The sequence below is a fragment of the Amblyomma americanum genome, chromosome 7, assembly GCF_052857255.1.
Source record: "Amblyomma americanum isolate KBUSLIRL-KWMA chromosome 7, ASM5285725v1, whole genome shotgun sequence".
Lineage (NCBI taxonomy): Eukaryota > Metazoa > Arthropoda > Arachnida > Ixodida > Ixodidae > Amblyomma > Amblyomma americanum.
In genome coordinates this window covers 76,996,324-77,115,423 of record NC_135503.1, presented here as the reverse complement: position 1 = coordinate 77,115,423, position 119,100 = coordinate 76,996,324, and the positions used below count along the sequence as shown (strand labels likewise).

The 119,100-nt window shown below is 48.2% G+C and overlaps 2 protein-coding genes across 3 annotated transcripts; both read left to right on the top strand.

Moving 5' to 3' along the window:
* The first annotated feature begins 1,797 nt into the window (after positions 1–1,797).
* On the top strand, positions 1,798–52,233 carry LOC144099327 (uncharacterized). 2 transcript variants are annotated; one of them, XR_013307382.1, is made up of 8 exons: positions 1,968–2,499; positions 5,307–5,598; positions 18,941–19,039; positions 24,404–24,551; positions 29,997–30,242; positions 41,184–41,515; positions 51,196–51,734; positions 52,063–52,233. XR_013307382.1 is itself a non-coding variant. In XM_077632543.1 (7 exons), the coding sequence occupies exons 2-6, from the start codon at positions 5,327–5,329 to the stop codon at positions 41,505–41,507; spliced, it is 1,089 nt and encodes a 362-aa protein (XP_077488669.1). In that variant the 5' UTR covers positions 1,798–1,896; positions 5,307–5,326; the 3' UTR covers positions 41,508–41,515; positions 52,063–52,233. The 2 variants fall into 2 exon arrangements, 1 of the variants encoding a protein (XP_077488669.1); XM_077632543.1 differs by lacking the exons at positions 1,968–2,499; positions 51,196–51,734 and adding an exon at positions 1,798–1,896.
* Positions 52,234–63,647: 11,414 nt separating this feature from the next.
* Positions 63,648–111,262, top strand: LOC144097824 (uncharacterized). The gene is made up of 8 exons (XM_077630449.1): positions 63,648–63,779; positions 67,191–67,482; positions 80,723–80,821; positions 81,607–81,778; positions 83,179–83,325; positions 88,769–89,014; positions 100,580–100,911; positions 111,092–111,262. Exons 2-7 carry the CDS (start codon positions 67,211–67,213, stop codon positions 100,901–100,903), a joined length of 1,260 nt encoding a protein of 419 aa, XP_077486575.1. The 5' UTR covers positions 63,648–63,779; positions 67,191–67,210; the 3' UTR covers positions 100,904–100,911; positions 111,092–111,262.
* Positions 111,263–119,100: the final 7,838 nt, after the last annotated feature.

The following is a 119,100-nucleotide window of genomic DNA, read 5'->3' as shown; positions in this document are numbered from 1 at the left end:
CTGGCCAGTAAGTTTTCCAGAGACGAGGAAGGAGAACGAAAGAACATTAAACGACAGGTTAAAAACGTTACAGTTGGCACGAAAAAGTTACGTGCACCACGAAGCGAAACAAAGTTTTCGACGCATGCGGGCACAAGCGCGGCAAGGCCAGCAGGTGGGAGGAGTAGGGTGTGAAAGGCGCAGCGCCAGACGCATCGAAACGATTGCGATGGCAATGGATGAACGCTATTGACGTACTGAAATCGCTGAAGTCGTCTCTGCCTTCGACGCAGCGTTTCGGTGGAGGCGAAACGCAAAGGCGCCCGCGTGCTGTGCGATGTGAGTGCACGTTAAAGATCCCCAGGTGGTCGAAATTATTCCGGAGCCCTCCACTACGGAACCTCTTTCTTCCTTTATTCTTTCAGTCCCTCCTTTATCCCTTCCCTTACGGCGTGTTTCAGGTGTCGGTCGAGATGTGACAGATACTGCGCCATTTCGTCCGCCCCCCCCCCCCCCCCAAAAAAAAAACAATTCAACTTCATTTGGTCTCTGCATTTAAAAGAAATTTGCTGGCAACCAAGCAGAAGATGCGCCGCTGAGATTGTACAGTGATTCATTGCAAATATTCTAGCTGAGTTCTAAGAAAATTTCATCCCTGCTCTCTGCCGAATCTGCTCAGCTGTAGAGCATAAATACTGCGGCATCATACGTTTGCTTAAATGCTTATGGTCTTTATTCAAATTAAAAATACCTGATTTTTTAAATTCTATAGTTGGAGCATCGACATATGAGCTAAGGTATGAGCTCATGCTCAAAACAGAGCGAAACTTGTTGCGTATGCGAGCTACGCAGAGTTATGTCCACACCTTCAAAATGCAAAGTTATCACATCCTGTTTTCAGCTGAAGTTTTTGCTGCCACAAAATCGAGAGCTGATTAGATAACAGAAATGACGTCTGTGTCCTCTTTGGCTATTTTCGGGCTAAATTTTTTCCTGCGCGTATAACAAGAAGTATAAGTATACGCTCTCCTTGCTATCACTACCCGTATCAAACGCCGCAATCGAACGAGTGTCTCGCTCACTAAAACCGACCTGAGACATAGATTGCCTAATGAGAAATTGGAAGCTAGCGCTCCTCACGCGTACGTAGTGTGGCCTGGTCAGAAACGGAGGATAGCCGCTGCAAGGATTTCAAACCGGGCCAAGAATTTTTGTTCCATTTCAGTTAAAACATTTTGTACATGAGTCAATTGCAGCCCCGCTACCCAATCAGCTTACGATGCTTAAGATCCTTCTCTAGCCTACTTGTGACAATTTATTTTAGTTTTTCTTTTACGGTGTTGCGTTGCGCTCAGCGAAACTGTCATGAGCTCCATAATGCAAAATCGATAGTTCTGCTTTTAGAAAAAAGAAGACACAAGAATTTGTGACGAAGACCTACGTTTTTAAAGTATGCATTTAAAAACTCCGATGAAGACCGCACTATGCCACGAAACCATTGAACTGATTGGCGGTACTGCCAAGGTAGATGGTACTGCATCAGCTTTCCGCGGCACATGCCCCAAGGTAGATGTCTTGCATGCCCTCTGTGATCATCTCGAAAGGTAAAGCGTGGAAAAATCTAATAGGTGCATATTCTTGCGGAAGATGAATTTTAAATGCCTAAAAAATCACCTGACAAAAAGTAAAAACTTTTTTGCTATTTCGGGGCTACTTAAAATATTCGTCTTTGGCGACATTTGGGCTGTTACGTTTCCGAATTTGGCGACCTGTAGTTAGGGCGATCTGGTAACCCTGCAAGCCGCTAACTTTGCCTTTTTTAAACGTTGGATTTGCCAGCGTTCATGAGCGTTTGCTTCGTCCTTTTCCTGCCAGGTCCCTCGTTGCAAGTATAGTGAGCTTCTAGTGCACTGTATTGTAAGTAAGCTTCTGCTTTAACCTTCTGCCAGTCCGCTACTACAGAAGGCAAAGGTTGTGCGCCTCGAAGCGAGTGGTAAAGATTGTCATTCACGCATGTGGGCGAGCTACAATCACGTAGTGGGCCGATGTTTCACCATGGGTTTAACAAACCCGAAGCGCTATAAGTCCGTGCGCGGTTACGTTAAAACGCCCGTAACAATGCTAAACCGCGTGCAACGGTGACGCATGTGCTTGTCTCCGACGTTTTATTTTGGTACGAAGAACAGCACAACGGCGGCTGTACCCGGACGCAGAAGCGTCGCTCATCGTTTCCAAGCTGGTCGACCAAAGTGACGTCGAACTTCATTCAGATTTTTTACAGACAATAGATATGTTTTATAGTGAGAACGAAGCTTATTTTTATTAAATGGAGTCATTAGACGCTGCTATTTAGGTCGGTGTGTAATCGTAAAGGTGGATCCCCAAGGCAGCGTTTCTTAGGCCCTGCGTCAGCGTATCGGCTAGCATCGCCGGAGGCAAAATTTCAACGCTTGGAAAGTGTCTCTTCGCCGGAGGCGAAGTTTCGACGCTTCGAAGGTCTCATCAGACGCTGCTATTTAGGTCGGTGTGTAATCGTAAAGGTGGATCCCCAAGGCAGCGTTTCTTAGGCCCTGCGTCAGCGTATCGGCTAGCATCGCCGGAGGCGAAATTTCAGCGCTTGGAAAGTGTCTCTTCACCGGAGGCGAAGTTTCGACGCTTCGAAGGTCTCTGTTTGTATTAAACACCTTCCAAACGGCGAAATTTTGTCTCTGGTGACTCCTGTAGCAGACACACTGAAGGGACGCCGAAGAAACGCGCTGCCCCATGGTCCGGCCTTTAACGTTGTGAAACGCTCACGTGTAGTTCAGTGGGTTCAGTGTTTATTGTTGAAGTAGATATAAAGGCATTGCCGAAAAAGAGGTACGAAGTTTAGAAAACGCATTTAAAACATTTTGGAAGCACTAGTTACGAACATACTTTTGGACTTTTATTAATACGTGCAGATTGGATGATAAATGGATCAGTGACCTGACACAGCATTAGGCATTGTCGGTGCGCTTTCAGCAGGAGTCTGGTGAACTGGTGTTATGTTGACTGCGCCCTGTCGGTATGGCACTGTCTCTGCCTTTCTGTGTTTTTGCCCTGTGCCACGATTTCTGAAAGTGTATTCTCGAAATTGCTGGTGTCTTTACTGCACTGCTCTGACTGTGCTTCAAGAATACTATCAGGCTGTGTTTTTTTTTGTACCACTTATGCCATTCAGTGACTACATTGATGCAGGTATGGGGCACAGAACATAACTGTTAAAAAAATTAAGTACGCGCCTCTTCATATTCTTATCGCACATCACCAACATGCACATTCTCATGCTGGTGATATCATCAGTACAAGTGCAAATCGTGAGTGTGCAGAATGTCCACACCCATTAGACACTTTATTTTAAGAAATGCTATTGACATATTCTCCATCTGTTTACTTGTCCCTTTACATTTATCTACATATTTCCAGTTATCCTGCGTTTAACTATCCCAAACAGCAGCCTTGTTAGAACTTTTTTATACAAAGCATGCTGACAGTAAGCGATGAAACCCTTAGCGGTCTCTACATTATCTCCTAGGGATTCCTATGTTGAGATTTTATGTTGCTACATGATGTTCCATATTTTGAGTGCAGTTGTAGTGACTTTCAGTTCACATTTTCGAAGCACTAAGTACTCGTGGCTGCTGACAACTATATTACAGCCAATTATCTTGCAGATTCCGGTCCATTTAAAGAGAGTCATGTGCTGCTACTTTCATTACTAGTGGGGAGAAAACCATGCAGCATTGGTAAAATCAAGGGTTGAATCGTTGACCTTTCCACTGCACTGGTGGCTTTGTGGTATGAGCATTCGCCTCTCATTTTGGAGTTGTGGGGTGGAGGTTGTTTTGCACGTAAAAATACAGAAAAGAACACTCAAACTTTGCACTGAGGATGATGGCAGTGCAATGGGCATTTATTGCACTTAAATCCATGCTATAGATTTTACCAATATTGTTCCTGTTTCTAAATCTCATAAGACATAGGCTGTTTTTTTTTCTTTCTGTATTTACTCAATTTTGCAATTAAAAAAAGGTGGACGTGTCAGCGCAGTCCTGGCCTGTCCTGTCAAAAAAAAGTCTTTCCATCCTGGTTTTTTGCTTTGTGGCGGTTGTAAACATTAGTTCTCAAAGTTGGAATCCACCTTTCACCTGCCTGGGATCTCCCTGATTGTGAAGAGTTAAACCTGCTTAAGATTTTCCTCCATTAGAGTTCATATTGGGTCACTTTTTTCAAGGAGTGGGCAGGTCTTCGTGTTGGCTGCAGGGGAACAGTCTTTGCCTAGGCACTGTGTTGTGGGTCTAGCTCTGTTTGCTTGACGGCAAGGTTGAGTGACCATCTTTATTGGGAGCCATAGGCAGCCTAAATTAATTTTGAGCCCTCAACTACTGAGTCTTTCATAGCCCCTTTGCAACTTTGAGCTGTTTTATCCTGCATACTGTTTCCACGGTGGTTCAGTGGTTATGACGGTCGGTTGCTGACCCGAAAGACATGGAATCGATCCCGGCCGTGGCGGTCGAATTTCGGTGGAAGTGAAATTCTAGAGGTCTGTATACTGCACAATGTCAGTGCACATTAAATGGGCTCTGAAAGGGGCTCCAATAAAGTTGCGGTACGCCTGGGATTTTAAAGCATGCCGCATCACGAATATTGAACACGAAGGATTTTTTTATGCGCTTTGTAGAAACAGAGTTATCTGCAGTCAAAATTTGAATTTCAGCGCCTTCGAGCCTTTCCCTCTCCTCTCGTCACTTTTTGCATGCTGGAAGGTCTGCACTCCTTCGCCAGCCCCACCTCCGGGGGAGAGCTTCCTCACCCGCCGAACCTACGCGGCTTGTTGGCCACGGCCTTGGTAGCTGTGTGACGTCTGATAGAACCTAACCAGTAGCCATCTGTCAACTGGTGTACGTAGATGCGAGCGACGGAGGAAGGTGCGAGCATGAGAGAGCCGCCGGGAAGGGCTCGCCCTCTTACGCGCGTGATTGTGCGGTCTCTGCTGCTTGTAGAAGTGTATATTTGGCTCAGGTGTTTGTGACGACGCAGTGCAGTGATTGAGAAAATTGATGTCCTCTCCTCGGAAGGTGCTTCAGAGCCCCTTTAAAGGACACCTGGTGGTAAAAATTTCCAGAGCCCTTCACTGTAGTGTCCTTCATAGCCTAATTTGCTTTGGGATGATAAACCCCTATAAACCATACCATAATGTACTATACCCTTTTCATTAGGAGTGGACTTGGAGTAATATTTCAGGCTGCCTAGCCAGTTCACTTATGAGATGGCTCATCCTGGTGGTACATTGCCTTTTTCTGCAGTCTGCGCAACAGTGCGTGACATGATGGAGGCATCGACTGACTCCCTGCTCAGCGTACCTGGCACGTCTTCTGCTGGCTCACGCTCTGATGAGACCAGTATGCCCCCTTCTGAGCCAGCGGCCGAGAATGAGACTGCCCCTTCTGAGCCACGAGCCAAGAAAGCGAAGGCATCCAGAGCGCCACGGAGGCATTTGGTACCGAGGCTGCGTTCCTGCCGTGGGCGGAACTTGAAGATGACTGTGCGCTTCAAGAGTGAAGGCTTGAAGGATGACGATACGAATTGGACAGTCAAGTGAGTCTGGGGTGTTTCTTGCAGACTACTGCATGCTGCATTAGCTGACCTACTCTATATGCCTACAATCTTTGCAGCTGTGGCTTCTTTGAAGGATGTGTAATGCGATGAGCAACAGTAGTTCTTGTGTCTGAATGTTCAAATTTTCAAATAATTGGGGAATAATACTAGCTCTTGGGTTCACATGACACCTTACCACGAACAGTTCTACAGGTTGCTTTGATTTGGCTGCACTAACTGCACTAGTTCCGTGAAGTCCTTTGGTGGCGCCGCCGGCGTGCAGCATCAGTTCAAGAAGTGCAGCTCGCACTGGCTGATTCGAGCACAAATGGTCAAGAGCAGGCCTGGCAGTCCATGAGCTTTTGTTTTGCCACCAAATTTCACCAGGCGCGTGCTGCCGACATCTACTGCCTCCAAATCCCGAACCAGGTGAATTTTCAAGCAGCAAATTACTTTGAAGTGTTGCCATGAACCTGCCCTACGAAATCGTCGTTTCACTGGAAAGATAAAGATTTAAAAAGTTGTTGCATATATAATACCGGGTTTGTTTCAGCGAAAATTTTAACAAAAATTTCAAATTTACCGTAAAAACCGGAATATAGGTCGAACTTTTTTTCAAAAAACCATTGTGAAAAGTCGACCCCCGTCTTATATACCGGTCATTGGCGGAAAAAATACGGAAGTCTTGCAACAATGGGTGGCTGAAGTCAACAGCCTCCATCACCATCGCCATCAGCAGCAGTGCCGCCATTTTGCGTTTCAGTAGATGCAAAGCAGAAGCTAACGGCAATTTACCGTCGCCTCCAAGAAAAACACGATTGAGTACGAGGAAGCTCACGGGAACCTGGCGGCACAGCGCGAATTTGGAGTATCCGAAAAGACCATTCAGTACTGGCGGAGGCAGAAGCTGCGTATTACAACTTGCAGCAACCAGAAGAAAACATCATTTTGTGGGCAGACCGTAGTGTATCGTGAATAGGAAGGAAACGTTGCGCTGCGAGCAAGATCGCTGCCTGTGACTGCCGAATGCATCCGCGTGAAAGCAGCAGAGATCGCGCGTGCCTCTAGACTCACGAGGGCGCAATTCAAAGGCTCGCCATCCTGGTTGCGGCGATTCATGAAGAGGAGGGCTTTGCTCTACGGCGCCGTACTTGCCTGTGCCAGAAACAAACACGCGGGCCGATTGGTGCGCGATATTGTTAAAAAATTTGCCGGGTGTACATATAAGCAGCATTTAAATGAAATTAAATACTGTCACCATTGTGCAACCTCTCGAGTCGCATTTGTTTCAAAGTAAGGATGTCTTTCGGTACTTTTCCCATTGAAAAAAGATCTTTTTCATTTTTAGAATTGGTTAGTTAGGGGGTCGACCTATATTCCTGTTTGACCTATAGTCCGGTTTTTACGGTAGGCTTTTTAGGGTAAAAATATGGCTTTTGCAGAAAAGTATTACCAGTTTTCTGGCATTTACCTTTCGTTTCTGCAAGTTCTCACGAAAAATTTGGTGGCACGTTGTCTTACTAATATCGAAAGCATCTATATGCATGCAGACTGTAATGGTGCGGTCTTGCTGTACGATTTCCTTGATCCGAGCCACGTTGTTTTCATTCCGTGAGGTTGAAGGGCGCCCCTGCTTTGTGTCATCTTCCACTGACGTTCTCCCCAAAACGAACCTCTTGTGCCACCCGCCGCGGTGGCTCAGTGGTTAGGGTGCTCGACTACTGATCCGGAGTTCCCGGGTTCGAACGCGACCGCGGCGGCTGTGTGCCGGTTGTTGTATCGTAGTAATGATAATTAGCAATGAAACAGTACACGTAGCATACGGTCGAGCCGATCTGTATTCTCCTACTTCGTCGTCTTCTCTCCCCCCATGCGCGCGAGTGCGTGCAGCGCACTTGCCACACTTCATCTTTATCACATTTCCGCCGCACTTAAAAAAAACAAAATGTCTAGCGGATGTCATAGTCTTTGAACCATGCGGGCCGCTTCTTTTTGCGAGTACTTCGGCGAGGCGGCGCAGGAGGTGAAGTCGCAGTTGCCGCTGTGGATTTACTACACGAGGGTTGAGGAGCGGCTGCCTATTCCGGAGCGGGCGGAACGGCTGGCATCATATGGATTGAAGGCGCGTCCGAAGAAGGACCCTGGACCACGGCTCCGGACTGTGGACTGGGCGGCGGCATGCGGTTGCCGTCGATAGGCGGCGAAATATCAGCGAAAAGGGCCGCTGGAGCTGAGGAGGACAGTTGCTGCTGAACTACTTCTGGGCGAACCGCAGAAAACTTGGACGAGTGCCACACTCGCCCATCATCCAGCAGATAAGATGCAGGTCCACGCTGCTCCACAACCTTCCGAGGCTCCGAAAACCGAGCTGACAGTTTGCCTCGCACATTTGGTTTGCGGACACGCACGTACTGGCCAATCTGAAAGTCACGACACTGGGCGCCACTCCGCTGGTCCGCATAAAGCTTGTATTGCGCTTGTTTCTCGTCAAGCATCTGCCGCAAAAGCTTAAGCGCTTTTGTCGGATCCATTGAGAAGGACTGATCCGGCAGTCCTACGACGTTAAGTCTTGTGCGGGGCAACCGGCCATGAAGTAGGACAGCTGGTGCAATTCCTGTCGTGGCATGGGGCGTATAGCGGTAGACACCGAAGTAGTCCACAATCGCTGTACGTAGGTCGCGTCGCTCGCACAGAGCTAGCTGAATGTAGGACTTAAGCACTCGATTGAATCGTTCAACGAGTCCATTAGCTTGGGGATGGTACACTGAAGAGTAGCAATGGCGTATCCCCCGTTCGCGGAGGAAAGTTTGCATGGCCATCGATGAAAATTGAGGTCCGTGGTCAGAGACAATCTCTTGAGGGTAACCCTAACGAGCGAAGAGGCCAAGCAGGAATTCTTGAACGGTTTGAGTTGTGATGGCATCAGCGAAGACAACTTCGGGCCACTTACTGTAATAATCCATGAGAGTAATCGCGAAGCGGCAGCCACTGGGAGCTTGGTCGAAAGGCCCCACGATATCAATGGCAACCTTATCCCAAGGTTTCTCTGGGAAGGCGACAGGTTGCAGAGGAGCTGCCACCGGACGAGCCGATTTGTCACAGGACTGGCACACGACGCATGTCCGTACCATTTCTTCGACGTGCTCGTCCATTCGCGGCCACCAGTAGAGCTCTCGCAGTCGACTTTTCGTGCGGCTGATCCCGGGGTGTGACTCGTGCGCGATGTCCATGAGGCGTCGTCGCAAACTTTCGGGAACGACGAGCCTGTCACCTCGGTACAAGACGCCTTGCACGACGGACAGCTCCGAGCGCAGGAGATAGTATGGCCTAAGGTTCTCCGGTAGGGATTTCTTGTCCGGCCATGTCGCCGATGTAAACTGAATGGCTTGAACAACTGCCGCGTCGCTGATGGTTGCCTCTTGAAGCTCTTGTAGAGTCACGGCTGGCGATAGCAGGCGGACGAAGTCGTCGTCACTGGCGTCGAACTCACTGGGCTCACTGCACGATGTGGTCGGTAAGGGAAGTCAGACAGAGCATCCGCAACAGAGTTGTCATTGCCTTTGCGGTACTCTACAGTGTAGTTGTAGCACAACAGGCGAGCCGACCAACGTGAAATTCGCAACGGCCGATGGCCCGTTCCTTTCGTCGACAGCAAAATGACAAGTGCACTGTGGTCGGTGCGTAGAACAAAAGGCCGGCCCCACAAATACACGTGCCACCGTTCGCACGCCCAAACGCAAGCTAGGGCCTCACGTTCACCAACAGAGTACTTTCTTTCTTGGGGTGTCAAGGTACGGGAGGCAAACGCAACAGTTTGCACGGAATGGCCGTTGTCTTGCTGAAGCACTGCCCCAAGGCCATATCCGGAAGCGTCAGTCGTTACGACCACGGGAAGGGCAGGATCAAAAAAATGCAACACGTCACATGACGTCAACATGGACTTCAGTAGTTTGAAGCTTGAATCCGCAGCAGCAGTCCAAGTGAAGGCGGAGTCGCTGCCTCGAAGTAGGGCGCGCTTAGGCTCAACGACGTCGGAGTAATGCGGGATAAACTTGGAGTAGAAACCCGCAAGTCCAAGGAGGGAGCGAAGCTCGCTGATGTTAGATGGAGTCGGAGCCTTCGTAACCGCCTCGATGGCAGAAGAAAGCGGAAACAGCCCTTCACCGCTGACAACATGCCCCAAGAAAGTGAGCTTCGGAACATCGAAGACACATTTGTGGTTGAGCTTGAGTCCGGCTTGGGACAGGCGCTCGAGAACAGCACGAAGGTTGGTCAGGTGCTCCTGTCGGGAGGTGCCATGGACTATGATGTCGTCGATGTAGAAGAGGACACCTTTGCACCCTTTTAAAATTAAGTGCATCATCTTCTGAAAAGCCGAAGGCACCGAAGCAAGGCCGAAACACACTCGTTTGAAGCGGAAGAGGCCATCATGGGTAATGAATGTGGTCAATTCCCGACTCTCGGGGCTAAGTGGTACTTGATGGTAAGCCGAGGCAAGGTCCAACTTCGAAAAACGCTGTGACCCGGCCAAGCTATGTAGAAGTTCTTCCGTTTGAGGCAAAGGAAAACTGTCGACCACAATAGCCTCTTTCGGCTCACGCAAATCGACGCACATTCGGATGGAGCCATCTTTTTTCTGAGCCACGACTATGGGTGAAATCCACTTGGAAGCGTCGACCCGTTCAATGATGTCTTGAGCTTCAAGCTTCTGGAGTTCCTCGGACACCTGCTGACGAATGGCAAACGGCAGCCGTCGGAGCTTGCAAGGAACAGGAGAAACGGAATCCTGCACTCTGACTTTGTGCACGTAGCCACGAGCAACTCCGAGTTCCTTGGAGAAGAGATGTTCGAAGTGTGGACATAGCTCAGGAGGTAACAGAGGCGTATCAGGTGTCATGGAAAGACATTCCAACGATGCAGCTTTGATCTTCATTTGTAGAGCGGCAATGGAATCCAGGCCCAGCAGCGTTGTGCCTCCCGAGACAACGTACAACAGGATGCAGGCAGTACGGTCGTGGAACTTTGCTGTGGCAACAAAACACCCTTGGACTATAATTCGAGACTTAGAATAGTCCAATAGTTGAACTGCAGTTGATTTAAGCGGGAAACATTTAGCGAAGAATCGGTGGTAGAGGTCTTCAGAAATAATTGACACAGATGAGCCGGTGTCAATCAGGAAGCGGATGAACTTGCCTTCAATCAGGACTGAGGCGAAAATTCCGTTTTTTTTACTTTCAACATTGAGAATAGACGCACTGCTGGAGCCATCCGGCATTGACGATGTGTCAGCAGTATCTGCAACTTGCTGAACTTGAACAGGACGGTCGGACGACTTGCAGAGAGAGTCGAAATGGCCCACCTTGCCGCACCGACGACACTTGCGGTTGCGGGCTCGGCATGCAGGGTTGTTCGCTAGGTGAGTTGTAGAACCGCAGCGGTAGCACATGCGCTCTGGTATTGCAGCAGCAGGTTGTGATGGTTGACTTTGGCACTTGCAGCAATGGGCCTGAGGTGGTGTTTGTCTCGATCCGCGCTCGCATCTCACACGATGTACTGGAGCGTCCTCCTCAGCCAATTCCCTGGCTTCCCGGGAAGCTTGCTCACACTGTCAAGCAAGGAGCATGGCGCGCGACAGAGTCAAGGAGGAGCCTTCCATGAGTAGGCGCTCACGCAGATGGCAACTCGAGGTCTTCTCCACCAGCTGGTCCCTGATCATATCGTCCGCCATGGTCCCAAACCCGCAGTCGCCGACAAGGCTGACTCATCGGTTGTCTCTCCTGGAGCCTGAACTCGACGGCGAAAGCGATGACGTGCGGCGATTACATTTACGGATGATTTGTAATGCTCCGACAGGATGGATATCGCCGCATCAAATTCGTCAAGGCGGGGCGCCTCGTCACCGGAGTGCGAAGCCGCAGCTGTAGGCGCTGGAGTGGACGACGGCGGCGCCAATGTATAAAAAATGCGCTGACCTTCCAGTCCGAGGCAATTCAGCAGGATGGCCTTCCGCCTGTCCGCGCCCAGAGTAGAGGCACCAGAGGCCAGCATGTAATTCCGGAACGCCAGCTCCCATTGCTCCCATGGAAGGGCAGGACGACCAGGAGTCGGCAGGAAGGGTGGTGGTGGCTGAAGCCCAGAAAAGCTCATGACGGATGGTGAGGAGGCCACGTGAAGGTCCCGAATCAAAACAGCATCCTCGTCGCCAAAATATGTTGTATCGTAGTAATGATAATTAGCAATGAAACAGTACACGTAGCATACGGTCGAGCCAATCTGTATTCTCCTACTTCGTCGTCTTCTCTCCCCCCATGCGCGCGAGTGCGTGCAGCGCACTTGCCACACTTCATGTTTATCACACCCGTGTGCTGTGCGATGTCTGTGCACGTTAGATATCCCCAAGTGGTCAAAATTATTTTGGAGCCATCCACTACGGCACCTCTTTCTTTCTTCTTTCACTCCCTCCTTTATCCCTTCCCTTACTGCGCTGTTCAGGTGTTCAAGGATATATGAGACAGATACTGCGCCAATTCCTTTCCCCCAAGACCAATAATTGTTATGTTGGTAGGCGCCAGAAAAGCGGTGAATCGTCTTGAGTAGTAAGCTGGTTAAGTAAATTTTAATAACTTTCTAACTAGTACAGTTAGGCGCCTAGCTGCAATTAGATTTGTAGCCGGTCGTCAGTAATGGCCGTATCAGTTTTTAGAATTCTGAAAACGGGATTACCCTTGGCACTGGGGTTCGACAAAAATTTGTCGTTTTCAACTAATTACGTGCACTGACGGTGTTGCTTTGTCTGCATACTTTCGAAAGCACATGTATTTGCGCTCGGCACAGCCAAAGTTTGTCGAGCCACAGTGGTGAGCGTAATCAAGTTTTTGAAATGCAAGCAACTGATGTGGCTATTGCTAATGACCGGCTACAAATCTCTAATTGCAACTAGGCGTCTAACTCAACTAGGTAAAAAATTAATAAAATTAGTTAACCGGCTTACTACATAAGACTATTCACCACTTTTCTGGTGTCCGCCAACTCCGGTAATACTCTGCCGCAAAAGCCATATTTTTGCCCCTGAAAGCTCATATAGAAAATTTTTTTTTTGAAGTGGTCACTGAAATACCTGGTGTGTACTATACAGTAAAAGCTCGTTAATTCAAACTGATGCCCTTAAGAGAAACTTTCGCATACAACGAGCGAGACCTGCACGACCGTCAAAATATACATTATTTCAATGGCACAAAATCACGTATAACGAACATCATTAGGCCCTGCTGATCGGAGGAAGTGAATGGACGGCGTAAACCCGGCGCCGCGATGCGAGATAACCTGCCTCCGACCCCTTTGTGCGCCCGCCGTGTGGTATGTTTTCCCAAGCCTCATCGCGGTTGAATTGCCCGCCCCGTTTCGTGCCGCTCTTAAGCGAGCTACCCTTTCCCCGCTGGCGCACCTTCCAAGACCACCCTCCCGGCCCTCCTCGCTACTCCACTTCCCTCTCCTCTCTCTTGCAAATCCGTGCGTGGCCTCCGTGATCAACCACGCCGGTGCCGATCGCGAAGGCCACACTCCGTGAAGCAGGCCTTCTGTGGGAGCCAAGAGGTGGCTGCAGTGACGCTCACGGACGCCCCTCATTGGTCTCTCCGCTGGCGATTGCGTCTGTATTTTTAGCTTGAGTGCCGCCTGTGTGCGTTGCACGTCTACCCCATCGCGCGCTTCAGTCACTCTTGTTGCGGTGCGGACTCTCCGCTGGCGATTGCGTCTGTATCTTTAGCTTGAGTGCTGCCTGTGTGCGTTGCACGTCTACCCCATCGCGCGCTTCAGTCACTCTTGTTGCGGTGCGGACTCTCCGCTGGCGATTGCGTCTGTATCTTTAGCTTGAGTGCCGCCTGTGTGCGTTGCACGTCTACCCCATCGCGCGCTTCAGTCACTCTTGTTGCGGTGCGGACGTTTCATTGGCTTCGTTCAAATTTCGGGGCCCTGGTCGCCCTGGTTGTAATACGGAATGTTGGACGGGAACACCGTGCCCATTTCGATTGTATTTAGCGGTTGAGATGATGAAAGCGGCTTGGGCGGAGCTGACGGCCACTGGCAAGTGGAACTGCTTCCGCAAGGCCGGCTTCGTCGGCACAGTGTCTGACGCCGAGCCTGATGCTTCGCAAGATGACCAGCCCGGCAGCGATTTGTTGCAGCGCGTCGGCGACTCTGACATGGGGGGCCATGACATTGGTTGGAATGATTTTGTTCCTGTCGATGACTACGCCGACAGCGCGGAACCGTGCACGGAGGGCATCATTTCTGAAGTGCGGGACGAGAGTGACGCGGAGGAATCAGATGAGGATGAAACTACGGAGCCAGCACCCATAAGCGCGCCTGTAGCAATGGGCTACATATAGAGCCTCAGACAACTTGTCTATGCCAAGGGTCTCGGCGAAGAGCACGCTTTTGCTTAAAATAATCCGGAAACCTCCCTCATCGGATCTGCGCTGCAAAAACACACGTCCATCACAGACTTTTTCGCAAAGAAAAAATTTTGTGTTTTGACAAGCAACCGTCTTTAAAGCTGTAGTCCACTTACTGCGAACTTCGGGATATAACGAACAGACGCCGCGTGACGCTCATGTTCTTTATAAGCGGGCTGGACTGTATTTCCCTAGCCAGGGGGCTCTCCCCACCCTGTTTCGCTGTTCCAACCACTGTATTGAATTGATTGCAGCCTCTCATGCGAAGCCTCCTAAAGGACATACAGTTGAAACCCGGTTTAAAATAGTACACATGGACTGCATGCACATGTGCGTCCGTGAAGCCTGCACACCCCCAGCGCCCCTAGTGGATCGAAGCTGATGGGGCACAATCTTGGTCTGGAAGATACCATCTCTGGACCACCCTCCCCTGTATGTGCACCTGCGGGCACCCACCAGTCTTTAATTCCTATTAATGTTGATGACTGTGTCATTTATCATCAGATTAATAAACCTAACGAGTCTCATCTTCTACAGGAGGGCCTTAATTCATTATCATAATGATGTGTCGTGTGGTTAATACAGATTATTGTTAACGAAACCAAGGTAATTACATTCATTTTACTCCATCTCGGTAATTCCTTGTAGCACTACCAAAGCTGCGATGAGTGCACAGCGATGTTCTGACACTGCAGAATGTTGTGCCAGTATAAAATGGGCATATGGGATAGCGTTTTGCTAAGAGCATTGCGTGCTTTGTGGTGTACATGTGCAAAACACTATTTCAAGTCGAGCTTTACTGTGTGCGTGCGTTATGTATGCTATTTGCAGAGTCTGTCGTGCGTGGCTCGTGCCACTGCTCTTTCAAACGCCAAAATATTGTTTCCAAAATGGTGTTGCACTTCTAAGCAGGACTCCTAGCTTCAGGATAGATTAATGTTATTACAGTAGCCGACGGCTAATTCGGACTTCAATAATTCGGAGTTGTAGGATGTTCCGGACCTCGGTGAGGCACCGTCAGTCACTGCATAGAAGCACATACATATTCGCGACGGGTATTTTGGACTTCAGAAGTCCGAAAGTTCGATTTTTCGGACTAATTTCAGTCACCTGCAGCCCAAAATTGGCCATTTTATCAGCTTTTCTCCGGCGCAGAAAGCGCCATCTTGGGTTGAGGTGGATTTACACTGCAGTTGGATTGGCTTGACACACTTACGTCCTGATTGTTGCCAGTAGAGGTCCCTGCGATCTCTGACACTTTGAGGTGGCAGCCGGATTGTCATCGCCGTCAACTTGCTTTTGTCGCCGGTGTTGTCGCGGGCAGTTATCGCTTGTCCCTTACGTTGAAAATTGGTCGTTGGGGGAAGGAAATTGTGCAGGAGCTATCTCGCATATCGGAGGGAAGAGATAAAAGAGGGGCTGAGAAGGAAGGAAGAGGTGCCGTAGTAAAAGGCTCCGGAATAATTTCGACCACCTGGGGATCTTTAACGTGCGCTGACATCGCACAGCACACGGGCGCCGTTGCGTTTCGCCTCCATCGAAACGCGGCCACCGTGGTCGGGATCCAACCCGGGTACTCCGGATCGGTAGCCGAGCGCCCTAACCATTGAGCCATCACTGCGGGTCTCATACGTTTGCCATTCGCCGTTTCGTCACTTGGGCTCCTCTCACCGCGTTGACCGAGTGGCGCTCAGTCTTCACGAAGTTACATCCGTTCGCCGTTTTGTTATTGCGTCCGGCGGTTCCGCCGCTTTGAACGAAAAGTGCCTTATCTTTGTGTGTGTTTGACGAGCGGTGTAGTGCACACTCGGGTTGTGGACAACATGGCCCCGCCAGGTCCGTCAAAGAAGCGTGGGAAGTATTCCAACTAAATGCGGTGACCTTTCTGTCGATCGTGTAGAGTGAAAGCACAAATTTGGCGCAAATACAGGCGCAAATCGTCGCCAGCAAGAGAAATTTGTCGCGAGGTAAAATCAGTGACATTTTTAAGCAGATTTCATCTCAATAAAGTAGTTTTTTTGTACTTCACGGATTTTTCGGACTGTTCAATTATTCGGACCATTTTTCGGGTCCCTTCGAGTCTGAAAAATCGGTCGGCGACTGTACTGTCGTTTTCAGTACGTTCACTGGCCGTAAATGGGGCACGAGGCTTTTGCTTCATCTTATCTCGACAATAACAAATCATATGAGGGATAAATTCGGGCTATTTTTTATTTGGACGGACGATTCTGCCACTTCTATTCTCGGGAGCAGCGTCGGTGTGAACCATATCGATGTACGCTGCAGGCAGACACACAGATGGCGAGGCACGGAGGAATGTGTTTAACGCACTCTCGTGATTGTTTGAGGCAGTCGCTGTCTTCAGTAGTGCCGCAAGGAACTCGTGAACTACAGTATACATGTCGCTACAATGTACCATTTTCTTATATCAACCATGCTGCCATCGAGTGGATAAGTCAGTTCAAATGCCTCTGTGTCATCATGTCATGGAATCGGCACATGGAATACACCTTCAGCAGAGTGAGTAGAACACTAGGAGTAATTTGAAAAACACTGTACATGTGGCTACACCTGACACAAAGCTCCTGGTGTACAACATTCTGGTGAAATTGCAGCTGGAATATGCCGCCTCCATTATTTGGAATCCGCATCAGGGTTATTTAACACAGTTACTCAAATCATTACAGTACCGTGTGATTCGTTTTATAACTAGCAACTACACATGCGACAGTATTCCTCAGCTCCGAAACTCCCTGAATCTTCAAACACTCCATCAGTGAAGACTCATTTCTTTACCTCAGTATTTTCAAACTCTGCCACTGCAGCTTTCCAAATTGAACAGATTCGCCATTCTTCACATATATTGGGGGAATTTTTTGGGGGGAAACACAGTAACATGTCTAGGCGATCAAAAAATTTTTGTTGTTCCTCGTTGAAGGCTGCTTTTCATTGGTGTGTGGTGCACTTCCCGTATGTTGCAAGGGCATCGTGTGCCTTATTGCGTCTTTCTGGGCAGCCGTCAGACCAGATGTCGATTCCATTCATCACCTGGATAGGCTTCATTGGAGGGTGTTCATAAGTATCCAGTGACAATATCCATTGACATTGACATAGCTGTTCGGAATCTGATTATTGCATGGCTGATGGCACTAGTGTTAAAATAGTTGCGAAAGCTGGCACCACATCATTTTACTCACCAGAATTTTCATAACTGGAATATGATGCTTCTGGCATCTGAAACTTACAAAATCTGTTTCAACATGTTCGATTCTGTTAAGGATTTGTTGTACATCTGAGCTGTTGTGATTACAAAATTGTTCTTCAGTGCTCATTTCTTATTTTTATTTTGTTTAATATGCTGCAAACTTTCTATGACATCAGATTCATTGTGGTGGAAGGAAGTTTAAAGGGAATGTTTACTTGTGGCTAATAACAGTGGGGCACAAGATTGCGAATTGGCATGTGACAGCATTCAAGCCAGGCCACAGGTACTGAGGCTGTGTGGTGGGTTGGCTCTGTATTAACTGGCAGTCTTGCTTTGAGCTTGTACTGCAGCCTGTTGACTTGTCATGAAACAACTTCTGTCAGCTTGTCCAGAGTGGGATATCACTTTTGTGTAAAAAACTCTACAGCTAAGAATTATCCACAGAACTCTGCTGTTCTGTGTTCCACAGGACCTCTGAAAAGGAATGTACCAGCCGGGAAACATAGTAGTCGGGAGGCGTGCGTGAGAAAAATTGTACCATCGTTGTTTGGCCTTTTTTGGGGGGGGGGATTGTATTATTTTTAACTTATAGTAAAGGTAGCAATGCTTCACTGGAATTTTCAAGGCTCTGCAGTTCTCGCACTCGTTTGCATGCACTGAATGACCTAGATGCCCTGCGATGGCTCTGTCCTCCTGAGCAGCCTTTTGTGGAAGGCAGGTAGTAGCGAAGATGGAGGCAGTGCATAGCAGGTGAAGTTTGGGCATGCATGAATAGTTATGCTCCATTTTCAATGCAGTCGCTTTAATCCTACAGAATCTTCATCTATTGGAACCTAGAAATTGTGTTAAGCCGCAGACAACAAGGCAAACGTGGATGATAGAAACATGCCTTGTAGCCAACTGCGCTCCCCGCACAGCATTAGCAGTCGTACAGCTTCGTTTTCGCGCCTTCAGTTGTTCGTGCTGCACCGGTGATGGAACTGCACTAGCAGCTGCATCCAGATTCATGCTGCCTGTAAGTGTGCTCGACAGCATTGGCATGGTTGCAGCATGGCGGAAGGCACCGAACACGGTGGCGGCCATGTGTCGATGGATTCGTTATTAAAGAAGAAAGACAGGCTATTTGATGCTTTTGATTCACTCTCTGAAACAAGGTTACTAGCGCTAAAAAACGCAAGCGACAGTGAATAGACGCAATCCCTGCAACACAGGAAAAACAAAACCAAAATTCACAACACATGAAAGTGCTTGCTTTTTGCCATGCAATCAAATCAGGTAAGCAGATGAACTCTGTTCTGCTTTAGGCAGTCTGCCACTGCTGTTCCACGCTCGCTGAACGTTGTATGTCAAAATGCTGGCGCAGGGTAAAGCACTGTTGCGACGTAGCATGTGGGAATGCTGTCACAGTTGCGACATAACCGAGGAGTCTGTATCGCATGGGTTTCTATTGTATTGGAGGTTAGGTGGGACTCGCTCATGAAGACATAGCAGCTGGCAAAACTCTGCACCCAGGAACATAACAGCAAGGTTCTGCTGCATGTTGTTACTGCTATATCTGATGCCAGCTCAGCTTAAGATGATCAGAGATTTCTTCACTTGAAGTCTGCTTGTAAGCCTGCCTTGCAAATAAGCTGCTGGGTGCGGAATCAGTACACGTCATAGTGCTGTGCTTCTGTCTCTGCAGTGAACGCAAGCAGCTGTTGGATGCGTTGAAGGAACATGGAAGCAGTGACTTGGAGAAGCTGGCCCAGGCAGTACCGACGCGATCAGCGACTGCCGTCAAGTAAGTTAAGGGGGGACACTGGTCTTAAAGCTATTTTTGTTGTTTTTTGACCAATCTTAATAAAAATGCATAGACTTATTCAAATTTTTATGCTGATTTCAAATATGCATTTATTTTAAGTGTAGGCCAATTAGTTTTCAAGATAGTTAGCAATTAATGCCCATTGTGTGAGGCCCAAATAACAAAATAATGATTTCATATAAAATTAATTTTAAGGCATGGTTAGATAGCCAGAATAGTGAATTATGAAATGTTGAGAGCAGATTTTTGATATGTCAATTATTACTCATTTTACAACCTTTTGAATTTCAGTATAAAAAATGTGTGTACCAAGTAATGGTAAATTAACGAAAATAATTATTTTTTTAAGGTAAAATGAAAAAATCTGCTCCCAACATTTCACACAGCATACATTAGGCTTTCCATTGCAACCAAAATTTCAGCTCTATGTGACTTGGTTGCTGAGATATCAAGGCCTCAAGACTGCTAGCAGTCAACCATATGCATTTTGAGAAAAGCCCCAAAAACAAGCAGGGGACAGTTTAATAAATATTTACAAGTGCAGTAATATATTTACAATAGGAAATGGCTAGTAGCCATCAGGAATGTAGTCCTTTTGATTGCCAGTAGTATCCAGGTGCCGCTTCTTGAGCACTCCTTGACTATTTTCCGCAATGGAATGCTTTCGAGCGCACTTTTGCTCTCGGCGCTCATCCTTCTCTCGCATTCTTTTTGGCCTCATAGCATTCGTATTGAGGCCCAGTTCCTGTAATATTGCTGCAGAAGTTCTTTTGCTGCCTGCGTTGAACCGCATTACTGCCTCAGCCACGGCAGCCTCAACAGTAAACAATGATGCGTGGCGCTCTTTGGGTGCCAAGGCCCATATCAAAGAGTGTAGGCTTTCATTACTGTTTTGGGTTTTACCGCTATGGCACCGCTCTAAGAGCTTCCTATCCGACAGTCGCTCATAGACAGGGAGCAATGCTTTAGCAACATGGGGTGGAATGTTGTACCGATGCTTTGGAGCAGATTCGCCTCGGGCTGCTGCCGCATTTTGCTGGCACCAAGAGTCCAGTCCCGATGGGCAGAAGCTATGGTTTGATGCCTCATCAGTAGAGGTAATGTGGTGGTAGGTGGCCATCACAGCCTTCTGCGTAGCCTCTGCATCCCCATTATGGGATTTTAAAGCCCAGGCATAATAGGAGCTTAACTTTGTTATGAGGCTGCCTGTCAGTTTGCCTTTTCCTCCAAGGTTTTCGGCACCTTTGTGTTTGGACAACAAAGTCTGCAATGCTGTTCCCATACGTTTCTGCACGTGGTTTATGCAGTCTTCTTTTTTTACTTTGATGTATCCATACACATCTGCCTCTTGCACAGCTAGAAAAGCCCGACTATCACCGTCCGAAAGCATTGTGGTATAGCGAAGGCCACACTTCTTCAACGACCTTTCAAAAAGAATAAGGGCGGCCTCAACTTCCATCTCTCCAGCCTTTTTTTCTGAGTTTTTTTGGCATAGGTGCCCAGCCCTCCAGGACTGGTATGATGGGTCACCTTTTGGGCCTCGCTCGCAGCCGGCACAGAAGTTGCACAATACAACATAGTCCAGCACAAGCCTGGTAAACAGTTCGATGACGGTTCCCACACCAATGTGGGATGTGTGGCCGCGTGTCATCCAAGTGCCGTCGTATGATACTGCAATATTGCCGGGGTTCCCAAGGTCCAATTCATTATAAAGTTCTCGAACCTACCGCGCACACTCTTGTGCAACTTCTTCGGCTGCACGAGCTGCTGCAGGTGTCAACTTTTTTTTCACATAGTCTTGCCACGTTTTATTGTGGAGACCGCGGTGCAAAACGTTCAGCGATGAAAAAATGTCATTTAGAGCTGTCTGCTGGTTGCCAGTGCTCCGCATTGCACGAGCAGCGAGCACATTCACCACAAAAGGGTTGATCTTCTGATCGCCACGTACCCGCGGCGAACTCCATGTAGACGATGCGTCTCCACAGCTCGCACATTGAAGAGAAAGTTTAACGGCAAGGCCGTATTCTCGCTCATCTTTTACGAAGCTCAAGTCATTGCCGCCACACGTTTTACACTTCACAAGTTTCAACAAACTGTTGAGCGATTCCAAACAAACGATCGTGAAGCTTGCCTCGTCAAGCAGACAGTCCGACGCGCTGCCGTCACGTAAACAACGAGACTTCCGCTCCGTTGCTGGAGTTGAGGCGAGTTCTCGCAGTTTTTGTTCAGTCTTCGTCTTATTTTGGAGCACATCTGAGGGCTCCAGCATCACTGTATCACGGCGGATGCGGGCGCTGCCGCTTACAGCTTCCCGTGATGCGGAGCGCGTTAGGCCTACCTGCGCGGCCTCGCCGACACGATCGTTCAGCGCAGGAGTTTCATCATTGTCGGGGCGCACAGCAGGGCGTCTCTTGAGGTTATCGACCAGCGACTTCTTCCTTTTCTTGCCGAATTTATGCCTTGAGTGCACCTTGCGCGCTGAACCAGGCATCGCTGCGCGTTTCTTGCACTGCACGGTCCGGCACAAAGAGTCGCGTCTCCCCGCGGCTCGGGCGCGTCAAGCAGACGTTGCCAGCCCGCTCCACCAATCGGATGACGACCTGCTGTCACGTGATCCGCGGCAGCCAATAGGATTTTGAATACTACCTTTTCTTTTTTGCTATTTTCTCACCAACCAATGGGCGAACGGAAGTCGTAGTGGCGGGAAATTGAAGGCGAAAGGCGGCTTTTTCAAATGAGACCAAGATGGCTGCGGTGCCGCGCATGAAACGGGAGCTTCGCTTTGCGAAATACTGCTGTTTCGGCGCCGATTTCAGCTCAAATTCGGGCGACATGGATTATATAAATTGGTATTGTGAGTAAAATACTGACCTTAGAGGCGAGAAATTTAACAGAAAGGTAGATAAATGGCTGCTGATTTCGAAAATAACATTTTCTAAAAACTGATTTTTTCGAGATTTTTCGGCCCGAAAGACCCGTGTTCCCCCTTAAGGGGGGCGCGGCTCTTGAAAACCAAAAAATCGCGAAAAAGTCGATTTTTGGGAAGGTACATATTCCGGCAGTATGTGTCAAACTACCTTTTCTGTAAATATGAACGACTAATTCATCGTGAAAGTACTTCATATTAAATATCTAACAAGACGCGGTGCCCGCTGAGCTGCGAGAAAGCGCCGAAAATACCCCAACTTAGCGCGGACGCTGTTCCTCAGCCAGCGAACCAAGCGCCGCCATCTTGGTCTTGTTTCGTTCGTGAATTCTTGCTCTTTTTTTGCCGCCTTCGGTGGCGGTGGCATGGTGGGAGCGTGGCTCGCTTGTGATTGGGGCCCTCAAAGCGCCTTTCGAGTTTCCCACATTTTAAATGCGAGGCTGTGATTGGGTGAAGGACGCGCTCCTCGAAAACACGGGGGATCGTGCGGCCGCTGTTGGCTGCTGCGCGCGTTGACGCGGCGACCCCCTCTTGCGGCGGCCGCCGCGTCATCCGTCCCGGCTGCCGTCGCTCTTTATTTCGTTTTCTCGTTGTGATCGCCGTTGTCACGTCTACGATCTCTCGCCGTGCCGTCCGAACAGTTTCCTGCAAACTGTTGACTATTGCGCAGTCAGTCACGATGTGGCCAGCAAAGCTAAAGACGCTACACGCGTTCGGTGCGCGGAAGCGTGCAATGAAGTTTGTTCGTTCGGCAAAGCGTGCCGCCAAAAACTGTCGATGCTTCCAGCCACGTAGCTGCTTCTGTATCGCTACTAGACAGCGATTGCGTCGCCGCTTCCAGCGACGTACCAGCAGCTTCATCGGTGCAAGAATGCTTTGCTTCGGGCATGCCTTGTGCGCCGAAGGCATCAACCTCGGAGATTGTGGCCTCCAGCTTCTGTCTCGCATCTACCCCGAAGCGTGACAACGCATTGCCCGCCGTTCACTTGGAAACGCATTTCCTCATGTGCGAGGTGATCGAGATTCTGGTTGCATCTCGGGAACCACTTATTGAATTTCCATGTTTTTTTTTTCCGTACCTGAATACATTTCTAAAGGCAAGTCAAGCTCGTTTATTCAGAATATTGTGTCTGGAATTTGTCATAAGCAATTAATTTTGGCTAATGAGGTCTAATCAATGACACCAAATTCAGTGCTATGCTAAAATTTTTCAGCGAGGAAATTCAACAAAAGGGCCTTGCCTTGCCCTGCGGTACCTATGTAGGAATAACCATTTTCAAATTCTCCAGACCTGGAGTAAGGGGCCTATGTGAACCAGTTTGATATGCTCCTGTAACCTTAGAACCAGTGAGTGTGCACAGCTTCATGAAACATAGTATTTCTTGAAATGTTTGTGCTGTGAGCCTACCCTGAAAATTTCATTCAGATATCTCAAGAAACAAACAAAGTTGGTGTTCAAGGGTAGCCTGCCTCCTTAGAAAGCTAAGGTAAAAAAATTAAGCGAGTTTAAAAAAAAATTCTTCTTCAAGCTTACAGTTTGTGAAAAATGCACGCTCAAAACAAGAATGAGTGTGCCCAAGATGATTTGTAGAAATGACGTTTCTTGTACAAAAAATGGAAAAAACAGTCGTAACCAACTGCAGGAAGCGACACAGAACTTCTAATTGCTATGACCTAGTGATGTGCATCTGCTGTTTGCATGCGTGTTCTGCAGCTGTGTGCCACTGATCTTTTACACACATCAGTGCTGATAAATGTGACTGTGAACTGAAAGTGCAATATGTATGTTAGTTACTTAAACGGGCCTTACAAAAGTCACTGCAAGTTTTCTCTTGTGTTTGTGTGATGTTATTACTCTTTGCATGTACTATAGTAGACAGTCAATAATTCAGACTTCAAGGGACCAGGGAGTTTAGTTTAAATGATCAGAAGCTTGAATTTTCAGAAGTTCACCTTTATATGATCCAAGGCCAATGGTGATTTACGTCTGTGCATAACATTTTGTAACCTCTTCTGTGTGCAGACATAGCTATAAGTATCAGTACAACATCAAGTATTGGTGAAATGCAATGATTTATTTATTCAACCGCCAGTGTTAAATGGAGGTGGGGTTTTAAAAAATGTTATCAATAATATACTTGTTTCCCATTAAAGTAAAATCTCACTAATTGGGACATCAAGGAACTGAAGAAAACGCCCGAATTGTCTGAAGTGCGACCATCAAATTGTCCCTAAAAATTTAATAAAATCATCTCGCTGTATAGTAAATGCCACAAAGAGTGCAGGTGTGGTATGTCTGATGAGAGGAAATCAGTGGTGCCAGATATGAAGCCACCAAGATTATTGATGACGCGTAGTCAATGTATTTTTATTAAAAGGAAGTAGATCTGAAATTTCGCTCTCTCTAATTCTTGCAGCCATTTTCTGATGGAGCGCCGGTGCAAGAAAGATCGCATCGTGGTGCAGGGCGCAACTGGCAGACGCACGACGCAAGCTCTTGGCATCCTACGGAGGGCGCTGGACGTGAAGCGGCGTCGCTTTGACCGCTCACAGGCGCTTGTGAAGGTGAGATGGCAACGGCAGGTTGCATCCTTCTGCCACATCCATTGTGTATTGTAAAGGCATCAGTAATGTGAGGAGCGCATCGGATGCAGCACCCAGGGCCATCTGCCGCAGTCCGAAATCAAGGCCAGGCTGAAATCAAAGCGAAGACTTCCCTAGATTTTTTTGAATTCATGGTGTTGGAAAAAATGCTCAGGCGCCTCTCTCCCCCAACAGGGTAAAGAAATGAATGGCAACAGCACTCGCCTCTCATGAATGCAGTCATTCCCAGGGCTAGCTAGACCACATGGCTAAAACAGGCAGCAAATTGAGTGTACTCCCCATAGAGGGAAATTGTCGTGACAAGCTTGGTGTGCGAGGATCCTGTTGTACTTAGTGGACTCTCACATTTTACATTTGTTATTTACCATTCAGTGCTCCTTGGAAACGAGTCTGCAAACTCCGTTCGCCAACACGACATTTCCGTAATGTTGGTGACCCTATCACACCACAGCAACACGGGCTCATTGGAAAGAATTCCCTTTCATCCAGCAACATGTGTCTGAAACTTCTGTGACAACTGTTGGCGATCTCCTTGTCACACTGGAAAAAGAATTTTGGTGGGGCTCCTCCGCCACCTCTATCCATGTGCAGCTGCTAAAACAGGAGGTGCCTTGTGCTGTCTAGTGCCTTATGCGTTTTGCAGTAAAGATGTAGAACGAATACAGTAATTCCTCATTAGAACGAAATCGCTTTGCTTGAAATATCGCTTTATTCAAAATTTCTTCCGGTCCCGAACAAAACGCCTGCATTTTAAGCCGAATTACTCGAAGCGAACGAAGAGCTTGAGCCGCTTAGAGCGAAGTGGCGAGCGGAGTTATCGCCACGGCAGCGGCGACTCGTTTGCGCATGTTGTGACAAATTAATACCGCCGACGAATTAGTCTCAGGCAGGCACAGAACAGGCCACAAAGGTACCAAACCTACGACCGATGACCTGCCTAGTAACGGGTACCGAGCGAGTGCCGAGTGCCCCCAGCTGTTTACAGCGGATGCGAATGGAAGCGCGCCCAATCGGTTGCAGTCGCATCACTGGTGTCCCCAGTGATAGAATCCAAACGAAAATAAAATTTTCTTGACGCTTTGCGATGCCAGAAAACTGTGGTCTCGTGGCTGCCGAAAAGTGGCCAAAAGACCGCGGGCAGACTTGCGCCATAGCATTCCAAGGGGTGAGCTCGATGAGCAAAGTTTTACCGCTCTAAAGAACATTTTTGGCTCTGAAACGTGCCAGAAAGCACAGAAGAGGTGTCCCTCCGATTATGAGCCTATTCACGCTTGCGAGTCGAGAGCGAGGTGAGCTTTCGGCAGCAAACTGAGCTTCTCCCTGGCTGCCGTCGTCGTCGCTAAGCCTAACCATTTCACATCGGCCAAAGCAGACAAAACTCTCGAAAGTGCGCGAACAACGTCTTTTCTTAGAGTTTTCACTTCAGACAAGAAGGCAACCCGCTGGTCGCGGTTGCAAGCATGAATAACGGTGATGTCGAGCTGCTGCCTGGTCGCAAGCGACTGCTGTCGCACGCCCTTTGCCGTGTTCGACGCGAGGAGCTATGTTAACAGATCAGGAAGACGACCTTGGGGAAGCCGGCCTAGAAATTTTCTCGCTGCTAGTCATAATCGGCCTGCATCGCAATAAAACACCGCCCCTAGCTTCGTTGCACTTTTGATGGTGCAAATCGACTGATAACTTGCCGAAAACACGAAAAATCTGAGCGCTGCCAACGGCGAGTCGGGCTGTCAACATGGCGGGTCAACGCAACCACGGTGCTTCCCCGGCCATTTTCTCAAGCAGGTCATGCTTGATTCGCGCCATCCAACTAAACGAACGGTCGAAAAGCTTGGCAGGGCCATTGATTTTTGTTCCTAGACATCTGTCAACGGCGCGGACGCGACACTGCGCGAACACTGAGGCTCGAAACGTAGAATTAGCATAGTGTCGTCGACAACGGTGCACCGAAAAACTCAATTGCAAACTTCACAGCTGTACACCTCGAGGAAAAAAAAAGTGCCCGTAATCATGCGAAGCCCCCACTGCAAAACCGTTCAGTTTCCATGATCGCGCTGTGTACCTAAATTGAGCGGCTAATCATTTTTTGAGCACAACAAACACAACCTCAGACTCGAGCCATAGCATTTCCGTGACCCCCCACCGCACGAAAGCGGCCACTGCCTTCGGGATTCAAAAGGTTGAATTCATGGGCGGCGACCGTGGCCTTGTGCAATGCATGGTCAGATTAGAGCAGGGGCTGCACGCAACTGGTAATAACTTCAAACAGCCAATGCTTACTGCCTTTTTTGCACCTGAATTAAGTTTTGCTTTACTGAATACATTGTATTTTGACTTCCACGCCGTTGTGGCACAATTAAAGCTCGACTGCTTTAGATTTTCTCAGGTGGTCGCTTGAATCGAATTGCCGCTTATAACCAATTTTTTTGCCGTCCCGCTGACTTCGTTATAACGAGGGATTACTGTAATTGCTGTGTGCGGCTACTGCAGCAGTAATCCGCCTTTTTCACGACGCGACTGCGCATGCGCCCATTCCCTGGCGGTGGTGTCGCGAAACATATTGGAAGGGTCGCACGCTCTACTCGAGACCGGCCGTGGAAGTGTAAACAAACCGGCTTCCTACGCGGGGTGCGTTGCTGCAGCCGTCGGGCGTTCAGCGCGACGCATTTGGCGATACCTACGAAATGTGCTGCATACGGCTGCAATGCCCAATATGTAAAGGGAAGCAAACTTGAATTTTTTTGCTTTCGGAGCGCTTCCCGGGACAGCCTTCGACGCGAAGCGTGGATAAAAACAGTTCGCCGGCTCAACGATCGTGGATGCCCTTGGGCACCGTCAAGCACGTCAAGACGGAGCGGGAATCACTTTGTGACAGGTACGAACGATGTACTGTGGTTAAATGCATGTGCAGTCTATCTCGAAGCGTTTTATTCATGGGCAAAAAGGCCTCGAATGTCACCGCGGCACCCAGACATCGTTCCGACGCTTTTTGCTTTCTCAAGCAAGAAGGCCAAATGGACAAGTGCTGTGAGCTGCTTTCAACGTGCGATGGAGCGGGCAATGAAAAAGAAGCTGCGAGAGCATTCACGCATGGTGCTAAAATTTTGTCATGATCTCCTATGGAAATTTCCTTGCTTATGCCACTACACCCTGGCCAATCCCCCCCGTGTGGGTACGTGCCATGTATTAAGAGGCACAAGAAGAAGAAGGTGCGTTATGCGTGTGTTCACATCATATCCATAATGAAGAGCTCTGCGTGGTATCGCCAGAATGGATCAATCGCCTCTCGCGCTCGTCTTTATGGACGCGCATGCTTGTTTAACCTATGCAGCGGTGTGCTGTGGGAAAATATAGTGAAATGCTAGCAGAGCTGCTTTGTTCGAGTACGCTTGCGCTTTTATAGCTCGTGTAGCTATTCTGCAGCGCTTGAGCACAACGATTGCTTGTGAAAACTGTTGTCCTTAGTCGTTTTCTGTACTACGGCGTGCACGATGTAGTATCCACCTTTCATGAATTGCAGGCATATACAGCGGAAAACGCCATCCTCACTGATCGGGGATATCTTATTGAACATTATGTTCCGAATGTAGCCTTCATCTCCGAAGCGGCGGCCCTTGCTAGCTGGTATTCGCATCGCATGCCGGATGATTGGAGATTCTGAAGAATTTGCTCTTCGGTGGGCGCTGCAGCCTGCCTCGGACTTTGCACCCAACCATCAGTCAACCCTATAAATCCTCCAGGTACCAGGTGCTGGCACACGGCATCGTCGACAGATTCCAACAAAACGTGCTCCGGAGCGGCACTCAGTCCGGCCGGGTTGGGCGCGCAGTACCCTACCAGTGAGCTTCCAGCGTTGTACGCGAGGTGGCAGCACAGGAAAATGAAAAAGGCGGATTATGCTGATGTTTTGCGTTGTCGATTCTGTCTCGAACGGCTCATACATATGACAGGAAACGCGCCTACACATTACACCGTCTCACTTCCGAAGCGAGTGCAGTAGTACAAACTAAAAATGCCTACAGGAAGCATACCCCCCCCTCAAAAAATCTCTGAGAAAGAATGCGACGGTACTGATTTGTTTATATTGGTTTTCAATACGCCTGGTCAAATAACTCGTGCTCACCCGTGACATCTAATCCCTCGTTGTAGCGCTCTCTTCTAATGATCTATCCTTAAGCTCAGGCTGATGGTACCTGCTTCGTTGCGTCTCACAAAAATCTCCTTGTGTCGACCATTGCGATAGCTCTCTGGGGTGAAAATGACAGCAGCATATTTTCACGAGCACCTTGCAGACTTATCTGCCGACATCCGTGCTGATTTGTTGCTGGCTGGCAACGTTAAAAACAACGAAAGACGGAACCGTCGCTACAGGCAGAGAGGGGCTGCGCCAGAGAGAAAGGGGCTTTGTGGAAAGCCACGCTCGTCAGGAGCGTATGGTAATTTGCACACAAGAATGGGACGGGGACAGGGCGGCGCTCCTCCACAGTGGCTCCAGCGGAGGCGTGGGCAGGATTGACGCATGGCAGCCAGCCATCTGGCGGTGTCGATGACAGTAGTCTGCCTGCCGGCATTTGCATGCCTGCAAGATGCTGCACCGCGGAAATTTGCATGCCTGCAAGATGCTGCACCGCGGCAATTTGCATGCCTGCAAGATGCTGCACCGCCGCAATTTGCATGCCTGCTAGATGCTGCACAGCGGCAATTTGCATGCCTGCAAGATGCTGCACCGCCGCAATTTGCATGCCTGCTAGATGCTGCACCGCGGCAATTTGCATGCCTGCTAGATGCTGCACCGCGGAGATTTGCATGCCTGCAAGATGCTGCACCGCCGCAGACAACAATGCGGCGAAATGAAATGCTTTGCAAGCAATGCTTGCAATCGGGAAAGGCACGAAAGTGGTCAGTCACCACAAAGTGCGTGCTTTGGCTGGTGCGTTGGTGCCAGAAAATTTGCCCAGCCGGAGAGCAGGCCAAACTGTGTCTACGAACGTTGTTTGTTCCTAGTGCTGGTTCCCGAAAGCTGTCATACTGAGGCAATACTACAGCAGCCTGTCTTGTTTCTCTGCTGCTTGTGTAGTGTGACATGTTAGGGAATGAGTTGGTTCAGCAACTTGTTAATGGCTTGCTGGCGAAAGTGTTTTGCCGATGTCACTGTTTTGTTTCCGCAGTGTGACACAGGCCTAATGGGCTGTCATTTTCTTTGTGGGTGTGTCTTACTCTCTATTGACGCTCCGTTATGTGCACTCCCAAGGTAGTGCTCTGTTACCAAGCTGCCATTGTGCCATTAGGATCAAATCGTCATTCCAGAGAGGTGGCAGTAATGTGTCAGCATTGGAAGGCCTGCATTCACCCTCTGTCGGCTTGCCTGCATTGGTCCCATCTTCTTTGCATGCTGTCTTTGTGCAGGTGGTGGAATCGTGCCAGCGGCAGCCCTTCGCCGATCCCACGGAGGATTATGGTCTGGAGCTCCCCCAGTTCGCGGATATCTACCAGATGCTACAGGATGTCATGGAGAACAAGGTGCCAGCTGCCTTGGGTCCCTGCGAGCAGTTTGTGGTGCGCCGCCTGCTTGGCACCCTGACCACCGCTGTGGCCTCGCTCGATCTAAACGAGGAACGTGAGGTTCTGAAGCAGCAACTAGCCTGGGCAGCCGTGAGTCTCTGCACATTTCTATAGGAGTGGTCGAGCTGCAGTTAGTTCTGGCTAGATTTCTTTTTTGTGAAAATAACAAAAAAAATTGTTTTTTTGTGGAAAAAAAAATTCATTCCCTTCAGGGCTCTTTGTTGACCTAAAGTGCGGTGAGGCAAAAGCCTTTAGACCGGTGTTGCTGCTTGTGTCGCTGATGTGTAGTTAAGGTGTTAAGTACACAGTTGTTACTACATATGCGCTTGCAGGAAGTAGCGTAATCGATAGCACGCTCGGCTCCGGAACAGAAGGATGGTGGTTCGAATCCCGCCGTGTTCAAGGATTTTTTTCTTATAGAGTTGATGTCATTTGATTGATGGCTATAGTGCGATAGATTTCGCAAAGGGACAGATGGACGGAACGAAGCATTAAGCCGATGCCAACGCATTCGCTCATTGGTCTTCTGTCGCAGTGTAGCTGGGGGAGTAGTGTGCTTGCGTTTGCCCGCATTCTGGGACTCCATTGACGCGAGCGTCTAGGAGGGAGGTTGCGCGGCACCCGGGTCGACAGCTGCATGGCGTCTGGCGTGGGCGCACCGTGTGCGCAGGTGGCGCCACCTTGCGCATGCGCAGTGAACTACCAATGGCGCAAGAGCGTGACATCAGACAGACAGTCTGATGGCCGCGAGTATGAGCCATTATGAGCATGAGCGAGTATGAGCATGGTCCCTCTTGTTTTGGCTTCTCGCCACCATGCCATCGCTTCCAGCCGCGTTTTTGCTCGCTCTAGCGGTGGTGCTCTCCATTGGCGGCCCCCCCTGATTCACCAAGAGGTGCTTTTTATTATTTAATCCACAGAACGTAGGAAGCCCCAGTTTTCATGGGCGAGACAGCAAAGGTGAAATTGAGGTCTTTAAGATATTTTTTTTTCCTACAAAGTAATCTGGTTGTGCAGAATTGTCAATAGAGTTACCAAAGGGTAATCCTTCAGTCTAGTTTGACTTATTGTTTCTTTTTTAGTGCCCCTTTAATGTGACCTCATTCTCATGCAAAATTTGTAAGTCTCGGTGCCTTACATTTCTTGGATGCAGCTACCGTTTTTACACGATTGTAGGTAGACCTATATTTAAAATTATGAAAATCCTAAGTGGGGTGGGTGGGGGGGCGGGGGTTGATTTACTTTAGAAGCCAAAGCATGCCACCATAAATAAAGGCGAGACAAACGAGGTATCAGGGATGCTTCAGCGTGGTTGCACTTTTGCTGCGGGGCTCTCCCTCCCTCTCCCCGCGTGTGGTGGCCGATTTTTTTGCTGTTGATAAGTGGCAAGCTGGCATCCCCCTAGGTGCATCGTCCCTCTTGTTTTGGCTTCTCGCCACCGTGCCATCGTTCGACTTAGATTTGTTTTCCGGGTCAGATAAGCGTCCGCCTCTCGTTCATGGCTGCATTCAAGATGGATGTTATTCTTTGCACTGAAGAAATGAACAACTCCACGCCAGGCCCCAAGTTCGACGTCTCTGAACGGATGATAGAGATGTGGCTTCTACAGGGAAGCAAAATTTTCAGCTGTTCCACGTGCTTTCATAGTGCAGATGTTTGCGAAGTGCAGGATTTCGCTGGAGCATGACATTAGAACGATCTGCTGTGGGACTTGCAGCAGCGATCACGATGTGTGGACGAGTAGTCCAGTGACATTTTCGGTTTCACGCCTGCATAGGGCAGCTGATAGCGGTTAATGATAAGCGGTGGCAGCCGGATAATGCTATTGCGTTCTACTGTTAAGGACGGAGCTTAAGTGACCTCCAAGTCATTTTTCTGATATGAGATATGGGTTGTGGACTTACGTTTGATTCGACTTACAATTGTGTAAAAGCAGTAAAAGATCGTTAATGCGAACTCTGTTAATTCGAACTGATGCCCAGGTCTTTTTCATAGCCCTGTGTATTTCAGTGGGGGAGAACTTCTGATAATTCTAACGACTCTGCATCCGCAGCGGTTACCGTATTTCCACAATTGTAAGTCGACCTTTTTTTTTTTAAATTTAAGGTTCCGAAGTGTGGGGGGGTGGGGGCGACTTACAATCTAAACGAAACCTGCGAATGCTAATAAAAGCAAGAAAAACGGTTATCAGGGATGCTACTGCGAGGTTACAAGTTTTTGTTTGCTGTAATGCTCCAAGCGTAGCATTCAGCTATTCCACGGGCTTTTCGACAAGGATTCTTCATTTTTTACTTTTACTGCGCAAACCATTACCCATCGCAGTTGTTCAGGGGTTAGGGCGCTCGGCTACTGATCAGGGTACCCGGTTTACAACCGGGCCGCGGCGGCAGCGTTTCGATGGAGGCGAAACGCGAAGGCAAGTCCCCAGGTGGCCAGAATAATTCCGGAGCCCTCCACTACGGTACCTCTTGATTCCTTTCTTCTTTCAGTCTCTCCTTTATCCCTTCCCTTATGGCTGGGTTTCCGCGGAGATTTGAGACAGATACTGCGCCATTTCCTTTCCCCAAAAACCAATTTCATGTCATCTCACTCGCGGGAGTAAGGATAGTTAAGCAAGGGTCGAACAATCGCGGAGTCTGCGCCAGCACCCGGGAGTGTCGCTAGCTGATGGAAGAGCTGCTATTTCAGTTGGTTGTGTAATATGGCGGCATAACGGCGGCGGTTCTGGGGAATGCCGATGTTTGCTGGAAGAGCCAACGCCCCGACACTGATCACTTTTTGTTTGGTGGTGCTTGGAGTTGGTCCATTTGACTCGACTGCCGGCCATGTGCTTTGCCATGAACTCGACCTGTTCGAAAAGCATTCAGCGCTCAGTCAGTGCAAGGTTCAACAGGGAGGCCATCATTTGCTCCGAAGAAACGAACAACTGCGTGCCGGGCCGGAAGTTCGACGTTTCTGAACGGTTGGTGTGGGAGTGGCGGAAGTAGGGAGACAGAATTTTCGACTGCGACTCCAAGCGAAGAGGTTTCCGCGGGCCGAAGTCCGAACGCTTTCTGGAGCTGGAGGTCAAGCTTGCAGCATGTGTTACCGAAATAAGTGATCGGCAGCTTCTAGTGAGATTCGAAATGATCATGCAACAAAGCCGGTTCTTCGCTGCAGAAGCTGGGATATCCCGAACAGACTTCAAAGGTAGCAGGGTTTGGGCTCCGAAATTTATGAAGAGGGCTGGCTTCCGTCTTCGTCAGCGTACTAGTGTATGCCAGAAGCTGCTTGCTGCTTACGAGGAGAAAGTTCTCGCCTTCCATAGGCACTACCTCAAGCTACGCGACTCGCGGCGATACCTGCTCGGCCAAATCGGCAATGCGGACCGGTCTCCCGTTTACTTCGACATGACGAGCAAGACAACAGTGAGCGTGAGGGGAGCTCGTGAAGTTAAGCTTTTCTCGACAGGAAATGAGAAACTTCGGTTCACTGTTATGCTATCATGCTAGGCAGATGGCACAAAGCTCCGACCGTACATAGTCTTCAAAAGAAAAGCTATGCGAAAGGAAATGTTGTTGAAAGGTGTGATTGTGCGAATGAATGAAAAAGGCTTTCTGACGGACGACTTAGTTATTGATTGGTGCCGTCACGTGTGGCTTTTGAGGCCAGAGGCATCCCTCATAGATTGTAATCCGAACCTCTTTGTGCTGGACTCATTTCGCGGCCACCTTACCGCGAAAGTGAAGTCAGAGCTCCGAAAAGAACATACAGATATGCTGGTGATTCCCGGTGGTCTGACTGGGCAGCTGCAGCCGCTAGACGTTGGCATTAACAAGCGATTCAAGGGCTTGCTCCGGCGTGAGTATAACGAGTGGCTGGTGGCGGAAGGGTGGGGATTTACGCCAACGGGGCGCGTGAAGAGAGCCGCCCTGGTGGCTGTGTGCGGGCGGGTGATTTCCACTTGGGCGGCCGTACCACGCAATGTCGTGATGCGGTCATTTAGGAAGTGCGGGCTTTCCATGGAGGACGATGTGCTGTGGGACCGCAGCGGCGACGAAGACAGCAGTTTTACTGAAGATGACTCAAGTGAGGATGAATAGCCTATCTATGCAATAGATTTTCTTTTTTGAGTACGTCCACCGGAGTTTTTGTCTTCGGACATGCAATGGGTCGATTACATTCGCGTCAACATTTTTTTTCCCCGACATGCGATTTGGGGGGATCGACTTACATACGAGTCGACTTACAATCGTATAAATACAGTAATTTGAACGAAGAGTCCTTGGCTGACATTGCTCCTCGCTGGTAAAAGTCTGCCCATAGTGAGTACAACACACTACTGCAAATTTACTAGAGCTGTGAAGCAATGGAAAAGAGAAAAGGCAAGTGCACGAGACTGGTGGAACCCGTGCTCTGGTGCATGCCGTAGCAGGTTTTTGTTGCCTGAACACTCGCCCGCGCCGGCCACGGCACTCCTGATGCTTTGGCGCTAGCCGTTCAGGTTTTCTTTGTGCTGCGGTCGCTGAGCCGCGTTCGTGTGGCGTACACAACACAGTTCGGCAGCTGCAGGCTTTTATCTTTATGGTGCTGCGAGCTATATGGACAGCAGTGTGGAGGTGCAAACGCCATCCGGTTTCTAACGAATTGATGGTCGAGAAGGTCATGGTGTCTTTAGCACTGCCAAATTTGAAAATCCGAGGACTAGAAGGTTCAAGTACCTTCCATTGGATTACCGTATTTACGCGCATAATTTGTGCACTCTTTATTCAGAAATTAGGGCTCGAAGAAGGGGTGTGTGCAAATTACGCGGGAATTTTGCGAGCGTGACTTAAAAAACTCCACAAAGGTCATAACGTGCAATATATAGTGTATGTTGCTGCGTATACGTCAGCACCAGTGCCTGATCCCCACGCTGGCCGCCCCCCGAAAAAAAGTTCACTCTAAATGAAAAGCCCCGCACCCCCCCCACCCCCCTCCCCCCTTGCGGGATGGCATGAAGGTGCATGCATGAAGCTGAATAAAACGCTAAAACAGCGTCATCGCTTGCGGCCCTGCTAATTGTTCGGTAGTTCCAGATTCCGTAAGTTTGCTTTCGCAACTTCGTCCTGGATAGCAAGCGCGAATCAATTAATCAATTATCACACCACACAATTCTTTAACTGTGCCGCGTGAGCGTCGACCAAACTGCTTGTCGGCGCCTTATCACGGCACGGAGCTGCAAAGCCAGCGAGAATAGCCACATGCGCACAACTTTGCCGACACAATGATTGTCGTCTATGGGCAAACTTGTGCGCACGCGGTTATTCTCGCTGGCTTCGCCGCTCCGCGCCGTGATAAGGCGCTGACAAGCAGTTTGAAACTTGCCGTATAGTTGTGATATCCCATCGTAAGACACGACCGAACAACCAAACACAAGCCGTCAGAGCCACCAAGAAAAGCGCAGCCGGCAGTCGAGTCACATGCATCAGCCAAACAGCGATGTTGGCTCTTCTACCAGCTGCTTATCCTCCCCAGAAACGCTGCTGGCCGTTCCGAGTGGCGATGCCGCTGGTGCCGCCGCGATTGTAACAGCGGCCTCTGACACCACCATGAACGCCCAGTGCACAAAAGATTAAAAAAGCCTTCCGAACAACACACGCGGAATAGCCGAATGCTACTGGGTAGAGCCATAGGGTTGAGCCCGCGTGCATGATGGTGGTCTAGCGCAGCGCGGTGCATAAAATATGCGAGTGAAAAATGTTTTTCGTAAACCCGGGTGATAAGTTAAGGGTGCTCAAATTATGCGATGGTGCAAATTATGTGATGGTGCAAATTATGCTCGTAAATACGGTATCATGTGTGGTTATACTGATCTGACCCACTCTTCCACCTTGGTCCATCCAGTAATCCCCAACTAATCCACTTTAATCCACGCATTAATCCCTAACAATCCATATGAATTCATTTCAATAACCCCCACAAACATGCATTAATTATTCCACCACTAATTCCTACTAATGCACATCAATCCACCCACTAATCCATGCCAATTCATTTTCTGGGGTGGGCCTACTTCGAAGATTTAGGAGGATGTTTGGAACATTTGGCAGTGGACAAACTTCCAAATGCTATCTCATTCTCTTCTTTAAGAGAGGCTAAAGGCACCAAGTTTTTGATCTCTCGTTTTTCCGAGAAGGAACATTAAAGTCTGGGAGTATTTTTACGTCATTGAGAGTCTAAAAAGTTACAATTTGGAGCACTTGTCTGATTTGAATGACATTTTCAATATTGATTTATTAATATATTATAATACTATAGAGTGCACTTGCGCAAACTTTTGTAATTTTCATACAGTTAGAAAAGGAGTTATAACTTTCGGAAGTGAACTCTCCTAACGAAGAAAAGCATAAAATACCAGATTTTTCTTATTATTTTCTAATACATGCCTAGAAAACATTCTTTTAGTATTATACTGCGAAATACACCACTTTGCAGCACGTAAATACAAAATTTATCCTCATGAAGGGCGTACTTTGGTCTTGTGTGATGGATGACATTTTTCAAAAGAAAGTAGCCCGAAGGGGCATAAAAAAAAACCCATAGTTGAATTACTCAGTTTGGCGCAGAACATGCACTAAAATAATGCGTTCGTTATCCACTATCAGAACGGTACTAGTTTCCCCAAATGGGTGGTTTAATGCTAAAATGCAAAATGTGAAAACCGAATGTTTATGGAGGCTTCAATTTTGTGTATATACATACATCTACACATTTCAAAAGTGAGCTGCCGTGGTGGCTGAGTGGTTATGGCGCTCGGCCGCTGGCCCGAAAGACGCGTGTTTGATCCCGGCCGTGGCGGTCGAATTTCGATGGAGGCGAAATTCTGGAAGCCCGTGTACTGTGCGACTTCAGTGCGCTTGAAAGAACCCCAGGTGGTCGAAATTTCCGGAGACCTTCACTACGGCATCTCTCATTGCCCGAGTTGCTTTTGGACGTTAAACCCCTATCAACCGAGCCAACCAACATTCCAAAATTGCTTCAAAAGCAGTTCAGTGATAAGGAAGTGGTAAAGAGGGATTAAGAGTCTTCTCTTCTCGGCGCCTCTTCGTGTGGCAACACTCCTGTTGTGCTACCGTGTTGTAGTTGTCTCAGCACCATTGTCCAGGATCTGTTTGGGCGTTTATAAGTGTTAAAGGGTGTGCACTGTTTCACATGGTGGTGGCGGCCATTTCTGAGTGCGGGGTGCGTGTGGACCCAGAGGTACCCTGCTAAGTTGTTGCTGATTAAGAGGGTCGAGGCTTTTGCTAGTGTTTCTTCACCGAAAGTGCTAGGGCTGTTTTAAGACTGATTTTATTTTTCCATTTCTTCTTGCGTTATTCCTTTCCCTTTGAAGCCTAGCTATGGCGTTCACATACCGTAAATACCGGAATATAGGTCGAACTTTTTTTCAAAAAACCATGGTGAAAAGCCGACCCCCGTCTTATATACCGGTCATTGGCGGAAAAAATACGGAAGTCTTGCAACAATGGGTGGCTGAAGTCAACAGCCTCCATCGCCATCAGCAGCAGTGGTGCCATTTTGCGTTTTAGTAGATGCAAAGCGGAAGCTAACGGCAATTTACCGTCGCCTTCAAGAAAAACACGATTGAGTACTAGGAAGCTCACGGGAACCTGTCGGTACAGCGCGAATTTGGAGTATCCGAAAAGAGCATTCAGTACTGGCGGAGGCAGAAGCAGCGTATTACAACTTGCAGCAACCAGAAGAAAACATTTCGTGGGCATACCGTAGTGTATCGAGAATAGGAAGGAAACGTTGCGCTGAGAGCAAGATCGCTGCCTGTGACTGCCGAATGCATCCGCGTGAAAGCGGCAGAGATCGCGCGTGCCTCTAGACTCACGAGGGCGCAATTCAAAGGCTCGCCATCCTGCTTGCGGCGATTCATGAAGAAAAGGGCTTTGCTCTACGGCGCCGTACTTGCCTGTGCCAGAAACAAACACGCGGGCCGATTGGTGCGCGATATTGTTAAAAAATTTGCCGGGTGTATATACAAGCAGCATTTAAATGAAATTAAATACTGTCACCATTGTCCAACATCTCGAGTCGCATTTGTTTCAAAGTAAGGATGTCTTTCTGTACTTTTCCCATTGAAAAAAGATCTTTTTCATTTTTAGAATTGGTTAGTTGGGGGGTCGACCTATATTCCGGTCCGACCTATAGTCCGGTTTTTACGGTACCTTCCAAGCCTTTGGAGCCTCAGTCTTTCAGGTTTCACCGTGGACACTTTCTGACCACGAAAACTGTGACGCCTTTCCAGAGAACTTGTGCACTGAGTGCTAGCTTTCTAAAACGGCAAACACTGCTGCAGTTGCCGCGGACTGCGTTTGTCGCAACAAAGCTCCCACCGCCGTTAAATCAAGCCCAAACACTTGTTTCTGCTTTGGAACAGTTACGAATCGGCATTTAAAGTCAAGTTTTCGAATATTTCTTTTTCCACTGCAGTTACATTTGCAATGGTTAGTATGCAGTTTCATTAGAGGTAATGAAACAAAAAGGGCAGGTTAGCTGCTGTCATGCAGCTAGTGCCTCTGCATTTGGGTTCCTAACCAATTGGCACAGACTGAATTTTTAAGTGGCTGTCAAACATTCAACGATGGTGATGCAGTTAGTTAGCTGTAGAGTGTCCCATGTACAGTGACAGATATAAAAAAAGAGTTACTCCACCAACACTGCCTCAGTATTCGATATAAGATCGGTAGCTACGGGAGCTTCAAGTGTTTGCATTGGTGTGCTCAGCAAATGTGAAAAAGACCAAATCCAAACATCCGTGGATGTTTCTTTTCCGGAAACATCCCTTCTAAGACGCAAGCAGCGCCACTTACCTCTTGGATTTTGCACTACTATTGCGATTTACAGCCATCTTCGCTATTGCCGGTATATTTCCTCGTTGTATTGGTTAATTTTACATACGTGTGCATCACAACACAAATCGTTTGACACCATCCGGGACACCCTGCGACAAATGGTTCGGTCGTAATGGCCGTCTGAAGGTCCTCGGAATGCACATTTGAGGGCGGAAAGGTTTCAGTTGTGAATCTCGCACGTATTATGGGTTTCATCTCAACTAGTAATTTTATCCTCGGGAACATGCCAAGCCATTTGACACCACTTCAAACAGGTGTCCCCCAAGTTTTATGCAAATGGCGTTCCCGTTGGGGGAGGGGTTGTTCCCAATTCAAAGGCCGCTATACTGGCACGTATATAACTGATCAAAAGTATAGGTAATAGTTGAGGCGCTATGTGCACAGTGTTATGTGATGTAGTGTGGTCATGTGGAGACTGTTAATTGGACCTTCATTGCAGACAGATGTGTTGTTGACAAACGTAAGTAGCAAGAGGTAACGCTCTTCAGAAAAAAAATTGTTGTCTTCTTACGCACATTCGTGACGAAAATGCCATATGGCCCAGCAAATTCTGGAAGTAGGCCCACCCCAGAAAACAGATTAAGGTGGATTAGTGGGTGTGTTAAAGTAGGTTAGTGGATGGATTAAGGTTAACATTGGGTTTGATTAGTAAAATCTTATATGATAAATCCAATGGAAGGTACTAGTAAAAGCTCGTTAATTCGAACTTCACGGGACCGGGAAAAAAGTTCGAATTATCCGATGTTCGAATTATCGAATGGCCTCGAAAAAACTGATAAGAACCATTTGCATTACGGCATATGTACCGTATTTACTCGGTAACGAACCCGCCGCGCCAACAGTACTTATCCGTATTTCCGAATTTACAGGGCTCGAATTAACGAGTAATTACCGTATTTACTCGCGTAATGGATCCACTTTTTTCCCAGAAAAGTTGACATCAGTTTGCGGGGTGGGTTCATTACACGGGAAAAAAAGTTTACAACAGATTTTTTTTGAAGGGTAGAGATTTCATATATCTCCATCCATCCTTCCGTCATCAACAAACGCATGCGGTCAGACGTGTTCGTGCCGCTAGTGTTTAGCATCGTTCAGTTTGACAAGATCCGGCAATTTTGTGCTAGCCGGCGGCGAGATAACGCTAACGTGCTGAACACCGGCCCTGAAGGTGAGGCGCGCGTTTCTTACTGCGAGGTTAAAAACAGGACAGTGACGAGTGTGTAATGCGAATATTTAAGCTTTATCTTAGAGTGCACAACGTCTTGGCGCTCTGCCAAGTCCACCGACCTCGTCGCGCCCCCCACCCCTCTGCAGGAGCTCTCCTCAAATTATAGAAAAAAAACAAATGATGTTATCGGCGGCGGCACAGCTTTGCGCGCTGGCAAGATCCGCGCTCGGTTCATTAAGCGAGTAAATACGATAGTTTCGAGTTTTGGAGGCTGCATGGAAAGAGGGTAGGCAGCTGCCACCGCGTTCGCCAACCCGTGCCCCCTCCCACACCACCGCCCTTCCGCGCAGGTGACGCCGCCATTTAGGCTTTACCCACTCTTCCACCGTTTTACCTGGATCCATCTTCTGTCCCCGTTTAGCACGTGCGCAGCCTCTAAGTACGCGCAGGCGATTTTTTTTTTTTGGCCACGTGCTGTGTGCCATGCCGCCGAGACGGGGCGGCGCATAGTTCGAATTATCCGAATTATCCGTAGCGGAACCGACTCGCTTTTGAATTAACGGGCTTTTTTATACACAGATCTGTACGGAGCTTGGCCGGACCAAGTAGAGTAGTTCGAATTGTCCGAAAATTCGAATTATTGAGGTTCGAAACAATGAGCTTTCACTGCATTCTGGTCCTCAGATTTTCAAATTTGGCAGTGTTGATGATGTAGAGACCCTTTCGACCAAACGGACAATTTTGTTAGGTAGGAACCAGGGGTTTCTTGTAAGAAGACAGCCTAAATGCTATTGCATTAATTATGGGCACTGTACTCATCCTCAGTGGAGAAGCTCAGCTCTCCAGTGGGGCTGTACTTTGCTGACATGTGATATTAAGCTTTTGGAGAACAGGAAGAAGCCACATGCAACAGTGTGTTGAAAAGGAACAAACTTGACAAATATCCCCTCCCCCATTCCCCTTTCTCTCTTGGTGATTCAGGCGCAGCCTCTGATGACCACTGTTATGACCACCGCAAAGGATACGGAGACACCCACATTAGAGACCGGAGAAAAGACTACGATGAATTTTCCCTCCATGAGCGTGCGTAAGGAAAACCTGAAAAACTCGTGGAACCCGCTGCGGCTGCCAGCTGAAATTATTCAAAAGCCGTGGCCCATCATCAATGAACTTATGTCGAGGAACGTGTTCAGATCTGAGCGCGCCACAGGCCAGGGAGAGTCGGCACCACTGACCCCTGCACGGGCGGGCGGATCTCGCCGGGAGCCCCAGCCACTGGAAACATTCAATGCATGGAAGCACTGAGCCCTAAGGTGAGGGCATTTTGAAGGAATATTTCTCTGGTGTAAAAAACTCTGAGATGAGCTATTTTGTGAAACTTTGATTGCTTTTCAACAGCTGGTGTCTCAGCTGTGCCCCAGGTCATTCGGGTTCATTATCATACAGCTTGCATCTGGCATAGTCTAGTCATCTACTGTTTCCATGGGTTGCACTGCAAATCATGTGTTGAATGTCATAACCTGCTTCATGTAATCTGTACTTCTAGCACACCATTGTCTTATTGTGCATGTTCTGTTTTGTTGTTTGAACTTCAAATCACGCATAGACCACTAGGGATAAATTAGTTTGACATCTTCATGAACTCTAAGAATTTCATAACTGACTTCAGCTGCATATTGATCGTGCTGTGTTGTGTCTAGCAATGCTACCGTCGCAGTCATCAGCCGAAGGACCTCATCAAGTGATCAATTGTCCCACATGAGCTCTGGTCACCAGATAGCAGCTTCTTCAAAATATAATGATCTGTGATACTGTGTTATATATGTTATCTGTTCCACATATTGTGGAGAAATCGGTGCTAAGAATGTCCTGTGCACTGAACAAAATGTGCTATACACATCAGTGTCATTCTTGCACATAATGGTTTCATGCTTCGGGGCAGTGCCACGCAGAAGTATTTCTACAGGACTTGGTACACTGCTCAAGTTGTTATTGCAAGGCAGCCTATCTTTCAAAGTCTTGATAGTGCAGTGCTTGCCTCTTATTTTTTTTTTATTGGAATGGGTCAGGAATGGCTGTCCAAAAACAGTGCTATTGGGTATAGCCTATGTTCACTAGTACCCAACAGGAAGCGTGCTGCAAAAAAAATGTGAAGGCCATTTCATTATGATTTAACATGCCCTTGTAGTTCGGGAATAAAAACTCTTTCACTCTAATTGCCTCCTGTCATTTCCAGTACTGTTACTGATTTGGATGAAAGAATCAAATGTAGTAGGACAACTTCATTAATTCGGAAGTCCGGATAATTCTGACTACCGGGGTTGTCGCGGTCAACACCCGTGTAAATAGTATATGGCTTTTGACGCTCCTTAATTAGGGACATTGGTTAGGTCGTGCGGGTTGAGTATGTTTTTGGTGCGGCCAGCGCCCATGCAAGTATATGGCTTTTAGCTGATGCTCATTAATTGGGGGCAGCGGTGAGGTAGCACTGGTTAATTTGGCTGGGCTCCCTGCAGGGACGTTAATGGGGGCAGCCGGACAGCAAGGGAACAGCGGCGCCTGGGTCTAGTGGCTCAGGCTATCGACGGCGGTTTGTGCAGATCTGGCAGCCCGGACGTCTGCGGCTGAGGCCCAAGCCTGTTAACTCGGGGAGCCAGCAGACATGTTGTTGTTACCATCACACAATGGCACACGGCCACTTAGGGGAATTGGCCAAGAATTCAGCAGATATAGTACATGTCCGTCGCTGACCGCGTTCTTCCTGTTGTTGTTGTTGCCTCCTATCGTGACATGGCACGTACCCACGAAGGGGGATTGGCCAGGATTCAGTTGGGAGACCCCATAGAACGGTAAACTGGCGCCAAGCTAATGATTGTGCCTTAGGTGAAATTTTAGTAATTAAAAAGAAAAGGAAAAAACAAAATATCGGGAGAGAATAGCTGAGGATTAACTATATGAAAATACCCAACCGCTCTTTTAAATGCGGAAATTTTGTAAACAACGAGAGGCGTTTCGCAGTCAGCAATGAAATAAACGCAACTCAATTATAGTCTAATTTCCTCAGTCATTCTATATACAACAATACAACATTTTTCGTGGTGCGTCCCGTGCATCAAACGCTGCCCTGCACATGTCCGCTTTTACTGCTTTTGTGGTTTTGCTGTAAGCATTGTTTTGATCGGCCATCTTGGGAGCCACGTGCGGCGACTTCCCAGGTGTTGGTTCAGAGAGAGAAAAGTCGCATTCCGCAGCTTGCCAAATCGCTGCAACCGGTCAAGGAGACGGGTCGTTTTCTCCTTTCCGCCAAAACCGATTAATCCCAGGGGGTGATTCAGCTGCACCTGCCTTCTAGAAAACACACATGCATCCAGATGTGACCTTCAAAGAACGTGGCGACAAAGGTCTTCCCGGAAGCTGATAGCGGTGGACAGTTACCGCCATTGGTTTTTCTCCATCGTCAAACAGCGCACAAAGGAAAAAAAACAGGACACTTGGAAGGAAAGACAGGGACAAGAGCGCTCCGTGTCGTTCCAAGTGTCCTGGTTTTTTTTGTGCGCTGTTTGACGCAGGAAAAATGAAGTACCTACGGCCTAACGTTCTAACTTGCTGAACTGCCACTGGTCCTTGTTTGGCGATAAGCGTAGCAGGGGGCGGCAGAAGGTCAGGTGGGCGGAAGAGATTAGAAAGTTTGCGAGGATAGGGTGGCCGCAAGAAAGCGGCGATGGCAAATGCCGCTCACATGAGGCCCTCCAGTCAATGGCGTCAACCGTCTGCCGTAATGCTGCTGTTGACCCCCTAGCGCGACATCGCAGGTAGCTGCCAGAGTCCTCCGTGAAATCTCGTCACCAGAGTGCCCTGACAATCAGTCGACGTCATTGACCATAGTGCGCACTTTGAGGGGATTTGCAGCCTCTATAGGCGAGACTCTGCACATGCACTTTCTCTCGTTTATATGAGTCCCATTTTTTCTACACTCCATTTTGAGAAATCTGCGCCTTCTTGGCACCTCTGTGCTGTCTCTCGAAACCATCTTTCAATGATCGATGGCCTCATTAATTTCTTGAGCGTGACTTCATGTTTACTTCCTTGCGGTTTTCCGCTTTCACTTGTTCTAGCTGCGTTGGAATAAGCCATTCGTAATCATTATAATACCACATTTCTATAGTGCGCTTCTGCACTCCTCCCGGATGCCTGCTGCTATTTGCGTTATTTGTTCTTGGCCTAAATTTCGAATCCTCTTTTATACTGCCATCATTTCTCTTTCTGCAGACTAATACTCTTATGATATCCTCCCTAGTTTCCCTCTCATTCTTCGTCTCATGTCCAACATTCTAGGACAAAATTAAGAAAATGGGAAAATTGTAAGATAATAATACGGAAATATTGAAGATAATGGTTTATTCCTGTCATATGTAGCAAAATCTTTCTCTTAAAGCGTTTCCATCGATCGCATCAAACACTTAAGACAGCCATAGAAAACTAGTGGGGAACGCTTTTGAAGATAGCAAAAACGTTAACAGAAAAAAATGCAAGACTGCTGTCGGATGATCTGCAGATGTTTTGATTGTTGCAGCAGTATCTTACATTATATAAAAAAAATTGCGTTCATATAAAAAAAGTTTCCCGCTAAACAAACGCTTTTGCCCAGAATTGTTGGGTAACATTTCCACTTTTGCGAGCTTGTTACAGATTGTCTGCGACTTTAGACAGTAATCAAAGGTCGATTGCCTATGTTGGAAGTCCCACGTGATTTCAACTTCACATTTTGGCTTTCTATTTATCCAGACTAGCCTGTGCTGCTCAAAGTAATTAAGCGTTAACTTCCCTTTCTGTCCCCGTATCCGTCCAAGTCTTTGATGTGGAGGTTCCGGGAAAAGCGTCGCCAGAAAATACGGACCCGGAATAAACGTCCTCATCTGCAAAGGAAAAAATATCTACAAATTTATGCCACCAATGTCTCGTAACTTACAGTGATTCTCGCATCCACCTCGAGTGCGGGAGAGGCCACGAGTGGCCTTTTACCTCAGGAGGCGAATGTTTCGAGGTGGAACGCATCAACGACCCGTAAAAGCGACGATATGGTCAACGCAACGCAAGTGTGGCAGGGGTTTATCGCTCAAGGCTCGGAAGATTTGCAACAGAACACTAGATGAGAAGGAGATCTTCATATACAGGCTAGGAACAAGCTAAATACATTTATTAAAGCGAAAACTTTACTAGGCTATGTAGGCGGGATTCTTGTCCGCAAAATGTGTCGGCAGCAGTTGTGGACAACTCGAAAGCGGTAGCGTCAAACGAGTGGTCGTAATCGAAAGAAAACGATGCGGGGAGGCTTCCTGAAAGATTGTTTTCGAAATGGAATGAATAGTTAATTAATTATTGCCAAAAATGTGCAAAGAGAAGGCGGGGCCAGAACAAAAGTGCACGAAATTTGAAAACACCGGAAGTAGGCGGAGCGATAGCGTAGCGCCAAATTTGAAAAACCCGAAGTGTGGACGAAGCCAAAGCGTGGGGCCAAGTTTGAAAACTCGAAATGGCCAATCACAAGTTAGATGGAGTATTCGCGTGCAATGGGTGCCCTGTCACTGCGGCAACGCGCAAGGCGACGAGCTCGCCACCGCGGAACGTCAGCTTCCACCCAGCGACGAACCACTCGCCCTGGAAGACGTGCGTGCGGTGATCTACGACCACCTCCGTCAGCAACACCCTCGCACAGCGCCTTTAAGTCGTCTGCGCGCGCTCATTGTCGCGCCTCCAGCGCGCGATGATCATCCGAGTGTGCGTCGGCTGCGTGTGACCAGGGGAAAGACGGGTGCGCCACGGACTTTCGTCGAGCGACGCGTGCGGTGACTGCGGTGCAGTGGAGGCATTAGGGCGGATGCTGCTTCGCCGCACCGCTTCCACAGTGCCGCGTCGCGAGATGTTAGCGGCCTACAGGGCGCTGGGAATCATCCCGGACAGTTTCGAGGCGCTCCTGTGGCCACAGGGCAGTGCGCGCACCCGTGACAGAACAATGGTGAGCCTCTGTGCGTTCATCGAGCAGGCGGGCTTGACTTCTCGCTTGCTTTTCGCCAGGTAGTGCACGCGTGACATGAACGCTCCGTGGGTGCTACCTCGGAGGGTACGCGGCCGGGCGCCCCACCCCGGCTGCTCGTGCAATGTGCAGGCCGCGCGCGCGATTAGTTCGAGGCAGGACGCTACGTGCGCATGGCTATGTATGTACAGTTTATTTTTTCCGGTAGAAATTGCACGCAGTGGCCGCACGCGTGCACTTATTTTGGAGCAGGGCCTGAACATTAGCGCACGAGCGGCACGAACTTGATTGCCTTATGTATTTTGTGAACAGTGTACAAAGCTCTCCCGTGACCTTTCTTTCTATCGCTCAGCTTTATACTTCTCCTCGCTATCCCTACTCTTTCCCTTTCACCTCCGCCGGCTGCGGCTCGGGTGCTTAAGATATTAGTTAGGTATTGCTGCGGCTGGCAACATTCTTTTCCTTCCGTTCTTATTTACTTTTAATTAAGCCACCACTACTACTACTGGTATTAATCACATGACCAATGATAAGTGATCGATAAGTAACCAGAGAGAGATAAAAGGAATGATAAATTAGAGGAAATTAGGTAATTAATGAGAAGCAAAAGGTAATGGACGGGTAAATAGCCTGGATGGTCATATAGTCAGTGGACGGGATCGAAGTGCGGCGGAAAATTTGAAAACTCGAAATGGTTGCCGGGATGAAATGAGGGTATAATCAGAGTTAATCGATAACAAACAATCAACTGACCGAGAAAACAACCGTGGTGCCAAATTTGAAAGTCGACCAGTGTCGAGGAGGCGTCAACGCTTTCGCATGCTTCCAATGTGGGTAGCCGCAGTGATCTTTAATTTTTGTTGGGCATCTTATTTAGCTAGAGATTAATGATAGCGTGGCACAAGCAGTGCGCATGTCGCGTACATATAATATAACTATCACATGAGCCCGATGCACAATTTAGGGGATGTTAGTTCAGCGCGTAAGCTTTGCACATAAAGAAATGAGTTTTCAAATTTCGTAACGGCAAGGATCTCGTTTCGCAGAAAGTCTGGCGTCGCCGTCGTTGACCGTAAGCGAAAAATCCTCGAAAACTCCCGAGAGAAGCAACAAGATTGGCAGGTGGGCCTCCTAAGTCACGTGACCTTGTGGCGTCATCACAACGTGCCCGCCGAGTTGTGAACGAAATACGCACCGTGGCAGTTAATTTAATGAGTAATCTCCATAAGTTGCCCGGGAAGAGCAACTCCGATTGCACAGGCCTCACTGGTGGCAGCAGCTGCCATCCCAGTGCTGTGGCGCATCACTTAACTGCGGCACCAGCAGTGAGGACTCCCAAAGATTTATGAATGTTAATTAAAAATGATCAATTTTGCATCTATGGGCAATAACTCATTAGGCTGTCGCGTCCTAAACTTGAGGCGGAGCTTAAGTGCCCCCAACAGTTCTCTTGAAATCATTTTTCTAGTCACTCAACTACTCCTGTTCTGTGACCGCTTAGAAAATCATCCAACCCTCACGCTACCATTTCAAGGCTACGTCCTGAGGCACGGCCATTTCTACATGGAGCACTTCGCTTACATTCCTGTCCCTGAAAGTCGCCACTGCTTTTCTCTTGCTTTCTTTTGCTTTTTCTATTGTAGCTAATACTGCACATTCCTATACTCCAGTCACCGGAGATAAGCACCACTGTACTCTCTCTCACCTTCCTCGACATGCTTGCTGTTAGCACTATAACTCTGGTCCTTTTGTCCTTGACCCTGCTGGCTGCGATTGTAGCTTCCTTCCTTGACTTCGCCCTCTTTCTTTCCGCGCTATCGCTTCCTGTCTTCTTAGTCACTGCTTCTGCACAGCTGTTTTGTTCCTATACTTTCTCTCCTCTGGCTACGCCAGTGCAGGTTGCAGGCACGTCTTCTGGATTGGCATGTCCGCTGCTGTCGTTTTCAATGCCACTGACAGCCGTCTTTTTCAATTGTTGCCAACTTTTTTTCTCACAACTTCCGTTCTAGAGCGACGTTCGCCTGGCGTCTTGTCCGTCTACCCAGTGCGGTAGCGTTCGCACTACGCAAAACCTAATCATGAAGTTCGCGCTTTCCGCCTCATCGACCGAATTAAACCTAATTTATGTTTAGGGACACTTCAAACTCTACATCTAACTTGAATGTTTTCTTAGCACCATTTATTTATTCCTGGAGGAAAACTCCCGCAAGAGCCGTGTCGCGGTACGGACTAGTAAGGGTACGTGTGACCAGGGTTTCGTAAAAAACGACCGCGGTAAACATGCCACTGGTAAAAAACATCCCCGTTTTCGAAGTGCGAAAAATCTCCCCATATGAGAGACATCAAACGTTCCGTAACTCCCTAGAACTTGAGCATACGCCTCGCATGTGAGAGGGGGGGGGGGGGGGCTCGATCACCAGTGCCGCCCGGGTATCCACCGGTTTCGCCTAGCCCTGGTGCTCAGCGTATATTACGTCACGTTATGTACCGGCATGCAGTGCGCTCTAAACAGGATACTTGTCGCCGCTGGTGCTGTTCTAAACGTTATGGTAACAGAGGTGCTTTAATTCTGACCGTTCCCCATGCGACTAACGCCAGAAAATGCCCGAGAAATGCCGACTGCTTTGATAGATATTTTTCCGCTACCTACGAGTATGGGCTGGTAAACAGAGCTAAACATGGTAACTTTCTGGCGAACGCTTTGCACTTATCCCCCTATGACGGGGAGGGTCCGCTCGGCTACCCTTGATAGAGGACAAAGGACCACATTTATTCCACCCATGGGCATGGAAGTAGCTAAACAACGAACAGATTCCGGGTGTTCATCCTCCTGATGGCGCTGTGCCTAGTGTAATGGCTGTCATCGTGTACTTTTGGGGCTACGGAATTGAGCGGGAATCTGTGCCGCAATCACTCTTGAAGTTTTTAGAGGACACTGGCCTCATAGATCAGTGGTAGAGCCACAATCATTTAAATCGGGGACTAGGCGAAACAATAGCCGAGAGGCAACTGTATGTCTAAACCCACTTGAACATTCACACCACCACCACCAAAACACCGCGGGCCGTCCTTTAAAAATTTGCAGTGGCATTAACGGTACGGACGAGAGCAAAAGCGTCTCTGAATCGTTCGACGCTTCAGCGAAGTTACCAGTGGAACGACTTTGTGGTGTGCCTTTCCTTGGCATGACCTGCACTACATGGCAATATTGTGATCTATGGCTGCAAAATACTTCATGCTTACATCTATGCTCAGTCAAGAAACAGTCGAATTAAGAGGGGAATTTTTTTCTGAAGTGGGTGGCCAAAGTATTCATTGTTGGGGTAAAAATTCACTAGGTTTTTTTTTTTTCCTAGTGGGCTCTTGCCCAGGGGAGATTTTTTCAGAGGACATATTTTCCGCGGTCGAATCATCCGGCGACAATTCTTACGGGGGCCTTTTTTTCCCTACACCCGTGTGCCCAACACACCCTGGAGAGTCCAGGTGGTGTTGGTGTGATGCCGAAGCTTGAAGATGGGGCCGCCATGGGCGCCAGGCTTCGGTGATTGAAGCACCCGGGAGGCGGGTGCGGAAGGTGGTTTGAAAGCTCTGGCCGTGGCCGCGCCTTGCGTTTGTTTCGTGTTTTCGTTCAAGTTTCGCTGTGCACATGTACACCTGTTGAAAACAAATGCGTTCGGAATGTTTCTCACGCCGAAGTGCCGCAATCAACTTATTTTTCGCGAGCATTTATTTCGCGAAAAGAATGGGGCAGTCACCAAGTTTCCTAGTGCTGACAGGCCGATTCGTGGCTCTTTATACATAGTGAAACAACCACGCTGAACCCATCTTAGCACGAACTCAAGAGTAAACAAACAGAAAGTGTAGTGACGGGTTGGTTGATGCCCCTTTAAAGACGACAATTATGAAATCTGCAGCCTCGTCGGAAATTAACGCACATTTTCTTGGTAAACTCTCCTTGCTCACATGGCCAGAGCAGAACATTGAACCCACAGAAGCTCAGAAGCCTCTACAGCTCATCGTTCTGTTCTAAATATTTCACGGAATTCACGCCACACTCACGCTCAACGCAATTTAGGACGAATTTAGCAATACACAAAAAGAAAACATACTGATGGTTGATGCTCTTTTTGAGGCAATTTTGGAACCTGCAGCCTCTCCCGAACTCAGCTCACAATTTCTTGGTAAACTCCCCTTGCTTACATGGCCAGAACAGGACATTGTACCCACAAAAGAAGAAAAAGCTCAGAAGCTTTATCCGCTGATCCTTAGGCTCTAAATCTTTCACGGAATTTCGCGCCACACCCACAAGCCACGCCTTATCACGAACTCAGCAGTACATAAAAGGAAAACGTACAGACGGTTGGCGCCCTTTTTTAGAAAACTTTGGAATGGCCGTCTTCACCAGAACTGAAGCCACTGCCCCCACCATACTTATTGCCCCCCCCCCTCCAGCTTATATTGCCCCAACATAGCATTACAACCCTAAAAGCAGACAAAAGCTCATAATCCTATTCAGCTCGTCGTTCGGTTCTAAAAAAATCAATAAAAGGAAACGGAGACGAAATGAAGCCGCCCAGAAGAAAGAACAACCCACCCCTCCCTCACCTCCTTCCCCTCAGCCATGAATGGGCTTGCGCTACTCGTGACCACTAGTGTGGCTCCCTCTCGCGATTCTGAAGTCTGAGCACAGAAGGAGAAGGGGTGGGGAATGGGGAAGAGGGGAGATAAAAAGAGCTGCTTTGGACGGAAGTCTTCAGTCGTCTGCGACATGCGGGAGCGTCTACCTCGTGCGCATTTATCGAACGTCGACAACGGACTACGCTTCTTGCTAAGAGACCGGTGCTCTGCGCTTGGGTAAATATAAGCGGTGGGCATGCGGGCATGAGGTAGCAGTGAAAGAATTTTCGAGGTGGATCCCTCAATGACGGTGAGCTTGAATTCTTGTTCCTTGATTCGCAGGTGAGATCATGGGGGAACGAGAAGGCAGCCAGGAATGCATCCTGCAGTACCCCGGTCCATACAGCGAGCGGATGACAGGTATCGACGACCGGATACTTCAAGACCCACCTCGGGCGTCTACGCCGATACCGGAGAGCCGCCGTGATTCCCAGGGGCCGTCCGATTTATCCAGTTCGTGGGGGTCATCCGCTGTTCCTTCCACCTGCTCTTACGATGCCTCAGGGAGCAGCTCCGAGGAATCAGGGTCAAGCGCAAGTGCTGCGGAAGGTGCTCTTTTTGCTAACGATTTCGAGCAATCAAGCAGCGAGACGTCTTCTAGTTTTCCGGAGGACCTGGATGACGACTGCGACCGGCGCTTCATTGTCAACGGCACTGCATGTGCGATTTGCCGTGAAAGGCAGCTCTTCCGTTTGCAGCGCCAACGGATAATACGAGCGCTGGAGCTCCCCGACACCTCGGCGGAGTTAAACCTAAGTTCTGGAGTCTTCGGAAGCAGCGACCAGAGCTCGGAATACTCGCAATGACCTGCCTTTCTCATGGTAAGTGCAATATAGTAGTGCAGCGTAGTTTGCGTCCACTTGTGCTCTGTCGATGACTTGGCTATGGACAATGCTGCTTTTAAATCATTTTGTTACGTAGGCATTATGCCAGACACTTGTAGCAAAGTGTGTTTTATCCTTAGCACGTGAGCTTTGTAATACTCCACGTGAAAGCATGTGTGGATTAATCTATTTCTGACCTGTGGTTGTTGTGCGGAGGAAAATGTAGGCTCACACTGGGGATTCTACTGTGAAATTGCATGTTCGGTTACCAGTTCTTCTGACTGAATTCCAATCCGCCTTTTTTATCTTTCTTTTTCGATTATAGCCGAAGCTTTGGGCTTCTTCCTGCGTGACTGGAGCGGGCGACTAACCCTGGGCTGAGATGGCTGCGGATGTTTCGTCGCTCGGTGTGCGGCCAAAGTCTTGGTGCAGAAGTCGGCTTGGATCTTTCTTAGTATATAACAATGTTAATAAATTCAATAATTTTGCTTTTTCACTTCGTATCTCTGTGTGCTCCCAGGCATGCTCTTTCTACGGCGCTTCCACCTCAGTCCGGCATAAGGTCTTGCCGACGGGGTTACTTTTGAGCGGATTTTTGGATGCTGATACGAAGGATTTGCGACTTGGAAATATCGGGTGATAATTTAGGACTCTATACCCAACATGGCGATAGGTGGTAGTTCGTAGGTATAAGGAGGGCCGTGAAGGCGAATTAACCATCGGGGCGCTTAAGTCAAAGCAACCTTTTTAACGTGGATGCTGCAAAGCATCTTGCGATTTTTTTTTCTGCTAGCGACAGCTAGGCGCGATTTGGCAAATAATGTCTATGTCCAGCGCTTTATGAGACAAGCAACGTTCATGTGCAGTATAGCGGAAGAAAAAATTATGGTGACGGAACGCTCTACGTGCAAGCGATGATGACGCTGTAGTGCAACATCGATAATATGCAAGAACGGGTATGGCAGCGGAGGTGAGCTCTCACACTGGAAAGCCGACTTGGATTTTCAAACACAGAGACGAGTCTATCATTGACAAAGTGTTCCAAACTGATCTGCCTCCACCCCCCGTACCTGTTCTCTGTCGTGCCCGCATGCCGATCTGGAGCGAGGATTCATTATACAGTAATGAATAAAGCTGTTTTGTATTTTACTTGGTTTATGTATGCTGTGTGTGAGTATTCAAACTATATTAGTTTTTTGGTTCGCCGGATTGCAAAATAATCTTTTGGGCATCAAAGTGGAACTCTATGTGATTAGATTTCATATTTCTCGACGCTTGCTTTTGTTGCACCTGCTTTGTCTGTATACCTCTTTTGGTATGCAATCGTCGGTCCATCAGCGGCCATAACGGGACCGCAAGCTGCACTAGCGGGAATCTGCTATTCTGTTCCGGTTATAGAATTTGCATATAGAGCATTTTTTTCTAATTGGTCTAGGCTGCTGTCAAGAAACTAGGTCGCTCACAACCAGCTGTTGTGATGACGTAAGGAGGTCACGCGACCTCTCTCGACCAATCAGGGTTTTCCCACTAGGGCAGGGTGTGATTATGTAAAAAGATCACATGATCGGCGAATTTCGTCTCAGATATCGGTATCGGTAGTGTTTTCGTGCGACGTGTTAACAGCGAAGATCTGGGCAACAGCGCACGCAGCTTAGAAAGTGGCCTGGGTGGCCTATAGCTCGTTTCCTAATCCCGAAGAAGAGTTGTCCAGCGCTATAGCGCCCCAGTTAATGAAAACACCACCAGCTGTTTTGTTGTAAGAGAAGCGGCTGATGGCGACAGCTCCTGAAGCTGCGCTAGCTGCCAGGGATGCCATGGGCGCTTCCCGCGTAGAAACTATGTGAACGGGGGAGAGAATGCGGACCTTCCAGCAGCTAAAGTGTGTACAGCGAGGCGTCCTAGAATGCGCTACGGCTTTCCTGCAATGCGCTTCATGTTTTCACCCCCCCCCCCTCCCCGGGTCATTTCTAGCGATACACGTTCACTTGTTTTCTGCACATCTGGGCAGCCTTTGCACCGTTTGCCAGCTTAGCCCCCATTTCCCAATCATAGGCGCGTCTATTGAAACATTTTGACATGCTCAGATCATGGATAACTTTAATTTAGTGGAAGCCTACTAGGTTAGGCGTGTACCGAATTTCCAATGTCTTCACATGGGCTCGCTCCTGCTGCTGAGTGCGCGCACTACGCAACGCGTAATTCGGTTTAGTTGGCTTGCAGTGACCTAAAAATAGCCGCCATCTTGCTGGACCATTATAAAAGCCTGCGTGCTTACCTAATCAGCTGATCACTGCCTGCTCGATATACACTGAGTAAACTTTACCTGATCCACTATAATGGCTCCTGTGATCTTATGTCGAAGCCACTTTATACATGGCTCGTACTTGTACCGATCCGCTTTGGTAATACTTCCGGCTATGTGGCGGTGGTTAGAGAGATATGTTGCGTGCGTTGGCGTGGGAAACGTTGTTGCAGGAACAAGGTGCAATAGAGCAATATGCGTTGGCGTTGACAACATTGCTGAAGAAACGCGGCACCGGAGCATTGGCCGCCGGCGTACATTGGGTGAATTATCATCGATGATGAGAAGTTGAAGACCCCCATAACTGGCTCCTTGGGTCAGTGGACACCTTATTCGCTCTTTCAGGTACGTTGCGGTGGTGAACACCTGAAAAAAAAACTTGCTTGTGCACAATATTTCGTGCTTAGCAATGGTAAACCGCCAAACCAATTTTTGTCGCCTATTTTGCAACTAGAACTCCCTGAGAAATTCCTAGAATTCTTCTAAATCTGTTCATGAAATGCTGTAAGTGCGTCCTAGAAGCTTGTTAGAAGAAATCCCTATGGAAATCTGCTTACGGTTAAAAAAATTATATGATCCGTGGAGAGCCTTGCCTGCTGTTTTTTTACCGGGAATTTCGTAAGCTGCTTTTCATCGCTTAATTTTGGCTGTCGGTATTGAAGACACTGCACTGCAATTGCAATGCTGCAATTCGGCACACAGGCATCTGTTTCTGGTAAAGCCGAACATGAATTCACCATATCGCAGCCTCCGCCCCACATCGGCCGCCAATGCCCCTGTTCATAGCCATGGGTGTCTGAGGTTAGAGCCGGCATTAAATACCCTGAGCTTTGAGGTGGCTGCGCCGCCTGTCGTGTGCGAGGCGAAGCGCGGTCGGGGTTTCCGACACCCTCTCTCCTTGCAGTCGAGCACGTGCGGTGATTCTTGTGAATTATCATCACTATAAATAAGCTTTTGCCTAAAGCAGTGTCTGAACCATCAGAAAAAAAATATATTGCTGTGCGGCGGGGTTGGTCAAACAGGTGCATAACCCCCCGGGAACGCATTTCAATGAATTTCCTAAACGCCCCCCCCCCCCCCCCCCCCCCCAAACAGGAGCAGTCTGATTGGGAGCCGCAGCCAGAACTGGCTCGTAAGCTGGGTTTAACGAAATATGTTGCACTGCTCGCCGAAGACAGCTGTACAGGAAGACTCCCTAATAAATACCAAGGCTCTTCCCCGAAGGCTTGCCCCAGATTCGTAGGCTACTCCTGCGAGAATATCTTTAAGGAAGTTTATTTTGTGTACAACAGGTGACGTCTGTATGCTGCTACCTCATTTTCCTGCCTTACAAGCGCACGATAATTACGAAAGGTTAACTCCGGCAGCTGCCAATATAAAAAAAATTATCAGCTGCATTTTCATTAAGCCTACCCATCAAAGCAAACGCATCTTTTGCGCAGTTTTAAAAAGCCTACTATAGCAACTCGATGGAATGAGGCGTTTCTTTAATGCTAAGACCAAGCTTGACTTTACCACATGAAGTAGAAATTTTTCAAACATTTCTTTCTCATAGTAAAGAACAGGCATAGTGATTCTGCGGTGAAACTGAGATCGCTCAGTAAATACAGGCCGGTGGAAGGCTTAAATCCGCTGGTGACTTCGACAGCCTCCGAGGAGCTGTCAGGCTACTCAGCTTTAAAGCTCCCATCATTTTATCGCCTTCTCTAAACAAAAGGTTCTTTACCACACAAAATCATCATCATCATATCAGCCTGACTAAATCCCCTGCAAGGCAAAGGCCTTTCCCATGTCTCTCCAATTAGCCCTGTCCTTTGCCAGCTGCGCCCACCCTTATGCCTGCAAACTTCCTACTCTTATTCGCCTAACCTTCTGCCACCCCCTGCTACGCTTGCCTTCTCCTGGAATCCACTCCGTTAACGTTAAGGACCAGCGGTTATCTTTCCTTCGCATTACATGCCCTGCCCAAGCCCATTTAATCCTCTTGATTTCGACTTGGATGCCAATATCACGAGTTTGTTCCCTCACCCACTCTGCCCGCTTCCGGTTTCTTAAGGCTACGCCTACCATTATTCTTTCTATGGCTCGCTGCGTTGTCCTTAAGTTAAGCTGAACCCTTTTCGTTAGGATTTGAACGAAAACATCTTCGACAGAAGTCCGTCTGGTTGGGTTCTTGAGATAGTTGTGAAAAAACGGACGCAAACCAATACCTTTAACTTTTACCCAAACGTTTCAGGACCACCTCGGTACATTCTTCAGGGGTGACTAAGGTGTAGCAGGCTGCTGCTGGCCCCACACCGGCTGCTCGTGCAATCTGCAGGCTCGCGCGAAAAGTTCGACGCAGGACGCTACGTGCGCGTGGCTATGTATATACAGTTTATTTTTTCCCGGTAAAAATTGCACGCAGTGGCCGCACGCGTGCACTTATTTTGGAGCAGGGCCTGAACATTAGCGCACGAGCGGCACGAACTTGATTGCCTTATGTATTTTGTGAACAGTGTACAAAGCTCTCCCGTGACCTTTCTTTCTATCGCTCAGCTTTATACTTCTCCTCGCTATCCCTACTCTTTCCCTTTCACCTCCGCCGGCTGCGGCTCGGGTGCTTAAGATATTAGTTAGGTATTGCTGCGGCCGGCAACATTCTTTTCCTTCCGTTCTTATTTACTTTTAATTAAGCCACCACTACTACTACTGGTATTAATCACATGACCAATGATAAGTGATCGATAAGTAACCAGAGAGAGATAAAAGGAATGATAAATTAGAGGAAATTAGGTAATTAATGAGAAGCAAAAGGTAATGGACGGGTAAATAGCCTGGATGGTCATATAGTCAGTGGACGGGATCGAAGTGCGGCGGAAAATTTGAAAACTCGAAATGGTTGCCGGGACGAAATGAGGGTATAATCAGAGTTAATCGATAACCAGGCAATCAACTGACCGAGAAAACAGCCGTGGCGCCAAATTTGAAAGTCGACCAGTGTCGAGGAGTCGTCGACGGTTTCGCATTCTTCCAATGCGGGTAGCCGCAGTGATCTCTAACGTTTGCTGGGCGTCTTATTTAGAGATTAATGATAGCGTAGCACAAGCAGTGCGCATTTCGTGTACATATAATATAACTATCACATGAGCCCGATGCACTATTTAGAGGATGTTAGTTCAGTGCCTATGCTTTGCACAAGAAGAAAGGAGCTTCACGCTTGTACAAGAGCTTGCAAGGTACGTGTACGGGTTAGCAGACATGATGTAATGGTATGCAGGGCATTAAAAGTTGGCTACTTGCCCCCGTAATAATTTATATGCTGCGGTATTTATTTTCAGAATGGAGACAGACAGCCGTGGTGTGATCTAACTGCAAAACACTTCATGCTTACATCAATTTTTAAATTCAAGGAAGAGTCCAATGAAGGCGCCGATTTCTTAACAAGTGTGTTCCGGAAAAATTCTTGCTTGGGTTATTTTTTGACTTGGGGACACATTATCCTAGAGGGCGCTTCTTCTGGGAACCTTTTTTGCGAGTCCGAGGAAGTAGTGTTTGCAGTGAGGTATATGAACTGATCCAGTCCCGAATCCGGTCGCGTCGGCGTCAGAACAATGCTCTAAAATTTGTTCGTCGCTAAAATAATGAACACCGGGATAGAGCAATGTAAAAAGTAAACAACGTTTACGGATCGTTGATCACTTCCGAGCAGCTGGCACAAGTGATAACTGCGATACAAGCAAATCTCTTCCCACAGCCGCTTAGCTTCTGTTGACTGATACGGCTCGCCGGGCGTTTTCTTGCGCCGCTGCTGAAGGCGTCGCGTAAATTTACCACATCCGCAGTTATTTCATTATGAGATGGAGAGCGTAAAGCGGTGACAAGATTAGTACCTTTATTACAACGGCGGCCAGTATATACCGAAGCACCGTGCACTGAGGCTTCGATGCGAAGCAGGTTAGGCACAGCGAGGACCAGGGCAACGGAGTTCGTCATCTGACGGGCCGGCAGGCGGCGCTGTTGCGGTAAGCCGAAGGCGCGGATTTTATGTGCAAATGCTGCGTATTAGGTGCACGCCTGGACAGGGCTGACGAAGCAAACACCAGCCTAGCGCTACGTATGGATGCCCTAGAAAAAGAGCTGCAGGTAGAGAGGGCAGCGAAGCGCAAACTCCAAAAGCAGCTTAGTGAATTGTTGAACGCAAAAATGGCTGACACCGCCAAGCGGAGCGACATTGGCGGACATTCCAGCGGCAGCTACGATGATGGGGCCTGCGCTGGCATGGACAGCGATAAGGAGTTTGGTCAGGCGGGTTCAGACAGGAACAGCTACGCCCACGTGGCAGCTAGGAAGCCTGTTGGTGATGGAGAGAAGGGGAACAAGATAACTTCCATGAATGAGGTCGCAGCCACAGATAAGAGGCAGCATAATAAACCGGAAGTTAGGATGGAGGAAGCGAGTGCCCAAGTACTTATCGATGGAGACTCAAAGATTAGTAGTGGCAAAAGAACTATAATGGAGCGTGTAAAGGGTGATAAGCGGGTAGCAGTCGGGGCATTCCCAGGCAGGAAAATGGACGCAGTACTGAGAGAAACAAACAACGAACTTTCTAAGAATGTTGAAGAGCGCAATTTGGTAGTGATAGCGGCGGGACTAAATGATGTCTTGAATGGTGAAGCCGCAATTGTAGTGGAAAGATTAGCGGAAGGAGTTGACGATTTAAGGGCGATAGCACAGCAAGTCCAGATCGTGGTGTGCACAGTTCCGGAAGTGCAAGGACGGAACGGAGAAATTGCCAAGAACGTTGTGGCTGTTACTCGGGAGATATGGAAGTTAATCCAGGAGAAAAAAGGCTTTGAAGTGGCAGCAAACAGGGAAGTGCATAGAGCAGGCTTTGGCTGAGGCTTTACACGAGATGGCATCCGCTTTAATAGAAGGCTAGGAGCCGAGATCGGGTGGCGCCTGGCAGGCCGTGCACTAGCTTTTTTATGGAGTCCATTGTGGCTCAGGGCATAGGGGTAGGTAGAAGCAAAGTAGAAAGTGTAACAATGCAGGCTGACACCAATAAAATGGCCACTAAGAGGTCCAGAAAGAAAACTACAAAAAAATAAATTTAACACTAGGATCAGGTACATAAACATGCAAGGCGGTAGAAAGAGAGCGATGTGGTTAGAGATAGAACTTCAGTTGAAGGACGAAGTAGGTGTATACGCGCAATGCGAGACACACCTCAGGGATCTAGAAGACCCACCATTTATTGATGGCTACGTCTGGGAAGGGAGCAACAGAACAACAACGGAGAGGAAGGGAGGAGGAGTAGGTATGCTGGTACATCAAGGAACAAATTGGCAAAGAATAAAGTCAACTTGCAAAGAACATGTCTGGGTATCGGGTACAATTGCCGGTAAAAGGACATGGCTAGGAGTAGTTTATTTAGGGACAGGGGACAAATGCAGGCAAGAGAACACGGATCTAGTTAAGGGTATCAGTGTCGATATAAAGCAGTTTGGAGAAGGCGCCAATATTATTCTGTTGGGGTACATGAATGGCCACATCGAGGATCTGGATGGATACACAGATTATAACGGGAAGTTGATGCTAGAGTTCTGTGAGCGACACAACCTAGTTATTGTAAATAGAGAAACTAAGTGTGAGGGACAAATCACGTGGGAATCCCGTAACAGGCAAACCACCATTGACTACTGCTTAATCTCGCACGGGATGTATAGCAAGCTCGCAATGATGGAAATAGACGAAGAGGGGAAGTACAGCCTCGGTAGTGATCATAAGCGTATTAGTCTACTGTTTGGAGCCCTGCTCAAAAGAGAAATGAAGGGGAGTCAAAAAGAGTGAGGAAAATTAAATGCAGAACAAATAGCGCAAATATAGCGGCGTGCATAGAGGAAGCAATAGAGACACATCTCGTGGAAAAGTGGGATTATAAGTTAGAGCTCCTCATTAGTAAAAAAATAAAACAAGTAAAAGGAGTAAACCACTGGAGAGGAAAGAGGAAGCCACGAAGTTGGTGGAATAAGGAAATTAGGGAGGCCATCGAACAACGACGGTTGGCATCACGGGAACACAGAGAAGCAAAGAGGGCGCAGTTATCTGAAGAGGAAATAGGCCGAAAATGGGAATCTTGTCGACAAAAGAAACAGCAAGTGCAGGTCCTCGTCCAGTTTAAAATAAAGCAGTCCTCTGATCGCTGGCTGGCTGAAGTTCACGATGCAACTAAAGGGGGGCCAAGAAAATTATGGAACCATATAAGCTGGCTGGGCAAAGCGAATCACAGAAAGCAAGAACCGATTCACGATGCCGAAGGAAAATGTTTAGAGGGAGATGACGCTGTGAACTACATTTCATCAGTTATAGCTGAGTCATTTAAGAAAGACGATAGAGTAATCTCCCGAAATGAGGGAGCAACACAGCAACGCACAATAGAAAACAGCGTGGAACTGACGAATCTTAACTGGAAAAAGGTGGGAGCAAATATTCCAAGATGTACGTCAGCAGGGATCGACGAAATTCTAATCAAGCTAATGAATGAACTTGGCCCAAGAGGCAAGGAAACGCTGAAAAAAGTATTGGAGGCAGTCATAACTTATCAGCAAATTCCGTACAGCTGGAAACAAAGTAAAATGAATTTGATTTATAAAGGAAAAGGCAATAAGAGGAGCATAAAATCCTTCCGACCGATTACGATAACATCAGTTACATACAGGCTGGCGATGCAGGCGGTGAAAATAAAAATGCAGTCATGGGTAGAATGTAATAGAATACTCGGAGAACTTTAGAACGGGTTCAGAATTGGTAGGCGCTTAGATGATTGCCTGTTCGTACTTACCCAGTGCATAGAAATAGCTAAGGCGGAAAACAGACCTCAGTATTTAGCCTTCTTGGACATAAGCGGTGCATACGACAACGTGAACAGGGAACTCCTGTGGAACCTAATAAAAGGTGAAGGTGTCAGTCATGAGGTAATTAATTTTCGACTGGAAATATATCGAGAAAATGAAGTTGAAATAACATGGGAAGGAATTAAGAGTACAACTATCCACATACACAAAGGATTAAGGCAAGGTTGTCCTCTATCACCGCTGCTGTTCACGTTTTATATGATAAGTATGGAAAGAAGGCTACAAGGAAGCAATCTAGGTTATGATCTGTCATACACATTAGGCAGAAAGTATACTGAGCAACGACTACCGGGTTTAATGTATGCGGACAATATTGTACTGTTAACAGATAGCCAGGAAGATTTTCAAACTTTGGAGACGAAGGAGACAGTTTAGGTTTCAGTTTTAGCGCAACTAAGTCAGGTATGATGGTTTTCAACGGCACAACTGATCAGGAGCTTACAATACAAGGCCATGAAATACCCCGAGTGGCCGAATACAAATATCTTGGGGTATGGGTAAAGAACGGGCATATGTACACGGCAAAGCACGAACAGTCTCTCATAGCAAAAGGGAGAAGAGATGCCGGGATAATGAAACATAGGGCATTGTGGGGGTACAACAGGCATGAAGTCCTCAGGGGTATTTGGAAAGGAATAATGGTGCCGGGGCTTACTTTCGGGAATGCAGTTCTATGTTTAAGAGCTGCAGTTCAGTCGGGATTAGAAGTAAATCAGAGAACTGTCGGAAGATTTGCACTAGGTGCCCACGGGAAAACCACAAACGAGGCAGTACAGGGGGATATCGGCTGGGCAACGTTCGAAGCACATGAAGCTCAGAGTAAATTACTATACGAAGAACGCCTGAGGAAATTGGATGATAACAGGTGGGCAGCTAAGGTATTTAAATACCTGTACAGAAAGAGCTTTGACACACAGTGGCGGAAACGAACTAGAAAGCTGGCCAGTAAGTTTTCCAGAGACGAGGAAGGAGAACGAAAGAACATTAAACGACAGGTTAAAAACGTTACAGTTGGCACGAAAAAGTTACGTGCACCACGAAGCGAAACAAAGTTTTCGACGCATGCGGGCATAAGCGCGGCAAGGCCAGCAGGTAGGAGGAGTAGGGTGTGAAAGGCGCAGCGCCAGACGCATCGAAACGATTGCGATGGCAATGGATGAACGCTATTGACGTACTGAAATCGCTGAAGTCGTCTCTGCCTTCGACGCAGCGTTTCGGTGGAGGCGAAACGCAAAGGCGCCCGCGTGCTGTGCGATGTGAGTGCACGTTAAAGATCCCCAGGTGGTCGAAATTATTCCGGAGCCCTCCACTACGGAACCTCTTTCTTCCTTTATTCTTTCAGTCCCTCCTTTATCCCTTCCCTTACGGCGTGTTTCAGGTGTCGGTCGAGATGTGACAGATACTGCGCCATTTCGTCCGCCCCCCCCCCAAAAAAAAACAAAAAAAAAACCAATTCAACTTCATTTGGTCTCTGCATTTAAAAGAAATTTGCTGGCAACCAAGCAGAAGATGCGCCGCTTAGATTGTACAGTGATTCATTGCAAATATTCTAGCTGAGTTCTAAGAAAATTTCATCCCTGCTCTCTGCCGACTCTGCTCAGCTGTAGAGCATAAATACTGCGGCATCATACGTTTGCTTAAATGCTTATGGTCTTTATTCAAATTAAAAATACCTGATTTTTTAAATTCTATAGTTGGAGCATCGACATATGAGCTAGGGTATGAGCTCATGCTCAAAACAGAGCGAAACTTGTTGCGTATGCGAGCTACGCAGAGTTATATCGGTGATATGTCCACACCTTCAAAATGCAAAGTTATCACATCCTGTTTTCAGCTGAAGTTTTTGCTGCCACAAAATCGAGAGCTGATTAGACAACAGAAATGACGTCTGTGTTCTCTTTGGCTATTTTCGGGCTAAATTTTTTCCTGCGCGTATAACAAGAAGTATAAGTATACGCTCTCCTTGCTATCACTACCCGTATCAAACGCCGCAATCGAACGAGTGTCTCGCTCACTAAAACCGTCCTGAGACATAGATTGCCTAATGAGAAATTGGAAGCGCTCCTCACGCGTACGTAGTGTGGCCTGGTCAGAAACGGAGGATAGCTGCTGCAAGGATTTCAAACCGGGCCAAGTATTTTTGTTCCATTTCAGTTAAAACATTTTGTACATGAGTCAATTGCAGCCCCGCTACCCAATCGGCTTACGATGCTTAAGATCCTTCTCTAGCCTACTTGTGTCAATTTATTTTAGTTTTTCTTTTACGGTGTTGCGTTGCGCTCAGCGAAACTGTCATGAGCTCCATAATGCAAAATCGATAGTTCTGCTTTTAGAAAAAAGAAGACACAAGAATTTGTGACGAAGACCTACGTTTTTAAAGTATGCATTTAAAAACTCCGATGAAGACCGCACTATGCCACGAAACCATTGAACTGATTGGCGGTACTGCCAAGGTAGATGGTACTGCATCAGCTTTCCGCGGCACATGCCCCAAGGTAGATGTCTTGCATGCCCTCTGTGATCATCTCGAAAGGTAAAGCGTGGAAAAATCTAATAGGTGCATACTCTTGCGGAAAATGAATTTTAAATGCCTAAAAAATCACCTGACAAAAAGTAAAAACTTTTTTGCTATTTCGGGGCTACTTAAAAAATTCGTCTTTGGCGACATTTGGGCTTACGTTTCCGAATTTGGCGACCTGTAGTTAGGGCGATCTGGTAACCCTGCAAGCCGCTAACTTTGCCTATTTTAAACGTTGGATTTGCCAGCGTTCATGAGCGTTTGCTTCGTCCTTTTCCTGCCAGTTCCCTCGTTGCAAGTATAGTGAGCTTCTAGTGCACTGTACTGTAAGTAAGCTTCTGCTTTAACCTTCTGCCAGTCCGCTACTACAGAAGGCAAAGCTTGTGCGCCTCGAAGCGAGTGGTAAAGATTGTCATTCACGCATGTGGGCGAGCTACAATCACGTAGTGGGCCGATGTTTCACCATGGGTTTAACAAACCCGAAGCGCTATAAGTCCGTGCGCGGTTACGTTAAAACGCCCGTAACAATGCTAAACCGCGTGCAACGGTGACGCATGTGCTTGTCTCCGACGTTTTATTTTGGTACGAAGAACAGCACAACGGTGGCTGTACCCGGACGCAGAAGCGTCGCTCATCGTTTCCAAGCTGGTCGACCAAAGTGACGTCGAACTTCATTCAGATTTTTTACTGACAATAGATATGTTTTGTAGTGAGAACGAAGCTTATTTTTATTAAATGGAGTCATTAGACGCTGCTATTTAGGTCGGTGTGTAATCGTAAAGGTGGATCCCCAAGGCAGCCTTTCTTAGGCCCTGCGTCAGCGTATCGGCTAGCATCGCCGGAGGCAAAATTTCAACGCTTGGAAAGTGTCTCTTCGCCGGAGGCGAAGTTTCGACGCTTCGAAGGTCTCATCATACGCTGCTATTTAGGTCGGTGTGTAATCGTAAAGGTGGATCCCCAAGGCAGCGTTTCTTAGACCCTGCGTCAGCGTATCGGCTAGCATCGCCGGAGGCGAAATTTCAACGCTTGGAAAGTGTCTCTTCGCCGGAGGCGAAGTTTCGACACTTCGAAGGTCTCTGTTTGTATTAAACACCTTCCAAACGGCGAAATTTTGTCTCTGGTGACTCCTGTAGCAGACACACTGAAGGGACGCCGAAGAAACGCGCTGCCCCATGGTCCGGCCTTTAACGTTGTGAAACGCTCACGTGTAGTTCAGTGGGTTTAGTGTTTATTGTTGAAATAGATAGAAAGGCATTGCCGAAAAAGAGGTACGAAGTTTAGAAAACGCATTTAAAACATTTTGGAAGCACTAGTTACGAACATACTTTTGGACTTTTATTAATACGTGCAGATTGGATGATAAATGGATCAGTGACCTGACACAGCATTAGGCATTGTCGGTGCGCTATCAGCAGGAGTCTGGTGAACTGGTGTTATGTTGACTGCGCCCTGTCGGTATGGCACTGTCTCTGCCTTTCTGTGTTTTTGCCCTGTGCCACGATTTCTGAAAGTGTATTCTCGAAATTGCTGGTGTCTTTACTGCACTGCTCTGACTGTGCTTCAAGAATACTATCAGGCTGTGTTTTTTTTTGTACCACTTATGCCATTCAGTGACTACATTGATGCAGGTATGGGGCACAGAACATAACTGTTAAAAAAATTAAGTACGCGCCTCTTCATATTCTTATCGCACATCACCAACATGCACATTCCCATGCTGGTGATATCATCAGTACAAGTGCAAATCGTGAGTGTGCAGAATGTCCACACCCATTAGACACTTTATTTTAAGAAATGCTATTGACATATTCTCCATCTGTTTACTTGTCCCTTTACATTTATCTACATATTTCCAGTTATCCTGCGTTTAACTATCCCAAACAGCAGCCTTGTTAGAACTTTTTTATACAAAGCATGCTGACAGTAAGCAATGAAACCCTTAGCGGTCTCTACCATTATCTCCTAGGGATTCCGATGTTGAGATTTTATGTTGCTACATGATGTTCCATATTTTGAGTGCAGTTGTAGTGACTTTCAGTTCACATTTTCGAAGCACTAAGTACTCGTGGCTGCTGACAACTATATTACAGCCAATTATCTTGCAGATTCCGGTCCATTTAAAGAGAGTCATGTGCTGCTACTTTCATTACTAGTGGGGAGAAAACCATGCAGCATTGGTAAAATCAAGGGTTGAATCGTTGACCTTTCCACTGCACTGGTGGCTTTGTGGTATGAGCATTCGCCTCTCATTTTAAAGTTGTGGGGTGGAGGTTGTTTTGCACGTAAAAAGACAGAAAAGAACACTCAAACTTTGCACTGAGGATGATGGCAGTGCAATGGGCATTTATTGCACTTAAATCCATGCTATAGATTTTACCAATATTGTTCCTGTTTCTAAATCTCATAAGACATAGGCTGTTTTTTTTTCTTTCTGTATTTACTCAATTTTGCAATTAAAAAAAGGTGGACGTGTCAGCGCAGTCCTGGCCTGTCCTGTCAAAAAAAAGTCTTTCCATCCTGGTTTTTTGCTTTGTGGCGGTTGTAAACATTAGTTCTCAAAGTTCGAATCCACCTTTCACCTGCTTGGGATCTCCCTGATTGTGAAGAGTTAAACCTGCTTAAGATTTTCCTCTATTAGAGTTCATATTGGGTCACTTTTTTCAAGGAAAGGGCAGGTCTTCGTGTTGGCTGCAGGGGAACAGTCTTTGCCTAGGCACTGTGTTGTGGGTCTAGCTCTGTTCGCTTGACGGCAAGGTTGAGTGACCATCTTTATTGGGAGCCATAGGCAGCCTAAATTAATTTGGAGCCCTCATCTACTGAGTCTTTCATAGCCCCTTTGCAACTTTGAGCTGTTTTATCCTGCATACTGTTGCCACGGTGGTTCAGTGGTTATGACGGTCGGTTGCTGACCCGAAAGACATGGAATCGATCCCGGCCGTGGCGGTCGAATTTCGGTGGAAGTGAAATTCTAGAGGTCTGTATACTGCACAATGTCAGTGCACATTAAATGGGCTCTGAAAGGGGCTCCAATAAAGTTGCGGTACGCCTGGGATTTTAAAGCATGCCGCATCACGAATATTGAACATGAAGGATTTTTTTATGCGCTTTGTAGAAACAGAGTTATCTGCAGTCAAAATTTGAATTTCAGCGCCTTCGAGCCTTTCCTTCTCCTCTCGTCACTTTTTGCATGCTGGAAGGTCTGCACTCCTTTGCCAGCCCCACCTCCGGGGGAGAGCTTCCTCACCCGCCGAACCTACGCGGCTTGTTGGCCACGGCCTTGGTAGCTGTGTGACGTCTGATAGAACCTAACCAGTAGCCATCTGTCAACTGGTGTACGTAGATGCGAGCGACGGAGGAAGGTGCGAGCATGAGAGAGCCGCCGGGAAGGGCTCGCCCTCTTACGCGCGTGATTGTGCGGTCTCTGCTGCTTGTAGAAGTGTATATTTGGCTCAGGTGTTTGTGACGACGCAGTGCAGTGATTGAGAAAATTGATGTCCTCTCCTCGGAAGGTGCTTCAGAGCCCCTTTAAAGGACACCTGGTGGTAAAAATTTCCAGAGCCCTTCACTGTAGTGTCCTTCATAGCCTAATTTGCTTTGGGATGATAAACCCCTATAAACCATACCATAATGTACTATACCCTTTTCATTAGGAGTGGACTTGGAGTAATATTTCAGGCTGCCTAGCCAGTTCACCTATGAGATGGCTCATCCTGGTGGTACATTGCCTTTTTCTGCAGTCTGCGCAACAGTGCGTGACATGATGGAGGCATCGACTGACTCCCTGCTCAGCGTACCTGGCACGTCTTCTGCTGGCTCACGCTCTGATGAGACCAGTATGCCCCCTTCTGAGCCAGCGGCCGAGAATGAGACTGCCCCTTCTGAGCCACGAGCCAAGAAAGCGAAGGCATCCAGAGCGCCACGGAGGCATTTGGTACCGAGGCTGCGTTCCTGCCGTGGGCGGAACTTGAAGATGACTGTGCGCTTCAAGAGTGAAGTCTTGAAGGATGACGATACGAATTGGACAGTCAAGTGAGTCTGGGGTGTTTCTTGCAGACTACTGCATGCTGCATTAGCTGACCTACTCTATATGCCTACAATCTTTGCAGCTGTGGCTTCTTTGAAGGATGTGTAATGCGATGAGCAACAGTAGTTCTTGTGTCTGAATGTTCAAATTTTCAAATAATTGGGGAATAATACTAGCTCTTGGGTTCACATGACACCTTACCACGAACAGTTCTACAGGTTGCTTTGATTTGGCTGCACTAACTGCACCATTTCCGTGAAGTCCTTTGGTGGCGCAGCCGGCGTGCAGCATCAGTTCAAGAAGTGCAGCTCGCACTGGCTGATTCGAGCACAAATGGTCAAGAGCAGGCCTGGCAGTCCATGAGCTTTTGTGTTGCCACCAAATTTCACCAGGCGCGTGCTGCCGACATCTACTGCCTCCAAATCCCGAACCAGGTGAATTTTCAAGCAGCAAATTTGAAGTGTTGCCATGAACCTGCCCTACGAAATCGTCGTTTCACTGGAAAGATAAAGATTTAAAAAGTTGTTGCATATATAATACCGGGTTTGTTTCAGCGAAAATTTTAACAAAAATTTCAAATTTACCGTAAAAACCGGAATATAGGTCGAACTTTTTTTCAAAAAACCATTGTGAAAAGTCGACCCCCGTCTTATATACCGGTCATTGGCGGAAAAAATACGGAAGTCTTGCAACAATGGGTGGCTGAAATCAACAGCCTCCATCACCATCGCCATCAGCAGCAGTGCCGCCATTTTGCGTTTCAGTAGATGCAAAGCGGAAGCTAACGGCAATTTACCGTCGCCTCCAAGAAAAACACGATTGAGTACGAGGAAGCTCACGGGAACCTGGCGGCACAGCGCGAATTTGGAGTATCCGAAAAGAGCATTCAGTACTGGCGGAGGCAGAAGCTGCGCATTACAACTTGCAGCAACCAGAAGAAAACATCATTTCGTGGGCAGACCGTAGTGTATCGTGAATAGGAAGGAAACGTTGCGCTGCGAGCAAGATCGCTGCCTGTGACTGCCGAATGCATCCGCGTGAAAGCAGCAGAGATCGCGCGTGCCTCTAGACTCACGAGGGCGCAATTCAAAGGCTCGCCATCCTGGTTGCGGCGATTCATGAAGAGGAGGGCTTTGCTCTACGGCGCCGTACTTGCCTGTGCCAGAAACAAACACGCGGGCCGATTGGTGCGCGATATTGTTAAAAAATTTGCCGGGTGTACATATAAGCAGCATTTAAATGAAATTAAATACTGTCACCATTGTGCAACCTCTCGAGTCGCATTTGTTTCAAAGTAAGGATGTCTTTCGGTACTTTTCCCATTGAAAAAAGATCTTTTTCATTTTTAGAATTGGTTAGTTAGGGGGTCGACCTATATTCCTGTTTGACCTATAGTCGGGTTTTTATGGTAGGCTTTTTAGGGTAAAAATATGGCTTTTGCAGAAAAGTATTACCAGTTTTCTGGCATTTACCTTTCGTTTCTGCAAGTTCTCACGAAAAATTTGGTGGCACGTTGTCTTACTAATATCGAGAGCATCTATATGCATGCAGACTGTAATGGTGCGGTCTTGCTGTACGATTTCCTTGATCCGAGCCACGTTGTTTTCATTCCGTGAGGTTGAAGGGCGCCCCTGCTTTGTGTCATCTTCCACCGACGTTCTCCCCAAAACGAACCTCTTGTGCCACCCGCCGCGGTGGCTCAGTGGTTAGGGTGCTCGACTACTGATCCGGAGTTCCCGGGTTCGAACGCGACCGCGGCGGCTGTGTGCCGGTTGTTGTATCGTAGTAATGATAATTAGCAATGAAACAGTACATGTAGCATACGGTCGAGCCGATCTGTATTCTCCTACTTCGCCGTCTTCTCTCCCCCCATGCGCGCGAGTGCGTGCAGCGCACTTGCCACACTTCATCTTTATCACATTTCCGCCGCACTTAAAAAAAACAAAATGTCTAGCGGATGTCATAGTCTTTGAACCATGCGGGCCGCTTCTTTTTGCGAGTACTTCGGCGAGGCGGCGCAGGAGGTGAAGTCGCAGTTGCCGCTGTGGATTTACTACACGAGGGTTGAGGAGCGGCTGCCGATTCCAGAGCGGGCGGAACGGCTGGCATCATATGGATTGAAGGCGCGTCCGAAGAAGGACCCTGGACCACGGCTCCGGACTGTGGACTGGGCGGCGGCATGCGGTTGCCGTCGATAGGCGGCGAAATATCAGCGAAAAGGGCCGCTGGAGCTGAGGAGGACAGTTGCTGCTGAACTACTTCTGGGCGAACCGCAGAAAACTTGGACGAGTGCCACACTCGCCCATCATCCAGCAGATAAGATGCAGGTCCACGCTGCTCCACAACCTTCCGAGGCTCCGAAAACCGAGCTGACAGTTTGCCTCGCACATTTGGTTTGCGGACACGCACGTACTGGCCAATCTGAAAGTCACGACACTGGGCGCCACTCCGCTGGTCCGCATAAAGCTTGTATTGCGCTTGTTTCTCGTCAAGCATCTGCCGCAAAAGCTTAAGCGCTTTTGTCGGATCCATTGAGAAGGACTGATCCGGCAGTCCTACGACGTTAAGTCTTGTGCGGGGCAACCGGCCATGAAGTAGGACAGCTGGTGCAATTCCTGTCGTGGCATGGGGCGTACAGCGGTAGACACCGAGGTAGTCCACAATCGCTGTACGTAGGTCGCGTCGCTCGCACAGAGCTAGCTGAATGTAGGACTTAAGCACTCGATTGAATCGTTCAACGAGTCCATTAGCTTGGGGATGGTACACTGAAGAGTAGCAATGGCGTATCCCCCGTTCGCGGAGGAAAGTTTGCATGGCCATCGATGAAAATTGAGGTCCGTGGTCAGAGACAATCTCTTGAGGGTAACCCTCCCGAGCGAAGAGGCCAAGCAGGAATTCTTGAACGGTTTGAGTTGTGATGGCATCAGCGAAGACAACTTCGGGCCACTTACTGTAATAATCCATGAGAGTAATCGCGAAGCGGCAGCCACTGGGAGCTTGGTCGAAAGGCCCCACGATATCAATGGCAACCTTATCCCAAGGTTTCTCTGGGAAGGCGACAGGTTGCAGAGGAGCTGCCACCGGACGAGCCGATTTGTCACAGGACTGGCACACGACGCATGTCCGTACCATTTCTTCGACGTGCTCATCCATTCGCGGCCACCAGTAGAGCTCTCGCAGTCGACTTTTCGTGTGGCTGATCCCGGGGTGTGACTCGTGCGCGATGTCCATGAGGCGTCGTCGCAAACTTTCGGGAACGACGAGCCTGTCACCTCGGTACAAGACGCCTTGCACGACGGACAGCTCCGAGCGCAGGAGATAGTATGGCCTAAGGTTCTCCGGTAGGGATTTCTTGTCCGGCCATGTCGCCGATGTAAACTGAATGGCTTGAACAACTGCCGCGTCGCTGATGGTTGCCTCTTGAAGCTCTTGTAGAGTCACGGCTGGCGATAGCAGGCGGATGAAGTCGTCGTCACTGGCGTCGAACTCACTGGGCTCACTGTACGATGTGGTCGGTAAGGGAAGGCAGACAGAGCATCCGCAACAGAGTTGTCATTGCCTTTGCGGTACTTTACAGTGTAGTTGTAGCACAACAGGCGAGCCGACCAACGTGAAATTCGCAACGGCCGATGGCCCGTTCCTTTCGTCGACAGCAAAATGACAAGTGCACTGTGGTCGCTGCGTAGAACAAAAGGCCGGCCCCACAAATACACGTGCCACCGTTCGCACGCCCAAACGCCAGCTAGGGCCTCACGTTCACAAACAGAGTACTTTCTTTCTTGGGGTGTCAAGGTACGGGAGGCAAACGCAACAGTTTGCAGGTAATGGCCGTTGTCTTGCTGAAGCACTGCCCCAAGGCCATATCCGGAAGCGTCAGTCGTTACGACCACGGGAAGGGCAGGATCAAAAAAATGCAACACGTCACATGACGTCAACATGGACTTCAGTAGTTTGAAGCTTGAATCCGCAGCAGCAGTCCAAGTGAAGGCGGAGTCGCTGCCTCGAAGTAGGGCACGCATAGGCTCAACGACGTCGGAGTAATGCGGGATAAACTTGGAGTAGAAACCCGCAAGTCCAAGGAGGGAGCGAAGCTCGCTGATGTTAGATGGAGTCGGAGCCTTCGTAATCGCCTCGATGGCAGAAGAAAGCGGAAACAGTCCTTCACCGCTGACAACATGCCCCAAGAAAGTGAGCTTCGGAACATCGAAGACACATTTGTGGTTGAGCTTGAGTCCGGCTTGGGACAGGCGCTCGAGAACAGCACAAAGGTTGGTCAGGTGCTCCTGTCGGGAGGTGCCATGGACTATGATGTCGTCGATGTAGAAGAGGACACCTTTGCACCCTTTTAAAATTAAGTGCATCATCTTCTGGAAAGCCGAAGGCACCGAAGCAAGGCCGAAACACACTCGTTTGAAGCGGAAGAGGCCATCATGGGTAATGAATGTGGTCAATTCCCGACTCTCAGGGCTAAGTGGTACTTGATGGTAAGCCGAGGCAAGGTCCAACTTCGAAAAACGATGTGACCCGGCCAAGCTATGTAGAAGTTCTTCCGTTTGAGGCAAAGGAAAACTGTCGACCACAATAGCCTTGTTCGGCTCACGCAAATCGACGCACATTCGGATGGAGCCATCTTTTTTCTGAGCCACGACTATGGGTGAAATCCACTTGGAAGCGTCGACCCGTTCAATGATGTCTTGAGCTTCAAGCTTCTGGAGTTCCTCGGACACCTGCTGACGAATGGCAAACGGCAGCCGTCGGAGCTTGCAAGGAACAGGAGAAACGGAATCCTGCACTCTGACTTTGTGCACGTAGCCACGAGCAACTCCGAGTTCCTTGGAGAAGAGATGTTCGAAGTGTGGACGTAGCTCAGGAGATAACAGAGGCGTATCAGGTGTCATGGAAAGACATTCCAACGATGCACCTTTGATCTTCATTTGTAGAGCGGCAATGGAATCCAGGCCCAGCAGCGTTGTGCCTCCCGAGACAACGTACAACAGGATGCAGACAGTACGGTCGTGGAACTTTGCTGTGGCAACAAAACACCCTTGGACTATAATCCGAGACTTAGAATAGTCCAATAGTTGAACTGCAGTTGATTTAAGCGGGAAACATTTAGCGAAGAATCGGTGGTAGAGGTCTTCAGAAATAATTGACACAGATGAGCCGGTGTCAATCAGGAAGCGGATGAACTTGCCTTCAATCAGGACTGAGGCGAAAATTCCGTTTTTTTGACTTTCAACATTGAGAATAGACGCACTGCTGGAGCCATCCGGCATCGACGATGTGTCAGCAGTATCTGCAACTTGCTGAACTTGAACAGGACGGTCGGACGACTTGCAGAGAGAGTCGAAATGGCCCACCTTGCCGCACCGACGACACTTGCGGTTGCGGGCTCGGTATGCAGGGTTGTTCGCTAGGTGAGTTGTAGAACCGCAGCGGTAGCACATGCGCTCTGGTATTGCAGCAGCCGGTTGTGATGGTTGACTTTGGCACTTGCAGCAATGGGCCTGAGGTGGTGTTTGTCTCGATCCGCGCTCGCATCTCACACGATGTACTGGAGCGTCCTCCTCAGCCAATTCCCTGGCTTCCCGGGAAGCTTGCTCACACTGTCGAGCAAGGAGCATGGCGCGCGACAGAGTCAAGGAGGAGCCTTCCATGAGTAGGCGCTCACGCAGATGGCAACTCGAGGTCTTCTCCACCAGCTGGTCCCTGATCATATCGTCCGCCATGATCCCAAACCCGCAGTCGCCGACAAGGCTGACTCATCGGTTGTCTCTCCTGGAGCCTGAACTCGACGGCGAAAGCGATGACGTGCGGCGATTACATTTACGGATGATTTGTAATGCTCCGACAGGATGGATATCGCCGTATCAAATTCGTCAAGGCGGGGCGCCTCGTCACCGGAGTGCGAAGCCGCAGCTGTAGGCGCTGGAGTGGACGACGGCGGCGCCAATGTATAAAAAATGCGCTGACCTTCCAGTCCGAGGCAATTCAGCAGGATGGCCTTCCGCCTGTCCGCGCCCAGAGTAGAGGCACCAGAGGCCAGCATGTAATTCCGGAACGCCAGCTCCCATTGCTCCCATGGAAGGGCAGGACGACCAGGAGTCGGCAGGAAGGGTGGTGGTGGCTGAAGCCCAGAAAAGCTCATGACGGATGGTGAGCAGGCCACGTGAAGGTCCCGAATCAAAACAGCATCCTCGTCGCCAAAATATGTTGTATCGTAGTAATGATAATTAGCAATGAAACAGTACACGTAGCATACGGTCGAGCCAATCTGTATTCTCCTACTTCGTCGTCTTCTCTCCCCCCATGTGCGCGAGTGCGTGCAGCGCACTTGCCACACTTCATGTTTATCACACCCGTGTGCTGTGCGATGTCTGTGCACGTTAGATATCCCCAAGTGGTCAAAATTATTTTGGAGCCATCCACTACGGCACCTCTTTCTTTCTTCTTTCACTCCCTCCTTTATCCTTTCCCTTACTGCGCGGTTCAGGTGTTCAAGGATATATGAGACAGATACTGCGCCAATTCCTTTCCCCCAAGACCAATAATTGTTATGTTGGTAGGCACCATAAAAGCGGTGAATCGTCTTGAGTAGTAAGCTGGTTGAGTAAATTTTAATAACTTTCTAACTAGTACAGTTAGGCGCCTAGCTGCAATTAGATTTGTAGCCGGTCGTCAGTAATGGCCGTATCAGTTTTTAGAATTCTGAAAACGGGATTACCCTTGGCACTGGGGTTCGACAAAAATTTGTCGTTTTCAACTAATTACGTGCACTGACGGTGTTGCTTTGTCTGCATACTTTCGAAAGCACATGTATTTGCGCTCGGCACAGCCAAAGTTTGTCGAGCCACAGTGGTGAGCGTAATCAAGTTTTTGAAATGCAAGCAACTGATGTGGCTATTGCTAATGACCGGCTACAAATCTCTAATTGCAACTAGGCGTCTAACTCAACTAGTTAAAAAATTAATAAAATTAGTTAACCGGCTTACTACATAAGACTATTCACCACTTTTCTGGTGTCTGCCAACACCGGTAATACTCTGCCGCAAAAGCCATATTTTCGCCCCTGAAAGCTCATATAGAAAATTTTTTTTTTGAAGTGGTCACTGAAATACTTGGTGTGTACTATACAGTAAAAGCTCGTTAATTCAAACTGATGCCCTTAAGAGAAACTTTCGCATACAACGAGCGAGACCTGCACGACCGTCAAAATATACATTATTTCAATGGCACAAAATCACGTATAATGAACATCATTAGGCCCTGCTGATCGGAGGAAGCGAATGGACGGCGTAAACCCGGCGCCGCGATGCGAGATAACTTGCCTCCAACCCCTTTGTGCGCCCGCCGTGTGGTATGTTTTCCCAAGCCTCATCGCGGTTGAATTGCCCGCCCCGTTTCGTGCCGCTCTTAAGCGAGCTACCCTTTCCCCGCTGGTGCACCTTCCAAGACCACCCTCCCGGCCCTCCTCGCTACTCCACTTCCCTCTCCTCTCTCTTGCAAATCCGTGCGTGGCCTCCGTGATCAACCATGCCGGTGCCGATCGCGAAGGCCACACTCCGTGAAGCAGGCCTTCCGTGGGAGCCAAGAGGTGGCTGCAGTGACGCTCACGGACGCCCCTCAATGGTCTCTCCGCTGGCGATTGCGTCTGTATTTTTAGCTTGAGTGCCGCCTGTGTGCGTTGCACGTCTACCCCATCGCGCGCTTCAGTCACTCTTGTTGCGGTGCGGACTCTCCGCTGGCGATTGCGTCTGTATCTTTAGCTTGAGTGCCGCCTGTGTGTGTTGCACGTCTACCCCATCGCGCGCTTCAGTCACTCTTGTTGCGGTGCGGACGTTTCATTGGCTTCGTTCAAATTTCGGGGCCCTGGTCGCCCTGGTTGTAATTCGGAATGTTGGACGGGAACACCGTGCCCATTTCGATTGTATTTAGCGGTTGAGATGATGAAAGCGGCTTGGGTGGAGCTGACGGCCACTGGCAAGTGGAACTGCTTCCGCAAGGCCGGCTTCGTCGACACAGTGTCTGAAGCCGAGCCTGATGCTTCGCAAGATGACCAGCCCGGCAGCGATTTGTTGCAGCGTGTCGTCGACTCTGACATGGGGGGCCATGACATTGGTTGGAATGATTTTATTCCTGTCGATGACTACGCCGACAGCGCGGAACCGTGCACGGAGGGCATCGTTTCTGAAGTGCGGGACGAGAGTGACGCGGAGGAATCAGATGAGGATGAAACTACGGAGCCAGCACCCATAAGCGCGCCTGTAGCAATGGGCTACATAGAGAGCCTCAGACAACTTGTCTATGCCAAGGGTCTCGGCGAGGAGCACGCTTTTGCTTAAAATAATCCGGAAACCTCCCTCATCGGATCTGCGCTGCAAAAACACACGTCCATCACAGACTTTTTCGCAAAGAAAAAATTTTGTGTTTTGACAAGCAACCGTCTTTAAAGCTGTAGTCCACTTACTGCGAACTTCGGGATATAACGAACAGACGCCGCGTGACGCTCATGTTCTTTATAAGCGGGCTGGACTGTATTTCCCTAGCCAGGGGGCTCTCCCCACCCTGTTTCGCTGTTCCAACCACTGTATTGAATTGATTGCAGCCTCTCATGCGAAGCCTTCTAAAGGACATACAGTTGAAACCCGGTTTAAAATAGTACAGATGGACTGCATGCACATGTGCGTCCGTGAAGCCTGCACACCCCCAGCGCCCCTAGTGGATCGAAGCTGATGGGGCACACTCTTGGTCTGGAAGATACCATCTCTGGAGCACCCTCCCCTGTATGTGCACCTGCGGGCACCCACCAGTCTTTAATTCCTAATAATGTTGATGACTGTGTCATTTATCATCAGATTAATAAACCTAACGAGTCTCATCTTCTACAGGAGGGCCTTAATTCATTATCATAATGATGTGTTGTGTGGTTAATACAGATTATTGTTAACAAAACCAAGGTAATTACATTCATTTTACTCCATCTCGGTAATTCCTTGTAGCACTACCAAAGCCGCGATGAGTGCACAGCGATGTTCTGACACTGCAGAATGTTGTGCCAGTATAAAATGGGCATATGGGATAGCGTTTTGCTAAGAGCATTGCGTGCTTTGTGGTGTACATGTGCAAAACACTATTTCAAGTCGAGCTTTACTGTGTGCGTGCGTTATGTATGCTATTTGCAGAGTCTGTCGTGCGTGGCTCGTGCCACTGCTCTTTCAAACGCGAAAATATTGTTTCCAAAATGGTGTTGCACTTCTAAGCAGGACTCCTAGCTTCAGGATAGATTAATGTTATTACAGTAGCCGACGGGTAATTCGGACTTCAATAATTCGGAGTTGTAGGATGTTCCGGACCTCGGTGAGGCACCGTCAGTCACTGCATAGAAGCACATACATATTCGCGACGGGTATTTCGGACTTCAGAAGTCCGAAAGTTCGATTTTTCGGACTAATTTCAGTCGCCTGCAGCCCAAAATTGGCCATTTTATCGGCTTTTCTCCGGCGCAGAAAGCGCCATCTTGGGTTGAGGTTGATTTACACTGCAGTTGGATTGGCTTGACACACTTACGTCCTGATTGTTGCCAGTAGAGGTCCCTGCGATCTCTGACACTTTGAGGTGGCAGCCGGATTGTCATCGCCGTCAACTTGCTTTTGTCGCCGGTGTTGTCGCGGGCAGTTATCGCTTGTCCCTTACGTTGAAAATTGGTCGTTGGGGGAAGGAAATTGTGCAGGAGCTATCTAGTATATCGGAGGGAAGAGATAAAAGAGGGGCTGAGAGAAGAAAGGAAGAGGTGCCGTAGTGGAAGGCTCCGGAATAATTTCGACCTCCTGGGGATCTTTAACGTGCGCTGACATCGCACAGCACACCGGCGCCGTTGCGTTTCGCCTCCATCGAAACGCGGCCACCGTGGTCGGGATCCAACCCGGGTACTCCGGATCGGTAGCCGAGCGCCCTAGCCATTGAGCCATCACTGCGGGTCTCATACGTTTGCCATTCGCCGTTTCGTCACTTGGGCTCCTCTGACCGCGTTGACCGAGTGGCGCTCAGTCTTCACGAAGTTACATCCGTTCGCCGTTTTGTTATTGCGTCCGGCGGTTCCGCCGCTTTGAACAAAAAGTGCCTTATCTTTGTGTGTGTTTGACGAGCGGTGTAGTGCACACTCGGGTTGTGGACAACATGGCCCCGCCAGGTCCGTCAAAGAAGCGTGGGAAGTATTCCAACTAAATGCGGTGACCTTTCTGTCGATCGTGTAGAGTGAAAGCACAAATTTGGCGCAAATACAGGCGCAAATCGTCGCCAGCAAGAGAAATTTGTCGCGAGGTAAAATCAGTGACATTTTTAAGCAGATTTCATCTCAATAAAGTAGTTTTTTTGTACTTCACGGATTTTTCGGACTGTTCAATTATTCGGACCATTTTTCGGGTCCCTTCGAGTCTGAAAAATCGGTCGGTGACTGTACTGTCGTTTTCAGTACGTTCACTGGCCGTAAATGGGGCACGAGGCTTTTGCTTCATCTTATCTCGACAATAACAAATCATATGAGGGATAAATTCGGGCTATTTTTTATTTGGACGGACGATTCTGCCACTTCTATTCTCGGGAGCAGCGTCGGTGTGAACCATATCGATGTACGCTGCAGGCAGACACACAGATGGCGAGGCACGGAGGAATGTGTTTAACGCACTCTCGTGATTGTTTGAGGCAGTCGCTGTCTTCAGTAGTGCCGCAAGGAACTCGTGAACTACAGTATACATGTCGCTACAATGTACCATTTTCTTATATCAACCATGCTGCCATCGAGTGGATAAGTCAGTTCAAATGCCTCTGTGTCATCATGTCATGGAATCGGCACATGGAATACACCTTCAGCAGAGTGAGTAGAACACTAGGAGTAATTTGAAAAACACTGTACATGTGGCTACACCTGACACAAAGCTCCTGGTGTACAACATTCTGGTGAAATTGCAGCTGGAATATGCCGCCTCCATTATTTGGAATCCGCATCAGGGTCATTTAACACAGTTACTCAAATCATTACAGTACCGTGTGATTCGTTTTATAACTAGCAACTACACATGCGACAGTATTCCTCAGCTCCGAAACTCCCTGAATCTTCAAACACTCCATCAGTGAAGACTCATTTCTTTACCTCAGTATTTTCAAACTCTGCCACTGCAGCTTTCCAAATTGAACAGATTCGCCATTCTTCACATATATTGGGGGAATTTTTTGGGGGGAAACACAGTAACATGTCTAGGCGATCAAAAAATTTTTGTTGTTCCTCGTTGAAGGCTGCTTTTCATTGGTGTGTGGTGCACTTCCCGTATGTTGCAAGGGCATCGTGTGCCTTATTGCGTCTTTCTGGGCAGCCGTCAGACCAGATGTCGATTCCATTCATCACCTGGATAGGCTTCATTGGAGGGTGTTCATAAGTATCCAGTGACAATATCCATTGACATTGACATAGCTGTTCGGAATCTGATTATTGCATGGCTGATGGCACTAGTGTTAAAATAGTTGCGAAAGCTGGCACCACATCATTTTACTCACCAGAATTTTCATAACTGGAATATGATGCTTCTGGCATCTGAAACTTACAAAATCTGTTTCAACATGTTCGATTCTGTTAAGGATTTGTTGTACATCTGAGCTGTTGTGATTACAAAATTGTTCTTCAGTGCTCATTTCTTATTTTTATTTTGTTTAATATGCTGCAAACTTTCTATGACATCAGATTCATTGTGGTGGAAGGAAGTTTAAAGGGAATGTTTACTTGTGGTTAATAACAGTGGGGCACAAGATTGCGAATTGGCATGTGACAGCATTCAAGCCAGGCCACAGGTACTGAGGCTGTGTGGTGGGTTGGCTCTGTATTAACTGGCAGTCTTGCTTTGAGCTTGTACTGCAGCCTGTTGACTTGTCATGAAACAACTTCTGTCAGCTTGTCCAGAGTGGGATATCACTTTTGTGTAAAAAACTCTACAGCTAAGAATTATCCACAGAACTCTGCTGCTCTATGTTCCACAGGACCTCTGAAAAGGAATGTACCAGCCGGGAAACATAGTAGTCGGGAGGCGTGCGTGAGAAAAATTGTACCATCGTTGTCTGGCCTTTTTCGGGGGGGGGGGGGATTGTATTGTTTTTAACTTATAGTAAGGGTAGCAATGCTTCACTGGAATTTTCAAGGCTCTGCAGTTCTCGCACTCGTTTGCATGCACTGAATGACCTAGATGCCCTGCGATGGCTCTGTCCTCCTGAGCAGCCTTTTGTGGAAGGCAGGTAGTAGCGAAGATGGAGGCAGTGCATAGCAGGTGAAGTTTGGGCATGCATGAATAGTTATACTCCATTTTTAATGCAGTCGCTTTAATCCTACAGAATCTTCATCTATTGGAACCTAGAAATTGTGTTAAGCCGCAGACAACAAGGCAAACGTGGATGATAGAAACATGCCTTGTGGCCAACGGCGCTCCCCGCACAGCATTAGCAGTCGTACAGCTTCGTTTTCGCGCCTTCAGTTGTTCGTGCTGCACCGGTGATGGAACTGCACTAGCAGCTGCATCCAGAATCATGCTGCCTGTAAGTGTGCTCGACAGCATTGGCATGGTTGCAGCATGGCGGAAGCCACCGAACACGGTGGCGGCCATGTGTCGATGGATTCGTTATTAAAGAAGAAAGACAGGCTATTTGATGCTTTTGATTCACTCTCTGAAACAAGGTTACTAGCGCTAAAAAACGCAAGCGACAGTGAATAGACGCAATCCCTGCAACACAGGAAAAACAAAACCAAAATTCACAACACATGAAAGTGCTTGCTTTTTGCCATGCAATCAAATCAGGTAAGCAGATGAACTCTGTTCCGCTTTAGGCAGTCTGGCACTGCTGTTCCACGCTCGCTGAACGTTGTATGTCAAAATGCTGGCGCAGGGTAAAGCACTGTTGCGACGTAGCATGTGGGAATGCTGTCACAGTTGCGACATAACCGAGGAGTCTGTATCGCATGGGTTTCTATTGTATTGGAGGTTAGGTGGGACTCGCTCATGAAGACATAGCAGCTGGCAAAACTCTGCACCCAGGAACATAACAGCAAGGTTCTGCTGCATGTTGTTACTGCTGTATCTGATGCCAGCTCAGCTTAAGATGATCTGAGATTTCTTCACTTGAAGTCTGCTTGTAAGCCTGCCTTGCAAATAAGCTGCTGGGTGCGGAAGGAGTACACGTCATAGTGCTGTGCTTCTGTCTCTGCAGTGAACGCAAGCAGCTGTTGGATGCGTTGAAGGAACATGGAAGCAGTGACTTGGAGAAGCTGGCCCAGGCAGTACCGCCGCGATCAGCGACTGCCGTCAAGTAAGTTAAGGGGGGCGCGGCTCTTGAAAACCAAAAAATCGCGAAAAAGTCGATTTTTGGCAAGGTACATATTCCGGCAGTATGTGTCAAACTACCTTTTCTGTAAATATGAACGACTAATTCATCGTGAAAGTACTTCATATTAAATATCTAACATGACGCGGTGCCCGCTGAGCTGCGAGAAAGCGCCGAAAATACCCCAACTTAGCGCAGACGCTGTTCCTCAGCCAGCGAACCAAGCGCCGCCATCTTGGTCTTGTTTCGTTCGTGAATTCTTGCTCTTTTTTTGCCGCCTTCGGTGGCGGTGGCATGGTGGGAGCGTGGCTCGCTTGTGATTGGGGCCCTCAAAGCGCCTTTCGAGTTTCCCACATTTTAAATGCGAGGCTGTGATTGGGTGAAGGATGCGCTCCTCGAAAACATGGGGGATCGTGCGGCCGCTGTTGGCTGCTGCGCGCGTTGACGCGGCGACCCCCTCTTGCGGCGGCCGCCGCGTTGTCCGTCCCGGCTGCCGTCGCTCTTTATTTCTTTTTCTCGTTGTGATCGCCGTTGTCACGTCTACGATCTCTCGCTGTGCCGTCCGAACTGTTTCCTGCAAACTGTTGACTATTGCGCAGTCAGTCACGATGTGTCCAGCAAAGCTAAAGACGCTACACGCGTTCGTTGCGCGGAAGCGTGCAGTGAAGTTTGTTCGTTCGGCAAAGCGTGCCGCCAAAAACTGTCGATGCTTCCAGCCACGTAGCTGCTTCTGCATCGCTACTAGACAGTGATTGCATCGCTGCTTCCAGAGACGTACCAGCAGCGTCATCGGTGCAAGAATGCTTTGCTTCAGGCATGCCTTGTGCGCCGAAGGCATCAACCTCGGAGATTGTGGCCTCCAGCTTCTGTCTCGCATCTACCCCGAAGCGTGACAACGCATCGCCCGCCGTTCACTTGGAAACGCATTTCCTCATGTGCGAGGTGATCGAGATTCTGGTTGCATCTCGGGAACCACTTATTGAATTTCCATGTCTTTTTTTTTCCGTACCTGAATAAATTTCTAAAGGCAAGTCAAGCTCGTTTATTCAGAATATTGTGTCTGGAATTTGTCATAAGCAAATAATTTTGGCTAATGAGGTCTAATCAATGACACCAAATTCAGTGCTATGCTAAAATTTTTCAGCGGGGAAATTCAACAAAAGGGCCTTGCCTTGCCCTGCGGTACCTATGTAGGAATAACCATTTTCAAATTCTCCAGACCTGGAGTAAGGGGCCCATGTGAACCAGTTTGATATGCTCCTGAACCTTAGAACCAGTGTGCACAGCTTCATGAAACAGTATTTCTTGAAATGTTTGTGCTGTGAGCCTACCCTGAAAATTTCATTCAGATATCTCAAGAAACAAACAAAGTTGGTGTTCAAGGGTAGCCTCCCTCCTTAGAAAGCTAAGGTAAAAAAATTAAGCGAGACTTGAAAAAAAAATTCTTTTTCAAGCTTACAGTTTGTGAAAAATGCACGCTCAAAACAAGAATGAGTGTGCCCAAGATGATTTGTAGAAATGACGTTTCTTGTACAAAAAATGGAAAAAACAGTCGTAACCAACTGCAGGAAGCGACACAGAACTTCTAATTGCTATGACCTAGTGATGTGCATCTGCTTTTTGCATGCGTGTTCTGCAGCTGTGTGCCACTGATCTTTTACACACATCAGTGCTGATAAATGTGACTGTGAACTGAAAGTGCAATATGTATGTTAGTTACTTAAACGGGCCTTACAAAAGTCACTGCAAGTTTTCTCTTGTGTTTGTGTGATATTATTACTCTTTGCATGTACTATAGTAGACAGTCAATAATTCAGACTTCAAGGGACCAGGGAGTTTAGTTTAAATGATCAGAAGCTTGAATTTTCAGAAGTGCACCTTTATATGATCCAAGGCCAATGGTGATTTACGTCTGTGCATAACATTTTGTAACCTCTTCTGTGTGCAGACATAGCTATAAGCATCAGTACAACATCAAGTATTGGTGAAATGCAATGATTTATTTATTCAACCGCCAGTGTTAAATGGAGGTGGGGTTTTAAAAAATGTTATCAATAATATACTTGTTTCCCATTAAAGTAAGATCTCACTAATTGGGACTTCAAGGAACTGAAGAAAACGCCCGAATTGTCTGAAGTGCGACCATCAAATTGTCCCTAAAAATTTAATAAAATCATCTCGCTGCATAGTAAATGCCACAAAGAGTGCAGGTGTGGTATGTCTGATGAGAGGAAATCAGTGGTGCCAGATATGAAGCCACCAAGATTATTGATGACGCGTAGTCAATGTATTTTTATTAAAAGGAAGTAGATCTGAAATTTTGCTCTCTCTAATTCTTGCAGCCATTTTCTGATGGAGCGCCGGTGCAAGAAAGATCGCATCTAATGCAGGGCGCAACTGGCAGACGCACGACGCAAGCTCTTCGCATCCTACGGAGGGCGCTGGACGTGAAGCGGCGTCGCTTTGACCGCTCACAGGCACTTGTGAAGGTGAGATGGCAATGGCAGGTTGCATCCTTCTGCCACATCCATTGTGTATTGTAAAGGCATCAGTAATGTGAGGAGCGCATCGGGTGCAGCACCCAGGGCCATCTGCCGCAGTCCGAAATCAAGGCCAGGCTGAAATCAAAGCGAAGACTTCCCTAGATTTTTTTGAATTCATGGTGTTGGAAAAAATGCTCAGGCGCCTCTCTCCCCCAACAGGGTAAAGAAATGAATGGCAACAGCACTCGCCTCTCATGAATGCAGTCATTCCCAGGGCTACCTAGACCACATGGCTAAAACAGGCAGCAAATTGAGTGTACTCTCCATAGAGGGAAATTGACGTGACAAGCTTGGTGTGCGAGGATCCTGTTGTACTTAGTGGACTCTCACATTTTACATTTGTTATTTACCATTCAGTGCTCCTTGGAAACGAGTCTGCAAACTCCGTTCGCCAACACGACATTTCCGTAATGTTGGTGACCCTATCACACCACAGCAACACGGGCTCATTGGAAAGAATTCCCATTCATCCAGCAACATGTGTCTGAAACTTCTGTGACAACTGTTGGCGAACTCCTTGTCTCACTGGAAAAAGAATTTGGGTGGGGCTCCTCCGCCGCCTCTATCCATGTGCAGCTGCTAAACCAGGAGGTGCCTTGTGCTGTCTAGTGCCTTATGCGTTTTGCAGTAAAGATGTAGAACGAATACAGTAATTGCTCATTAGAACGAAATCGCTTTGCTTGAAATATCGCTTTATTCAAAATTTCTTCTGGTCCCGACCAAAACGCCTGCATTTTAAGCCGAATTACTCGAAGCGAACGAAGAGCTTGAGCCGCTTAGAGCGAAGTGGCGAGCGGAGTTATCGCCACGGCAGCGGCGACTCGTTTGCGCATGTTGTGACAAATTAATACCGCCGACGAATTAGTCTCAGGCAGGCACAGAACAGGCCACAAAGGTACCAAACCTACGACCGATGACCTGCCTAGTAACGGGTACCGAGCGAGTGCCGAGTGCCCCCAGCTGTTTACAGCGAATGCGAATGGAAGCGCGCCCAATCGGTTGCAGTCGCATCACTGGTGTCCCCAGTGATAGAATCCAAACGAAAATAAAATTTTCATGACGCTTTGCGATGCCAGAAAACAGTGGTCTCGTGGCTGCCGAAAAGTGGCCAAAAGACCGCGGGCAGACTTGCGCCATAGCATTCCAAGGGGTGAGCTCGGTGAGCAAAGTTTTACCGCTCTAAAGAACATTTTTGGCTCTGAAACGTGCCAGAAAGCACAGAAGAGGTGTCCCTCCGATTATGAGCCTATTCACGCTTGCGAGTCGAGAGCGAGGTGAGCTTTCGGCAGCAAACTGAGCTTCTCCCTGGCTGCCGTCGTCGTCGCTAAGCCTAACCATTTCACATCGGCCAAAGCAGACAAAACTCTCGAAAGTGCGCGAACAACGTCTTTTCGTAGAGTTTTCACTTCAGACAAGAAGGCAACCCGCTGGTCGCGGTTGCAAGCATGAATAACGGTGATGTCGAGCTGCTGCCTGGTCGCAAGCGACTGCTGTCGCACGCCCTTTGCCGTGTTCGACGCGAGGAGCTATGTTAACAAATCAGGAAGACGACCTTGGGGAAGCCGGCCTAGAAATTTTCTCGCTGCTAGTCATAATCGGCCTGCATCGCAATAAAACACCGCCCCTAGCTTCGTTGCACTTTTGATGGTGCAAATCGACTGATAACTTGCCGAAAACACGAAAAATCTGAGCGCTGCCAACGGCGAGTCGGGCTGTCAACATGGCGGGTCAACGCAACCACGGTGCTTCCCCGGCCATTTTCTCAAGCAGGTCATGCTTGATTCGCGCCATCCAACTAAACGAACGGTCGAAATGCTTGGCAGGGCCATTGAATTTTGTTCCTAGACATCTGTCAACGGCGCGGACGCGACACTGCGCGAACACTGAGGCTCGAAACGTAAAATTAGCATAGTGTCGTCGACAACGGTGCACCGAAAAACTCAATCGCAAACTTCACAGCTGTACACCTCGAGGAAAAAAAAGTGCCCGTAATCATGCGAAGCCCCCACTGCAAAACCGTTCAGTTTCCATGATCGCGCTGTGTACCTAAATTGAGCGGCTAATCATTTTTTGAGCACAACAAACACAACCTCAGACTCGAGCCATAGCATTTCCGTGACCCCCCACCGCACGAAAGCGGCCACTGCCTTCGGGATTCAAAAGGTTGAATTCATGGGCGGCGACCGTGGCCTTGTGCAATGCATGGTCAGATTAGAGCAGGGGCTGCACGCACCCGGTAATAACTTCAAACAGCCAATGCTTACTGCCTTTTTTGCACCTGAATTAAGTTTTGCTTTACTGAATACATTGTATTTTGACTTCCACGCCGTTGTGGCACAATTAAAGCTCGACTGCTTTAGATTTTCTCAGGTGGTCGCTTGAATCGAATTGCCGCTTATAACCAATTTTTTTGCCGTCCCGCTGACTTCGTTATAACGAGGGATTACTGTAATTGCTGTGTGCGGCTACTGCAGCAGTAATCCGCCTTTTTCACGACGCGACTGCGCATGCGCCCATTCCCTGGCGGTGGTGTCGCGAAACATATTGGAAGGGTCGCACGCTCTACTCGAGACCGGCCGTGGAAGTGTAAACAAACCGGCATCCTACGCGGGGTGCGTTGCTGCAGCCGTCGGGCGTTCAGCGCGACGCATTTGGCGATACCTACGAAATGTGCTGCATACGGCTGCAATGCCCAATATGTAAAGGGAAGCAAACTTGAATTTTTTTGCTTTCGGAGCGCTTCCCGGGACAGCCTTCGACGCGAAGCGTGGATAAAAACAGTTCGCCGGCTCAACGATCGTGGATGCCCTTGGGCACCGTCAAGCACGTCAAGACTGAGCGGGAATCACTTTGTGACGGGTACGAACGATGTACTGTGGTTAAATGCATGTGCAGTCTATCTCGAAGTGTTTTATTCATGGGCAAAAAGGCCTCGAATGTCACCGCGGCACCCAGACATCGTTCCGACGCTTTTTGCTTTCTCAAGCAAGAAGGCCAAATGGACAAGTGCTGTGAGCTGCTTTCAACGTGCGATGGAGCGGGCAATGAAAAAGAAGCTGCGAGAGCATTCACGCATGGTGCTAAAATTTTGTCATAATCTCCTATGGAAATTTCCTTGCTTATGCCACTACACCCTGGCCAATCCCCCCCGTGTGGGTACGTGCCATGTATTAAGAGGCACAAGAAGAAGAAGGTGCGTTATGCGTGTGTTCACATCATATCCATAATGAAGAGCTCTGCGTGGTATCGCCAGAATGGATCAATTGCCTCTCGCGCTCGTCTTTCTGGACGCGCATGCTTGTTTAACCTATGCAGCGGTGTGCTGTGGGAAAATACAGTGAAATGCTAGCAGAGCTGCTTTGTTCGAGTACGCTTGCGCTTTTATAGCTCGTGTAGCTATTCTGCAGCGCTTGAGCACAACGATTGCTTGTGAAAACTGTTGTCCTTAGTCGTTTTCTGTACTACGGCGTGCACGATGTAGTATCCACCTTTCATGAATTGCAGGCATATACAGCGGAAAACGCCAACCTCACTGATCGGGGATATCTCATTGAACATTATGTTCCGAATGTAGCCTTCATCTCTGAAGCGGCGGCCCTTGCTAGCTGGTGTTCGCATCGCATGCCGGATGATTGGAGATTCTGAAGAATTTGCTCTTCGGTGGGCGCTGCAGCCTGCCTCGGACTTTGCACCCAGCCATCAGTCAACCCTATAAATCCTCCAGGTACCAGGTGCTGGCACACGGCATCGTCGACAGATTCCAACAAAACGTGCTCCGGAGCGGCACTCAGTCCGGCCGGGTTGGGCGCGCAGTACCCTACCAGTGAGCTTCCAGCGTTGTACGCGAGGTGGCAGCACAGGAAAATGAAAAAGGCGGATTATGCTGATGTTTTGCGTTGTCGATTCTGTCTCGAACGGCTCATACATATGACAGGAAACGCGCCTACACATAACACCGTCTCACTTCCGAAGCGAGTGCAGTAGTACAAACTAAAAATGCCTACAGGAAGCATACCCCCCCTCAAAAAATCTCTGAGAAAGAATGCGACGGTACTGATTTGTTTATATTGGTTTTCAATACGCCTGGTCAAATAACTCGTGCTCACCCGTGACATCTAATCCCTCGTTGTAGCGCTCTCTTCTAATGATCTATCCTTAAGCTGAGGCTGATGGTACCTGCTTCGTTGCGTCCCACAAGAATCTCCTCGTGTCGACCATTGCGATAGCTCTCTGGGGTGAAAATGACAGCAGCATATTTTCACGAGCACCTTGCAGACTTATCTGCCGACATCCGTGCTGATTTGTTGCTGGCTGGCGCCGTTAAAAACAACGGAAGACGGAACCGTCGCTACAGGCAGAGAGGGGCTGCGCCAGAGTGAAAGGGGCTTTGTGGAAAGCCACGCTCGTCAGGAGCGTATGGTAATTTGCACACAAGAATGGGACGGGGACAGGGCGGCGCTCCTCCGCAGTGGCTCCAGCGGAGGCGTGGGCAGGATTGAGGCATGGCAGCCAGCCATCTGGCGGTGTCGATGACAGTAGTCTGCCTGCCGGCATTTGCATGCCTGCAAGATGCTGCACCGCGGCAATTTGCATGCCTGCAAGATGCTGCACCGCCGCAATTTGCATGCCTGCTAGATGCTGCACCGCGGAAATTTGCATGCCTGCAAGATGCTGCACCGCCGCAATTTGCATGCCTGCAAGATGCTGCACCGCGGCAATTTGCATGCCTGCTAGATGCTGCACCGCGGCAATTTGCATGCCTGCTAGATGCTGCACCGCGGCAATTTGCATGCCTGCAAGATGCTGCACCGCCGCAGACAACAATGCGGCGAAAGGAAATGCTTTGCAAACAATGCTTGCAATCGGGAAAGGCACGAAAGTGGTCAGTCACCACAAAGTGCGTGCTTTGGCTGGTGCGTTGGTGCCAGAAAATTTGCCCAGCCGGAGAGCAGGCCAAACTGTGTCTACGAACGTTGTTTGTTCCTAGTGCTGGTTCCCGAAAGCTGTCATACTGAGGCAATACTACAGCAGCCTGTCTTGTTTCTCTGCTGCTTGTGTAGTGTGACATGTTAGGGAATGAGTTGGTTCAGCAACTTGTTAATGGCTTGCTGGCGAAAGTGTTTTGCCGATGTCACTGTTTTGTTTCCGCAGTGTGACACAGGCCTAATGGGCTGTCATTTTCTTTGTGGGTGTGTCTTACTCTCTATTGACGCTCCGTTATGTGCACTCCCAAGGTAGTGCTCTGTTACCAAGCTGCCATTGTGCCATTAGGATCAAATCGTCATTCCAGAGAGGTGGCAGTAATGTGTCAGCATTGGAAGGCCTGCATTCACCCTCTGTCGGCTTGCCTGCATTGGTCCCTTCTTCTTTGCATGCTGTCTTTGTGCAGGTGGTGGAATCGTGCCAGCGGCAGCCCTTCGCCGATCCCACGGAGGATTATGGTCTGGAGCTCCCCCAGTTCGCGGATATCTACCAGATGCTACAGGATGTCATGGAGAACAAGGTGCCAGCTGCCTTGGGTCCCTGCGAGCAGTTTGTGGTGCGCCGCCTGCTTGGCACCCTGACCACCGCTGTGGCCTCGCTCGATTTAAACGAGGAACGTGAGGTTCTGAAGCAGCAACTAGCCTGGGCAGCCGTGAGTCTCTGCACATTTCTATAGGAGTGGTCGAGCTGCAGTTAGTTCTGGCTAGATTTCTTTTTTGTGAAAATAACAAAAAAAATTGTTTTTTTGTGGAAAAAAAAATTCATTCCCTTCAGGGCTCTTTGTTGACCTAAAGTGCGGTGAGGCAAAAGCCTTTAGACCGGTGTTGCTGCTTGTGTCGCTGATGTGTAGTTAAGGTGTTAAGTACACAGTTGTTACTACATATGCGCTTGCAGGAAGTAGCGTAATCGATAGCACGCTCGGCTCCGGAACAGAAGGATGGTGGTTCGAATCCCGCCGTGTTCAAGGATTTTTTTCTTATAGAGTTGATGTCATTTGATTGATGGCTATAGTGCGATAGATTTCGCAAAGGGACAGATGGACGGAACGAAGCATTAAGCCGATGCCAACGCATTCGCTCATTGGTCTTCTGTCGCAGTGTAGCTGGGGGAGTAGTGTGCTTGCGTTTGCCCGCATTCTGGGACTCCATTGACGCGAGCGTCTAGGAGGGAGGTTGCGCGGCACCCGGGTCGACAGCTGCAAGGCGTCTGGCGTGGGCGCACCGTGTGCGCAGGTGGCGCCACCTTGCGCATGCGCAGTGAACTACCAATGGCGCAAGAGCGTGACATCAGACAGACAGGCTGATGGCCGCGAGTATGAGCCATTATGAGCATGAGCGAGTATGAGCATGGTCCCTCTTGTTTTGGCTTCTCGCCACCATGCCATTGCTTCCAGCCGCGTTTTTGCTCGCTCTAGCGGTGGTGCTCTCCATTGGCAGCCCCCCCTGATTCACCAAGAGGTGCTTTTTTTTATTTAATCCACAGAACGTAGGAAGCCCCAGTTTTCATGGGCGAGACAGCAAAGGTGAAATTGAGGTCTTTAAGATATTTTTTTTTCCTACAAAGTAATCTGGTTGTGCAGAATTGTCAATAGAGTTACCAAAGGGTAATCCTTCAGTCTAGTTTAACTTATTGTTTCTCTTTTAGTGCCCCTTTAATGTGACCTCATTCTCATGCAAAATTTGTAAGCCTCGGTGCCTTGCATTTCTTGGATGCAGCTACCGTTTTTACACGATTGTAGGTAGACCTATATTTAAAATTATGAAAATCCTAAGTGGGGTGGGTGGGGGGGCGGGCGTTGATTTACTTTAGAAGCCAAAGCATGCCACCATAAATAAAGGCGAGACAAACGAGGTATCAGGGGTGCTTCAGCGTCGTTGCACTTTTGCTGCGGGGCTCTCCCTCTTCTCCCCGCGTGTGGTGGCCGATTTTTTTGCTGTTGATAAGTGGCAAGCTGGCATCCCCCTAGGTGCATCGTCCCTCTTGTTTTGGCTTCTCGCCACCGTGCCATCGTTCGACTTAGATTTGTTTTCCGGGTCAGATAAGCGTCCGTCTCTCGTTCATGGCTGCATTCAAGATGGATGTTATTCTTTGCACTGAAGAAATGAACAACTCCACGCCAGGCCCCAAGTTCGACGTCTCTGAACGGATGATAGAGATGTGGCTTCTACAGGGAAGCAAAATTTTCAGCTGTTCCACGTGCTTTCATAGTGCAGATGTTTGCGAAGTGCAGGATTTCGCTGGAGCATGACATTAGAACGATCTGCTGTGGGACTTGCAGCAGCGATCACGTTGTGTGGACGAGTAGTCCAGTGACATTTTCGGTTTCACGCCTGCATAGGGCAGCTGATAGCGGTTAATGATAAGCGGTGGCAGCCGGATAATGCTATTGCGTTCTACTGTTAAGGACGGAGCTTAAGTGACCTCCAAGTCATTTTTCTGATATGAGATATGGGTTGTGGACTTACGTTTGATTCGACTTACAATTGTGTAAAAGCAGTAAAAGATCGGTAATGCGAACTCTTTTAATTCGAACTGATGCCCAGGTCTTTTTCATAGCCCTGTGTATTTCAGTGGGGGAGAACTTCTGATAATTCTAACGACTCTGCATCCGCAGCGGTTACCGTATTTCCACAATTGTAAGTCGACCTTTTTTTTTGTAAATTTAAGGTTCCGAAGTGTGGGGGGGGGGGGGGGGGGGCGACTTACAATCTAAACGAAACCTGTGAATGCTAATAAAAGCAAGAAAAACGGTTATCAGTGATGCTACTGTGAGGTTACAAGTTTTTGTTTGCTCTACGGCTCCAAGCGTAGCATTCAGGTATTCCACGGGCTTTTCGACAAGGATTCTTCATTTTTTACTTTTACTGCGCAAACCATTACCCATCGCAGTTGTTCAGGGGTTAGGGCGCTCGGCTACTGATCAGGGTACCCGGTTTACAACCTGGCCGCGGCGGCAGCGTTTCGATGGAGGCGAAACGCGAAGGCGGGTCCCCAGGTGGTCAGAATAATTCCGGAGCCCTCCACTACGGTACCTCTTGATTCCTTTCTTCTTTCAGTCTCTCCTTTATCCCTTCCCTTATGGCTGGGTTTCCGCGGAGATTTGAGACAGATACTGCGCCATTTCCTTTCCCCAAAAACCAATTTCGTGTCATCTCACTCGCGGGAGTAAGGATAGTTAAGCAAGGGTCAAACAATCGCGGAGTCTGCGCCAGCACCCGGGAGTGTCGCTAGCTGATGGAAGAGCTGCTATTTCAGTTGGTTGTGTAATATGGCGGCATAACGGCGGCGGTTCTGGGGAATGCCGATGTTTGCTGGAAGAGCCAACGCCCCGACACTGATCACTTTTTGTTTGGTGGTGCTTGGAGTTGGTGCATTTGACTCGACTGCCGGCCATGTGCTTTGCCATGAACTCGACCTGTTCGAAAAGCATTCAGCGCTCAGTCAGTGCAAGGTTCAACAGGGGAGGCCATCATTTGCTCCGAAGAAACGAACAACTGCGTGCCCGGGCCGGAAGTTCGACGTTTCTGAACGGTTGGTGTGGGAGTGGCGGAAGTAGGGAGACAGAATTTTCGACTGCGACTCCAAGCGAAGAGGTTTCCGCGGGCCGAAGTCCGAACGCTTTCTGAAGCTGGAGGTCAAGCTTGCAGCATGTGTTACCGAAATAAGTGATCGGCAGCTTCTAGTGAGATTCGAAATGATCATGCAACAAAGCCGGTTCTTCGCTGCAGAAGCTGGGATATCCCGAACAGACTTCAAAGGTAGCAGGGTTTGGGCTCCGAAATTTATGAAGAGGGCTGGCTCCCGTCTTCGTCAGCGTACTAGTGTATGCCAGAAGCTGCTTGCTGCTTACGAGGAGAAAGTTCTCGCCTTCCATAGGCACTACCTCAAGCTACGCGACTCGCGACGATACCTGCTCGGCCAAATCGGCAATGCGGACCGGTCTCCCGTTTACTTCGACATGACGAGCAAGACAACAGTGAGCGTGAGGGGAGCTCGCGAAGTTAAGCTTTTCTTGACAGGAAATGAGAAACTTCGGTTCACTGTTATGCTATCATGCTAGGCAGATGGCACAAAGCTCCGACCGTACATAGTCTTCAAAAGAAAAGCTATGCGAAAGGAAATGTTGTTGAAAGGTGTGATTGTGCGAATGAATGAAAAAGGCTTTCTGACGGACGACTTAGTTATTGATTGGTACCGTCACGTGTGGCTTTTGAGGCCAGAGGCATCCCTCATAGATTGTAATCCGAACCTCTTTGTGCTGGACTCATTTCGCGGCCACCTTACCGCGAAAGTGAAGGCAGAGCTCCGAAAAGAACATACAGATATGCTGGTGATTCCCGGTGGTCTGACTAGGCAGCTGCAGCCGCTAGACGTTGGCATTAACAAGCGATTCAAGGGCTTGCTCCGGCGTGAGTATAACGAGTGGCTGGTGGCGGAAGGGTGGGGATTTACGCCAACGGGGCGCGTGAAGAGAGCCGCCCTGGTGGCTGTGTGCGGGCGGGTGATTTCCACTTGGGCGGCCGTACCACGCAATGTCGTGATGCGGTCATTTAGGAAGTGCGGGCTTTCCATGGAGGACGATGTGCTGTGGGACCGCAGCGGCGACGAAGACAGCAGTACTACTGAAGATGACTCAAGTGAGGATGAATAGCCTATCTATGCAATAGATTTTCTTTTTTGAGTACGTCCACCGGAGTTTTTGTCTTCGGACATGCAATGGGTCGATTACATTCGCGTCAACATTTTTTTTCCCCGACATGCAATTTGGGGGGATCGACTTACATACGAGTCGACTTACAATCGTATAAATACAGTAATTTGAACAAAGAGTCCTTGGCTGACATTGCTCCTCGTTGGTAGAAGTCTGCCCATAGTGAGTACAACACACTACTGCAAATTTACTAGAGCTGTGAAGCAATGGAAAAGAGAAAAGGCAAGTGCACGAGACTGGTGGAACCCGTGCTCTGGTGCATGCCGTAGCAGGTTTTTGTTGCCTGAACACTCGCCCGCGCCGGCCACGGCACTCCTGATGCTTTGGCGCTAGCCGTTCAGGTTTTCTTTGTGCTGCGGTCGCTGAGCCGCGTTCGTGTGGCGTACACAACACAGTTCGGCAGCTGCAGGCTTTTATCTTTATGGTGCTGCGAGCTATATGGACAGCAGTGTGGAGGTGCAAACGCCATCCGGTTTCTAACGAATTGATGGTCGAGAAGGTCATGGTGTCTTTAGCACTGCCAAATTTGAAAATCCGAGGACTAGAAGGTTCAAGTACCTTCCATTGGATTACCGTATTTACGCGCATAATTTGTGCACTCTTTATTCAGAAATTAGGGCTCGAAGAAGGGGGGTGTGCAAATTACGCGGGAATTTTGCGAGCACGACTTAAAAAACTCCACAAAGGTCATAACGTGCAATAACGTGCAATATATAGTGTATGTTGCTGCGTATACGTCAGCACCAGTGCCTGATCCCCACGCTGGCCGCCCCCCGAAAAAAAGTTCACTCTAAATGAAAAGCCCCGCACCCCCCCCACCCCCCTCCCCCCTTGCGGGATGGCATGAAGGTGCATGCATGAAGCTGAATAAAACGCTAAAACAGCGTCATCGCTTGCGGCCCTGCTAATTGTTCGGTAGTTCCAGATTCCGTAAGTTTGCTTTCGCAACTTCGTCCTGGATAGCAAGCGCGAATCAATTAATCAATTATCACACCACACAATTCTTTAACTGTGCCGCATGAGCGTCGACCAAACTGCTTGTCGGCGCCTTATCACGGCACAGAGCTGCAAAGCCAGCGAGAATAGCCACATGCGCACAACTTTGCCGACACAATGATTGTCGTCTATGGGCAAACTTGTGCGCACGCGGTTATTCTCGCTGGCTTCGCCGCTCCGCGCCGTGATAAGGCGCTGACAAGCAGTTTGAAACTTGCCGTATAGTTGTGATATCCCATCGTAAGACACGACCGAACAACCAAACACAAGCCGTCAGAGCCACCAAGAAAAGCGCAGCCGGCAGTCGAGTCACATGCATCAGCCAAACAGCGATGTTGGCTCTTCTACCAGCTGCTTATCCTCCCCAGAAACGCTGCTGGCCGTTCCGAGTGGCGATGCCGCTGGTGCCGCCGCGATTGTAACAGCGGCCTCTGACACCACCATGAACGCCCAGTGCACAAAAGATTAAAAAAGCCTTCCGAACAACACACGCGGAATAGCCGAATGCTACTGGGTAGAGCCATAGGGTTGAGCCCGCGTGCATGATGGTGGTCTAGCGCAGCGCGGTGCATAAAATATGCGAGTGAAAAATGTTTTTCGTAAACCCGGGTGATAAGTTAAGGGTGCTCAAATTATGCGATGGTGCAAATTATGTGATGGTGCAAATTATGCTCGTAAATACGGTATCATGTGTGGTTATACTGATCTGACCCACTCTTCCACCTTGGTCCATCCAGTAATCCCCAACTAATCCACTTTAATCCACGCATTAATCCCTAACAATCCATATGAATTCATTTCAATAACCCCCACAAACATGCATTAATTATTCCACCACTAATTCCTACTAATGCACATCAATCCACCCACTAATCCATGCCAATTCATTTTCTGGGGTGGGCCTACTTCGAAGATTTAGGAGGATGTTTGGAACATTTGGCAGTGGACAAACTTCCAAATGCTATCTCATTCTCTTCTTTAAGAGAGGCTAAAGGCACCAAGTTTTTGATCTCTCGTTTTTCCGAGAAGGAACATTAAAGTCTGGGAGTATTTTTACGTCATTGAGAGTCTAAAAAGTTACAATTTGGAGCACTTGTCTGATTTGAATGACATTTTCAATATTGATTTATTAATATATTATAATACTATAGAGTGCACTTGCGCAAACTTTTGTAATTTTCATACAGTTAGAAAAGGAGTTATAACTTTCGGAAGTGAACTCTCCTAACGAAGAAAAGCATAAAATACCAGATTTTTCTTATTATTTTCTAATACATGCCTAGAAAACATTCTTTTAGTATTATACTGCGAAATACACCACTTTGCAGCACGTAAATACAAAATTTATCCTCATGAAGGGCGTACTTTGGTCTTGTGTGATGGATGACATTTTTCAAAAGAAAGTAGCCCGAAGGGGCATAAAAAAAAACCCATAGTTGAATTACTCAGTTTGGCGCAGAACATGCACTAAAATAATGCGTTCGTTATCCACTATCAGAACAGTACTAGTTTCCCCAAATGGGTGGTTTAATGCTAAAATGCAAAATGTGAAAACCGAATGTTTATGGAGGCTTCAATTTTGTGTATATACATACATCTACACATTTCAAAAGTGAGCTGCCGTGGTGGCTGAGTGGTTATGGCGCTCGGCCGCTGGCCCGAAAGACGCGTGTTTGATCCCGGCCGTGGCGGTCGAATTTCGATGGAGGCGAAATTCTGGAAGCCCGTGTACTGTGCGACTTCAGTGCGCTTGAAAGAACCCCAGGTGGTCGAAATTTCCGGAGACCTTCACTACGGCATCTCTCATTGCCCGAGTTGCTTTTGGACGGTAAACCCCTATCAACCGAGCCAACCAACATTCCAAAATTGCTTCAAAAGCAGTTCAGTGATAAGGAAGTGGTAAAGAGGGATTAAGAGTCTTCTCTTCTCGGCGCCTCTTCGTGTGGCAACACTCCTGTTGTGCTACCGTGTTGTAGTTGTCTCAGCACCATTGTCCAGGATCTGTTTGGGCGTTTATAAGTGTTAAAGGATGTGCACTGTTTCACATGGTGGTGGCGGCCATTTCTGAGTGCGGGGTGCGTGTGGACCCAGAGGTACCCTGCTAAGTTGTTGCTGATGAAGAGGGTCGAGGCTTTTGCTAGTGTTTCTTCACCGAAAGTGCTAGGGCTGTTTTAAGACTGATTTTCACTTTTCCATTTCTTCTTGCGTTATTCCTTTCCCTTTGAAGCCTAGCTATGGCGTTCACATACCGTAAAAACCGGAATATAGGTCGAACTGTTTTTCAAAAAACCATGGTGAAAAGTCGAGCCCCGTCTTATATACCGGTCATTGGCGGAAAAAATACGGAAGTCTTGCAACAATGGGTGGCTGAAGTCAACAGCCTCCATCGCCATCAGCAGCAGTGGTGCCATTTTGCGTTTTAGTAGATGCAAAGCGGAAGCTAACGGCAATTTACCGTCGCCTTCAAGAAAAACACGATTGAGTACGAGGAAGCTCACGGGAACCTGTCGGTACAGCGCGAATTTGGAGTATCCGAAAAGAGCATTCAGTACTGGCGGAGGCAGAAGCAGCGTTTTACAACTTGCAGCAACCAGAAGAAAACATTTCGTGGGCAGACCGTAGTGTATCGAGAATAGGAAGGAAACGTTGCGCTGCGAGCAAGATCGCTGCCTGTGACTGCCGAATGCATCCGCGTGAAAGCGGCAGAAATCGCGCGTGCCTCTAGACTCACGAGGGCGCAATTCAAAGGCTCGCCATCCTGGTTGCGGCGATTCATGAAGAGGAGGGCTTTGCTCTACGGCGCCGTACTTGCCTGTGCCAGAAACACACGCGGGCCGATTGGTGCGCGATATTGTTAAAAAATTTGCCGGGTGTATATACAAGCAGCATTTAAATGAAATTAAATACTGTCACCATTGTCCAACATCTCGAGTCGCATTTGTTTCAAAGTAAGGATGTCTTTCGGTACTTTTCCCATTGAAAAAAGATCTTTTTCATTTTTAGAATTGGTTAGTTAGGGGGTCGACCTATATTCCGGTCCGACCTATAGTCCGGTTTTTACGGTACCTTCCAAGCCTTTGGAGCCTCAGTCTTTCAGGTTTCACCGTGGACACTTTCTGACCACGAAAACTGTGACGCCTTTCCAGAGAACCTGTGCACTGAGTGCTAGCTTTCTAAAACGGCAAACACTGCTGCAGTTGCCGCGGACTGCGTTTGTTGCAACAAAGCTCCCACCGCCGTTAAATCAAGCCCAAACACTTGTTTCTGCTTTGGAACAGTTACGAATCGGCATTTAAAGTCAAGTTTTCGAATATTTCTTTTTCCACTGCAGTTACATTTGCAATGGTTAGTATGCAGTTTCATTAGAGGTAATGAAACAAAAAGGGCAGGTTAGCTGCTGTCATGCAGCTAGTGCCTCTGCATTTGGGTTCCTAACCAATTGGCACAGACTGAATTTTTAAGTGGCTGTCAAACATTCAACGATGGTGATGCAGTTAGTTAGCTGTAGAGTGTCCCATGTACAGTGACAGATATAAAAAAAGAGTTACTCCACCAACACTGCCTCAGTATTCGATATAAGATCAGTAGCTACGGGAGCTTCAAGTGTTTGCATCGGTGTGCTCAGCAAATGTGAAAAAGACCAAATCCAAACATCCGTGGATGTTTCTTTTCCGGAAACATCCCTTCTAAGACGCAAGCAGCGCCACTTACCTCTTGGATTTTGCACTACTATTGCGATTTACAGCCATCTTCGCTATTGCCGGTATATTTCCTCGTTGTATTGGTTAATTTTACATACGTGTGCATCACGACACAAATCGTTTGACGCCATCTGGGACACCCTGCGACAAATGGTTCGGTCGTAATGGCCGTCTGAAGGTCCTCGGAATGCACATTTGAGGGCGGAAAGGTTTCAGTTGTGAATCTCGCACGTATTATGGGTTTCATCTCAATTAGTAATTTTATCCTCGGGAACATGCCAAGCCATTTGACACCACTTCAAACAGGTGTCCCCCAAGTTTTATGCAAATGGCGTTCCCGTTGGGGGAGGGGTTGTTCCCAATTCAAAGGCCGCTATACTGGCACGTATATAACTGATCAAAAGTATAGGTAATAGTTGAGGCGCTATGTGCGCAGTGTTATGTGATGTAGTGTGGTCATGTGGAGACTGTTAATTGGACCTTCATTGCAGACAGATGTGTTGTTGACAAACGTAAGTAGCAAGAGGTAACGCTCTTCAGAAAAAAAATTGTTGTCTTCTTACGCACATTCGTGAAGAAAATGCCATATGGCCCAGCAAATTCTGGAAGTAGGCCCACCCCAGAAAACGGATTAAGGTGGATTAGTGGGTGTGTTAAAGTAGGTTAGTGGATGGATTAAGGTTAACATTGGGTTTGATTTGTAAAATCTTATATGATAAATCCAATGGAAGGTACTAGTAAAAGCTCGTTAATCGAACTTCACGGGACCGGGAAAAAAGTTCGAATTATCCGATGTTCGAATTATCGAATGGCCTCGAAAAAACTGATAAGAACCATTTGCATTACGGCATATGTACCGTATTTACTCGGTAACGAACCCAGTCGCATAAGGAACCCAGCCACACCCGATTTTTGCCTAAAAATGTGAACGAAAAAAAAGTGTCAGTCGTTAATGCCTCTCTTCGTTTCCCACCCTCACGGTCCACAACGCGTTTCTTGGCAGTGCGCCAAAAAGCTGTGCAGCGTCCTTTTGACGTTAGCTCTATCATAGGGGGGGGAGCGAACTTGGCAGAGTGCCAGCGCTTGTCCGGTTAGGCAAGCCTCGTTTTCGCCATGTTCGCCTTATCGTGCCATGGGCGATTGGGGCGGACGCCGTCTGCTGCCACTCAATCATTGGAACGCGCAATAGCAGCAAGCGCCTTTTGCGGCGAACGATGCCAAAAGCCGGCATCGTGATCGCGGCTGACCGCGTGGTTCCGCTGGCGACTGATGGGTGGAAGGATGGACGACACTCGCAAAGGAAAAAAAAGTTTTTCGCACGTAATTTGTAGCGCCCGTCTGAAGTCGTAGCCTTTCATGGGCATTGGCTGGCGCCGCGCCAACAGTACTTATCCGTATTTCCGAATTTACAGGGCTCGAATTAACGAGTAATTACCGTATTTACTCGCGTAATGGATCCACTTTTTTCCCAGAAAAGTTGACATCAGTTTGCGGGGTGGGTTCATTACACGGGAAAAAAAGTTTACAACAGATTTTTTTTGAAGGGTAGAGATTTCATATATCTCCATCCATCCTTCCGTCATCAACAAACGCATGCGGTCAGACGTGTTCGTGCCGCTAGTGTTTAGCATCGTTCAGTTTGACAAGATCCGGCAAATTTGTGCTAGCCGGCGGCGAGATAACGCTAACGTGCTGAACACCGGCCCTGAAGGTGAGGCGCGCGTTTCTTACTGCGAGGTTAAAAACAGGACAGTGACGAGTGTGTAATGCGAATATTTAAGCTTTATCTTAGAGTGCACAACGTCTTGGCGCTCTGCCAAGTCCACCGACCGCGTCGCGCCCCCCACCCCTCTGCAAGAGCTCTCCTCAAATTATAGAAAAAAACAAATGATGTTATCGGCGGCGGCACAGCTTTGCGCGCTGGCAAGATGCGCGCTCGGTTCATTAAGCGAGTAAATACGATAGTTTCGAGTTTTGGAGGCTGCATGGAAAGAGGGTAGGCAGCTGCCACCGCGTTCGCCAACCCGTGCCCCCTCCCACACCACCGTCCGCCGCGCAGGTGACGCCGCCATTTAGGCTTTACCCACTCTTCCACCGTTTTACCTGGTTCCATCTTCTGTCCTTGTTTAGCACGTGCGCAGCCTCTAAGTACGCGCAGGCAATTTTTTTTTTTTGGCAGGTGACGCCGCCATTTAGGCTTTACCCACTCTTCCACCGTTTTACCTGGTTCCATCTTCTGTCCTTGTTTAGCACGTGCGCAGCCTCTAAGTACGCGCAGGCAATTTTTTTTTTCGGCCACGTGCTGTGTGCCAAGCCGCCGAGACGGGGCGGCGCATAGTTCGAATTATCCGAATTATCCGTAGCGGAACCGACTCGCTTTTGAATTAACGGGCTTTTTTATACACAGATCTGTACGGAGCTTGGCCGGACCAAGTAGAGTAGTTCGAATTGTCCGAAAATTCGAATTATTTAGGTTCGAAACAACGAGCTTTCACTGCATTCTGCTCCTCAGATTTTCAAATCTGGCAGTGTTGATGATGTAGAGACCCTTTCGACCAAACGGACAATTTTGTTAGGGAGGAACCAGGGGTTTCTTGTAAGAAGACAGCCTAAATGCTATTGCATTAATTATGGGCACTGTACTCATCCTCAGTGGAGAAGCTCAGCTCTCCAGTGGGGCTGTACTTTGCTGACATGTGATATTAAGCTTTTGGAGAACAGGAAGAAGCCACATGCAACAGTGTGTTGAAAAGGAACAAACTTGACAAATATCCCCTCCCCCATTCCCCTTTCTCTCTTGGTGATTCAGGCGCAGCCTCTGATGACCACTGTTATGACCACCGCAAAGGATACGGAGACACCCACATTAGAGACCGGAGAAAAGACTACGATGAATTTTCCCTCCATGAGCGTGCGTAAGGAAAACTTGAAAAACTCGTGGAACCCGCTGCGGCTGCCAGCTGAAATTATTCAAAAGCCGTGGCCCATCATCAATGAACTTATGTCGAGGAACGTGTTCAGATCTGAGCGCGCCACAGGCCAGGGAGAGTCGGCACCACTGACCCCTGCACGGGCGGGCGGATCTCGCCGGGAGCCCCAGCCACTGGAAACATTCAATGCATGGAAGCACTGAGCCCTAAGGTGAGGGCATTTTGAAGGAATATTTCTCTGGTGTAAAAAACTCGGAGATGAGCTATTTTGTGAAACTTTGATTGCTTTTCAACAGCTTGTGTCTCAGCTGTGCCCCAGGTCATTCGGGTTCATTATCATACAGCATGCATCTGGCATAGTCTAGTCATCTACTGTTTCCATGGGTTGCACTGCAAATCATGTGATGAATGTCATAACCTGCTTCATGTAATCTGTACTTCTAGCACACCATTGTCTTATTGTGCATGTTCTGTTTTGTTGTTTGAACTTGAAATCACGCATAGACCACTAGGGATAAATTAGTTTGACATCTTCATGAACTCTAAGAATTTCATAACTGACTTCAGCTGCATATTGATCGTGCTGTGTTGTGTCTAGCAATGCTACCGTCGCAGTCATCAGCCGAAGGACCTCATCAAGTGATCAATTGTCCCACATGAGCTCTGGTCACCAGATAGCAGCTTCTTCAAAATATAATGATCTGTGATACTGTGTTATATATGTTATCTGTTCCACATATTGTGGAGAAATCGGTGCTAAGAATGTCCTGTGCACTGAACAAAATGTGCTATACACATCAGTGTCATTCTTGCACATAATGGTTTCATGCTTCGGGGCAGTGCCACGCAGAAGTATTTCTACAGGACATGGTACACTGCTCAAGTTGTTATTGCAAGGCAGCCTATCTTTCAAAGTCTTGATAGTGCAGTGCTTGCCTCTTATTTTTTTTTTATTGGAATGGGTCAGGAATGGCTGTCCAAAAACAGTGCTATTGGGTATAGCCTATGTTCACTAGTACCCAACAGGAAGCGTGCTGCAAAAAAAATGTGAAGGCCATTTCATTATGATTTAACATGCCCTTGTAGTTCGGGAATAAAAACTCTTTCACTCTAATTGCCTCCTGTCATTTCCAGTACTGTTACTGATTTGGATGAAAGAATCAAATGTAGTAGGACAACTTCATTAATTCGGAAGTCCGGATAATTCTGACTACCGGGGTTGTCGCGGTCAACACCCGTGTAAATAGTATATGGCTTTTGACGCTCCTTAATTAGGGACATTGGTTAGGTCGTGCGGGTTGAGTATGTTTTTGGTGCGGCCAGCGCCCATGCAAGTATATGGCTTTTAGCTGATGCTCATTAATTGGGGGCAGCGGTGAGGTAGCACTGGTTAATTTGGCTGGGCTCCCTGCAGGGACGTTAATGGGGGCAGCCGGACAGCAAGGGAACAGCGGCGCCTGGGTCTGGTGGCTCAGGCTATCGACGGCGGTTTGTGCAGATCTGGCAGCCCGGACGTCTGCGGCTGAGGCCCAAGCCTGTTAACTCGGGGAGCCAGCAGACATGTTGTTGTTACCATCACACAATGGCACACGGCCACTTAGGGGAATTGGCCAAGAATTCAGCAGATATAGTACATGTCCGTCGCTGACCGCGTTCTTCCTGTTGTTGTTGTTGCCTCCTATCATGACATGGCACGTACCCACGAAGGTGGATTGGCCAGGATTCAGTTGGGAGACCCCATAGAACGGTAAACTGGCGCCAAGCTAATGATTGTGCCTTAGGTGAAATTTTAGTAATTAAAAGGAAAAAACAAAATATCGGGAGAGAATATCTGAGGATTAACTATATGAAAATACCCAACCGCTCTTTTAAATGCGGAAATTTTGTAAACAACGAGAGGCGTTTCGCAGTCAGCAATGAAATAAACGCAACTCAATTATAGTCTAATTTCCTCAGTCATTCTATATACAACAATACAACATTTTTCGTGGTGCGTCCCGTGCATCAAACGCTGCCCTGCACATGTCCGCTTTTACTGCTTTTGTGGTTTTGCTGTAAGCATTGTTTTGATCGGCCATCTTGGGAGCCACGTGCGGCGACTTCCCAGGTGTTGGTTCAGAGAGAGAAAAGTCGCATTCCGCAGCTTGCCAAATCGCTGCAACCGGTCAAGGAGACGGGTCGTTTTCTCCTTTCCGCCAAAACCGATTAATCCCAGGGGGTGATTCAGCTGCACCTGCCTTCTAGAAAACACACATGCATCCAGATGTGACCTTCAAAGAACGTGGCGACAAAGGTCTTCCCGGAAGCTGATAGCGGTGGACAGTTACCGCCATTGGTTTTTCTCCATCGTCAAACAGCGCACAAAGAAAAAAAAACAGGACACTTGGAAGGAAAGACAGGGACAAGAGCGCTCCGTGTCGTTCCAAGTGTCCTGGTTATTTTGTGCGCTGTTTGACGCAGGAAAAATGAAGTACCTACGGCCTAACGTTCTAACTTGCTGAACTGCCACTGGTCCTTGTTTGGCGATAAGCGTAGCAGGGGGCGGCAGAAGGTCAGGTGGGCGGAAGAGATTAGAAAGTTTGCGAGGATAGGGTGGCCGCAAGAAAGCGGCGATGGCAAATGCCGCTCACATGAGGCCCTCCAGTCAATGGCGTCAACCGTCTGCCGTAATGCTGCTGTTGACCCCCTAGCGCGACATCGCAGGTAGCTGCCAGAGTCCTCCGTGAAATCTCGTCACCAGAGTGCCCTGACAATCGGTCGACGTCATTGACCATAGTGCGCACTTTGAGGGGATTTGCAGCCTCTATAGGCGAGACTCTGCACATGCACTTTCTCTCGTTTATATGAGTCCCATTTTTTCTACACTCCATTTTGAGAAATCTGCGCCTTCTTGGCACCTCTGTGCTGTCTCTCGAAACCATCTTTCAATGATCGATGGCCTCATTAATTTCTTGAGCGTGACTTCATGTTTACTTCCTTGCGGTTTTCCGCTTTCACTTGTTCTAGCTGCGTTGGAATAAGCCATTCGTAATCATTATAATACCACATTTCTATAGTGCGCTTCTGCACTCCTCCCGGATGCCTGCTGCTATTTGCGTTATTTGTTCTTGGCCTAAATTTCTAATCCTCTTTTATACTGCCATCATTTCTCTTTCTGCAGACTAATACTCTTATGATATCCTCCCTAGTTTCCCTCTCATTCTTCGTCTCATGTCCAACATTCTAGGACAAAAATAAAAAAATGGGAAAATTGTAAGATAATAATACGGAAATATTGAAGATAATGGTTTATTCCTGTCATATGTAGCAAAATCTTTCTTTTAAAGCGTTTCCATCGATCGCATCAAACACTTAAGACAGCCATAGAAAACTAGTGGGGAACGCTTTTGAAGATAGCAAAAACGTTAACAGAAAAAAATGCAAGACTGCTGTCGGATGATCTGCAGATGTTTTGATTGTTGCAGCAGTATCTTACATTATATAAAAAAAATTGCGTTCATATAAAAAAAGTTTCCCGCTAAACAAACGCTTTTGCCCAGAATTGTTGGGTAACATTTCCACTTTTGCGAGCTTGCTACAGATTGTCTGCGACTTTAGACAGTAATCAAAGGTCGATTGCCTATGTTGGAAGTCCCACGTGATTTCAACTTCACATTTTGGCTTTCTATTTATCCAGACTAGCCTGTGCTGCTCAAAGTAATTAAGCATTAACTTCCCTTTCTGTCCCCGTATCCGTCCAAGTCTTCGATGTGGAGGTTCCGGGAAAAGCGTCGCCAGAAAATACGGACCTGGAATAAACGTCCTCATCTGCGAAGGAAAAAATATCTACAAATTGATGCCACCAATGTCTCGTAACTTACAGTGATTCTCGCATCCACCTCGAGTGCGGGAGAGGCCACGAGTGGCCTTTTACCTCAGGAGGCGAATGTTTCGAGGTGGAACGCATCAACGACCCATAAAAGCGACTATATGGTCAACGCAACGCAAGTGTGGCAGGGGTTTATCGCACAAGGCTCGGAAGATTTGCAACAGAACACTAGATGAGAAGGAGATCTTCATATACAGGCTAGGAACAAGCTAAATACATTTAATAACGCGAAAACTTTACTAGGCTATGTAGGCGGGATTCTTGTCCGCAAAATGTGTCGGCAGCAGTTGTGGACAACTCGAAAGCGGTAGCGTCAAACGAGTGGTCGTAATCGAAAGAAAACGATGCGGGGAGGCTTCCTGAAAAATTGTTTTCGAAATGGAATGAATAGTTAATTATTGCCAAAAATGTGCAAAGAGAAGGCGGGGCCAGAACAAAAGTGCACGAAATTTGAAAACACCGGAAGTAGGCGGAGCGATAGCGTAGCGCCAAATTTGAAAAACCCGAAGTGTGGACGAAGCCAAAGCGTGGGGCCAAGTTTGAAAACTCGAAATGGCCAATCACATGTTAGATGGAGTATTCGCGTGCAATGTGTGCCCTGTCACTGCGGCAACGCGCAAGGCGACGAGCTCGCCACCGCGGAACGTCAGCTTCCACCCAGCGACGAACCACTCGCCCTGGAAGACGTGCGTGCGGTGATCTACGACCACCTCCGTCAGCAACACCCTCGCACAGCGCCTTTAAGTCGTCTGCGCGCGCTCATTGTCGCGCCTCCAGCGCGCGATGATCATCCGAGTGTGCGTCGGCTGCGTGTGGCCAGGGGAAAGACGGGTGCGCCACGGACTTTCGTCGAGCGACGCGTGCGGTGACTGCGGTGCAGTGGAGGCATTAGGGCGGATGCTGCTTCGCCGCACCGCTTCCACAGTGCCGCGTCGCGAGATGTTAGCGGCCTACAGGGCGCTGGGAATCATCCCGGACAGTTTCGAGGCGCTCCTGTGGCCACAGGGCAGTGCGCGCACCCGTGACAGAACAATGGTGAGCCTCTGTGCGTTCATCGAGCAGGCGGGCTTGACTTCCCGCTTGCTTTTCGCCAGGTAGTGCACGCGTGACATGAACGCTCCGTGGGTGCTACCTCGGAGGGTACGCGGCCGGGCGCCCCACCCCGGCTGCTCGTGCAATGTGCAGGCCGCGCGCGCGATTAGTTCGAGGCAGGACGCTACGTGCGCATGGCTATGTATGTACAGTTTATTTTTTCCGGTAGAAATTGCACGCAGTGGCCGCACGCGTGCACTTATTTTGGAGCAGGGCCTGAACATTAGCGCACGAGCGGCGCGAACTTGATTGCCTTATGTATTTTAGTGAATAGTGTACAAAGCTCTCCCGTGACCTTTCTTTCTATCGCTCAGCTTTATACTTCTCCTCGCTATCCCTACTCTTTCCCTTTCACCTCCGCCGGCTGCGGCTCGGGTGCTTAAGATATTAGTTGAGTATTGCTGCGGCCGGCAACATTCTTTTCCTTCTGTTCTCATTTACTTTTAATTAAGCCACCACTACTACTACTGGTATTAATCACATGACCAATGATAAGTGATCGATAAGTAACCAGAGAGAGATAAAAGGAATGATAAATTAGAGGAAATTAGGTAATTAATGAGAAGCAAAAGGTAATGGACGGGTAAATAGCCTGGATGGTCATATAGTCAGTGGACGGGATCGAAGTGCGGCGGAAAATTTGAAAACTCGAAATGGTTGCCGGGATGAAATGAGGGTATAATCAGAGTTAATCGATAACAAACAATCAACTGACCGAGAAAACAACCGTGGCGCCAAATTTGAAAGTCGACCAGTGTCGAGGAGGCGTCAACGCTTTCGCATGCTTCCAATGTGGGTAGCCGCAGTGATCTTTAATTTTTGTTGGGCATCTTATTTAGCTAGAGATTAATGATAGCGTGGCACAAGCAGTGCGCATGTCGCGTACATATAATATAACGATCACATGAGCCCGATGCACAATTTAGAGGATGTTAGTTCAGCGCGTAAGCTTTGCACATAAAGAAATGAGTTTTCAAATTTCGTAACGGCAAGGATCTCGTTTCGCAGAAAGTCTGGCGTCGCCGTCGTTGACCGTAAGCGAAAAATCCTCGAAAACTCCCGTGAGAAGCAACAAGATTGGCAGGTGGGCCTCCTAAGTCACGTGACCTTGTGGCGTCATCACAACGTGCCCGCCGAGTTGTGAACGAAATACGCACCGTGGCAGTTAATTTAATGAGTAATCTCCATAAGTTGTCCGGGAAGAGCAACTCCGATTGCACAGGCCTCACTGGTGGCAGCAGCTGCCATCCCAGTGCTGTGGCGCATCACTTAACTGCAGCACCAGCAGTGAAGACTCCCAAAGATTTATGAATGTTAATTAAAAATGATCAATTTTGCATCTATGGGCAATAACTCATTAGGCTGTCGCGTCCTAAACTTGAGGCGGAGCTTAAGTGCCCCCAACAGTTCTCTTGAAATAATTTTTCTAGTCACTCAACTACTCCTGTTCTGTGACCGCTTAGAAAATCATGCAACCCTCACGCTACCATTTCAAGGCTACGTCCTGAGGCACGGCCATTTCTACATGGAGCACTTCGCTTACATTCCTGTCCCTGAAAGTCGCCACTGCTTTTCTCTTGCTTTCTTTTGCTTTTTCTATTGTAGCTAATACTGCACATTCCTATACTCCAGTCACCGGAGAAAGCACCACTGTACTCTCTCTCACCTTCCTCGACATGCTTGCTGTTAGCACTATAACTCTGGTCCTTTTGTCCTTGACCCTGCTAGCTGCGATTGTAGCTTCCTTCCTTGACTTCGCCCTCTTTCTTTCCGCGCTATCGCTTCCTGTCTTCTTAGTCACTGCTTCTGCACAGCTGTTTTGTTCCTATACTTTCTCTCCTCTGGCTACGCCAGTGCAGGTTGCAGGCACGTCTCCTGGATTGGCATGTCCGCTGCTGTCGTTTTCAATGCCACTGACAGCCGTCTTTTTCAATTGTTGCCAACTTTTCTCTCACAACTTCCGTTCTAGAGCGACGTTCGCCTGGCGTCTTGTCCGTCTACCCAGTGCGGTAGCGTTCGCACTACGCAAAACCTAATCATGAAGTTCGCGCTTTCCGCCTCATCGACCGAATTAAACCTAATTTATGTTTAGGGACACTTCAAACTCTACATCTAACTTGAATGTTTTCTTAGCACCATTTATTTATTCCTGGAGGAAAACTCCCGCAGGAGCCGTGTCGCGGTACGGACTAGTAAGGGTACGTGTGACCAGGGTTTCGTAAAAAATGACCGCGGTAAACATGCCACTGGTAAAAAACAGCCCCGTTTTCGAAGTGCGAAAAATCTCCCCATATGAGAGACATCAAACGTTCCGTAACTCCCTCGAACTTGAGCATACGCCTCACATGTGAGAGTGGGGGGGGGGGGGGGGGGGGGGGGGGCTCGATCACCAGTGCCGCCCGGGTACCCACCGGTTTCGCCTAGCCCTGGTGCTCAGCGTATATTACGTCACGTTATGTACCGGCATGCAGTGCGCTCTAAACAGGATACTTGTCGCCGCTGGTGCTGTTCTAAACGTTATGGTAACAGAGGTGCTTTAATTCTGACCGTTCCCCATGCGACTAACGCCAGAAAATGCCCGAGAAATGCCGACTGCTTTGATAGATATTTTTCCGCTACCTACGAGTATGGGCTGGTAAACAGAGCTAAACATGGTAACTTTCTGGCGAACGCTTTGCACTTATCCCCCTATGACGGGGAGGGTCCGCTCGGCTACCCTTGATAGAGGACAAAGGACCACATTTATTCCACCCATGGGCATGGAAGTAGCTAAACAACGAACAGATTCCGGGTGTTCATCCTCCTGATGGCGCTGTGCCTAGTGTAATGGCTGTCATCGTGTACTTTTGGGGCTACGGAATTGAGCGGGAATCTGTGCCGCAATCACTCTTGAAGTTTTTAGAGGACACTGGCCTCATAGATCAGTGGTAGAGCCACAATCATTTAAATCTGGGACTAGGCGAAACAATAGCCGAGAGGCAACTGTATGTCTAAACCCACTTGAACATTCACACCACCACCACCAAAACACCGCGGGCCGTCCTTTAAAAATTTACCCGTGTGCCCAACACACCCTGGAGAGTCCAGGTGGTGTTGGTGTGATGCCGAAGCTTGAAGATGGGGCCGCCATGGGCGCCAGGCTTCGGTGATTGAAGCACCCGGGAGGCGGGTGCGGAAGGTGGTTTGAAAGCTCTGGCCGTGGCCGCGCCTTGCGTTTGTTTCGTGTTTTCGTTCAAGTTTCGCTGTGCACATGTACACCTGTTGAAAACAAATGCGTTCAGAATGTTTCTCACGCCGAAGTGCCGCAATCAACTTATTTTTCGCGAGCATTTATTTCGCGAAAAGAATGGGGCAGTCACCAAGTTTCCTAGTGCTGACAGGCCGATACGTGGCTCTTTATACATAGTGAAACAACCACGCTGAACCCATCTTAGCACGAACTCAAGAGTAAACAAACAGAAAGTGTAGTGACGGGTTGGTTGATGCCCCTTTAAAGACGACAATTATGAAATCTGCAGCCTCGTCGGAAATTAACGCACATTTTCTTGGTAAACTCTCCTTGCTCACATGGCCAGAGCAGAACATTGAACCCACAGAAGCTCAGAAGCCTCTACAGCTCATCGTTCTGTTGTAAATATTTCACGGAATTCACGCCACACTCACGCTCAACGCAATTTAGGACGAATTTAGCAATACACAAAAAGAAAACATACTGATGGTTGATGCTCTTTTTGAGGCAATTTGGAACCTGCAGCCTCTCCCGAACTCAGCTCACAATTTCTTGGTAAACTCCCCTTGCTTACATGGCCAGAACAGGACATTGTACCCACAAAAGAAGAAAAAGCTCAGAAGCTTTATCCGCTGATCCTTAGGCTCTAAATCTTTCACGGAATTTCGCGCCACACCCACAAGCCACGCCTTATCACGAACTCAGCAGTACATAAAAAGAAAACGTACAGACGGTTGGCGCCCTTTTTTAGAAAACTTTGGAATGGCCGTCTTCACCAGAACTGAAGCCACTGCCCCCACCATACTTATTGCCCCCCCCCCCCTCCAGCTTATATTGCCCCATCATAGCATTACAACCCTAAAAGCAGACAAAAGCTCATAATCCTATTCAGCTCGTCGTTCGGTTCTAAAAAAATCAATAAAAGGAAACGGAGACGAAATGAAGCCGCCCAGAAGAAAGAACAACCCACCCCTCCCTCACCTCCTTCCCCTCGGCCATGAATGGGCTTGCGCTACTCGTGACCACTAGTGTGGCTCCCCCTCGCGATTCTGAAGTCTGAGCACAGAAGGAGAAGGGGTGGGGAATGGGGAAGAGGGGAGATAAAAAGCGCTGCTTTGGACGGAAGTCTTCAGTCGTCTGCGACATGCGGGAGCGTCTACCTCGTGCGCATTTATCGAACGTCGACAATGGACTACGCTGCTTGCTAAGAGACCGGTGCTCTGCGCTTGGGTAAATATAATCGGTGGGCATGCCGGCATGAGGTAGCAGTGAAAGAATTTTCGAGGTGGATCCCTCAATGACGGTGAGCTTGAATTCTTGTTCCTTGATTCACAGGTGAGATCATGGGGGAACGAGAAGGCAGCCAGGAATGCATCCTGCAGTACCCCGGTCCATACAGCGAGTGGATGACAGGTATCGACGACCGGATACTTCAAGACCCACCTCGGGCGTCTACGCCGATACCGGAGAGCCGCCGTGATTCCCAGGGGCCGTCCGATTTATCCAGTTCGTGGGGGTCATCCGCTGTTCCTTCCACCTGCTCTTACGATGCCTCAGGGAGCAGCTCCGAGGAATCAGGGTCAAGCGCAAGTGCTGCGGAAGGTGCTCTTTTTGCTAACGATTTCGAGCAATCAAGCAGCGAGACGTCTTCTAGTTTTCCGGAGGACCTGGATGACGACTACGACCGGCGCTTCATTGTCAACGGCACTGCATGTGCGATTTGCCGTGAAAGGCAGCTCTTCCGTTTGCAGCGCCAACGGATAATACGAGCGCTGGAGCTCCCCGACACCTCGGCGGAGTTAAACCTAAGTTCTGGAGTCTCCGGAAGCAGCGACCAGAGCTCGGAATACTCGCAATGACCTGCCTTTCTCATGGTAAGTGCAATATAGTTGTGCAGCGTAGTTTGCGTCCACTTGTGCTCTGTCGATGACTTGGCTATGGACAATGCTGCTTTTAAATCATTTTGTTACGTAGGCATTATGCCAGACACTTGTAGCAAAGTGTGTTTTATCCTTAGCACGTGAGCTTTGTAATACTCCACGTGAAAGCATGTGTGGATTAATCTATTTCTGACCTGTGGTTGTTGTGCGGAGGAAAATGTAGGCTCACACTGGGGATTCTACTGTGAAATTGCATGTTCGGTTACCAGTTCTTCTGACTGAATTCCAATCCGCCTTTTTTATCTTTCTTTTTCGATTATAGCCGAAGCTTTGGGCTTCTTCCTGCGTGACTGGAGCGGGCGACTAACCCTGGGCTGAGATGGCTGCGGATGTTTCGTCGCTCGGTGTGCGGCCAAAGTCTTGGTGCAGAAGTCGGCTTGGATCTTTCTTAGTATATAACAATGTTAATAAATTCAATAATTTTGCTTTTTCACTTCGTATCTCTGTGTGTTCCCAGGCATGCTCTCTCTACGGCGCTTCCACCTCAGTCCGGCATAAGGTCTTGCCGACGGGGTTACTTTTGAGCGGATTTTTGGATGCTGATACGAAGGATTTGCGACTTGGAAATATCGGGTGATAATTTAGGACTCTATACCCAACATGGCGATAGGTGGTTGTTCGTAGGTATAAGGAGGGCCGTGAAGGCGAATTAACCATCGGGGCGCTTAAGTCAAAGCAACCTTTTTAACGTGGATGCTGCAAAGCATCTTGCGATTTTTTTTTCTGCTAGCGACAGCTAGGCGCGATTTGGCAAATAATGTCTATGTCCAGCGCTTTATGAGACAAGCAACGTTCATGTGCAGTATAGCGGAAGAAAAAATTATGGTCACGGAACGCTCTACGTGCAAGCGATGATGACGCTGTAGTGCAACATCGATAATATGCAAGAACGGGAATGGCAGCGGAGGCGAGCTCTCACAGTGGAAAGCCGACTTGGATTTTCAAACACAGAGACGAGTCTATCATTGACAAAGTGTTCCAAACTGATCTGCCTCCACCCCCCGTACCTGTTATCTGTCGTGCCCGCATGCCGATCTGGAGCGAGGATTCATTATACAGCAATGAATAAAGCTGTTTTGTATTTTACTTGGTTTATGTATGCTGTGTGTGAGTATTCAAACTATATTAGTTTTTTGGTTCGCCGGATTGCAAAATAATCTTTTGGGCATCAAAGTGGAACTCTATGTGATTAGATTTCATATTTCTCGACGCTTGATTTTGTTGCACCTGCTTTGTCTGTAAACCTCTTTTGGTATGCAATTGTCGATCCATCAGCGGCCATAACGGGACCGCAAGCTGCACTAGTGGGAATCTGCTATTCTGTTCCGGTTATAGAATTTGCATATAGAGCATTTTTTTCTAATTGGTCTAGGCTGCTGTCAAGAAACTAGGTCGCTCACAACCAGCTGTTGTGATGACGTAAGGAGGTCACGCGACCTCTCTCGACCAATCAGGGTTTTCCCACTAGGGCAGGGTGTGATTATGTAAAAAGATCACATGATCGGCGAATTTCGTCTCAGATATCGATAGTGTTTTCGTGCGACGTGTTAACAGCGAAGATCTGGGCAACAGCGCACGCAGCTTAGAAAGTGGCCTGGGTGGCCTATAGCTCGTTTCCTAATCCCGAAGAAGAGTTATCCAGCGCTATAGCGCGCCAGTTAATGAAAACACCACCAGCTGTTTTGTTGTAAGAGAAGCGGCTGATGGCGACGGCTCCTGAAGCTGCGCTAGCTGCCAGGGATGCCATGGGCGCTTCCCGCGTAGAAACTATGTGAACGGGCGAGAGAATGCGGACCATCCAGCAGCTGAAGTGTGTACAGCGAGGCGACGGTTACCCATGAGGCGTCCTGGAATGCGCTACGGCTTTCCTGCAATGCGCTTCATGTTTTCACCCCCCCTCCTCCCCGGGTCATTTCTAGCGATACACGTTCACTTGTTTTCTGCACATCTGGGCAGCCTTTGCACCGTTTGCCAGCTTAGCCCCCATTTCCCAATCATAGGCGCGTCTATTGAAACGTTTTGACATGCTCAGATCATGGATAACTTTAATTTAGTGGAAGCCTACTAGGTTAGGCGTGTACCGAATTTCCAATGTCTTCACATGGGCTCGCTCCTGCTGCTGAGTGCGCGCACTACGCAACGCGTAATTCGGTTTAGTTGGCTTGCAGTGACCTAAAAATAGCCGCCATCTTGCTGGACCATTATAAAAGCCTGCGTGCTTACCTAATCAGCTGATCACTGCCTGCTCGATATACACTGAGTAAACTTTACCTGATCCACTATAATGGCTCCTGTGATCTTATGTCGAAGCCACTTTATACATGGCTCGTACTTGTACCGATCCGCTTTGGTAATACTTCCGGCTATGTGGCGGTGGTTAGAGAGATATGTTGCGTGCGTTGGCGTGGGAAACGTTGTTGCAGGAACAAGGTGCAATAGAGCAATATGCGTTGGCGTTGACAACATTGCTGAAGAAACGCGGCACCGGAGCATTGGCCGCCGGCGTACATTGGGTGAATTATCATCGATGATGAGAAGTTGAAGACCCCCATAACTGGCTCCTTGGGTCAGTGGACACCTTATTCGCTCTTTCAGGTACGTTGCGGTGGTGAACACCTGAAAAAAAAACTTGCTTGTGCACAATATTTCGTGCTTAGCAATGGTAAACCGCCAAACCAATTTTTGTCGCCTATTTTGCAACTAGAACTCCCTGAGAAATTCCTAGAATTCTTCTAAATCTGTTCATGAAATGCTGTAAGTGCGTCCTAGAAGCTTGTTAGAAGAAATCCCTATGGAAATCTGCTTACGGTTAAAAAAATTATATGATCCGTGGAGAGCCTTGCCTGCTGTTTTTTTACCGGGAATTTCGTAAGCTGCTTTTCATCGCTTAATTTTGGCTGTCGGTATTGAAGACACTGCACTGCAATTGCAATGCTGCAATTCGGCACACAGGCATCTGTTTCTGGTAAAGCCGAACATGAATTCACCATATCGCAGCCTCCGCCCCACATCGGCCGCCAATGCCCCTGTTCATAGCCATGGGTGTCTGAGGTTAGAGCCGGCATTAAATACCCTGAGCTTTGAGGTGGCTGCGCCGCCTGTCGTGTGCGAGGCGAAGCGCGGTCGGGGTTTCCGACACCCTCTCTCCTTGCAGTCGAGCACGTGCGGTGATTCTTGTGAATTATCATCACTATAAATAAGCTTTTGCCTAAAGCAGTGTCTGAACCATCAGAAAAAAAATATATTGCTGTGCGGCGGGGTTGGTCAAACAGGTGCATAACCCCCCGGGAACGCATTTCAATGAATTTCCTGAACGCCCCCCCTCCCCCAAACGGGAGCAGTCTGATTGGGAGCCGCAGCCAGAACTGGCTCGTAAGCTGGGTTTAACGAAATATGTTGCACTGCTCGCCGAAGACAGCTGTACAGGAAGACTCCCTAATAAATACCAAGGCTCTTCCCCGAAGGCTTGCCCCAGATTCGTAGGCTACTCCTGCGAGAATATCTTTAAGGAAGTTTATTTTGTGTACAACAGGTGACGTCTGTATGCTGCTACCTCATTTTCCTGCCTTACAAGCGCACGATAATTACGAAAGGTTACCTCCGGCAGCTGCCAATATAAAAAAAATTATCAGCTGCATTTTCATTAAGCCTACCCATCAAAGCAAACGCATCTTTTGCGCAGTTTTAAAAAGCCTACTATAGCAACTCGATGGAATGAGGCGTTAATGCGTAATGCTAAGACCAAGCTTGACTTTACCACATGAAGTAGAAATTTTTCAAACATTTCTTTCTCATAGTAAAGAACAGGCATAGTGATTCTGCGGTGAAACTGAGATCGCTCAGTAAATACAGGCCGGTGGAAGGCTTAAATCCGCTGGTGACTTCGACAGCCTCCGAGGAGCTGTCAGGCTACTCAGCTTTAAAGCTCCCATCATTTTATCGCCTTCTCTAAACAAAAGGTTCTTTACCACACAAAATCATCATCATCATATCAGCCTGACTAAATCCCCTGCAAGGCAAAGGCCTTTCCCATGTCTCTCCAATTAGCCCTGTCCTTTGCCAGCTGCGCCCACCCTTATGCCTGCAAACTTCCTACTCTTATTCGCCTAACCTTCTGCCACCCCCTGCTACGCTTGCCTTCTCCTGGAATCCACTCCGTTAACGCTAAGGACCAGCGGTTATCTTTCCTTCGCATTACATGCCCTGCCCAAGCCCATTTAATCCTCTTGATTTCGACTTGGATGCCAATATCACGAGTTTGTTCCCTCACCCACTCTGCCCGCTTCCGGTTTCTTAAGGCTACGCCTATCATTATTCTTTCTATGGCTCGCTGCGTTGTCCTTAAGTTAAGCTGAACCCTTTTCGTTAGGATTTGAACGAAAACATCTTCGACGGAAGAGCATCTGGTTGGGTTCTTGAGATAGTTGTGAAAAAACTGACGCAAACCAATACCTTTAACTTTTACCCAAACGTTTCAGGACCAACTCGGTACATTCTTCAGGGGTGACTAAGGTGTAGCAGGCTGCTGCTGGCCCCACCCCGGCTGCTCGTGCAATGTGCAGGCTCGCGCGAAAAGTTCGACGCAGGACGCTACGTGCGTGTGGCTATGTATATACAGTTTATTTTTTCCCGGTAAAAATTGCACGCAGTGGCCGCACGCGTGCACTTATTTTGGAACAGGGCCTGAACATTAGCGCACGAGCGGCGCGAACTTTAATGCCTTATGTATTTTGTGAATAGTGTACAAAGCTCTCCCTTGTCCTTTCTTTCTATCGCTCCCCTTTATACTTCTCCTCGCTATCCTCGCTCTTTCCCTTTCACCTCCGCCGGCTGCAGCTCGGGAGCTTAAGATATTAGATAGCTATTGCTGCGGCCGGCAACATTCTTTTCTTCCGTTTTTATTTACTTTTAAATAAACCACCACTACTACTACTGCTACTAATCACATGACCAGTGATAAGTGATCGATAAGTAACCAGATATAGAAAAAAAGCAATGATAAATTAGAGGAAATTAGGTAATTAATGAGAAGCAGAAGGTAATGGACGGGTAAATAGCCTGGATGGTCATATAGTCAGTGGACGGGATCGAAGTTTTTATTTACTTTTAAATAAACCACCACTACTACTACTGCTACTAATCACATGACCAGTGATAAGTGATCGATAAGTAACCAGATATAGAAAAAAAGCAATGATAAATTAGAGGAAATTAGGTAATTAATGAGAAGCAGAAGGTAATTTGGACGGGTAAATAGCCTGGATGGTCATATAGTCAGTGGACGGGATCGAAGTACGGCGGAAAATTTGAAAACTCGAAATGGTTGCCGGGATGAAACGAGGTTATAATCCGAGTTAATCGATAACCAAGCAATCAACTGACCGAGAAAACAGCCGTGGCGCCAAATTTGAAAGTCGACCAGTGTCGAGGAGGCGTCGACGGTTTCGCATTCTTCCAATGCGGGTAGCCGCAGTGATCTCTAACGTTTGCTGGGCATCTTATTTAGAGATTAATGATAGCGTAGCACAAGCAGTGCGCATTTCGTGTACATATAATATAACTATCACATGAGCCCGACGCACTATTTAGAGGATGTTAGTTCATTGCCTATGCTTTGCACAAGAAGAAAGGAGCTTCACGCTTGTACAAGAGCTTGCAAGGTACGTGTACGGGTTAGCAGACATGATGTAATGGTATGCAGGGCATTAAAAGTTGGCTACTTGCCCCCGTAATAATTTATATGCTGCGGTATTTATTTTCAGAATGGAGACAGACAGCCGTGGTGTGATCTAACTGCAAAACACTTCATGCTTACATCAATTTTTAAATTCAAGGAAGAGTCCAATGAAGGCGCCGATTTCTTAACAAGTGTGTTCCGGAAAAATTCGTGCTTGGCTTATTTTTTGACTTGGGGACACATTATCCTAGAGGGCGCTTCTTCTGGGAACCTTTTTTGCGAGTCCGAGGAAGTAGTGTTTGCAGTGAGGTATATGAACTGATCCAGTCCCGAATCCGGTCGCGTCGGCGTCAGAACAATGCTCTAAAATTTGTTCGTCGCTAAAATAATGAACACCGGGATAGAGCAATGTAAAAAGTAAACAACGTTTGCGGATCGTTGATCACTTCCGAGCAGCTGGCACAATTGTGATAACTGCGATACAAGCAAATCTCTTCCCACAGCCGCTTAGCTTCTGTTGGCTGATACGGCTCGCCGGGCGTTTTCTTGCGCCGCTGCTGAAGGCGTCGCGTAAATTTACCACATCCGCAGTTATTTCATTATGAGATGGAGAGCGTAAAGCGGTGACAAGATTAGTACCTTTATTACAACGGCGGCCAGTATATACCGAAGCGCCGTGCACTGAGGCTTCGATGCGAAGCAGGTTAGGCACAGCGAGGACCAGGGCAACGGAGTTCGTCATCTGACGGGCCGGCAGGCGGCGCTGTTGCGGTAAGCCGAAGGCGCGGATTTTATGTGCAAATGCTGCGTATTAGGTGCACGCCTGGACAGGGCTGACGAAGCAAACACCAGCCTAGCGCTACGTATGGATGCCCTAGAAAAAGAGCTGCAGGTAGAGAGGGCAGCGAAGCGCAAACTCCAAGAGCAGCTTAGTGAATTGTTGAACGCAAAAATGGCTGACACCGCCAAGCGGAGCGACATTGGCGGACATTCCAGCGGCAGCTACGATGATGGGGCCTGCGCTGGCATGGACAGCGATAAGGAGTTAGGTCAGGCGGGTTCAGACAGGAACAGCTACGCCCACGTGGCAGCTAGGAAGCCTGTTGGTGATGGAGAGAAGGGGAACAAGATTACTTCCATGAATGAGGTCGCAGCCACAGATAAGAGGCAGCATAATAAACCGGAAGTTAGGATGGAGGAAGCGAGTGCCCAAGTACTTATCGATGGAGACTCAAAGATTAGTAGTGGCAAAAGAACTATAATGGAGCGTGTAAAGGGTGATAAGCGGGTAGCAGTCGGGGCATTCCCAGGCAGGAAAATGGACGCAGTACTGAGAGAAACAAACAACGAACTTTCTAAGAATGTTGAAGAGCGCAATTTGGTAGTGATAGCGGCGGGACTAAATGATGTCTTGAATGGTGAAGCCGCAAATGTAGTGGAAAGATTAGCGGAAGGAGTTGACGATTTAAGGGCGATAGCACAGCAAGTCCAGATCGTGGTGTGCACAGTTCCGGAAGTGCAAGGACGGAACGGAGAAATTGCCAAGAACGTTGTGGCTGTTACTCGGGAGATATGGAAGTTAATCCAGGAGAAAAAAGGCTTTGAAGTGGCAGCAAACAGGGAAGTGCATAGAGCAGGCTTTGGCTGAGGCTTTACACGAGATGGCATCCGCTTTAATAGAAGGCTAGGAGCCGAGATCGGGTGGCGCCTGGCAGGCCGTGCACTAGCTTTTTTATGGAGTCCATTGTGGCTCAGGGCATAGGGGTAGGTAGAAGCAAAGTAGAAAGTGTAGCAATGCAGGCTGACACCAATAAAATGGCCACTAAGAGGTCCAGAAAGAAAACTACAAAAAAATAAATTTAACACTAGGATCAGGTACATAAACATGCAAGGCGGTAGAAAGAGAGCGATGTGGTTAGAGATAGAACTTCAGTTGAAGGACGAAGTAGGTGTATACGCGCAATGCGAGACACACCTCAGGGATCTAGAAGACCCACCATTTATTGATAGCTACGTCTGGGAAGGGAGCAACAGAACAACAACGGAGAGGAAGGGAGGAGGAGTAGGTATGCTGGTACATCAAGGAACAAATTGGCAAAGAATAAAGTCAACTTGCAAAGAACATGTCTGGGTATCGGGTACAATTGCCGGTAAAAGGACATGGCTAGGAGTAGTTTATTTAGGGACAGGGGACAAATGCAGGCAAGAGAACACGGATCTAGTTAAGGGTCTCAGTGCCGATATAAAGCAGTTTGGAGAAGGCGCCAATATTATTCTGTTGGGGTACATGAATGGCCACATCGAGGATCTGGATGGATACACAGATTATAACGGGAAGTTGATGCTAGAGTTCTGTGAGCGACACAACCTAGTTATTGTAAATAGAGAAACTAAGTGTGAGGGACAAATCACGTGGGAATCCCGTAACAGGCAAACGACCATTGACTACTGCTTAATCTCGCACGGGATGTATAGCAAGCTCGCAATGATGGAAATAGACGAAGAGGGGAAGTACAGCCTCGGTAGTGATCATAAGCGTATTAGTCTACTGTTTGGAGCCCTGCTCAAAAGAGAAATGAAGGGGAGTCAAAAAG

What these genes read in the sequence shown, in the direction of transcription:
- LOC144099327 (XM_077632543.1), top strand. Translation starts at nt 5,327, where the DNA reads ATGATGGAGGCATCGACTGACTCCCTGCTCAGCGTACCTGGCACGTCT. An exon ending in CGATCAGCGACTGCCGTCAA is followed by an intron (nt 19,040 to 24,403) that starts GTAAGTTAAGGG and finishes TAATTCTTGCAG; the next exon opens with CCATTTTCTGATGGAGCGCC. An exon ending in AGCAACTAGCCTGGGCAGCC is followed by an intron (nt 30,243 to 41,183) that starts GTGAGTCTCTGC and finishes TTGGTGATTCAG; the next exon opens with GCGCAGCCTCTGATGACCAC.
- LOC144097824 (XM_077630449.1), top strand. Translation starts at nt 67,211, where the DNA reads ATGATGGAGGCATCGACTGACTCCCTGCTCAGCGTACCTGGCACGTCT. An exon ending in CGCATTTCCTCATGTGCGAG is followed by an intron (nt 81,779 to 83,178) that starts GTGATCGAGATT and finishes TAATTCTTGCAG; the next exon opens with CCATTTTCTGATGGAGCGCC. An exon ending in GCTCACAGGCACTTGTGAAG is followed by an intron (nt 83,326 to 88,768) that starts GTGAGATGGCAA and finishes GTCTTTGTGCAG; the next exon opens with GTGGTGGAATCGTGCCAGCG.